We start from the raw sequence: 102,621 nt of genomic DNA on the forward strand, positions 1-102,621 counted from the left end.
GCAGGCACTCCATTTCCAAGTTGTTGGTTCTTAGCTCCAAGTCTGGGATAAATGAGGCAAAAAGAAAACCCAAGGGACTCACTTCAGTGTTGTTCCCTAGGTCTGAACATTCCTAGGCAGTTTGCTTTCTTCTTTCCACCTCTCCAAGTCATGTTTGTTTTATGTATAATTTCTAGGGTTTATAGTTCTACTAGGAATGGTGCAGGTATATCTACTCTACCTTCCCAGAAGTTCCATCAGTGTATTTTTCATGTCAGGGATTGTATTTTTCATCTCTAAAAGTCCTATTTGGGTCTTTCTTATATTCCATTTCTCTCATTATGTTTTATTTACCTTTACAGTCTTAAGTGTATGAAGCATATTTATAGCTGTCTTAATTCCACCATCACTGTCATTTCTAGGAAGATTTCTCTTGGTTTGGGGTGACATTTTCCTGTCTCTCTTTATGTCTCTTTTTTATGGTAATATTTGATTGGGTATCAGACATTGGGAATTTTATGTTGTCTAGTGTTAGTTTTTTTTTAAACATTTATTTATTTATTTGGCTGTGCTGGGACTTTAGTTGTGGCATGTGGGATCTTTAGTTGTGGCATGCGGGTTCCCTGACCAGGGATTGAACCCTGGCCCCTTGCATTGGGAGTGCAGAGTCTTAACCGCTGGACCACCAGGGAAGTCCCTAGTGTTAGATTTTATGTTTGTTGCATTTCTTTCATGAGTGTTGGTCTTAGTTCTGGCATACTTGGTATCAGTTTGATCCTTTCAAGGCTTGCTTTCAAGCTTTGCTTGATGGGTCCAGAGTAACCTTTATTCTAATGTCCTTTTGAGGACTCTACATGGTGCTCTACCCACAGTGGCTGTCAGGAACACAAACAAAATATTCCCAATATAGTGTGAGCTCTGGGTATTGTTTGGCTTACTTCTTCTGGTGTCTACCCCCACCCGCCCCACGCCTCATGGAGTTTCACCCCATGCATGCACAGATCAGTATTCAGATAAAGATTTGCGGGGACCCCTCTGCAGATCTTCAAAGCTCTCTGTGTCATTCCCTCATCTACAGCGTTCTGCTTCTCAATTTCTAGCCAACTTATCCTCCATCAACTCTAATCTCTGTCTTCTCCACTCACTGAGACTGCCAGCTTTATTTGGGTACCCCCCTCTGTACTGCTCCCAACAGAACAGTGCAGGAAAGTACCTCTAGGCTGTAAACTGAGGCAATCAAAGGGCTCACCTCATTTTTTACCCTTTTCTTAGTTAACAACGCTCTGCACTACCTGCTTTCCAAGACCTATAAACATTTCTCTCTTTTTGGCCGTGCCGTTTGGCTTGCGGGATCTTAGTTCCATGACCAGGGATTGAACCTGGGCCCACAGCAGTGAAAGCACGGAGTCCTAACCACTGGATCCCCAGGGGATTCCCTATAAACATTTCTTTTAAAAATTTTTTTCTGGCTTTATAGTTATTTATAGTGGGAGAGCAATTTCTGTAGCTGTAATTCCTTCATAGGTAGAAGTCGAGGTCTTTCTGAATCAGTTTTTCAGCTGGAAACAACTAATGAAAGAAGATGCTAGGTCCCTAGGAGTGAGGACCATGAAACACCATGACAAGAGTACAAGGTAATAATTCCCCCAGTCCTATCCTGTAGGGATTTATGACCATTTATTTGCATAATACACTTTGGAGAAAGAGGAATATCCAACTATTTCAAGATTGTTGGATATAGGGTCCTATTTGACTTTGAAACCAAGGATCTGAAACATCATGATGGTCCCCTGTTAAAGTGGCAGTGTGTGTGGGCTAGGTAACAAATGTATTCCAGGCCCAGGTCTGGTTCTTAGTAAGTCTACTGGTTTCACAGATCCAGCTAGTGGTCATTTCACCTGTCTTTAACTGGACAGTTGAGATGGGCATATTCGATAGCTGGCAGACCTACATTCACCATGACAGGTTAAGAGCTATCATGATGAGAAAGGCCAACATAAAGTTCCTGAAATTGCCTCCACCATTTCAGGCTAAAATAATAAATTAAAAAATATCACATTAGTGTCCCTCTTGAAGACCTGAAGGATGCAGGGATGGTGGCCCCCACCATAATGCCATTTAATTCACCAGTCCGTCCTCTGCTAAAACCAGACAGTTCCTGGAGAATGACAGTGGATTATGGTAATCTCAGTCAAGCAATTTCAATTTTATCTGCGCTGCAAAATGTGGTTTCTTTGCTGGAGCAGATTAACAGCCTCAGGTACAGAGCAGGTGACGGTTAATCTGATCTCTATAAAAAAGGAGGATCAAAGTTTGCTTTCACTATTGAGATGAGCAATAAAAGACATTTTCAGTCTTGCACCTGAAACATATAAACTCCCCCATCTGTGTCATAATATAACCTGAAGAGACCTGAACCATCTGGACACTCCAGAGACCATCATAGCACTCTATGGATGATACCATGGTAATTGTACAGGATGAGCAAAAAACAGCGAGTCTGCTGGGGCCTTGACAGGATAAACATCCTTCAAATGGTGGCACATAAACCCTGCAAATATTCAGGGAAGTTTTTAGAGACTCAGTAGTTTGGACAATGCTAGGACATTTCCTCCAAAGTAAAGGAGAAATTTTGTATCTCACACCTCTCACCACTATGAGAGAGCACAATGCCTGGTAAACATCTTTGAGGTCTACAGATAGCTTATTCCCCACTTGGAAATACTGCTCTGACTCATATTGGGTGACACAAAGATAGTGAGGCCTAGAGCAGGAGGACTCTCCAGACCGTGATACAAATGTCCATGCTGCTTGGTCCACGAGATACCCTACTGTATTGAAGATGTCAGTGATGGGAAAAGATGCCACATGCTGTTTATGGCAAGCCTTGATAGGAAGTCACACAGACCCCTACCATACTTGAGCAAGGCCATGCCTTCTGAGAGTATTATATACCTTTGAAAAGACAGCTCCTGTCGTGCTACTGAGTCCTAGTTGAAACAAAGTGCTTCAAGTGGGACATCAAGTGATCATGTAGCCAGAAATGCGTATTATGATCTGGGTTCTGTTAGACCCAAGTCATAAGGTTGGATGGGTCCATTGGTAACGCTTCATAAGATGAAAGTGATATGCACAGAACTGGGCACAAGCTGGGCTGGAAGGTAAAAGTAAGCTGCATAAGCAGGTGGCCAGACCCCTATCACCCACCACTGTTGCACTGCTGCTGCTTTTTCAGTTCATATCTGTAGCCACAAGGAGTGGAGTCCCTCATGACCATATGACAAAAGGCTGGGCTTGGCTAATATATGGGCTGTCTCTGTAGGTGGAAGTAAGCTGAAAATAGGCCGTGGGTCTACTATGGCCCCACTCGGGTGGCTTTGAAAGATAGCAGTGAGGGGAAATCTTCCCAATGGGCAGAGCTTCGGGCAGTACACCTGCCTGAGGAAAGAACAGAGACTCATGGACAGTGGTGAATGGCTTGTCTGGTTGATCAGGAACCTAGAAGGAAAATTTGAAGGTGGAAGACAAGGAAGCCTGAGGAAAAGGTATGCAGTTTACTTGAGAATGGGTACAGTGTGTTAGGATCTTTGTACTGCATGTTAATTCCCACCAGAGAACATCCACCATGGAAAAGTCACCAAACCACCAAGTAGATTAAATGACTTAGCCAGTTGATGTTAGCTAGTGTCTGTCATTGACACCCCAGTGATAGCAAAATGGGCCTGTGGATGGAGGAGCCATGGTGGAAGCTATGCATGGCCCCACAGCATGGACTCCCCAAGGCTGATCTAGCTACAGCTACTGTGACTGACTGTCTAGCTTGTCAGCAACAGACACCAACACCAAGTCCCTGACATGTCACCATTCTTCAAGGAAACCATGCAGCCATATGGAGGTAAGTTGATTACACTGACTCCCTGCTACCCTGGAAGGGTCATTGTTCCATCTTGACCTGAACGGATGTGTACTATGGGCATGGGTTTACCTTTCCTGCCACCATCACCCAAGGGCTTACAGAGTATTTGATCCATTGGCATGAGATCTTGCATAACATTGCACTGGACCAAGAGACCCACATTATAGCAAGGAGGTACAGCACTCGGTACCATGACCATAGGATCCACGGTCTGATCACACACCATACTACCCAGAAGCAACCCACCCGATACAAGGGACTATCTTGTTAAAGGCAGAGCTGAGACACCAGCTTGGTGATGACACCCTGTAAAGATGAGACACTATTCTCCAGGATGCAGTGTATACCCCGGATCAACAGACAACCTACTGTGCTGTCCCTAAGTAAAATATATGGGTCTGGGAAACAGGGGTTGGATATAGGAGCAGCCCGAGATTACCAACACTCTCAGTGACCCAACTAGGGGAAACTATGCCTCCCATCCCAACTCTGGGCTCTGAGGACTTAGAAGTCCTGCTTCCCAGGAGGGGAATATTTCCACCAGCGGACACACCAAAAGTCTCATTAAACTTTAAGCTGTGGCTGCCACTGATTACTTCTGATCACTACCAAAAGACAAGGAGGTTTCAGAAAAGGAATCACTATCCTGGCAGGAGTAACTGACCCTGACCATCAGGAGGTAGCGCTGCTATTACACAATGGGGACAAGGGAGAATATATTTGGCACCCAGGTCATCCTCTTAGCCATCTCTTGCTCCTCTCTTACCTAATTTTGATGATAAATGCACAAGTGCAGTCATGGCCTGAGAATGGCATGATGACCAGGTACCTTATCAGGTAACCCATTTCGACGAACAGAAATATAAATTGAGGGAGTGTGGGGAAGAATCTAGAATGGGTAGTAGGAGATAAGTACCAGTTGTAGACTTAAGACAAGCTACAGCGGCAGGGGCTGTAGTCTGTCCTTGTTTTCCCAGGAAAAGAAACCCATCAGAATCCTGAAGGGATCATTTTAGAACTTATGAGCAAATGGATATGAACAGCACAAGAAGTGAACGATAGTGGAGACTATGGTGTGCTGCCCAGATTCCTCCCTTCCGCACTGAAGCACTCATTTCCCAAGCTGCTGAGAATGCAGACAGCTCTCACCTGAGTTCCCCTCTGGGAACTGCCTGAGCCTGAAATCAGTCACCTCACCCAAGACCCTTTCCTGGTCAGTGTGGGGGTCTTTAGGTCTGGCCACTTGCCTCAGTATGGTACACATCTCAATGGCTCAAGCCATCCTAGGCTGAGCTCCCTGGGGGACTAAGGCCTTTGTTGAGACTGCATCAGCTCAACTTCTCCCTCTACTAATCTTGCTTCCTTCCCTCCCTGACAGGTGTTAACCTGGAGGACTGCCCCCAGAAAACTTCCTGCACCCAAATCTCCAACTCAGTCTGTTTTGCCAGGAACTCACTTCACAACAAGTACTTAAACGCTTTTTGAGGTTAGCTGTGTGGAATGTTGTGCCTGTTGCTCAATTTCAGAAAGCTTCATCATGGTGATGGTGGTGGTGTGGAAAGATGCAGTATTAAATTAGCTTTCCACTTCAAGAACAGCAAGCATTGATGGCAAATTTGACAATGAAATGGCCAATTCAAACAATACTAGTGCTCGACCTGAGTTATGGAGTTCTGGCAAGCGTGAGGTTAGATGCAGATATTAGTGCAACTACCGATGACAGAACTCTCATTAGCAGGGATGGCTTCATGTGGATCAAAGTAGTTAACTGGCTTGGCAAGGCAGGTGAGCTCAAATAGGATGAGAAACCAATCTCTCTGAGCTTCTGGTATGGGTAGCAATAGAGTCAACGGTCTCATTTCTATCCTTCCTAAACTGCAAAATCTCACATTATATTCGAGTGAATCTGGCACAACCCATGTGTCAATAAGTTGGTCTTTTTTCCAGGAATGGAACTTGAACTTATGCAGAACCGTCTACTTGCCTCGTATCTTAACCTTGGTCTGGAAACCAAGGTATTTTCTTTTTCAAAATTTCAGGAGCTGGTTCAAGAAACAAAACAGAGGTTCCCTTTTCAAACTTCTTTCACCCCAGTTTCATTTTCTCCAACAATTACCCTTAGGCCTTATTCAGATCTCCTTAGGAAAGCAGAATCCACTGTGCTTATTTGTATTGAGGGCTTTATTGGCATACCTAATGAGAATAAGTTTTAAGACCATAAGACCTAGCAGCTTGTTGAGTAATTTGTTGATAGCAACTGTGGGCTGCAGCCTGCAAATGTATTCTCTTTGTTCCTTTTTAGCAGCAAATCCCAAGAGGACATCCCATTTAGAGGTCCTGTCCCCATTCTAAAGTCCAGTGAATGACACCTAAAAAGAACATAACCTCTTTATTTTTTCTTCAGATACAAATGTTCAGTTTGGATGATGAGAATGAGCTAGCTCTATCATTTATTCCAATGAATTCCAATGTAGGAAGAGACTACGTAGGATCTAAACTCTTTTGGTCTATTAATATTTAGCTTATCAAATCTACAGCCTGGTACTTCTGGAGTAGGCCAGCCCCAATAAGGCCAGATGTGCTGCTGAAGGTGCCAAATATGGACAATTCAACCTGTCTATGCAGTCTAGTCCACTGTTGCTGTCTCCACACGCTCTCTAAAATTCAACATTCGGTCAGAGTTGGGAGTGATATCACAGTGCTGGCCCATCTTCGCTCCACTGCTCCTCTGATTCTGCTTTGCTGCTTTCGAGGTAGAATAGGTTCAGACGGTCTGGGAGCTGGTGGGGGCCATTCCCTTGGCAGCTTGCTGGGCTAACCAGTACTTATATCTTTTGGTCTTGGGCCTCTCAAAGTTCACCACAGACATAGGTACCCTCACAGTGTCAAGCCCATTTACCTGTACACAAAACAACGGGAATCTTCAGATCAGTTGGGCAGATAAGAACTAACACCATCCATTCCCAGCTTTCTACCCAGCAGAAAAAAGAGACAGGATAAGAAACACTCACCGTCACCTCACACCAGTACTCGCCCCACTGTGTGATGGGCTCTTCTGGTAACTTTAATGCATGTGCGGCAACCACAACACCAAGCTGCAAAAAAAAAAATCACAGCCAAAGGAGCTCTGTTTAAATGGCTGCCACTCTAGGCAATCTCATAAAGAGGATTCCAGATTTTCCTGTTCATGGGGAATAAAACGGGGGGCGGTTTACCCTGGCTGATCCGATGGAAAGGCACAAACCTCCATAGATAGTGGCAGAGAAACTCCGTCCCAACTTCTCAGAAAGGGAGGTGGACTCACAAAGAGGGCTTAAGATCAAACTCATTTCATCCATAAAAGTAAAAATTCTCCAGTAAGTCACATTTCCCCAGGTTTTCCTTAGCTAGAGAAAATAAACGATCCCACCAACTTCTCCAATCAGTCTTCAAATTCTATGTGACCATCCTTAGTCATTTCCTTTTGACACTCCTGCAAACCAATCACCTTAGGCTTTCCCTAAATTGGATAGCTGCATGTAAATCAATGAAGTTAGAACACACCCTCACACCCTACACAAAAATAAACTCAAAATGGTTTAAAGACTTAAATATAAGACACAACCCCATAAAACTTCTAGAAGAGAACACAGGCAAAACATTCTGACATAAATCGTACCAATGTTTTCCTAGGTCAGTATCCCAAGGCAATAGAAATAAGAGCAAAAGCAAACAAATGAGACCTAATCAAGCTTACTAGCTTTTGCACAGAAAAGGAAACCATAAGCAAAATGAAAAGACAACCTATAGACTGGGAGAGCTCATACAACTCAACAACAAAAAAACAACCCAATCAAAAAATGGGCAGAAGACCTAAAGAGACATTTCATCAAAGAAGACATACAGATGGCCAACAGGTACGTGAAAAGATGCTTGCCATCGCTAATTGTTAGAGAAACGCAAATCAAAAGTGCAATGAGGTACCACCTCACACTGGTCAGAATAGCCATCATTAAAAAGTCTACAGATAACAAAGTGGAAAGGGTGTGGAGAAAGGGGAACCTTCCTACACTGTTGCTGGGAATGTAAATTGGTGCAGCCACTATGGAAAACAGTATGGAGGTTCCTTAAAAAAACTAAAAATAGAGCTGCCATATGATCCAGCAATCCCAGTCCTGGGCATATATCTGGACAAAACTATATTCAAAAAGATACCTACACCCTTATGTTCATAGCAGCACTATTCACAATAGCCAAGACATGGAAACAACCAAAATGTCCATCGACAGATGAATGGATAAAGATGTGGTATATATATATATACAATGGAATACTACCTAGCCATAAAAAAGAATGAAATAATGCCATTTGCAGCAACATAAGTGGACCTAGAGATTATCATACGAAGTGAACTAAGAAAAAGACAAATACCATATGATATCACTTTTATGTGGAATCTAAAGTATCACACAAATGATCTACGAAACAGAAACAGACTCACCAACGTAGAGAATACACTTGTCGTTGCCAGGGGGGAGGTTGCATTGATTTATATGCAGCTGTCCAGCTTAGGGAAAACATTCTTGATTGGTTTACATGGGTGTGGGAGGGAAATAACTTGTGGTTGCCAGGTGGGGGAGGGGTGGATTGCGAGTATGAGATAAGCAGATGCAAACTATTATATATAGAATGGATAAACAATGAAGTTCTACTATATAGCACAGAGAACTATATTCCATATCCTATAACAAATCATAATGGAAAAAAATATGAAAAAGAATGTATATATGTATAACAATCACTTTGCTGTACAGCAGAAATTAACACAACATTGTAAATCAACTATACTTCAATTAAAAAAAAATGCTTTCCCTAACTCCAGCTGGATGATCACACTCTTTCCCCACAGAGGGATCAATCCTGGGGTAGCTCCCACCCTCAGGGGTATAGCGGTGTTTGGGAATACTCACATTTTTGAGGAAGTGGCGAGCGACTATTTCAGGGTTTAGCTCCCATCTGACATTGTTCTTCATCCCTACCTCCAGGTGACAACTTCTTAGAAATTTCACTGTCTGAGAGGAATTATACACAGAGGATAGGTTAGATTTGGAATCAAAGGAGAGGAAACATGTTAGCAAGAGGCCAAGAGGCACAAAGTCTGAGAGTTCAGGCAAAGCACAATTTCTGCCTCAGCCAAGACAGGCGAGATACTGACTAGGAAAGATAAAAATTCTTATCGTCTCAAGGCTGATATTATGGAAAGATGTTTTAGCGATGCTCTGGAGGGGAATGCTGCCTAGATCTGGCTATTCCTCAGCAAGGAGAAACAGGCCAGGTCAGAGTCAGGCTCATCAGGACCTCCCTGGAGGTCCAGTGGGTAAGACTCCACACTCCCAATGCAGGGGGCCTGGGTGCGATCCCTGGTCAGGGAACTAGATTCCACATGCATGCTGCAACTAAGAAGTCCCCATGCCACGACTAAGACCCGGCACAGCCAAAAGAAAGAAAGAAAGAAATACATTAAAAAAAAAAATTTTTTTTAAGTGTTTAAAAAAAAAGTTAGGCTTATCAATGGGGGCCACTGGGACATCTCAGGATGGAATGATTTTCATAAACTGTTTTAACACAATATTTTGGCCCTTCAATCCCACTCCTACACCATTAACAATTCCTCCCTGCTTACAGAATGAAGTATAGATTCATTAGCTGAGGATTAAAGATGTTTTGTAAATCATGCCCCAACCCCCTTTCTAGTCATATAATTCCTAATATACTATATAAGTCCTCTGCTTTAGCTAGACTGGTCTACTTTCTGTTTTAAAACGTGCTTTAACTGAGATGTCACCTCACACTGTCAGAAGGGCTATCATCAAAAAGAATACAAATAACAAATGTTTGTGAGGATGTGGAGAAAAAGGAGCCCTCATACACTGTTGGTGGGATGTAAATTTGTGCAACATATATTGTAAACAGTATGGCGGTTTCTCAAAAAACTAAAAATATGACCCAGCAGTTCCACTCCTAGGTATGTACCCAAGAAAAACAAAAACACTAATTTGAAAAGATATATGTACCCCAATGTTCACAACCACATTATTTACAATTGCCAAGACATAGAAGCAACCTAAATGTCCATCAACAGATGAGTGGATAAAGAAGGTGTGGTATATATGTGTGAACACACATACACAAATATGTACGTACACACACACAATGGACTACTAAGCCATAAAGAACAAAATTTTGCCATTTGCAACAAGGATGGACTTGGAGGGTATTATGCTAAATGAAATAAATCAGAGAAAGACAAACACCATATGATATCACTTATATGTGGAATCTAAAATATACAAGTCAGTGAATATAACAAAAAAGAAACAGATGCACAGATACAGAGTGTAAGAGAGGCTACAAGGATGTGTTGTACAACATGGGGAATATAGCCAATATTTTGTAGTAACTGTAAATGAAGTGTAACTTTTAAAAACTGTATAAAAGAATTTAAAAAAAATTAAACAACAACAACAAAACGACATGACTTAACTATCTACTTTTTCTCCCTTAAGAATACCTTTCCCATCTTCCTGGTCTATCCAAAGCCTACTAATCCCAAAAGGCCTAACTAATTCAATTCCACCTGAAAAAAATCCCTCCCAATCACCCTAATCCATTTTAGTCCATGTCACTCGTAATTTACTGTCTTGAGTTTATTTTTCACTTTCTCCTGTGTCTATGTTCTCTCCAACTTGTCTGTAAACATCCCTGAAGGCAGAGTCCTCATTTCACACTTTTCCACGGGTTCCCTGGTGCCCAGGTTGGGGCCTCCCTCAGTAAGCGAGAGCACTTCACCCAACGTGTCAGGATATCCTAGGGGGGTCTCAATACCAGTTATCGGAGCCACAACACTTCCCTTTGCCCCTACCTTGTGCTTGAAATCAGGAAACTTCAAGGAAATCAAGAAGCCTTTCGGGAAGAGGTTGGTTAATTTGTAGGTGACCAATAAATAAAGATTTTCTGTGTTTCTACTCACCGTCTCGCCAGCCTTGGTCTGGATCTTCTCTAATTTTCCTTCTTGTCTCAGCTAGAAAAGAAAGTTACAGATGAAAAAAAAAAAAAGAAAAGAAAAGAAAAACGAGCCTGTGGTGACTAATAACAAACTCTTACTATGCTGGGCCTAGGCTGGGCTTTGGAATTCCTGTTCCTCTAGTCCCTACTTCATTTTCAAATTAAATATCAAAGGGAAAGAAATTACTAGAGGTAATCTTAAGGTTTTAATTCCTCCAAGTCCCTCTGCCTTTTTCTGGGCTCACCATTTTCTCCTCTTCAAACAGCTTCTTGTTTTCAGGAGAGGCATATACAGCCAGTCCTTGAGGAAGTAGTCGATTACGGCCCACAGATTTTTTCACCGAGACCAGGTCACCTCGGACTCCAAGTTCTGCCAACAGAGAACAGAGACGCTGGATCAGAATTATCGAGCAGTCCCTAAAAAGATGATCAAAGAAAAAAAGACCGTAGAAAAATATTAGTATTCGCTAAGAGAACACTTAAGAGATTTCAAATTCATTTCTTTAGGGCTTGATTTAGAAACTTAATATTCCCTGTATAAAGCGAAGCATTGTCCCCTCACGGGATTTCAGTATCTGTGGCACATGCTGTCAGGCCTCTTTCTCCACACACACAGTCAATGCTGCTGCTGCATTCGTGTCCTGATCTTCTCTGCAGGAGCCCAATATCACAGTCACAGTGCTTTCTATGGCTACCTCTTCTCAAATATGAGCCGATCATTCCCCCAAACTAGTGAAAGGGTAGAAAAAAGCTGATGCCAGGCAGGCCCACCCTGAGATAGGAAGTGCTTCTGCCGGGGCCTTACCCTCCACCGACTGCGTGAGGATGAGCTCCAGGTTGTCTTTGGGCCGGTGCTTCGTGTCCTCCACCAGCCTGTAGACGCGGTGTCGCCGGTGCAGGCGCGGCTTCCGGCCCTCTCCCGCTAGCGGCACCTTCCACCAGCGCTCCACAATGACGGTGCCCTGGTGGCCGGGGGAGCGGGCGTGAGCGAGTCTGCTTGGGGAAGCCTCCTCCTCTGGCCCCCCGCACCTGAGGAGGGCCCGCCCTCCCCGGGCCGGGGCCCCACCGGGTCTCCACGCGCCCGCAGAAATGACCCCCGGCCATCAACAGCTCCCCCAGAGTCAGGGAGACCCACAGCCCAGACCCGGCCCTCACCCGGCTGTGAGACAGGCCGAAGTCGCGCTCCGAGCCGGGGGTGGCCCCTTCCAGTCGCGGCCGGAGGAGCTCCCGAGCCCCTCCTCGCAGCAGCCGCTCAGTGCCCGCCCGCAGCAGGGCTCTGGCCGGGGCCGCGCAGGCGGCCGCCGCCATGTTCTCGGACGCGGAGGGAGACCCAGAAGGCCCCGGACGCCGGCGGCAGGAAAGGCCCCCACCGGGTGCCCGCGGCGCGCCTGAGCCGGCGCGGCTCTGGCCGAGCTGAGCCCGGGGGCAGCCGGGCCCGGATTGGGCTGCGACTTGGCGGCTTCGAGATCAGAGATCTGGGATGCATGCTCCACGATTCAGCATCCCCCGCACTCCCGTCTCCCAGTTTCTGTTCGGGGGAGGGACGCCCATAGCCATTGACAGATAGTGGAATGACTGTTGGGTGCACTGACACCGGGAAAGACACCCTCTCCATCTTGGCTTCACTTTGTCTTTAAGATGGGGGCTTTTATTTAGCTCCAGTAGCTCTCTGAGGGCCCTTCCAATTTTGACATTCTGTGATAACTGGATGCTGAGGGGAGAGGGTGCTGCTCTCACTTTTCCTTACTTCAAATCTACCTGAAAGTGGTGGAAGGATGGGATCTTCTGGAAAACTATGCCAACCCCAGGAAGTCGTCTCACCCTTAATCGTTACACTTGCAGTATTTAGGCTCATATTTAAACAATTCTAAATCACAAGGGAGACGGTTCCGTCTGTGGAGGTTCTCAGTACTGGGGAGTAAACCATATAAATGGAGTGAATAGGGTGTTTGGCAGAAGAGATTTATGGAAAGATGCTCTATGCATCATGTTACTTGACCCATAAACAGCCTTGGACCAGCAGTCCCTCTTCCTAATTACACTTTCTTTACTTAGCTTCCAGGACACCAATTTGTTTTTATTTTCTTCCTACTTCACTATTTTTCTTCGCAGTCTCCTTTGCTGATTTCTCTATTATTCCCCACTTCTTAGAGTGCCCCCAGGACTCAGTCTTTGGATCTTTATTCTTCTCAGTGTACACACTCACTCGATGATCTCATTCAGTCTCATGGCTTAATGTACCATTTATATGCCAATGACTTGAAATTTCTGTCTTCACCCTGGACTTCTAAACTCCAGACACGAATATCCAACTGCTTGTCATCTTCCCCTTAGACAGCTAATGGACAATTCAAAGTTAACATGCTCCAAACTAAACCCATCTCTATCCCCTGTCCCATACTGCCTCACTTGCAGCCTTTCCCCTTTCAGTTGATGGTAACTCCATTCTTTCAGTCCTTGGACTCAACCTTTCTCCTACTCCAGGAAATCATGTGGGTGCTACCTTTATACTATTTCCAGAATCCAACAACATCCCATCACCTCCATGCTGGAATAAGACGCTATCTTTCTCCCGGATTACTGTAATAGTTTCCTAACAAATATCGTTTAAAGCTCTACAGTTTATTTACAACAGTCAGAATCTTTCTAAAAACATAAGTCAGATCATGTCTCTTCCACCCAAAACTGGCAATCACTTCCCCCTTCACTCAGAGTAAAAGAAAAAGGCCATACAGTGGTCTACAAGGCCCTATATGATCTGGTCCCATTAGCTCTCTTCTTTTTCTACTCTCCCTATAGCTTATACTACTCCACCCACAGTGGACTCCTGGCTCTTTCTTGAAAACATTTGACACATTCTCTTCAGGGCTTTTGCACTGACTGTTGCTTTGACACAGAATGTTTTTACCCTCAGAGGTTGGCTTGGCCCAACTCCCTCACCCCCCTTCAAGTCTTTGATTAAATGTCACCTTTTCAATGAGGCCTATTTAGATCACCCTATTTATTACTGCAACTGCCCCACCCCTTTTACACTCCTGATCCTTTATTCTACTGTTTTCCTCCATAGCAGCTATCATCTTCTAACATATGAAATAATTTTCTCATGTTTAGGTTTAGGTTTGTTCTTTCACAGTCAGAAGTTCCACGGGACAGGGATCTTTGTTTTGTTTTCTGGTGTATCCTAAGCTCACAGAAGGCCCTCAATAAATATTTGTTAAATGGATGAATGAATGAGTATGCAGAGGTCTCAAACTGGTGGCCCCAGAACCAAATTTTGCTCATATCGTTGATTTTTTTAATCTACAATTTTTATTTTTTTGAGTTAGTAGCCAGTATTTTTTTAAAAATGGAGAAATTTACCACAAATATCTGTCTTGCCAGTTTCTGTTGAAAAATCATATGCTCTGGTATCACTGAGTCTGCATTCCTGCATGGCAACAGAGCTGAGTTGTGTCACTTTTTTTTAGGGTGTGAGCTTCTCATTTTGCTACAGTCCCACCCAGCAGCTCCACAAATTTCCATTAGTTGTCCAGGCCCCTGGAGGTATTTAGTTTGCAATTCCTACCCTATAAGGCAATGAGAAAGTTCAACAATGTGTACCATCATTGGGTTATTAAAGGTAGAGATGATAAAAAAATATTGAACTGATAGGAATTGGGAACCAACCAGTCAGGTCAGATGCTAGATCAGGGCCTTAGAAGCCTTCTGCAGTGTCACACGCCAACCCTTTAGTTGCTGAAGTGTGTGTTTGCACACGCACATGCCAGAGGGGAGCCCACATTTGTGTCGGCACAAGTAGTCAGGCAGGGCTGTTTACCAACCAGTACAGAAACGCAAGTATTTTAACTTCTGGTACAACCGTGAAGTGCATACTAGTTGAACAGGAGCCTTGGGGCTACCTAAGGGGGTAGGGTGGGGTAGGCAGCAGCAGAGAGGAGTCCTGAGGTGACATAAGCACTGACTCTTTGTCCAAGTCATAGTGCTCAGCGTGTCACAATGGCACCGGTTGCCTGAACCTCTGCCACCCACCCCTGAACCTCACTTTGCCGCGGGGAGGCACTGAACTAAGAAACTGCCTTGTAACAGGTTGCGCCCATCTATCTACTCCCTTTCTTATATCAAGAGGGGAAAAACACGGAACTACCGCTACCCGTTCTGGTCACCATACGCCTACTATCTTTACTGTTACAAATACCGGATCACCCTCCGGGAGAAGATGCTGCCTTGTTGTTATAAAAGGTACTTGTTTTCATCTCTACTTGTAGTTGTTTATATAAACTGTAAAGAAAAATGAAAGAATTTGAAAGAACTTCCCAAGTGGCGAAAGATGATAATAGCAAAATAGGGTGGAAGGCTGGAATGGAACTTTATAAACTTTTTTTCTATCTGGCTGGCCTGGGAAAATGGAAACAGGCTGGTTCACATAAGGTACAGAATATAGTGCGAAAGCCTGGTACTGTGTACGTGAAAGTTGAGTCTCTTCCCATCTCAGACTCAGAGATAAACTAATTTGGGCCTCTTTTTCCCAATCAGCATTACTTATAAGGAAGAGGAGGACTTGACACTCCGGCCCCGTTGCTGCCTTCAGTGCTCCTGAGTCCCTAGTAGGCCTTCAGGGGGGCAGAAGCACTGAGCAGGGTGATCAAGACCAGCTTAAAGAATTGTATTCGGTAAGTGGACTGGGAGCTGGTGCTGTGACATGGCAGCCCCTAGCTTGCTGTAATAATATCTTGCAAAGGGACATTAGCTAGTTGGAAAATAAATCATAGAAAGCTAAGGTAGATGAGCCCTCACAGCTCATGTGTAAAAGCTACTTTATAGATAAGGATTGTGGCCCAGAGATCTTAAGGCAAGGTCCCAGGGCTGGTGGTGAAAAGCAGGCTGGAAAAAGAGAAAGTGGAAACAAAGACTGTATTAAGACATAAAGCTGTATTCTGGGACATAAAGCTGTTTAGATGCTAAGTTCTGGGATTAGAACCCAGAACTCCTGCACTTGCCTTTCTATCATATTCCAACAACATGCCTGGGTATGAGCTGTGCATTTTAAATAACAAATGGGAGACTTTAGAGAAAACTTATATGAGGGGAAAAAGTAGAAGAGTATTATCAGTGAGAGAGTAAACAGATGGCACAGCTTTGTTTACAGAATAAGCTCTGTGATGTAAATATAAGTTTCTGAATGCTTACAGCACCCCTGAGTGAGGTCAGCAGGCAGTAATACTGCATTGACTCCAGATTCCAAACAGTTCGTATCAAGAACTCCATGGTAGGGACAGAGTTCGGTCCTAGGACTAAGGGATATTGAGTAAGGCCTTGGCGTCACTTCTCCCAGGCTCTCCATCAGCCCCCTCCTTGCTTCACAGACACACCTGAAATAGCCTGAGATCTGAGGATTAGGTGAGTACAGGAACAGGACATTATTACTCTCATTTTTACTCCTTCTCTAGGCTGGGAACTTGACGGTGCTGGCTACTGACCCCCTGCTTCACCAGGACCCGGTGCAGTTAGACTTCCACTTCCGCCTCACCCCCCAGACCTCTGCCCACTGGCACGGCCTTCTTTGTGACCACAGACTCTTCCTGGATATCCCATATCGGGCCTTGGATCAAGGCAACCGGGAAAGGTGACTTGAGTGTAGAGAGGAGAGCGGGGAGAGGGAAGAGGGGAGGGAAAAGGTAGGAGATGTCACTCTTAAGTCATAATCAGGTAGTGGGCATGCTAACCAGTGAGGGCTTATTTAGGAGCTGAATACATTCAAACCACTGAACAAGCCTGTGAGCTAAGCCAGGATCTGGGGTTCAGAGGATAACAGCCCATGGGAGTTGCTAAACTGATTCAGAAACACATAAACAGTTGAAAGGAAGTGCTCTCCAGCTGTTTGTCTTTACAGAGTGGCCCCTTCTCCCCAAGCCCCTTCCGTGGCATGAGTGTCAGTCCAGTAGTGTGTAGTGTATAATCCATTGGCTTCAGAGAAGAAAAACTATCAAAACTAGTTTAGCAACTTTCACTTCCTGGCTTGGGTCAGGAAAAACTGAGCAATAAGATTTCTTCTGTTGCAAGTAGGCATCTTTCTGGATTTTGAGTTTGCTAAACATTACAGTAACCATTTCCCCTCTGGTCCCTAGTTTGACTGCAACACTGGCGTATGTGGAGGAGAAGACCAATGTGGATTGCGTGCTTGTAAACTTCCAAAACAACCGGAACGACCGAGGTGGGCATCTGCTCTGTCCTTCCTGGCCCTTTGTGCTGAAGCAGCTGACAGTGACTTCTCCTTTGTAGGAGACCTTCTCCCCCTCTTTGAAAAAGGGCATGAGGCAGTTCAGGGATTCAACACCCATCCCCTACTCCCTGCCAAGGAAATTAAGGCACCTAGCATTCTGTTCACTCAAAGTCATAACTGGACTATCAGGAAGGCCCTGCACATAGATTTCAGAAGCTAGACTGAAGGAGCACTGGTGAAATTACAAAGAAGCCATTCAAGAGATGTGGCTGGTAGGACTGAAAGGATCTCAAATGTATTAAGCACCTATAGTGTGAAAGGGTGCATAAGGCCAGGCATAAGGCCAGGAAGATAGGAACATATTTAACCAGATGCTAGGTACACATTTCAGAAACTACACCTCCTCCCTCAAGGAGTTTATACGCCATTGGATAAAAGACAAAGATGGTCAAGAGTTTACTATCATTGTGTTAGGCACTTCATAAACATCTCATTAACCGTAAATTCTGGGAGAAAGGTTCTGTGATTCGCATTTTACAAATGAGAAAACAAGTTCACAAGAGCTAACTTGTAGAATATTGAAGCCAAAGCACATCGTCCCAGTACCTGCACTATGCTGCTCACCCCCCAAGTCATTCCCTAGTGGAAGAAGCCGTCTGGGGAATAGTTGTACTGAGTTTCAGGGTGTGCTAATTTGTTCTCTCTTTTCACAGGTGCCCTTCTACGGGCCTTCAGCTACATGGGCTTTGAGGTGGTCAGACCAGACCACCCGGCCCTTCCTCCCTGGGACAATGTCATCTTTATGGTGTATCCCCTTGAAAGGGACCTTGGCCACCTGCCCAGTGAACCTCCCTGAACATGCCTATTCCTACTCTGTGAGGGGCTGGGCGCCTTGATAAATGAGAACCGGGTGCCCAGGATGTGATTCAGGACACCTTCCATCTTAGGAATAAAAGGCAGTGCAATCCTCAAGTGTCTGCTATTTCTTTGGAGGGGTGGGGTAGAGGTGAGGTTGGCTGGAGTCAAAAATGAGCCTTACAGAGTTGAATTCACGGTAGGACAGACAAACATTTGATGACTGAAAAGATCAAAGGGGCCTCAGCCAGAGAGGGAAAGGACCCAAGAATTTTAAGCTTTTTGCCTTCCCCCTGTACCAAAGCCATTTCCCCATCTATTCTAACCAGCTGAGCACCTGCCAGGAGCAAGAACCAAGCACTAGGGAATTCTGAAAGACTTAATCCTTACTGGAAGATTTTCATCCATATATTTTGGTTTGAATTGGAGACAAGTGCTAATTCCTATTCTTTGGTGTGGAGGAAATCAGAGAAGGCACATGGTTCCAATGGCATTGGCTCAAGGGGAGGTACATTCCAGGAAGCAGGAAAAGTAGAATTGTACTGGAAGAATAGGGAGCCCATCAGAATTGGATGTAAACTGACAAGGCTTAAAGGTCATATTAAAGGAACAGGCTTTCACACACAGTAACAAACTGCAGCTAAGAATGAGACACTATTCATTTTTCAGAGCAAGAAGTCCTATGAACAATTTCTATCAGGGGACCTCTCTTAAGAGTAAAGGCTGATAAACAACAAGGTCCTACTGATAGCACAGGGAACTATATTCAACATCGTGTGATAAACCATAATGGAAAAGAATATTAAAAAATGTCTATATGTGTATAACTGAGTCAACTTTGCTGTACAGCAGAGATTGGCACAACTGTAAACCAAATATACTTCAATTAAAAAAAATAAAATTAAAAAAATCCCTCCCTCCCCCACCAAGAGAAAAAAAAAAAAAAGAGTAAAGGCTGAGGAAACCTGGAACTAACTGGCCTCATGACCCTGTCTTAGAGTAGCTCCAATTCCAGGGCCGAGCCTGCTTCAGTGAGCAAGTGCAGCCAAGGTTTGGAATGTCAAGTCAATGGCAGCCCTTCACTGATGCTTCTGGGACTACCCACGGTACTCAGAGATGCTCCTTCGCTGAAACCTTTCTGCTAGTTGGTACTGAAATTTTTCTAAGACAATAAAATTTGAAAATTGTGTCCATGGGAAAATATAGTTGCCATGTAGTATATGGGTGGACTTCACTAATTCCTAGATTAAAAAAATCCTGCATATGATAGCCTTATATACTAGTTTTACGTCTTCTACTTTACCTTGCTGATATTTAAAAAAAAAAAAAGTTCATTTGCCATTATTCTACCACCCACATTACTTTCAGATACCTTCACAGTTCTTACAGGATCCTCACAATACTGTCAGAATCGGAGAGATGCTATAAGGAAATAGGCTCCATAAGTTCACAGCAAAGATCTATTCCTAGAACCCATGTTTCTAGAATACTAATCTACCCCTTTTAGGTGGGGTCTTAGTGAATGATTAATTCTGAAGTTGCTTTAAGGCAAGAATATGATCTGTGCATGAGAGGGACAGATGTTTCATAGATGGGCCCCTCTGTGTGAGGTGTTTGGCAATTTTCACCAGATTTCAGTTTAGAAGATACCCATAGGCTTGTTTCCACCTTGTGATTCAAGCAGCATTTAGTTTTAGATAATTTTCTTGAGAACTTTATTCAGCAAAGAACCCCCCAAATGATTTAAGCTATGTAAGTTCTATGGCTGTGTGTGTATACATACATATTATAGATACTATACCAGTAATTTAGAATATTTCCTGAGTTACCGCTCTCCTTGTCTACTTGTATTTTAACCAAAGTTTACTGGGAAATAGCTGGAGCACTGTTTCAATAAACTTTGTCTTCAATAACCTATCAGCAGTTGAGGCTAAGAGGCAGTATTTTCTTCCCACTTCCTGAGGCTTTTTAATATAATCATGCTGATTTTTGCCTTTGCCTCCTGACTCAACTGCAGTCTTTGAGTTCACCACTCAAAAAACTCCCCTTAACCAGAGTCACCTGATAAGGTGAGGCAGAAGTCTGCTGAATCATCACTTCCAATAACCAAACCCTGGCTGTTTCCCAGCCTCAAAAAGAACACAGCCTAGCAGTAGTGTGCATTATGACTGGCCGAGGGGAACGAGCTGGATACTGAGCAGCCCGGAAGTAGCGCAGCAGTACTCAAACACTGGAAGGGGCACAGGGGCTGGTGGTGGAGTAAGGGGGTGTGTTTGTCTCCCTCCACCCCACACGCTTTCTGGTAGTCCAGTGGAAGGACAAAATGCATTTGGTCCACAGCAAGCCAGATCATGTATATATGACGGAAGAACTGCATAGATCTCTATCACAGGCTCTTCTCTCCAGGCACCAAATCTTATGCCAAATCCTGCCAAAGACACAAACACACAAAGACACAAAAAGCTTGAAAAGGCTGAATCTGAAAGCTGCAGGAAAGCAGCAACAGAGAAGCAGCAGTAAGATGGGCTATGGGGAAGAGGCAAGGCCTCTGTTGTCACCCTCATTACTTTCCTGTTGCTACAGATAGATGATAACTCTACTCACAGGAAAGCGGATGGCCGAGGCAACTGAAGGTGACTTCAGAGTAAGTAGTCATCTTCAAGGTTATCATCACCAGACATAGAGGCAGCTTCTATTTAGCAGAAATGAGGATAAAGTTAGATACTGACCTAATTTAGCAGGTACTGCCACTGAGGTTCAGGGAAGAAAATGGGCTTCTTGGTGCTCAATGACTGTCTTGATTAAGAGGTAAGTCTTAACAACCCCCCTAGTTTGGAGAGGCTGATTAAGAAATGGTAACTTCCAGGACTTCCCTGGTGGCACAGTGGTTAAGAATCTACCTGCCAATGCAGGGGACACGGGTTCCGTCCCTGGTCCAGGCAGATCCCACATGCTGAGGAGAAACTAAGCCTGTGTGCCACAACTACTGAGCCTGTGCTCTAGAGCCTATGAGCCAAAACTACTGAGCCCGCATGCCACAATTACTGAAGCCAGCATGCCTAGAGCCTGTGCTCCGCAGCAAACGAAGCCACCGCAATGAGAAGTCTGCACATTGCAATGAAGGGTAGCCCCCACTCCTCACAACTAGACAAAGCCCACGCACAGCAACAGACCCAATACAGCCCCCCCAAATTAATTAATTAATTAAAGAAAATAAGTTAAAAAAAATGGTAACTTCCAAAGATGCTCTAGGGAGCAAATGCTGTTTGTACCTGACAAACTGAGGCAGGACAGGGTATTTGCCACCTCTCCAGGGCTCTTCTTGGTCTCAGTGAGCATGCTGCTGAGAGAGACATCCATTTCTGTGGCCTGAGGGCATGAAAACAAGAGAAAAAGGAAGAATGTGTTTGGCTGATGGGTAAGCAGAAGCCACCCGTCATTTTGCTCACAGAATCTGGTTTGGCTGCTGAGGGACACAATGCCTCCTTTGATCAACTGGTGGAGCAACTCAGAGTCCTTAAGAGAGCTCTACAAATTGTCATGCACGACTAGAAACCCCAAAGCAGATTTGCTCCCAAAGAAGCACCCTGAAGGCCTACAATGGCTCACTCACCACATTGTGCAACATTACTGGGACAGCTCTGTTTTCTTCCATGTCTTCAGGAAGCTCAACTGCGTATCCTTTACGAACTAATTCTAACCCAATATCAAGTTTCTGAGAAGAAAAATGAAAAGGGAATGATGTTCTCTGTGAAGAAGGGCAAATCGGAGGAAATAACGCAGAAGAGCTAGGATTGAAACTTTAAAAAATTCCTTTGGTGGTTGTTCAGTAGGCAGGATCTTATGAGGTAGGAATATTATCAAATAAGGGTTTCTGGGAGAGAAAAAGCAAACGAGGCTATAAATATACTGAAGAGACAGTGAGCAATGTGTGTGAACCCCAGTCTTACCTTCCCATTGCTAGTATCATATAAGTAGATCTTGGGCCAAGTTGAGATCCCAGACTGGACGTAGCTAGAGATCTTGGCCACCAGGGGCTTCCAGTCAGCACAGTGAGTGAGTCTGTCAAATTCATCCAAAGCTTCCTCTTCCCATTGTTCACCTGGTAAAACATCGTAGAGAGCCTAAGAAGGGGTCAGTGATGACGGGGTAGGATTATGCCCTGGAGGGAACCTGGAACTACCTCTGTCTACTTCAAAAGGCACCTATGTCTGACAGCCAGGCAAGTTTCTGGGTGTTGCTCCCTAGCACTGGTGATGAAAAGGCACCTGAGCCCCCAGGACTCAAAAAGCCTGGGAATGTGAGAATCCTTCCCATGCGCTCTATGAAAGTTATTCTATTTCGAGGCAAAGTCAATAGGTAATAGGACCAATTTACCTGAGGGGGCAATCCGTGCCAGACTACACTCTATTGCTTGAAATGGAAGGCTTAGGAAGTCACTCCTAAAGTGAAAGAAACTGAAATTAGAACCCTAGTGCCAGAAGGGCCTTCTTATATTCCTTGCTTCTAGGCAGCAGTTAACCCAGCAGAAGGTGATAATCACCTGATCCCTGTGAAGAGGTTCTCTTCCCCACCCACCTGGGGATAAGGGCCCATACCCACCACCCTATGGCCAAGACTGGTCAACAGATGAGACTCCAGCCTGACTCCATCCTGGCCCCCACACTGACCTGAGCACCCTGAGGTCCCTCAGTGGGCAATCTCCATTATCTCCAAAGTCAACAAAGTAGAGATCCAGGTTCCCATTCTCCAAGGTGCCAAGGACTCGGGCTCGATACCAGGAACCATTTGTAGGTAAAGGTGCTGCAACAATGTCTCCTACATGCACAGTCAAGTCTTCAGGCTACACAAGTGGATGAGGAGTCAGACGAGGACAGAATTAGGAAGGGGTAGGCTAAAAAATAACCAGTGACTACCAGAAAGAAGAAAGAACAAGCTGCTCCTCCAAAGAAAAGGGAAGAAAATATGTCACAATGAAAAACATAGGCCCCTTTTCATCAAACCCCAGCCCTGTCCCTATGGCAACTCACCAGACTATTTTCATAGTGCTGTGTCATCTCACTAATAAGCTTATCCAGTTGCAGGCTGCGGGAGCCAATGATTTGGATCCAGAAGTGATTAGGATGTTCAGAGGCAGAGACATAGACTTCTAGGAATTCATCAGCATGGAAACTGAAATCCGGACTGGGGACTAACCACAGGAATAAGCAAGTTAAGCTGCAGAATCATTATTATCTAATATGGTGACCATTATCAGAATCATCTCTGGTTGAAATGGGAAGATTACATTGGGGGGTGGGGGTGGGGTGAGAGGTACAAATACCAAGTGGCTATTACCATTTAAAAATGGCTGGAGGGGGACTTCCCTGGTGGTGAAATGGTTAAGAATTCACCTGCCAATGCAGGGGACACGGGTTCCATCCCTGGTCTGGGAAGATCCCACATGCTGCAGGGCAATTAAGCCTGTGCACCACAACTGAGCCCCCAGGCCACAACTATTGAAGCCCGCATGCCTACAGCCTGTGCTCTGCAATGAGAAGCCACCACAATGAGTAGCCCGCGCACTAAAATGAAGAGTAGCCCCTGCTTGTTGCAACTAGAGAATGCTGGTGCATAGCAACAAAGACCTAATGCAGCCAATAAATAAATAAATAAATTTTTTTATTTTTTTTTATTTTTATTTTTTTTAAATAAATAAATTTTAAAAAATGGCTGGAGGAACAACTGGATGAATTATACAAGAACATCCTAAAGAAAAATACTAAGGTATGTTCTGTTCCTTTCTATGTAACTGAGTAATAAGAGTTCATTCACATTCTTAGTCATCTGCCATGTATTTAAATCAGTCACCAATTATAATGAAGGGAAATGTCCATATGCTAGCTGCAGCACAGACCAGGGAGAAGATACATGGACAGAATGTGGGCCTGTCCCAGATCCCATTCTACCACTGACTCATTATGTGACCCTGGACAAGTCTATGAACCTCTTAGGGGCCCTGGTCTTCCCTGCCCATCCCAGTACCTATGCATAGAAGAAAAAGCCCACAGCCTTTTTATTCTTCTTGAATGGTGTAGACTTTTAAAAATGGTAATAATTTAGGAAAAAAAGTCAGACTCACTCTTTTACTTATTTAAATAAATATGTTTGGAGAAAGAATACCATGTAATTCAACTATTTGATGTATTACTCACAGAATAGTTCCCTGTGAACTAGCATGTTTCTATATTGTTCTCTATAATTATTAGCTGGTTTGTATCCAGAAAAAAGTATTTGTGTTTAGTACTAATCCCAATAAAATATTACCATAAAGTCCCATCTGTGATTAAAGACTTCTAAGTGTAGTCAAAGAAAATAGAAATTATTTTTTTATTGTTTCCTATTTTGGGTTATCTAAGCCAGTGGTTCTATCTTCCGTATGGCTAATGGTTTTGCCTCTGTTACATACTTTCAAACATGGACGTCTCTGGACTGGTCTGGGGCCCAGACTTCTGAAAGCTGTCATCATTAGGTTTCTCCCAGGAACCCTCTTCTGGTCCTATAATAGCCATGTCACCACCTCCTTTGTGGGGAGGAACTGCCAGAGGTGCAGCCTGCTCCAAGCTAGTGCCAGTGTTTTTCCATAAAGCTGGCTCTCTAGCTCCATGTGGCTCTGTCACTTCCTCTCTTCTTACGCTGATTGGCTGCTTCCGCGGGACTCTGGTTTCTGCAGAATGAGCAATTCTCTTCCTAAGTTCCTCATCTTCTGAAACTTTCTCCAGTATCAAATGCTATGGTAAATAAGAGAAGGGATGATATCTATGTGGTCAGATATTGACCCAGGATGGAGTAAAGCATTCTTTTCACTCTTAGGTACATCTCAAATCTATCAGCTACTTGCCTTAGCTGCTGCCACTTCCTTCTGTGTTCCTGAGATTTTTATAAGTCTTGATAGTAGCAATGTCCCCTCTGATTCTTTGTCACAGGTTATTTTGGCTCCCGAGGCCTTACAGATAGAACGAATTGTCTCGCCGCCTCTCCCTGCATTGAATGATACATAAAAACCTGTCCTTCCCTCCTGGCTAACCTTAACTACTAGAGATATTACTAGGAGGGGAGAGTCAGTTCTCATTTTCAAACTAAACAGAATGTAAGATAGTGAATGGAAAGCAGGGGCTACCGAAACCCTTACTGTAATAAAGGAACACTGGATTATTTGTTCTATCCATTTTATTTAAATTCTACACATAGGCTAGGTTAATGCAGTCACGTCACTTCCATTTTTTGGCCACTCAGCATACTTTACATTCCCACTTCATTAGAAGATATCCTACACGGTGTGTGAAACACTAGACCAAGGACAGGCCATTTCTCTGCCTTTCACAGCAGCATAAGGAACGCTCTAGGGGAAGGCATAATAGGTGCTTTCTAGAGCACTGTCTTGAAAGATTTGGGATAAAATGAGCATCCTTAGCTTCCCTTTAAAAATCTAATACGAAGTAAATACATTTACCAGAACCCTTCTGGAATCTACTTGTAAGGTTAATTTCATACAACTTCTTGAGGTAATGAGTTTTGCACCACTGGTTCTGTAAAAAAGCAAAGCTCTGGTCTCAATGTCCCTGTCTTCTTCTCAGCAAGGTGAAGGGGAAGTAGGCCAGGAAAACCCTTGGGAAGGTGTGAAAGACAGGCAAAGGTAAACAGAAAGGAGACAGCAGAGGAAGCTGTCCAGTGGTACCTATGATTCTGCCCACAGATCTCTGGGGAACTGAGAGCTGCTCAGACACTGGGCTATTCTCTGTCAGGATCTGATGAATTGCTGCTTTGGCCTTGCACACCTGAACAGGAAAGCCACTGATCAGCAGCACCCGCTCATCTCCTACATCCTCTGTGTCCACATCGATCCGAGCACCTGTCTGTTTTCGTAGCTGCAGAGAAAAGGATATGTGGCAGTACGCTCTAGAAGAGCTCTCATCTGAGTCAGCTAAGGGTGCTCTAAGCCTAACCCTGGAGGTAGATGGAACTGGACACTGTAATCAGTGAAATCAGGGTGCTATAAGCAGTCCTCAATTACACATACTTATGGAAGGAGATTAGAGACAAACGTAACCCCAAACAGCAGTTAATCCAAAATGGTTTCTCTGTGTTTAGAATGTCCTTTCCCCCTTATTTGGATTAGAGAATCAATTATTTTATTTTCTTGACATTCCAAAAGAACAACAGGAGATGGTAAAAAGAATCAGGGAGCAATGAATTAGTTACTGTCAATTAATGAGAGTTCATAATTCCATAGTAGAAAGGAATGATTCAAGCTATATCAGGCTGAGAATCATCCAATTAAAAATTCCCATTTCAAGTTAAGTCACCCATTCTCTAGGGAGTAGAAGTACTCATTTCTGGAAGGAAAACAGCAGTCAGCTAAAAAATTCCTGTATTTCTTCTGTTTAAAATACACATACTGTGAGTGGGTTTTATGGAATGGGGACAGGAGGGAAAGCAGAATCAATCCCTGGGAAAGCCGTTGCCTGCTCACACACTTACCTGTTTAATATTGGCTCCTTGCCGGCCAATGATGAGCTTCACAGCCTCCTGGGGGACTCGCATCTCTATCTCAATGTCATCCTCTCCAACAAATGTCAGCCGCTCTTCTGCACAGATCATCAGATCAGACTTAGATAATACCCAAAGCTACTACCTGCCCTCCCGTGAACCTAGCTATCAAAAAGACATGGATGCAAGAGAGAAACTGAGGATCTCAACCATAAAGAGAAGAAGTAGCATCTGAGTGGGAATTAAAAGGTCCCAAGAGACCAGAAGATGGGCATTCTCTATGTGATGCTGTTTTCAAATGCTAAAATGGGAAAAGTCATTTGGCTCTGCAAGGAAGGGGTGATGGATTCTGGGCAAACTACTCCTCCCAAGACATGATTCCTGGAGAAGAATGAAGGCTAGAAGTTGCCTGAGGAGTCCGCTAGGCTCAGAACTTTTCTTGTTTGTACAAAATCATTTCTCTAAGTCCTACTTCCTAGGTCCAGTCTGTGGGGAAACTGGACCTGAGAGTTAGCCTTCCAACAATAGATGGAGAATATAAAAAAGAGTATGGGTATAAAAAAAAAAAAGAGAAAAAAACCATTGTACTGTTGGTGTTGCTGAAGGGAACAGATCAAAACAATTATCAAATGAGTTCTTTATTTCACAGATTAGCTTCACATCATCAACACAGAAAAAAACCCTTTGTTTCAAAGATCCCTCACAGAAAGCTAATTACATCCCAACAAATGATACCAACTCTGGAAGGAAAGTTTTCATTTCAATTTAACAAGGCCAGAACATAGTCTAAACATTTCCATATGTACAGCCATGGATTCACATACCTCTGCTTTCCCTATATCTGCGGTATAGGATATAGGCAACCGTTGCACTAGCTGGGATCCCGAGGCCCAGTGCTATTTTCTGAATAGTGGACAAATTTGTCCAAGAAGTCCGTTCAGTGGACATTTTTTGCTGTCTCCTGAAATAAGCAAATGAAGGAAAAGGAGCTTTCATACAATTTTTATGACAGAATGGGAACACATCACAATATTAGGAATACTACTGCCTAATTTCCCACTTCAAGAGCTTGAGCAGTCTCAAAGTCTACTTCCTGTGAAAGGTCTCAGAGTATTTTTTTTAAAGTTAGCTAAGGGACACATACACATACAACTAGATAGAAGGATACGTCTCCCTCCCCAATCCCTCAAAGAGAACTAAACATTGATCAGTTTTAAAAGACAAAGGAACAAAAAATTAAATAAATCAAATATTTTAAAAAATTTAGATTTCATATCAAACTATTTAAAATTTCTTATATGTACACTTCTGTGCCTCCTGGCCTTTCCAGAAGCTGTTGCCTCTGCAAGGAATGGCTTTCTAGGCCTAGTTTTAGGCTTTGCTACACTTTCACTTTTCTTTCTTGGAAGTGTGGTCTATTTACTATCTGTACTTCTTATTTCTACTTACTCCTCAACTAACAGTGAAATGGGGTTCTCTCTTGCTCCTTCATCAAAACTACAACTTCCCAGGTAATCAGCCTAGATGGCATATATAAGCCATCTTACCTCTGTGTCCTGTTTCCCATGATTTCTCCTATTTACCTGGAGGAGTCTCCTGAATTTTGAGCTTGTCTTCTACTGGCCTCTTACCATTGCTACTGGCACTCTGCTCTCTTTGGGCAATTTTATCCATACTTGAAGCTTGATCTACTACCTATATGCTAATGACTCCAATACTGTACCTGAACTGATTCAGAAGCTCATCAAATCTCATTTAGACCACTGCAATGGCTGTCTTGCTATTAGTCTCCCTCTGAGACTGTATCTTCATTTTATTGCCAAGCATATCTTACTATGTCCCTCACTCTATTTCCTTATTCCATGTACCTTCTCATCCTCCCAGTTATTTCATACTGTTTTCAAACCTCTAGTGTTTCCTCCTCCATCCCCTCTCTCAACTGATGTCTTTGCTTCATATTTCACTGAGAAAGTAAAGCATTCAGAGAAAATACTAACAAAATTCCAAACTGACCCACCTACCTCCATCTGTGCCTAAATATTCTATCTTCTTTCCTGTGGCCATTCATGAACTCTCTCTGCTCCTAGCACTGAAGTCTCTCACATAAACGGTACTCTCCTTCCTTATCCTGCATTATTAATGTTTACCTCTCTACTGAATCTTTCCATCAGCAGACAAACATGCTATTATTTCTCCTTTTTTAAAGAAAATCCTTTCTCAGTTCCACTTATTCCTCCAAGTACTACTCATTTCTTTCCTTCCTTTTACAAGAAAACTCAGTGTCAAATACTTCTGTGCTCAATTTCTCTTCTTGAATCCACTTTTACGGCTCTTGTCAAGGTCACCAGTGACTTGGATTTGCTAAATCCAATGATCAATTCTCAGTCTTCCCTTTACCCCCACCCCCCAAGCCTCCCAGGGTCTAGCATAGCTGGTGACTCCCTCTTCTCTGACACTTTCTTCTCTTGGCTTCACAGCACTCTTTCCTGGTTTTTCCTTCTCCCTTTCTGGCTGCTCCACTAGTCTCCTTTGCTGGTTCCTTCTCCTTTTTCTAACCTCTAAACATTGGAGTGCCCCAGGGCTCTGTCCTTTGCCCTCTTTGTTTACCTCACTACTTTGGGGATCTCATCAAGTCTCATTCGGTCTTGACTGTAAACCCCATCTATATGCTGATTTAACTCCCAAATTCATAGATCTAGTTAGGATCATTCCCATGAACTCCAGGTGTGCATATCCAACTGCCTATGAGATGTCTCCATTTGATGTTTAATAGGCATCTCAAACTTGGTGCAACACCTAGCTCCTGATCTTAGCCACTTCTGTAGTCTTTGCCATCTCAGTTAATGGCATCTCAGTTAACTCCATTCTTTCAGTTCCTCAGGCTAAAAATCTTACTCTTCTTCCCCTCAAACAGTACATCCATCCTGTCAGAAAATCCTATTTGTTCTACCTTCAAATTATCCAAAATCTGATCACTTTTTAACCTCTCCGCTGCTATGACCACCATTCTACTCTAAACCACCATTATCTCTTGTCTAGAGTATTGCAACTGCTTCTTAATTACGTCCCTGCTTTTGCCATTGTCCAGTTTATTCCCAACACAATAGCTGGAGTAAGTGAAATAATGTTTTGCATCTGCTCAAATCCTTCCTCGGTTTTCCATTTCACTATGATTAAAAGTCAGTCATTATAATCACCTGCAAGGTGTTCATTTTGATTGTCTCTCCATTAGAAAGTTAACTCCCCAAAGGCAGGAATTTTTTTGTGTTTTGTTCCTCAGTACTTAGCACACAGTAGCCACCCAATAAATATTTGGTCAATGATAATTTGTTGAATGAATACACTTCCTCTTATTCTTCAGCAACCCTCCTGCCTACATGTAAGCTCAGTGGCATGAAAGTTTCTCTATAATCTCTGCCTACCATCTTCACAACCTTATATTCTAACCCTACCTCCACTAGGGGAACAGGAATGTGCTCTCTTAAGTATCCTTGCTCTGATGTATGTCACTTCTGTCTTCAAAGTCTTACTCCTTAGCCCATCAACACACTTACAACCATTCTGTTTTTCACTTTAATAAATTACACGTGATGAAATAAAAATTCATATTCTAAGGCAAGTCAAAGATAATTTAAACATAAAAAATTTTTTCTGCCCCTTCGCCTCCTCTCTCTACTGTGCATTGTGTATCTGCACCACACGTCGACCAAACCTCCCCATTGGTAGAAATACCTGCCCAACTATAAAGCGTAACAGATTTTGTTTCATTGATATTTTCCTGATTATTTACCAGGCTAGGCATCATTTCATATGTTCATTGTCCTCCCAGGTTCCTCTTCTCTGAATTATTTATTCTTAGCCTTTCCCCATTGGGGTGAGGGCAGCGTCTGCCTTCTGTTATTAATGTGTAGACCTTGATACTAATATTAGCTCCATTGTATATTGAATGCATTGCAAATATCCTCTCTATTTGTAGCTTGTCTTTTAACTTTTTTATAATCTCTATGGTACAGAAGTTGAAAATTTTAATGTAGTAAAATGTAACATTCTCTTCCTTTATGGCTTTTATGCTTGTGTCTTGAAGTAATAAAGATGCCCTCTCATATAAAAAAAAAAAAAGTGTAACATTCTTGGGGAGCTAGACTCAGAAGCAGCACACACTCAGTCCACCACACTGTGCTCATAATGCTGTTCAGATTATATCTCATACCTGAATTTGGCTGCCAGATTAATAATGGGAAATTGCACCTCAAAGGCCAAACAGCTGCCATGCAGACAGCCAGCCACCAGCTGGGTTTATGTATGCTTGCAAATACTTAATTGGAAATTAGAGGAAAGCACACCCTGAAATGGCCAAGACTGGGTTCTCTTTTTGGTATTCCAAAACTGACTTTTTGCATGCAGTTAAAGCTGGCAGTCTCCTGGATCTCTGCCTGCAGGGTCTACTGGAAACAGTGGTAAGAGTTTCTCTTTTAAAAATTAGGTTAGCAGGGAGAAATATTTGTATAGGGCTAACTTTTTGTAGCTTTGGATCCTTTAAAACTTCCAAATTGTTAAAATTTTAGAGAACTCTCATCTTAAATTATTGTACCTATTTTAATTGATTTGCAGAAGCCCCACAGGCTTCAAAAATTTCAAAATAGCCTCATTGAAAGATCTGTTGTAGAAGGCTAGTGAAAGATTAATATAAAAGATTAATGGTACCTAAAACTTTAACTACTGCTCCCCTCTATCCTCCTTTGAGTACTCATTCTAGTAATCCTCTATCTGAACTGCCTTTCCAATCTGAAGACACTATTAAACAGTTACCTTTAGAAATGGGATCAAATGAGGAATGTAAGTTGGTGCAGCCACTATAGGAAACAGTATGAAAGTTCCTCAGGAAACTAAAAATAAAATTACCATATGATCCACCAATCCCGCTCCTGGGCATATACCTGGACAAAACTATAATCCAAAAAGATACATGCAAGGAGCGGAGTCAAGATGGCGGCATGGGAAGACACAGAGTTGCACATCTCCACACAACTAGATCAGTTGCCAGAGGCTGGTGGGGGACCTGAGGCCCAAGGAGACCAGAGGAAGCCCTGAGCAACTGGGCAGGATGTAGGGGAAGTCGGGGGAGTGGAGAAGTGGAAACCAGACAGGATCGGTGCCCCTGGGGGGTGGCTGGGTAAGAAGGGACGTTCTCGCCTGGAGAGACCCTCGGGGTCTAGGGGGGTTGGGGGACCACATCTGGGTTTCTCCTGCCCAGTTGGCCAGGAGGGCTGCTGGCTCCTGGGCCTGGGAGCCTGCTGGGCTCCCCAGAGGGGTCCTCCACCCTCCAAGCCCCCTCCAGGCCACCTGGGTCCTAGGGATGGAGGAGGGAGGGAGGAAGGGCAAAGAGGTGGACTGGTGGGGGAGCCTTTGAGATCATAGGACTAGGGAGGCGAGAGGGCATTTCCCCTGCCCATTTGGCTGGGGAAGCCGCCTGGGCTCCCGGGCCTGGCCCTTCACTCTATGGGGCCCCCTCCAGGCATGTGGGTCCTAGGGGCATGGGAGGGAGGGAGAATGAGGAAGAGGAAGAGAGGCAAACAGTGGGGGTGGGAAGGGACTTCTCAAGACCAGAAGAATAGGGGAGGCCCTGCTGGGTATTCCTTCCGGGCAGGTACTCCACCTTCCAAAGGCTCCTCCGGGCTGTTGGTCCTAGGGGTGTAGGAGGGAAGCGGTGGGGGGAGAAGAAGAGAGGCAGAAGAGGGGAGGGACCCTCTGGGATCATAGGATCGGGGGAGGAGCGGAAGGCATTTCTGCTGCCCACTGGCCTGGGAAGCCTGCTGGGCTCCCAGGCCTGGTCTCCAACTCTCCAGGGCCTCCTCTGAGACACGTTGGTCCTGGGGGCATAGGAACATGGCAGGGGAAGAGGAAGGGGGCAGACCACTGGCAGGACGTTCTGGGATTGGAGGACTAGCAGAGGTGTGGAGGGCCCTTCCCCTGCCCACTTGGGCCTGGTGGGCCTGCTGGGCTCCCGAGTCTGGTCCCTGGTTCTCTGGGGCCCTCTCTGGTTGCATGGGTCCTACAGGCATGGGAGGGAAGGAGGAGAGGGGAAGAAGAAGAGAGGCAGACAGTGGTGGGGGGGACCTTACAGGACCAGAGGATCAGGGGAGACGCTACAGGAAATGTCCCTATCCACTTGGCACCAGGAAGCCTGCTGTGCTCCCAGGCCTGATCTTTAGTCCTCCAAGGGCCCCCGTAGGTCACACTGGTCCTAGGGGTGTAGAAGGAAAGCAGGGGAGAAGAGGAGAGGCGGGCAGGGGAGGGGACCCTCTGGGATTGAGGATCGAGGGAGGTGAGGAAGGTATTTCCACTGCCCACTAGCCCTGGGAAGCCTGCTGGGCTCACGACCTGGTCCTTCACACTCCGGGGCCCCTCCAGCTGCTTGGATGTCTAGATGAGTGGGAGGGAGGGAGGGAGGAGGGGGAAGAGGAAGAGAGGCAGACAGGGACCCTCCGAGACTGGGAGATCTGGGGAAGTGCCACAGGCGTTTCCCTAGCCCAGTTGGCCCTGGGAAGCCTGTTAGGTGTCAGAGTCTGGTCTCCTGCCTTCCAGTACCCCCTCCAGCTGTGAGGGTCCTAGGGGAATAGAAGGGAGGGGGTGGGGAAGAAAAGAGGACAAGGGGGAGGTACCCTCTGAGATCAGAGGAGTGGGGTAAGTACCTAGCATTTCTCTCACCAACTCAGGCCCAGGAAGCCTGCTGGGTATCTGGACCTGGTCCTTTGCCGCCAGGACCAGAGGCATTCCTGGGCCCCTCAGCCTCATTGGGCCTAAGCTCCATTCCCTATTACCCCTAGGGCCTTTTCTAAGCATAGGCCCCGCCCACTGCCTAACCCCCACCCTTTCCTAAGCCCCGCCCTCACAGCCAAGGCCTTTTCTGGCTTTTTTCTTCTTTTTTCTTTCTTCCATTTTTCTTTTTCCCACATCCTCACTTCGGCTATTGCAGTTGTTTTACTTTCCAGTTGTTGCTCCATCTATTTTTAAAAAAATTTTTTGTAACACATCTGTTAGTTTCCTATTCTTATTGTATTTTTTATCTTGCCTTTGTTCTGCTGTTCTACTACTTTTTTTTCTTTTTCCTTTTTTTCCTTTTCCTGCTCCACACGGTTGTGAGATCTTGATTCACAAGCCCCGGGTCAGGCCTGAGCTCCTGAGGTGGGAGCTCTAAGTCCAAAACATTGGACTAACAGGATACCCCAGACCCCAGGGAATATTCATCAGAGTGAGGTCTCCCAGAGGTCCTCACCTCACCTCAGCACTAAGACCCAGCTCTATTCAACAGCCTACAAACTCCAGTGCTTGAAATCTCAGGCCAAACACCCAGTGAGACAGGAACACAATCCCACCCATCCAAAGGAAGGGGAAAAATGAGAAGACAAAAAAATGTCACAGATGAAGGAACAAGCTAAAAACACACAAGACCAAATAAATGAAGAAGAAATAGGCAACCTAGCTGAAAAAGAACTCAGAGTAATGATAGTAAAGATGATCCAGAATCTCAGAAATAGAACTGAGAAAATACAAGAAATATTTAACAAAGATTTAGAAGAACTAAAGAAAAAACAATCAGAGATAAACAACACAATAACTGAAATGAAATATACACTGGAAAGTATCAATAACAGAATAACTGAGGCAGAGGAATGAATATAAGTGAGATGGAAGACAGAATGGTGGAAATAAATGCCAAGGAAGAGAATAAAGAAAAAAGAATGAAAACAATTGAGGATAGTCTTAGAGACCTCTGGGACAACATTAAATGCACTAACATTCAAATTATACGGGTCCCAGAAGAAGAAGAGAAAAAGAAAGGGTCTGAGAAAATATTTGACGAGATTATAGTGGAAAACTTCCCTAACATGGGAAAAGAAATATTCTCCCAAGTCCAGGAAACAGAGAGAGTCCCATTCAGGATTAACCCTAGAAGAAACACACCAAGACACATATTAGTCAAGTTAACAAAAATTAAGTTCAAAGAAAAAATATTAAAAGCAGCAAGGGAAAAACAAAAACTAACACACAAAAGAAACCTTATAAGGTTATCAGCTGATTTTTCTGCAGAAACTCTACAGGCCAGAAGGGAGCAGGATATAAAGTGATGAAAGAGAAAAACCTACAACCAAGATTACTCTGCCCAGCAAGGATCTCATTCAGATTTGACAGAGAAATCAAAAGCTTTACTGACAAGCAAAAGCTAAGAGAATTTAGCATCACCAAACCAACTTTACAACAAATGCTAAAGGAGATTCTCTAGGAGGGAAACATAAGAGAAGGAAAAAACCACAAAAACAAACCCAACACAATTAAGAAAATGGTAATAGGAACATACATATCGATAGTGACATTGAGTGTAAATGGATTAAATGCTTCAACCAAAAGACACAAATTGGCTGAATGGATACAAAAACAAGACCCACACATATGTTGTCTACAAGAGACCCATTTCAGACCTAGGGACACATACAGACTGAAAGTGAAGCGATGGGAAAAGATATTACATGCAACTAGAAATCAAAAGAAAGCTGGAGTAGCAGTACTCATATCAGATAAAACAGACTTTAAAATAAAGACTGTTACAAGAGATAAGGAAGGACACTACATGGTGATCAAAAGATCAATCCAAGAAGAAGATACAACACTTGTAAATATTTATGCACCAAACATAGGAGCACCTCAATACATAAGGCAAATACTAACAGCCATAAAAGCAGAAATCGACAGTAACACAATAATAGTAGCGGACTTTAATACCCCATTTACACCAATGGACAGATCATCCAAACAGAAAATAAACAAGGAAACACAAGCTTTAAATGACACAACAGACCAGATAGATTTAATTGATATTTATAGGACATTCCACCTGAAAGTGGCAAAATACACTTTTTTCTCAAGTGCATATGGAACATTCTTCAGGATAGATCACATCTTGGGTCACAAATCAAGTCTTGGAAAATTCAAGAAAACTGAAATCATATCAAGCATCTTTTCTGACCACAATGCTATGAGATTAGAAATCGACTACAGGAAAAAAACTGTAAAAAACACAAATACATGGAGGCTAAACAATGCACTACTAAATAACCAAGTGATCACTGAAGAAATCAAAGAAGAAATTAAAAAATACATATAAATAAATGACCATGAAAACACGATGACCCCAAACCTATGGGATGCAGCAAAAGCAGTTCTAAGAGGGAAGTTTATAGCAATTCAATCTCACCTCAAGAAACAAGAAAAATCTCAAGTAAACAATCTAGCCATACATCTGAAACAACCAGAGAAAGAAGAACAAAGAAAACCCAAAATCAGTAGAAGGAAAGAAATCATAAAGATCAGAGCACAAAAAAATGAAATAGAAACGAAGAAAACAATAGCAAAGATCAATAAAACTAAAAGTTGGTTCTTTGAGAAGATAAACAAAATTGATAAACCTTTAACCAGACTCATCAAGAAAAAAAAGGAGAGGACACTAATCAATAAAATTAGAAATGAAAAAGGAGAAATCACAACTGACACCACAGACATACAAAGGATTAAAAGAGACTCCTATAAACAACTCTATGCCAATAAAATGGACAACCTCGAAGAAATGGACAAATTCTTGGAAAGGTACAATTTTCCAAGACTGAATCAGGAAGAATTAGAAAATATAAACAGACCTATCACAAGTAATGAAACTGAAACTGTAATAAAAAAATCTTCCAACAAACAAAAGTCCAGGACTAGATGGCTTCACAGGTGAATTATATCAAACACTTAGAGAAGAGCTAACACCTACTCTTCTCAAACTCTTCCAAAAAACTGCAGAGGGAGGAACACTCCCAAATTCATTCCATGAGGCCACCATCACCCGGATACCAAAATCAGACAAAGACAGCACAAAAAAAGAAAATTATAGACCAATATCACTGATGAACACAGATGCAAAAATCCTCAACAAAATACTAGCAAACAGAATCCAACAACACATTAAAAGGATCATACACCATGATCAGGTGGGCTTTATCCCTGGAATGCAAGGATTCTTCAATATACGCAAATCAATCAATGTGATACACCATATTAACAAACTGAAGGATAAAAACCACATGATCATCTCTATAGATGCAGAAAAAGCTTTTGACAAAATTCAACACCCATTTATGATAAAAACTCTCCAGAAAATGGGCAGAGACAGAAACTACCTCAACAAAATAAAGGACATATATGATAAATCCACAGTAAACACTGTCCTCAATAGTGAAAAACTGAAAGCATTTCCACTAAGGTTAGGAACAAGACAACGATGTCCACTCTCACCACTCTTATTCAACATAGTTTTGGAAGTCCTAGCCACGGCAATCAGAGAAGAAAAAGAAGTAAAAGGAATACAAATTGGAAAAGAAGTAAAACTGTCACTGTTTTCAGATGATATACTATACACAGAAAATCCTAAAGATATCACCAGAAAACTACTAGAACTAATCAATGAATTTGGAAAAGTTTCAGGACACAGAATTAATGCACAGAAATCACTTGCATTCCTATACACTAACAATGCAAAATCAGAAAGAGAAATAAAGGAAACAGTCCCCTTTACCATCACAACAAAAAGAATAAAATACCTAGGCACAAACCTACCTAAGGATACAAAAGACTTGTATTCAGAAAACTATAAAATACTGATGAAAGAAATCAAAGATGACATGAACAGATGGAGAAATATACCATGTTCTTGGATTGGAAGAATCAACATTGTGAAAATGACTATACTACCCAAAGCAATCTACAGATTCAGTGAAATCCCTATTAAATTACCAATGGCATTCTTCACAGAATTAGAACAAAAAATTTTACAATTTGTGTGGAAACACAAAAGACCCCGAATAGCCAAAGCAATACTGAGAAAGAAAAATGGAGCCAGAGGAATCAGGCTACCTGATTTCAGACTATATTACAAGGCTACAGTAATCAAGACAAGTATGGTACTGGCACAAAAACAAATATAGATGAATGGAACAGGATAGAAAGCCCAGAGATAAAGCCACACACATATAGTCACCTAATATATGACAAAGGAGGCAAGAACATACAATGGAGAAAAGACAGCCTCTTCAATAAGTGGTGCTGGGAAAACTGGACAGCTACATGTAAAAGAATGAAACTAGAACACTACCTAACACCGTACACAAAAATAAACTCAAAATGGATTAAAGACCTAAATGTAAGACTGGACACTATAAAATTCTTAGAGGAAAATATAGGCAGAACACTCTATGACATAAATCATAGCTAGATCCTTTTCGACCCACCTCCCAGAATAATGGAAATAAAAACAAAAATAAACAAATGAGACCTAATGAAACTTAAAAGCTTTTGCACAGCAAAGAAAACCATAAACAAGACAAGACAACCCTCAGAATGGGAGAAAATATTTGTAAATGAAGCAACTGACAAAGGATTAATCTCCAAAACACACAAGCAGCACAATATCAAAAAAACAAATAACCCAATCCAGAAATGGGCAGAAGATCTAAACAGACATTTCTCCAAGGAAGACATACAGATGGCCAACAGACACATGAAAAGATATCACTAATCACTAGAGAAATGCAAATCAAAACCACAATGAGGTTATCACCTCACACCAGTCAGAATGGCCATCATCAAAAAATCTAGAAACAATAAATGCTGGAGAGGTGTGGAGAAAAGGGAACCCTCCTGCACTGTTGGTGGAAATGTAAATTGATACAGCCACTATGGAAAACAGTATGGAGGCTCCTTAAAAAACTAAAAATAGAACTACCATATAACCCAGCAATCCCACTCCTGGACATATACCTGGAGAAAACCATAATTCAAAAAGATACATGTACTACAATGTTCATTTCAGCACTATTTACAATAGCCAAGACATGGAAACAACCTAAATGCCCATCGACAGATGAATGGATAAAGAAGATGTGGCACATATATACAATGGAATATTACTCGGCCATAAAAAGGGATGGAATTGAGCTATTCATAGTGAGGTGGATGGACCTAGAGTCTGTCATACAGAGTAAAGTAAGCCAGAAAGAGAAAAACAAACACATATATACGAAATCTAGAAAAATGGTACTGATGAACCTAGTGGCAGGATAGGAATAGAGATGCAGACGTAGAGAACGGACTTGAGGACACTGGGGGGAGAGGAAGCTGGGACGTAGTGAGAGAGCAGCATGGACATATACACACTAGCAAATGTAAAATAGATGGCTAGTGGGAAGCTACTACAGAGCACAGGGAGACCAGTTTGATCCTCTGTGAAGACTTAAAGGGGTGGGATAGGGAGGTTGGGAGGGAGGCTCAAAAGGGATGGGATATGGGGATATATGTATACATGTGGCTCTTTCCCTTTGTTGTACAGCAGAAACTGACACAACAGTGTAAAGCAATTATACTCCAATAAAGATTAAAAAAAAAAAGATACATGCACCCCTATGGTCACAGCAGCACTGTTCACAATAGCCAAGACATGGAAATAACCTAAATGCCTATCGACAGATGAATGGATAAAGGAGATGTAGTACATATATACAACAGAATACTACTCAACCATAAAAAGAATAAAATAATGCCATTTGCAGTAACATGGATGCAACTAAAGATTATCACACTAAGTGAAGTCAAGTCAGAAAGAGAAAGACAAATACCATATGATATCACTTATATGTGGAATCTAAAATATGGTGCAAATGAACCTATTTACAAAACAGAAATAGACTCACAGACATAGGTATCAGACTTGTGCTTGCCAAAGGAGAGGGAGGGAGGGAGAGGGATGGACTGGGAAATTGGGCTTGGTAGCTTCAAACTATTACATTTAGGATGAATAAACAAGGTCCTACTATAGCTCAGGGAAGTATATCTCCTAGGATAAACCATAATGGAAATGAATATTAAAAAATAATATCTATATGTGTAAAGCTGAGTCGCTTTGCTGTACAGCAGGGATTGGCACAACATTGTAAATCAACTATATTTCAATAAAAAAAAAAAAAAAGAAATGGGACTGAGGCTGCAGGCCATAGTTAAAGAATTTCTTAAACCCAGGAAAGATCCTCAGAAGTGTCTGTAAGTGGATTATCAAGATGGGAGGCCACTGGTCTGACTAAACTGACCATAGCTGATATTCAGAGCCTGATAGGACAATGCCCTTGTCCCCTAAGCTAAATGAGGGAATGTAAAATTCCAACATAGGTGAATGGGTATGTCAGTCCAATTCTTTAAGAAACTGAAAACAACTGTCCTTGTTTTAAAATTCTAGTCTTTACAGGACAAGAGGTGTGGCTCCAGAAACAATACAAAACCCACCAATCCTTTTACCACTCCCCAAACCTCACCTATCAAGAGGATTTTAAGTATTGAAAAACAAAAATTTAGCTTTTAAGGAACAAAGTCCTCTAGGAGGAAAGTGCCTTTCTCCTCCTATGCCTTTGAGATGCAAAAATTCTATTTGGTCTACTTCAGAAACTTTTTTTTTTTCCCAATTATTTTTTCTTTCTTTTTTTTTGGTGCGCCAAAAAAGTATATTGCTTTTTAGCATAATGAAGAACTGACCCTGTGAATTATCACCCTGTGAAACAGTAAATTCCAGGCTTCTGAGGATATATGCAAAACTAAAGACAGCCACCAATGTCCAGATTGTACAGCAGTTCATGCCTCCAGCAGGGAACTATAACTGCAGTCAGCTCTAACTCCAAGGGTGGTCTTCTCCAGAAACTCTTATCTGCAGCATCTTTTTTTTTTTTTAATCTTTTTTTGGCCATGCTGCACGTCTTGTGGCATGTTAGTTCCCCCACAAGGGATCGAATCCAGGCTGCCTGCAATGGAAGCACAGACCACCAGGAAATTCCCTGGACCATCTTTTGAAAACAAAAATTTCATGCAAATCAAAACTACAATGATGCACTACCTCCCACTGTGCTGAATGGTCATCATTAAAATGTCTACAGGGTTGGGTGGGGGGAGACAAGATAGTGGAGTAGAAGGTCTTGAGCTTACCTCCTCTCATGAAAACACCAAAATCACAGCTAACTGCTGAACAACTATCAACAAAAGACTCAAACCTACCAAAAGAGATATTCTACATCCAAAGACAAAGAAGAAGCCACAATGAGATGGTAGGAGGGGTGTTTTTGAGATTATAATCAAATCCCATACCCACTGGGTAGGCAACCCACAAACTGGAAAATATATCGCAGAGGTTCTCCCACAGGAGTAAGAATTCTGAGCCCCTTGTCAGGCTCCACAGCCTTGGGGTCTGGCATTGGGAGGAGGAGCCCCAAAAGCATTTGGCTAGGCCAGTGGGGCTTCAGTGCAGGAGTTACACAGGACTGGGGGAAACAGAGACAACACTCTTGGAGGGCACATGCAAGGCTTCACGTGCACTGGGACTCAGGGCAAAGCAGTGACTCCATAGGAGCCTGGGCCAGACCTACCTGTGGGTCTTGGAGGGTCTCCTGGGGAGGCAGAGGTCAGCTGTGGCTCACCATGGAGGGAAGGACACTGGTGGCAGAGGCCCCAGTGAATATTCATCAGTATGAGCTCTCCTGGAGGTCACCATTTTGGCACTGAGACTTGGCCCCACACAACAGCCTGCAGGCTCCAGTGCTGGAACACTTCAGGACAAACAACCAACAGGATGGGAACACTGCCCCACCCATCAGCAGACTGGCTGCCTAAAGTCACCCTGATCCCACAACCCTCTAAACACACTCCTTGATGTGGCCCTGCCCACCAGAGGGACAAGACCCAGCTCCACCCACCCAGTGGGTAGGCACCAGTTCCTCCCACCAGGAATCCTGTACAAGCCCCTGAACCAACCTCACCCACCAGGGGACAGACACCAGAAGCAAGAGGAGCTACAATCCTACAGCCTGAGGAACGGAGGACACAAACACAGAAAGTTAGACAAAAGAGAGTAACAATAGTAAAGATGATTCAAGATCTTGGAAAAAGAATGGAGGCAGAGATTGAGAAGATACATGAAATGTTTAACAAACAGCTAGAAGATTTAGAGAACAAACAGAGATGAACAATAACTGAAATGAAAAATACACTAGAGGGAATCAATAGCAGAATAAATGAGGCAGAAGAATGAATAAGTGAGCTGGAAGACAGATGGGTGGAAATTACTGTCACAGAACAGAATAAAGAAAAAAAATGAAAAGAAATGAGGACAGTCTAAGAGACCTGTGGGACAACATTAAACACACCGACATTCACATTATAGGGGTCCCAGAAGGAGAAGAGAGAGAGAAAGGGCCTGAGAAAATATGTGAAAAGATAATAACTGAAAATTTCCCTAACATGGGAAAGGAAACACACAAGTCCAGGAAGTGCAGAGAGTCCCATACAGGATAAATCCAAAGAGGAACATACCAAGACACATAGCAACTAGACTGACAAAAATTAAAGACAAGGAGAAAATATTAAAAGCAACAACAGAAAAGCAACAAAGAACATACAAGGGAATCCCCATAAAGTTATCAGCTGATTTTTTAGCAGAAATCCTACAGGTCAGAAGGGAGTGGCATGATATATTTAAAGTGATGAAAGGGAAAAACCTACAATCAAGAATACTCCACCCAGCAAGGCTCTGGTTCAGATTTGGAGAAATCAAAAGCTTTACAGACAAGCAAAAGCAAAGAGAATTCAGTGCCACCAAACCAGCTTTACAACAAATTCTAAAGGAACTTCTCTAGGTAGAAAGGAAAAGGCCACAACTAGAAACAAGAAAATTATGAAGGGGAAAGCTCAATGGTAAAAGCAGACATACAGTAAAGGTAGCAAATCATCCACACATAAATATGATACCAAAACCAGCAATCCTGAGAAGGGGAAAGTACAAATGCAGGATATTGGAAATGCATTTGAAATTAAGAGATGAGCAACTTAAAACCATCTTGTATATATATAGACTGCTATATCAAAAATACATGATGGACTTCCTAGGTGACACAGTGGGTAAGAATCCACCTGCCAATGCAGGGGACACGGGTTCGAGCCCTGCCCCAGGAAGATATCACATGCCGCGGAGCAACTAAGCCCATGTGCCACAACTATTGAGCCTGTGCTACAACTATTGAGCCTGTGCTCTAGAGCCTGTGAGCTAATGCAGGGAACAACTATTGAGCCCATGCGCCTAGAGCCCGTGCTCTGCAACGAGAGGTTGCCGCAATGAGAAGCCCACGCACCACAATGAACAGTAGCCCCCGCTCGCCGCAAGTAGAGAAAGCCCGTGTGCAGCAACGAAGACCCAACACAGCCAATGAAATAAATAAATAAATAAATTTATTAAAAAAAAAAACAAAACTACATGGTAACTGCAAACCAAAAATGTACAATAGATACACACACACACAAAAGAAAGCAATCCAAACAACACTAAAGATAGTCATCAAATCACAAGAGAACAGAAGAGGAAGGGAAGAAAAAAGACCTACAAAAACAAATCCAAAACAATGAACAAAATGACAATAAGAACATATATATCAATAATTACTTTAAATGTAAATGAATTAAATGCTCCAACCAAAAGACACAGACTGACTGAATGGATACAAAAACAAGACCTGTATATGTGTTGTCTACAAGAGACCCACTTCAGATCTACAGAGACATACATACTGAAAGTGAGGGGATGAAAAAAGGTATTCCATGAAAATGGAAATCAAAAGAAAGCTGTAATAGCCAATACTCATATCAGACAAAATAGACTAAAATAAAGACTGTTACAAGAGACAAAGAAGGACATTACATAACGATCAAGGGATCACTGCAAGGAGAAGATATAACAATTGTAAATATATATGCACCCAATATAAGAGCACCTCAATATATGAAGCAAATGCTAACAGGCATTATATGATAAACTGATAATAACACAATAATAGTGGGGGACTTTAACACCCCACTTACAATGGACAGATCATCCAGACAGAAAATCAATAAGGAAACACAGGCCTTAAATGATACATTAGATCAGATGGACATAATTGATATTTATAGAACATTACATCTGAAAGCAGCAGAACACACATTCTTTTCAAGTGTACATGGAACATTCTGCAGGATAGATCACATGCTGGGCCACAAAGTAAGCTTCAGTAAATTTATGAAAACTGAAATCATATCATCTTCAATCACAACAATCACAATGCTATGAAATTAGAAGTCAACTACAAGAAAAAAACTGTAAAAAACAAACATGTGGAGGCTAAACAATATGTTACTAAACAACCAATGGATCACCAAAGAAATCAAAGAGGAAATCAAAAAATACCTAGACACAAATGAAAACATGATGATCCAAAACCTATGTGATATAGCAATAGTAGTTCTGAGAGAGAAGTTTATAGCAATACAATCTTACCTCAGACAAACAAAAAGAATCTCAACCTAACCTTACACCTAAAGCAACTAGAGAAAGAAGAACAAACAAAACCCAAAGTTAGTAAAAGGAAAGAAATCATAAAGATCAGAGCAGGACTTCCCTGGTGGCACAGTGGTTAAGAATCTGCCTGCTAATGCAGGGAACACAGAATTGATTCCTGGGCAGAGATGACCCCACATGCTATGAAGCAACTAAGCCTGTGGGCTACAACTACTGGGGCTGCACTCTAGCGCCCATGAGCCACAACTACCAAGCCCGGGTGCCACAATTATTGAGCCCACGTGCCACAAATACTGAAGCCTGGGTCTAGAGCCTGTGCTCTGTAAAAAGAGAAGCCATGGCAATAAGAAGCCCATGCACCACAACAAAGAGTAGCTCCCACTTACCACAACTAGAGAAAGCCCGTGCACAGCAACAAAGACCCAAGGCAGCCCCCCCACCCCCCAAAAAAACCAGAGCAGAAATAAATGAGATAGAGATGAAAAAAACAATAGGAAAAAAAACAATAAAACTAAAAAATTAAAAACTGGTTCTTTGAAAAGATAAACAAAATTGATAAACCTTTAGCCAGACTCATCAAGGAAAGAAGGGAGAGCTAGAATCAATAAAATTAAAAATGAAAAAGAAGTTACAACTGACACCACAGAAATACACAGGCTCATAAGTGACCACTACAAGCAACTATATGCCAATAAAATGGACAACCTAGAACAAATGGACAAATTCTTAGAAAGGTAGTTTTCCAAGAATGAACCAGGGAGAAATAGAAAATACGAACAGACCAATCACAAGTACTGAAATTGAATCAGTAATTAAAAAACTTCCAATGGGGCTTCCTAGGTGGCGCAGTGGTTGAGAATCTGCCTGCCAATGCAGGGGATACGGGTTCAATCCCTGCTCCGGGAAGATCCCACATGCCGCGGAGCAACTGGGCCCATGGGCCACAACTGTTGAGCCTGTGCTTTAGAGCCCATGAGCCACAACTATTGAGCCCGTGTGCTGCAACTACTGAAGCCCACATGCCTAGAGCCCATGCTCTGCAACAAGAGAAGCCACGGCAATGAGGAGCCCGCACACCACAATGAAGAGTAGCCCCCACTCACGGCAACTAAAAAGAAAGCCTGCGCACAGCAAAAAAGACCAACACAGCCAATAAAATAAATACATAAATAAATAAACAAAAAAAACTTCCAATGAACAAAATCCAGGACCAGATGGCTTCACAGGTGAATTCTATCAAACATTTAGAGTAGAGTTAACACCTATCTTTCTGAAACTATTCCAAAAAATTGCAGAGGAAGGAACACCCCAAACTCATTCTATGAGGCCACCATTACCCTGATACCAAAGCCAGACAAAGATATCAAAAAAAAAGAAAATGACAGGCCAATATCATTGACAAACATAGATGCAAAAATCCTCAACAAAATTACTAGCAAACCAAATTCAACAATACATTAAAAGGACAATACACCATGATCAAGTGGGATTTGTTCCAGGGATGCAAGGATTTTTCATATCTGTAAATCAATCGGTATGATACACCACATTAACAAAGTGAATAAAAACCATGCGATCATCTCAACAGATGCAGAAAAAGCTTTTGATAAAATGCAATACCCATTTATGATAAAAACTCTCCAGAAAGTGGGCATAGAGGGAACCTACCTCAACATAATAAAGGCCATATGTGACAAATCCATGGCTAATGTTGTACTAAATGGTGAAAACCTGAAAGCATTTCTTCAGGAACAAGACAAGGGATGTCCGCTCTTGCCACTTTTATTCAACATAGTTCTGGAAGTCCTAGCCACAGCTATCAGAGAAGAAATAAAAGGAATACAAATTGGAAAAGAAGAAGTAAAACTGTCACTGTTTGCACATGACATGATACTATACATAGAAAATCCTAAAGATGCTACCAGAAAACTACTAGAGCTCATCAATGAATGGAGTAAAGTTGCAAGATACAAAATTAATACACAGAAATCTCTTGCATTTCTACACACTAGCAATGAAAGATCAGAAAGAGAAATTAAGGAAACAATCCTATTTACCATCACATCAAAAAGAATAAAATACTTAGGAATAAACCTACCTAAGGAGGCAAAAGACCTGTACTTAGAAAACAGTAAGATGCGATTAAAGAAATCAAAGAGGACACAAGCAGATGGAAAGATATACCATGTCCTTGGACTGGAAAAATCAGTATTGTCAAAATGACTACACCACCCAAAGCAATCTACAGATTCAACACAATCCCTATCAAACTACCAATGGCATTTTCATGAGAGCAAACATTTTTTATTTTGTATGGAAACACAAAAGACCCTGAATAGCCAAAGCAATCCTAAGAAAGAAAAAGGAGCTGGAGGAATCAGGCTCCCTGACTTTAGATTATACTACAAACAGGTCATGCAGCTCAATATCAAAAAAACAACAACAACAGCCCAATCAAAAAATGGACAGAAGATCTAAACAGGCATTTCTCCAAAGACAGATGGCCAAAAGGCACATGAAAAGATGTTCAACACTGTTAATTATTAGAGAAATGCAAATCAAAACTACAATGTGGTATTACCTCACACCGGTCAGAATGGCTATCATCAGAAAGTCTACAAACAATAAATGCTGGAGAGGGTGTGGAGAAAAGGAACCCTCCTACACTGTTGTTGGGAATGTAACTTGGTATAACCATTATGGAGACCAGCATGGGGGTTCTTTAAAAAACTAAAAATAGAACTACCATATGATCCAGCAATCCCACTCCTGGGCATATATTAGAGAAAACCATACTTCAAAAAGATACATGCACCCCTATGTTCATAGCAGCACTATTCACAATAGCCAAGACATGGAAACAACCTAAATGTCCATCAACAGATGAATGGATAAAGAAGATGTGGTACATATATACAATGGAATACTACTCAGCTATAAAAAAGAACGAAATAATGCCATTTGCAGCAACATGGATGGACCCAGAGATCATCACACTGAGTCAGAAAGAGACAACTGCCATATGATATCACTTATATGTGGAATCTAAAATATGACACAAATGAGTTTATTTACAAAACAGAAACAGACTCACATACATAGAAAACAAACTTATGGTTACCAAAGGGAAAAGAGGGTGGTGGAGGGATAAATTAGGAGTTTGGGATTAGCAGGTACAAACTACTATATATAAAATAGATAAACAAGGTTCTACTGTATAGCACAGGGAAATATATTGAATATCCTGTAATAAACCACAATGGAAAATATGAAAAAGAATGTGTATATATGTATAGCTGAATCACTTTGCTGTACACCAGAAACACAACACTGTAAATCAACTATACTTCGATTAAAAAAAAAAGACAAGTAATGAGGTGGATAGATCTAGAGTCTGTCATACAGAGTGAAGTAAGTCAGAAAAAGAAAGACAAATATTGTATGCTAACTCATATATATGGAATCTAAAAATGGAACTGATGAACTCAGTGACAAGACAAGAACAAGGATGCTGATGCAGAGAATGGACTGGAGAACTTGAGGTTTGGGGGGGCGGGGGGTGAAGGGGAAGCTGAGACGAAGTGAGAGAGTAGCACAGACATATATATACTACCAACTGTAAAATAGACAGCCACTGGGAAGTTGCTGTATAACAAAGGGAGTTCAACTCGAGGATGGATGATGCCTTAGAGGACTGGGGTGGGGAGGGTGGGGGGAAGTCGAGAGAGAGAGGGAATACGGGGATATGTGTATAACAACAGATGATTGAACTTGGTGTACTCCCCCCCCCCCCCCAAAAAAAGACAAAATTCAAATTTCAGGAAGGATGTAGGTAATTTGGAACTTGTTGGTGACAAAATCTTAAGTGTCTTCTCCGTAAGTATTAGTAAAAAAGGGTTTAAGCCGTCTAAACAGGTGACTTTGATTTGTTCCAACTGCCAGAAATCCAATTTGCATCTAACTGCTTGAAACTGATGGGTTTAATATGTTTGTCCCTGATTCATGGCTGAAATTTTGGGATGAAAACTAAGGCGTGTCTGTTTCTATGTACCTATATGTGTTGTAGATGTATTGTATTGCCAAAATTAATTTGTAAGAGAACTCTATTTAATTGGCTTGAAGAAAATTAAGCACTAAATACTCAGAAATATAAAAGAAACTGGCCAGAAGGAATTTCGAATTCACATGATCCTGTAAGCAGACAGGGTAAGAGGTCCCTGAGCATGGTTTTCTTCACAGTAGAGAAGCCATTTTTGGCCTAAGTCATTTTGTGATCTAAGCCTAGCCATAATGCTTGTCTTTGACTCAGTAATTAATGATTTTAAGGGAACAAAAGAATACAGAATCAATGACTTATCAGGCAAGAGAAGTAACAATAGCAAGATAATATATCAGTTGTAAAGACTCCTGCTTCTGTTTCAATGGTAAAGGTTAGTCTGAAGCACTGAACCACCAGATCAACTGGCACCTAAGGGATGATGATGTTGACTTTTTCTGGCCCTCCGCATTTCAATCAACTAAAGCTTGGACTCTCAACCACCCAACCCCCTTCATGAATACACATGTACCCTTACTTAAAGTTTCCCAATTCTGCTATTCAGGGAGACACTGCTTTGGGAAAGATCCTCAGTGTTCTCTTTACTTGCTGCAAGCAATAAATCCTTCCTTCTCCCAATCTTTGGCTTGATTGTGATTTTGGCTTGATACTCACCAAGAGGTGAATTCAGTTTTCTGGTAACAATCTGGGAAATATTCAGTATTGAATTAACATCTGATATTAAAGTTAAGCTTGCTGGTTTAATTAATAATATATATCTTTAGAATCATCAACATTAAGTATAATACTTTTATTGTAGCTAGGTTTACTAGAAATCAAATAAGACCTTATTATATCTGTTGCAGAGTTTGTTGGCAAGAAAATAACTTGATATGATGAAACTTTTACGTAAATAAAAGGAAAATAAGATAAGAGCTTTTAGGTAAACTCTTTAGGAATAATTATGTTTTGGGAATTCTAAAATACTCTCTAGATTTTGGTAATTTGAAACTTTAGAGTTTTGCTAAATTAAATGATAGAGGTCTACTGAATAGATAATTCCCAAATAAAATGATATAATGAAGCATTAGTTACTAAACACAGAGCTCCTTTTACAAAGGAACTAAAGATATTTGAAACTAATATTTTGGTGCCACACTAAGACATCTTCTATACAAAAGCATGTGTTTTCTAGAAACCATAAATACTATTTATAAGCTTGCCAATCTACAGAATGCTAATATAAAAGTTAATAATTGCTTACTTCTTAGTTTCCATTAAAAATTAGGGTTTTAACAGCTGAGAATCCTAATTAATGGGTGTAATTTAAGCCACTAAAATAAGGGAAATATTTCAGTATGCAAGGAAAGAGGAGCGTTTTCAGGAAAAAGAAGGTATGAGGAATGGAAATACATCTCTGTATTTACCTTTGAGATCTTTTATTGTCGCTTTGGTTTAATAAGTATTGTTCCACAGTGACCTATGATCCTATTTGACCAAGTGTTTTAAAACTTTTTGATATTTTTGACAAACTTCCCAAAGATCAAATTCTAAATGAAGTTCGTCTGACCTCTAGCTAACTTTGAGGTTTTCCAAAGGATCCCTGGAATACCTCAAAATGTCTCTCCATCTCAAAGAGGATAGAATGACCCTAGTATGACCTGCTACACTTTGTTGGGTTTCATTGCTACAGGTTTCCATAGTACACCAAACATCCCTTCATAACACATGCATTGCTTGTAATTCTTGATTAACGGCTATGTCTGTAGTGAGAATGAATTGAAGGCAGCAACAGCAGGTGTAGGGAGACCAATTCAGAGGCTAGTCCAAGGGTCAATGATGGAGATGGAGAGAAGCAGATAGACAGTTCAGAGAGTTTTCAAAGGTAGAATACACAAGACCTAGCAATTGACTTATGCAAAGGTTAGAGTGTGAGCCAAGGAGCTGGGTATCAGGTCTCTCATTTGAGTATATGGTAGCATTTGAGATAGAATATTGATGATTTGGTGGTGGAGGGGGTGTGGGTGGCAGGAAGATGAATGTCCGTGTCAAGGATGAATTTATTTGGTGACTTCTATTTGAACCAAAACCTAAATTTTACTAAAGCTTTTTCAGATATTACAAATGAAGTTTGAGCTAATTTTGTTATCAGCTGATGTCTCAAAGAATATCTACTTGATTAATATTAATCAAGTATAGTTTTGTTTACAATTTACATATCCTTTCACATTTTCTCTTAAGAAAAATAAAAGTGGGAAACGATGGAAACAGGAATAACTATATAGTATTAAATGCTAGCTTATGTTTGATTTTATTACTTCACATTGAATGTGAGGAGAAGACTAGAACTTAAGAGCATAGCTCCTAGGGAAACCAGGTAAAGAGCAGACTTGTGGGTCATTTCAAGGTTGAGAAATGTAGTTAGATAACGCTTTTCTGTAAAAGCTAACTTTGAAATTTCCTGACATACGTATTAAACAGTTGCTAACAACTATCTGATATGCATTTCAAAACAGAAAGTGAGCTCCATGGGGGCAAGGATCTATCACTCCAGTGTGTCCTAACAACCAGAACCTACAAAATACCTAAAACAAGGTGATGGGCTTGTTGAATTGAAGCAGCTCGTTCAATTTTCTCATCCTTGCTACGTTTATTTTTAAACCAGTGAGTGACAGAAACCACCCATTTCTCTCAAGCTGAGAAAAGAGTAGCTTTGACATGGGAGTCTTGAACCAAAACCCACGATTCTATCTGCATTAAGAACTAAACACAGAAATTGGAAAAGACAAACCCCCCTTATTCTGACAACTGTAAACAGTTATCCTATCATTGATAATTAAAGAAAAAGCTGGGGAAAACAAAAGGCACACTGATAAAGTGATGGTGATTGGCTTGGGGCAAACCCTCTCGCACGGGTGCGAGGGTCGGTTGTGGCTTAATTCTGGGACAAGCACATTTCCCACGGATACGGTTACCAGCCCCGGGGTGGGGGAAAGCTGCCCCCACACACCGCCTCACCACCCTGGGCTCAGACGCCAGCTCCCGGAGCTCACACCCACGCCTCGGCTGGGGGCGCCTCCCTTCTCTCAGCCCCACACTTCCACCTCCTAGTTGCCCAGGGGCGCCCCTGGCCCAGCCTCCCCCACTCCCAAACCTCCGCTCCGGGTCCCCCGCCTTTACCGCTCCTCGAGTCAGCGGACGCGCGCTCCGCCTCGCACCTCACCCCAGGGACCGTCGCCTCCTCACACTCTCACCGCCACTCGAAGCCCCGCCCGCCTCGCTTCAGCCGCCGCTTTCCCGCCCCTGTAGCCCTCCCGCACCAATCAATGCCCGGCTCGAAGCCCGACCAATCAACCTTCCCCCCCATAACCAATCCTCGTGGGGGCTGTCCTTGAGCGACGGCGCTGCAGCGTGCTGGTACCCAATTACCCGGATGGAATTCAAAGCCGGCCCCCCCCCCCTCAGGTCAGCCAGTAGGCTCCAAGGAAAGGCGACATTATTAATGGAGATTGCACCTGCTGAGTATTAAACAGCCAATTAGAGGCTCACGGATTACTCCCAGCCCATTTCTAGGCCAATTACCGAGGAGGCTTCCACTACCTAAGCCCGTGGTGGGGGGAGGGAAATCAGCTTTCCCGAGGTGCGAGGGGTGGAATCACTCAACCGCGTCACTGTTCGCACAAAATTAGTGCCTTTGTACAAAGCCAGTGCCTCCGCACAACGCAGTGACCGTTGGGGAAGCCGCCTCCTGATGGGCGATGCTCCGCCACTTGTTTCCTTTGCGATCTTTTGCCTCAGGCGGTCCCCAAACCGTGACAGGGGCTCAGGAGACACGGACACTTTTTTGTTGTTGTTGCGGGAGAACATTAAATAGGCTTCGTAGAGATGGAAAGAAAGCCAAGGGGAAGGAATTGCACGGCAGAGAGTGAGGGACTCAGTTTCTCTGTCGAGGAATGAACGGACGAGGAGGACCGACACGGCAGCAGGAGAGATGGAGAGGGACGCGAGTTCGGAGCGCCCGGTGGTAAGGGAGCTGTGGGTAGGGCGGGCATCGCGGCCCACCCTTTCCTGGGGATTAAAGGGGAGACGGGTCCGGGCGACAGGCGCGGAGGCACCAGCCACCGGGCCTTTGCTGTGGGGGCGAGAAAGGGGGTGGGTTTCTGCGGGCGGCGGTTTGCTTTGGAAGAGTGCATTCCAGCCGCCCGGGTCCTTGGACCGTTAGGGACGGTTGGGCCCCGCCACGGACTCTGAGTGGCCGGGAGCCTCGCGCGCTGGCCCCTGGCCCCTCCCCGCCTCGAGTCCTCGCCTCGCACTGGGGGCTCACCCTGGGGACAGGGGGTGAGCGCTCCCTGTAATGGGATCTTTCGCACCAGCTTCTGGCGCAATGCCTGACGCATGATAATCAGGCAGTAAATGTTTGTTGAATGAATGCAAGATTGTATCTTTGGTCAACCAAGGAGATGCCATTGGGCCTCAATTGTTCGTTTTGTGTTTAAAAAATAAATTTTGAATAAGTAATAGATGCACATTCTATAAAGGAATAAAAGGTCTCTCTTCCCTGAGAAGCAACCGGTTTTACCAGATTCTTGTGGATTTTTCACAAAATGGTCTATAGTAAACACGCATACATTAAGAATATTTATATATATTACCCAGTTGGTAACATGGTATTCATTACTATTTTGCAATTTCCTTTTATATGGTCTAGATAGCTTTCCATAGCAGCACATAGGTATCTGCCTAAAGTTTCATAGTAAGCCTGAGGGATGTATTAAGCTATAGTCAACCAGTCCCCTTAATATTATATTGATACCCAAGTATATTTTGACTTGTATATCTGTACAATGAATACGTAAGGCTGCAAACACTGAGAAGTGTGCGTTTTGTTTTTTCATTTGGATGGATAGATACAATTTCACAAATTCTCTTTCTCCCACAAAGATTTTTTTCACATTTTCATTCTATCAACAATGTTTGAAAAGGATTTTGGTAAGTATAGTATTGCCAAATTGCCTTCCATGGAAGTTTTACCAATTTTCTTAGCCATCAGCAAACTTATATAGCCTGTTATCAAACTTTTGACTTTTAACAATGTGATAGTGTAAATGGCAACTCATTGCAATTTTAATTTCTCTCATGAGGTTGAGCATCTTTTAATGTTTAAGTGGCAATTTATTCTATTTTTCTGTAAATTGTTTATACACTGTTCATATTTTTATTGGTTATCAGGTCTTGTAATATTTGCCTTTTGTTCATGTATAAGTTAAAAATATTTTTGCCCTTTCCCAGCTTGTCCTATGTTTTTTTACTTTTATGGTGACTTTTTGTTATGCAAGTATTTATTTTTTTACTTTTATTTTTTAAATGTATTTTTTTTCTATTTTATGCATATTAGTGTATATATATATCAATCCCAATCTCCCCAATGCATCGTCCCTTAAGTGTTTTTTATTTTTATGTAGCTGAATTTATCAGCATTTTCTTTGATAACTTCTGGGTTTCGTACCATGTTTAGAAAAGCCTCCTACTACCTAAGATTATTTAAAAAATTACCTAATTTTCTTTAAGTACTTTTATAGTGTCTTTTTGTGTATGTAAATACTTGATTTATTTTGGTATTAAGGTGTGAAGTAGAGATCCAATTTTGTTTTATCCAACCCTTATTGAATAACGCATTATTTCCTCTGTTGTTTTCGAATGCTACCTTTTATAAGATCCAGATTGGCCTGTATTTGGGCCTATTTCTGGGTTTTTCATGTTCCAGTGATCTCTCTATTCATGTTCTAGTACCAAACTGATTTTTAAAATTGATGTGCATTTTGAGTTATTTTTACCGCAATTTAAAAAAATTGGTGTACAATATATATAGAGAAAAGTGCACAAATGAAAAGCATACACACTGATGAATTTTCAAAAATGGAACACATTTGTGTAACCAACACCCAGAACATTATTAGGGCGCCTGCAGTTGCCCTGTATCCCTTCCCAGTCACTAAGCCCCTCAAAGGTAAACGTGCTTCTGACTCCTAATAGCAGAAACTAGTTTTGCTTGTTTTGTTTTTTATGTAAAGAGAATCACACAGTGAGTACTCTTTGTGTCTGGTTTCTTTTGTTCAACATTAGTTTTGTGACATTCAGCCATATTATGTGTAGTTTTAGTCCACTCACTCTCATCACTGTGTAGTATTATATTTTGGAAATATACCACAACTTCTTTTTTGATTGTATTGTTAATGTTATTTTATTGAGATCATATTTTTAGATTACGTAAGGGAGAATTGTTGTATTTATGATATAGAATCTTCCCACAAACATGCGTGAGTCATTGATGTCCCATCAGTAGCATTTTAGTTTTTGTCATATTTCTTTTTAAGATTATTTCTAGGTATTTGAGTGCCTTGATTGCTATAGCTATTTTTACTTTTAAAAAGGTAAAGAGTAGTTCAGACCTAAGGAAGAGTGTGCATTGTTGCTAGAAAAAGCACAGGCTTACTTTATGGGCTCATCATCTTCCAGCTCCAATGAGAGGTGGTGAACGAAGAAGACGAAGTGAAATGGAAGTCCAAAAAAGAGGGATTAAAAATTAAACCACAGGAGTAATTTCCTAATCAGAGCAGTGAAAAGCCAGGTGTAATCACTTTTCCTGGAAATTTTTTGAAGGAGGGTAGACTTCTAATTGGTTGGGTAGGGAGACTGAGGAGTAGAAGGGATAACTTTAGGTGAGATGATTCCAAACTTCCTCTCAGGTCACTGTGTATTTGGGATTTATCATCTCATTCCCCCTCTAAGAGCCCAAGCCAGGACTGAAAGATTGAGTTGTGAGAGACTGGGATTGGGTGAATTGTGATTTCTTTATTCTCATCTCCAATTCTGAAGAGTCCATTCTGTTTCCTTGAAGGGTATTCTGAACAAGGTGCAGGTGGCAGTAGGTGAAGCTAGTTAACAAAGTGTGGACTGCCTAGAGAGTTCAGTGGGCAGGTGTTTCTACTCAATAAGCAAAAGCAGAAAAGTTGACTTTAGCTAGAGGGCTGGGCAGGGAGGGGTTCTCAGACACAGTAGCTTAGTTCCAGAGCCTTGGCTGCTTACAGAGTTCCCTTTCTGGACAACATGCAAACCGTTCAAATGATATTCAGCTACCTGAGGCTTTGGAAAACAGCACACTCCCTTGCCCATTGTAGGAATCACCTCTCCTTCCCCCAGCACTCAAGGCTCTTCACCAGAAACCAGCAACTGGGAGCGTGGGCCTTAGTATCAGAAATTATGCTGCTGCTACACTTCTGTCTTTAGGTCAGATTGATGAATGTGGCAGGTGTCCTAGGAGAGAGACATTCTCCTCAGCCTCTCTGGCCACCACCATCCAGCTCTAAGTGGCCCTCCTTAATTCCCCTTTACAAAGCAGTTTGGAGGAAGAGGACTTAGGAATCCCAGATCTCGCATGCTTTCCAGCCTGAATCACTGCCACCCTCACTTCTTAGAGCAAAGGTCCTACCCAAAGTCTCCTGCCTCTCTCTGATGCTGGGGGGGAAGGGGGATGGAGAGGGGAGAAGCTGGAGGCAACAGTGTGTTTTCTTACAGCGTCCATCCTACCACTTGCTCTTACTGGGGCAGTTATCTCCTTCACACCCTAGTCCTTCCCAGCCTTTTCTCCTTGCCTCTAGTGAACCCTGGAGAGCACAGGCAGCCTAAACCTCCAGCTTTCCTGCTGCCACCTGCGGCTTCTCATAGCAGACGTTCTATAAGCGTTTCTGTTCATTGCTTGCACCAGGTATTCTCAGACGGGTCTGTGACTCAAAAAAGTTGAGCATCATTGCCTTGCAGCATGCTCATCCCTTCAGTCAGGGAACCAGCCCAGCAAAGGATGTAGGGAAATTAGAATATATATCAGAGACCAAATGGGCAATGCCAAAATGCTGCCAGAGTGTCTCGGGGTCCAGACTTCTCTCAGCTTAGATGAGATCATATCTGAAATGGAAGAGAGGAGGGGTAGAGAGAGGGTGGGATGGGATGTCCTCAGGAAGGTTCTCTTAAGCAGGAGTAGGCAGAAGGTGGGCAGAATTCTCCTTGCACCTGAAGCAGCTCACTGATGGTCCCGCCGTGCTCGGAAATTCCTAAGCAGGCCCTCTCTCTGTAACCTAAGAGGTTATTGAGGTTAGAACCAAGAAAAGGACCTAGAAAATCTGAAGCCCCCATGTTTAACCATGAGAGGGGCTCTGTTGCTGGCAGCCAGGGATTTCAGTTCAGTCCCATCTCATTCCTGGAATTTCTGTTCCTTTCTGCTGGTCCCTGGTGCAGAGGCAAGGACATTGGGAGAGGAGACTGAGAAGAAAGATTAAAAACTAACAACCAATCCTCAGCTTCCTGGATCAGGTGCATTAGAGTTACTGAAGGAAGGTGAGGACCAACGACTGACCCCAGTTCCCCTTCAACAAGTTGTTCAGGGTGGATGGGGCCGAGGATGACCCCTGGATTTTACCTTTCTCACAGGTCAGTCCCCTGGGGAAGGGGGTTATAAGAGCAGACAGTGACTGGAGCAGTATGGCATGGTGTGGTGGAAAGCATTTGGATTTTGAGTCAGCCCTAAGTCCAGAAGCAGCTATCTTACTAACCAGCCATAACATCCCCGCACATGTGCACACACCACCTGCCCGTGTCCCTGGTTGCCATCACACAGTTGTCCACACACACACACACACACACACACACACACACACACACACACACACACACACACACACACACACACACACACACACACACACACACACACACACACACACACACACACACACACACACACACACACACACACACACACACACACACACCCACATACCCCTGAGCTAAGGGCAGCCTTTCCAGACAGGTCGGGTAAGGGGCTGGCTTACGGATGATTGGACAAGCTGTGGAAGGGCTCTTCGCAGTAACCTTCTTACGGTTACTAGCTTCCCTCCTTGAAGGTGTTCTGGAAAGGTGGTGTCAGAACAAGGGGTGGTAGTGGGAGAACCCCACGGGCATTTCCTGCAGGTTTAATGTCCTTTTCGAGGGATGCTTTGCCCACCTTTGCTGAGGAGGCCCTGGTCTACACCCAGAGTTATAGTGTCTGGAGCTGTGCTAGTATAGTGGCCACTGGCCACCTGTGGATATTGAACACTTGAAAGATGGCTAATATGACTGAGGCGTGGAATTTAAAATTTATTTAATTTCAATTAATTTAAATATGTTAAAACTAATGCTTGATTTAGTTGTTGGAAAACTTTTAATATGGTTGGAACAACTTGGACATGTCAGTTGACTTTTTCAATAGTGAATTTTATGAAACCTAAATACAGATTAGATATTTCTGGTGAAAATTTAGTAATCAAATTGGAATGTGTTGTAAGTGTAAAATATACACCAGATTTCAAAGACCTAATATGAAAAAATAATGTAAAATATTTCATGACTCATTTTTATATTGATAACAGGTTGAAATGATTATAGTTTGGGTACATTGGGTTAAATAAACTATAGTATTAAACTTAATTGTATCTGTTTCTTTGCTTTTTTAAATGTGATACTAGAAAATTTGAAATCACATAAGTGACTTGAATTCTGTTTCTATTGGGCTGCCCTGGGGGCTGTGGGACTCAGGCAGCAGCATCTCCCAATCCAGACACATGTTCTGTTCCCCACCACCTCAGGGGCCTTCCCAGAGACGATTTCTCTGAACAGCAGCGCTGCTTCTGCCCTTTTCTGCATTGCAGTGTGGGCAACTGGAATGAGAACTTCTAGCACCTGACCCCTAAGTCCCAATCTAATAAGCTGCTGGTGGAAGATTTTGGAAATGAGGGAGATGGCTGTGTCCCAGGGAAACCTTTCTGGTGTCTAATAAACTGGAGAGGGGAGGTTGCTGCAATGCTAAGAGAATTGTGTGTGCACGGTGGGGGGCAGGGTTGGGATATTCAAGACGGCGAGATTCTCCAGCCTCACTCTCTGAACTGCCGGATCTCACATTCACCTCTGCCCCTCCCCCCGCCCCCATATTCTCACCTCTGCTCCACTGATGAGCTTGCCTGCTGGTGAAGTCTGGCTGCCTCCATGTGGCGCCAGCTCCCCTCGCCTGTCAGGGATCCTTTAGGCTGGGAATCTTCTAATGAGTGGAGTCTCCTCAGAGCAAGGACAACAGCAGCAGGAATGGCTAGGAAGCTAAGGATGCTTGCCTACTATTGGGTGAGGGGTGGGTGGGGGCTCCTGAGGGTGGAGGGGAACTAAGGACACTGTGCAGATGCTGCTGCAGAGAGAAAGAGGCTCCCAGGGACCTCGTGACTCTCCATTTCTCGGTCCCTCCTCCCTGCTCCTTTCCCCTCCCTTCACTCCTCCCCTTCCGATCTTGCTGAGGCTGCTGCCCTGTCCCTTGAGCTCTCAGCATCTCTGCTTTCTCCAGCTTCGCTTTGCCCTCTCTTTTAAGTACACTCAGAGGCCGTCAGCATCTCCTCCTCCCACTCTGCCTCTACATCTGGGATCTCCATAAGACAGTGACCTCTATCCAGAGACAGCTTCCCACCGGGGCTGCACTAAACACAGAACCAAGGGAAACTGCCAAAGGATAGTGGAAAGGCGGTAGTTCAAGCTGCTCCTTCTTCCCTCCACTTTTCACTACACCTTGCAGCGCCCCTCCCACCTTGTTCCTTCACACCTAGTTTTGCTGTGTTCTGGGTCTCTCTCCTTCAACAGCTGCAGATTCTTACTTTTGTTAGTCATTGTCTAGAGTTCTCTTGCTTTCCATCAAGGGCACTAGGGATCTGCGATACAGGAATGTTAGGAAGATTCCAACCAGGTTGAGAAATAAGGGAAGGAGCTGGGTTGTCCTGGGTTGAAATTTCTGCAGAGGGATCCTTTGGAAGGCAGAGGATCTCTCTTCCAACTCTGAAATAGGCTGGGAGTGCTGATCTCTCCACACGTGGTGGGCAACCTTTTGCATAAACCCCTGGTTGTCAGGCTCCTTAAATTCAGGCAAGGCCATTGGGATACAGGCTCAATGGGCAGGCAGAAAGGGTAGGAAGGGGGAGATCTGACAGAAATAAGGGGTGGAAAAGACTAAAGTAAGGAAAACTCCAGAGATCACATTTAGTTGTGGCTGCTACTGTCATGGCCTTTGGACAGCAGGTTTAATGATGTGACAGACAGAGGCAGGTGGTAGGAGCTCATGCAGACTCAGTGCCAGTGTGTAATCTGTCCTCCCCCTGTCCCACACTCTCCTGTCACATCCTCTTCTCCTTAGCTTGAGGTCATTGGCCCTAGTTGTTTGCACCTAGAGAGGGGACAGAGCAGAAAAGAGAGAGAGACCACCTGGTTGAGGAGTGGAGACTCCAAGAAGCAAGTGGCACTTCCCAGCCCCACCTCTGAAATAATCTTATAGCTATGGTTGGCAATTGGTATTGGTTATTAAGGGTATATGTAAGTGTGTGTGAAGGAAGCCTGGAGTTTAGACTAGCAGACTGGAGGGTTATATTTCCGGCTTTGTGTGTGGTGGGGAGAGGGCTGGGCTGACTACAGGCTGTACATCTTCAGCTCCCTGGGGCCCTCAGGGAAGAGATGACAGTGCTGTCCTCAAATTGCAAAAGCACAAGAAGGCAGGTTATCAGGAGGCAGCATTAGCTGCTGGCATGGTGCAGGCAGGAGGTGTGGGAGATCTGTGCTGTTTGGGACTAGGTTCTGGTCCAAGCAGCCTTGGTTGTCTTCCCCTTTGGTATCTGAAGCTGGCTTGGAAGGGTCCCCAGTGTGGAAGGAAAGGTCAGAAGAGCTTGGCAGTGACCCGGTTACCCCCAGAGTTCTTATCCCCAGAGGTCCGAGGTGCCACAAAGTCAAAGGTCATGTGATGTTTGACCCGGCCTTTGCCTTTGCTCCAGAGGGCAATGAGACCAAAGCAGAGGGTTACCGAGGTGAGGAAGGGGAGGAAGCCGACTGCCAGCACCATAGCTATGCCTCTGCTATCCAGGAAGAAAGGCCCTGGGATCCCTGGCATTGTGATGTTGGGGTCAGAGAGAGTGCCATTCGGTGGTTCAACGTGGATTACTTCCAGCCAGGTCCTCAGGGAGTCATTCCCAGCTACATTGCTGACCACACAGACATAGGCCCCTCTATCCCTTAGCTGCACGGAACGGATCTCCAGCGTCCCATCCTCCAGGACCCTTACCCTCCCAGCCCTTCCCAACCAAGCCCCCTGAGGCCTCATCCAGGAGACGGTGGGGGCTGGGTCTCCATCCCCAGAGCAGGAGAAAACGGCATGCCCCCCCTCCTCTGCAATGACCCATCGTGGCCCGGATTTTCGGATCAGGGCTGGTTGGCAAGTGAAGTGCCCTGGAGGTAGGATGTCTGAAAACTCCCTCAGGCTCTTCCCCTGGACGTGCCTGGGGCCAGCACAGGCAGGGGGGGACGTGCCAAAGTCCAGGCGGCTGCGGAGCCGGAGCAGCCAGAGGAGGCGGCAGTCACAGGTCAGGGGATTACCAGACAGCCTCAGGGTGACCAGTTTGTCTGGAGAAGGGAAGGCTGTTTCCTCCAGTGTCTGAAGGGCGTTGTCCGCCACGTCCAGGAGGTGGAAGGCAGTCAAGCCATGGAAGGCATGGGCAGCGATGGAGGTGAGGCACGCCCCTGACAGTCGGAGCTCCTGGAGCCGCACCAGGGGGCTGAGCCTACGGGCCGGAATAGCAGAGATGGGGTTCTGAGACAGATCCAGGACCCTGAGGAAGCTCAGGTGGTACAGCGCTTGGAAGGGCACTGAGCTCAGATTGCAGCGGGTGATGGCCAGGCTGCTGAGGTTGAGCCCAATCAGGCTCCCAGGCTCCAGAGCCTCCAGAGGTGGCCAGTGGTGGATCTCCAGCTCCTTTAGCTGCCCCAGCCCCCGTAGCGCCCCCGCCGGCAGCCTCCCGATATCCAGTTCCCGGAGCTTTAGGGCCCGGAGCGCCGGGAGGCGGGCCAGGGCCAGGCCGGGCACGGTGCTCAGGTTGCAGCGCTCCAGGGTGAGGGTGCTCAGCTTGGCCAGTCCAGCAAAGGCTCCCGGAGCCACAAACACCAGGTGGTTGTCTCCAACCTCGAGCTGCTGGAGGCTGCCCAGCTCCCTGAAAGCTCCATCGAGGAAGAGGACAATATGGTTGAGGCGAAGGTCCAGCAGTGTGAGGGCAGACAGGCCCGAGAAGACCCCGGGGCCCATGATTCGCAGCCGGTTGCCCCGCAGCCTCAGGGTGAGCAGGCTCTGCAGACCATGGAAGGCCCCCGGCTCGAGGGTGGACAGCTGGTTGTAGCTGAGGTCCAGGTCTCGGAGCTGGCCCAGGCGGGAGAGCATTCCCCGTTGAAGCCCCCAGAGGCGGTTCCCACTCAGGTCCAGGAGCTCAGTGTCTAGCGGGAGTCCTCCCGGTACAGCCTCCAGGCGCCGGTGGGCGCAGAGCACTGCCCGGGGTTGGGAGGTACAGTCACACACAGCAGGGCAGCCGCCGCTGCTCCCCCCAGACAGGAGGAGCAGGAAAACGAGGGGGGGCCACGGGGGCCAGGCTTGCTTTGGAGCTGTGGCCGCAGCCATCCCCTCTTCAGTCCTGGAATAGATGATGACATGGCCCTTTTTTGGAAAGCGGCTTCAGATGATGGGGACCCTGGACCTCCTGGGCCTCCTTAGAGGAGAGAGGGATCGAGCTACCCATCAGCATGGCCAGCAGGTAGGGCGCAGACCCAGGAGGAATTCTGGTGCGCACCTCCCTGGAGCCTCTTAGAGCTCCTCTTTGGGGACTCTCTACTTTCCTCCCCATCCCAGCCCTGGGTAACAGGCCGAGTGCTTGGTAGCCCATGGAACCCTAATCAACTGGGGAAAGTTTTATGGGAAGGAGACAGGAAGCAGCAGGGAAGTAACTTCTGAGTTTCCCTACATCTGTGAGATCCAGAAATGCCCCAGGCCCCTTTTCCCTGATAGCTGCCACTCTGCTCTGTCCCTCTCTGCCCACCCTTGTTCTCCCATATTATCTACCCACAGCTTTGTCTGTGGCTTCAGGGGGATCATATCCTTGGATACTGATTGGAGAGAGGCCTCCCCTTGACTGAGTCATCCATGGCTGGTAAGCATGTGGGCCTCAGCTCTGCCCCCCAGGCACCACTTACTACCTCTCTACCCTCCTCCGGCCTGGCCCAGGGCCTGAGGCCTCGGACTAACAAGATCTAATCTCCCCAGAACGCCTTGGGGACGACAGCCAAACTGCACGTTAGCTATGACACAGGAGGCAGGGGCACATGAATCCCTCACGAGAATCTCAAGGGCAACCCCACCTCCCCTATAGATAATGTTGGGGTGTCAGGGACCCAAGAGATGCCCAAGTTTTGTTGCTTGGTCCTCAGACTTAGGCTTCTTTCACACCCCTCCTTCATGGTGCTTTGATTCAAGCCCCGTGTGTGAGTCTGAGGGAGATCTCTCGTCCCCTTTGGCCTCCGCTGCCTGAGCAATACACAAGAGACAGATCGAGAGCCAGGGAGGCATAGACAAATGAGCAGAGGCAGTGCCTGGTCAGACGCCATGGTGGGGAGCAAGGTAGCCCTTGGCTGGCACAGCAGATGTCTGGGCACAGGCTGTGTGGCCAGCCCGTCAACGTAAAGTGGGTTTCTGGGTGCCAGGGGACTGGGAGAAATCAGGAAGATGACCACTGGAGCCAGGCTGAGGAGACTGAGGAGAAGAGGTCTCATAGACTCACTCTGTTCAATGACAACCAGGACCCCAGAGGAGGGGAGGTATTGGAATTGGCAAGGGATGGCTGCAGACATAGGACAAGAGACAACTGAGGCAGGATGCCTGGGGTTCTTTCTAGCTGCAGATCCCAATTGCCTGTGACCGTTCAGGTCTCAACTTTCTGGGCCCTGCAGGGTCAGCTTTCTACCGCATGGCCCATTTTCTCCCAGGTGGAACTGAGGAGAGGCAGTTTAAGAGATGGTGTGATTTCTTCCCCTTTATTTCCCACTCTGTACCCTCTCCTAAAAGGACCGTCCTGGTGGCTACCCTGTAGCTACTTTGGAGGACTGAAGTAGTTCAGAAACTGAAGAAAGAGGCCAAAAGAGCAGAGGGATGTAGGACACCATGCTGAGGCTTGGGCATGAGGGAGGATGGCACGGCCGGGGCTGCTGAGCTGACTCCTTGTTCCCTGTCCCAACCCAACAGGTATGGGTGGCACGCTAGGAGCTCTCCAGGGAGAGAAACGTCTTAGCCTCCCTCATTCACCCTGTGCCTGTTCTGGGAAGTCCACCTGACAGCTAGCTCTTTATCACTGCTGCTGCAGTTCCTGCTCATCCTTCTTGCCTGCACTCAGCAAAAGTGCAGTGAAGCATGTAACCCAGCTTCCCTCCTTCCCACTCTTATGAGTGTCCTCTTAGTCTCCAAAGCCTGCTGGGCCAGGAGCTGGGGGATCTGGCCCCCTTCTCTTTAAAGGTGGCTAATGTAATCACAAACTTCCCCTTGCCAATCTCCATGCCTACAGGACAGGCTTCCGGCCACTTTGCAGGAAGAGATACATATAAGAACCACTTCTTTCGCTCCTTGTATGGGCTGGGGTCTGGGGCGTCACCTCAAGGAACAGGGTGCTTTCTTCTTCTTGTCTCTGTGTGGCAGTCCAGAGACACATTTGATCCTGGATATCCTCTTTAAAGCAGACCTGAGTGAGGCATGGGGACCTACACGGGGAGGGGGCTCTTGGAGGAAAGATTTCTGAAATACCCACACCAATTGCAGAAAAACCCTTCCTGGAGGTAGAGAGAGCACCTGGGAAATGGAGGGAGGTCTCCTTGTAGTCCTCCCCGCGCCCCCACCCCGGGGCACCTGGGTCATCTTAGTTTTCCCATTCATGTCCTCTGGGGCCAGGATCAATGGTTGGCTGGGGCTGGGGCGGGCTCAGACCCTCTAGCCTTGACAGGTCTGGCCTTGTCACCGAGAATGTTATGGAGAAGGGCAGCTGCAGCTCTGGGACACGAGGTGGGGGCACTTACCGGAGAAGCTGGAGGGTGGCATCAAGCTGGGCACTGCATCTGTCCGGGGCTGGGGGCCCGTCCCATTCGAGCTGCACCTCAGCCCCGCACCTCCCCGTGTGCCTCACTCCCCGCCGCCCGCCTGCCCGCCTGCCCGCCTGCTGCTGCTGCTGCTGCGGCCCGCGGCTGCCAGGATCGAGGTAGAGAGAAGAGCCAGAAAGCATTTCTCCTTTTTTTTTCCTCTCTCTCTTTTTAAACCAGGCGAGAATGAGTCTGCAGCAACCCTGTTGGTGCAAAATAAATAAATAAAGCGACCGGGGAGGGCTGCAGCAGGCGCCACTCCAGGATGGAAGAGGAGGGGAGGGAGCTGGGGGAGGCTCCGGAGCCCCGAGGGGTGGAGGGGTTGGCGGTGGAAGCTGCTGGGCAGGTCCACGGGGTCTCTCAGACATCTCGATAGGATACCTCCAGGGGAGATCTGGGGCCAGGCACTTTCCATGGGGCTGTCTTTCAGTCTCCCCAATGCAGGGCAATTTGTGCAACCTCTCATTTGCAATGTCCCCTGTGGGTACCATTTGTGGGGACAGTTTTCAGTCCGGAACAGCTGCTGTGGTGCTTAGTCTGAGATTGCTTCGGTGGGGATTCCTGGGGATCAGCTCCCGAGCCTCAGTGGGGGACCGCTCAGGGTGGGGGTCAGGATCCTTACAGCGCTGATGGCTGGCTGGGCTGGAAGCCCGGGTCCTCACGCAGGAATAAGGATGCAGAGCAGCGCTCCGGTCATCCTAATTAAGGCTCTCCCCACCCCAACACACACACTGCTTGCCTCTGAAATCGTTTTATAAAGAACGGCACAGGTTGGGGTTTATGTGTACCCTCCCCTGAGAGGAAAAAACAAACAAACAAACTACTCCTGAGCACCGGCTGTTTACCCCTCGGAGGAGGGCTCACAGCTATTTATGAAGCCAAGAGAAGTTCTTGGGCAAGATCATGGCTGGAGAAACAGGTCTCCTTCACCCCGCTGGACTCGGTGGTACCCAGGCACAGAGTGGTGGGATTGCATCTGCTTCCTTTCTCCATAACGAGAGCCGGGCTGGAGGGTGGGGCCCAGACAGTCCTCTGAGGGTCTGTCCTTGGCCTTCTGACTGATCAGTGTCCAGCCCTCTCTTCTTTTAGGGTTTCTTGTGACAGAAGACAGCTGGGGCTGGGATAGAGTCTGGGCCACCCCAGGTCTAAGATTGGTGACCTGGGGCACCAGGTGAAAATGTTCTGGGGTCCCTCTCAGGATTGGGATTCTTCCCCGAGGCCACTAAGTTCCTCTGAGCTGCGACCTCAAGGAAGACAGAGATTGTGTCAGATTAAATATGTCTATAGAGCTGCAGGACTACAGGTTGAGTGTGTGAGGATGTGTTTCACCTGTATGTGGATGTGTGACTCCGATTAGGTTTGTGTAACCACTAAAGTCTATTTTTAAAGTGCACATAAGAAGTTTGTGTTCTAACGCTCTGTTTGTCTGTCTATGATGCTCTTGGCCTTCATCACGCCCTATCCCTATACCCAAATCCCATAGAAATACTATCCCCAGCCCTCCCTTACACCCATCCCATCCTTACCCTCCACTTATCCAGTTTTTTTAGACCCCAGGGTGACCAACCATTTCCTTGCTGAGCTGGGAGGAAGGGGGAAGGCAGAAAACCTAAAGATCCAGATTCATGTTATATGCGGGTCCTCCTGGGTTCCAGCTGCCAGTCTCTGAGCTTGATGCGTCTCCCCAGCCAAAGCCCCCAGGGAAACACAATGAGGTATTTCAAAGGCCTGTTCTTAGCTTCTGAGCCCAGAGTTGCATTCTGTTTGTCCAGGAAGTCCTGGGTCCCCCTGTTGTCTTGAGGATGCCTAGGTCCTCCTAGAGGTCCTTGTTTCCCACCCCGGGCCTCCCAGAAGCTGGGGGTGACAGGGCACAGGGAAGGAGCCAGGACAAAGCTGAGGCTGGGGACGGTGTTTCTCCATCCGCACTCTCTGGCTCTTGGCTCGCTGCCAGGCAGGCTGGTGGGCAGAAAACCAGTCTCAGCATTTGCTCACCCCCCCCAAAAGAGGCAGAGACCACCCTCCAAGGGGCACAGGAAAGGAAAAGGCTGAGGAGAAGGTGAGCCAGCAGGCTCTGGGGAAGGGAACAGAATCCCTCCTCCAGGTCACTTGGACAGCCCCTCAGGCGGCTCCACTTCAGTGCTGAAGAGTTCCTTGTAGAGTGGAGGGAAAGCAGCTTGGACCACGATGGGGTGGAGATGCTGAAAGGTTTGCAGCTTTTCCACATGCTGGCTGCACAGGCTCCGAAGCTTCCCCTTGGGTGGCAGCTGGAGATGGGTTCATGAGGAAGGAGGGTCAGCCCTTCAGCTCTGTCCCCAGAGCGGAGAAGTCTTCCTATCCTTCCTGGGCTGGGATAACCCTCCTTGCTTTCTCCCTGTGCACTTGACACTTGTGGAACAGCCAGATCCCACTGGTAGGGGTAGGTCTGTGTTCAGGGAACTGGAGACAAGTGAGAACTGCTGTGGGACAGGTGCATGTTTCCTGGCTGAAACCCTCAAAGGGTGTTCTTGCTACTCCTAAAATGAGCGGTGTTAAAGACTCTCTAACTCACACTTTATGCTTTCATAATAGTGAAGTTCTGTTACTCTGTCCTATAATGGTACATGCCTCTTTGCCTTTGTTGAGACTGTTCCCCTTACCTGGAATGCCTTTCTAATTCTTCTGTGCTTGGCTAATTTTTACTCACCTTCAAAGTTACCTCCTCTAGGACAATTTCCCTGGATTAAGGGCCCTTCCTTTGGGTTTCCCTCTGTGTAGCACCTAAACCCCATTTTAGGAAAATGATCTACTTTGTCTTAAGACCCCTTAGACTTAAGCTCCTTAGCTAGGGTCTCTCTTCCTCCCTTCCCTCTCTCCCTCTCTCTGTATTCTCTGTACCTATCAAACTGCTTGCACATGGCAAATGCTCAATAACTGTTTGGATTAAGCAGTTTCCAAGCAGGCACCCAACACTGCAAATAGTAAACCAACACCGGCAGCCCTCAGCCCATGGAAGGGAATGAAACAGGCCCAGAGACCCAAGGAGGAGGCAGGGAGACCTCGCTGGAGAAAGACTGAGAAAACCATTTATCTTCTGCAGTTTCCTGTATAACCAAGTGAGGCTTAAAATACCTCTCACCAGCCACCCCCTTCTCCCCAGCTTAGTTGCCTAGGAAAAGGACAGTCAGGGAAAAGCAGGCAGCATGGGGTCCCTCGATATCTCTCGAATTCATCCTCTTTTCGATCCTCCGGCTTTATTTTGCATTGGTCTGGGCTATTGCAATAGCTTCATTCATTCATTCTTTCATTCGTTCTCACATATTTGTTGGAAACCTTTTGGCTAGGCACTGTGATGATACATCAGTGAATAAAATCTCTACCTTTATTCAATGTGTATTCTAGTGAGGGAGCCAGAAAATAAACATATGTTAGAGAACTTCTATAAAAAACAATAAAGCAGAGTGAATGGGTAGAGTGGCTTTTCATATGGGGTGGTCTGGGAAAACCTCTCCAGAATGAAGGGATGGAGCCGGCCATTTGGAAAACTAGGGGAAGAACCTTCCAGGCAGCTGGAACAGCAGCTGCAAAAGTCCTGAGAAGCAACTGGGCTTGATGTGTTCAGGGAAAAGCAAGGAGGCCAGTATGCTGGAATGGGTGACTGGGAGGGCAGTGGAAGGAGATGAGGGGAGAAAAGCAGTCGGGGGTCACACCATGAGGCCAGTCAGCCATGACACAGGCTCTAGATTTGACTCTCAGTGTGATGGGCAGCTATAGGAGCCCTGAACAGTGCTGCGTGGCTGCTGGAGGACAGACAGGGGTGGAGCGGGGGTCCAGTTCGGAGGCCTCTCTGGTGGTCCAAGTGAGAACTGACAGCTAGAGGGTGACAGTGGGGAGGTGATGTTTATTCCGAAGGTGGATCCGACCAGATTTGCTTTCCAACTGCTCTCCCAGGTTCTCCTCCTCCTAATCTGTGCTACCAGGCTTGAATATTTTTAGGGCAGAGGCTGTTGTTTAAGTCATTTCTGTATTCTCAGCACCTAGCACTGTGCCTGGCCCATAGCAAGGGCCCATTGCTTGAACCGTTACATAAATAATTCCTTTACAGTGGCTCCAAATTAAATTGCCTAAATAATAGCTCTGATGAAATCATTCCTCTAGCCGTTGGTGCTCTCCGTCGTCTGGAAATAAAGTCTTAACTCTTTAATATGGCCTTGAAAGTCCTCTCTGATTTGCTCCCTGACCTAATTTTCAAGCTTGTCTTCGGCTACTTCCCTGCCCCCATCAGTCTATCCCAGGGTAAAGTGATCTTACACGTTAATCAAAATGTTCCACAAACCACTCTCCATACATGCATTACCTTGCCTCCTACCCGACCCCCTGAATGCATGTTAAAATCTTACATATTTCATGGCCTGGTTTAAATGCCACCTCCCCTAGGAAGCATTTATGATCTACTCCTTTTACCCTCAAGTTATTTTTAATCCCTATTCCATGCTCCCGCATTTCTCCAATATCTCTTATTGTAGTAATATATTAGGGGCACAGGGATATGGTAGAAAGAGCTCTGGGATTAAACCTTGCATTTATCACTTACGATTGCGTAAACTTAGACAAGTCATTTACGGTTCCTTATCGCTACAGGGAGATTTTAACACCTATCTTGCTGACTGAGTTGGCACAAAGATGAGCATATCTGTGAAAGCACTTTGTTAATCACATTATTATTATATTCCATATCACATTCTACTCTATGTTAGAGTCGTTGGTACACGGTCTCTTCTTCACAGCAGATTAAAAACTCTCGGTGGGGGTAAAGACGGCTTCTCTGTATCTTTCCACTCCACAGTACAAGCAGGTGCTGGGTAAGCGGTAGCTCTATTAAACTGAATTGTTCCCTGGAGGTTGCTCCCAATTCCAGGCTCCCTAACTTTCCATCTTTACCCACATGGACGTGACTGCTCAGTCCCCTTGTCCCTGTGCTGTTGCAAGCTCTCTCATACAACTTAGCACTCATGCACCTCCTCCTCTGGACCCTCAGACCCTGGCCCTCGCAAGGCCTGTTGTCCCAGATCTGGCACTGGGCCTGACCTCCTCTGTCCCAGGGACTGCTCCTACCTTTGCCAGGATGCCTTGGCGATGAGTCTTGCAGAGATGATGATGAAAGGCCAGCTCCAGATTGTGCTGCAGCTGTTCTACTTTCCTTTTCTCTTGGAGCCCTGGCCGGTCTGAAGGAGGGGTCGGGGCCATAGCAAGAACAAGAAAGAACATGGACGTTAACTTCCCCAAAAGGGTGTGTCATTCTGGACATCTGTGCTGAATGGAGATCTTCTTAACTGAGTGAAAGAGCATAGGGTGTGTGTGTGTGTGTGTGTGTGTGTGTGTGTGTGTCTTGATTTGATAATGGTAAGATAGGGGGCCTTGGGCTGCGCTAGCTTTCTACACGGAAAACTGGGGAGAGATGAAAGGGATAAGACATTCCAATCTCCTAATTCCAAGCTGCCCTGTCCCTGGTACCCTGATACTTCACATAGGTAATTCAGTGCTTTCAATGCTAGGCACTAAAACTAGTACCTAGTTTCAATGCTGTGGGAAGAAAAAAAGATCTCCCCCCTCCCCCCAACCCTGCAAGGATGGCCCCTGATAGGAGATGGGCTTTGTGAAGCCACCTAGGTCAGCATCAGGGCCTCTGCAGCAGTCTGTGGCTAACTTCAAGAGACAAACCACCTTTTGCCCTGACTCCATAAAATAGCCAGAAGTCATCTTTTAAGTCTTTATTCCCAGTTCAAGGCGAATGTTTAGGTCTCTACTCATTGGCAGAGCCGGAAGACTGATAATCTTGACCTGCAAACTCAGGCTAGCAGCTCAACCCACTTCCCTAGGTCCTCTGAATCCTCAGCGTTCAGCTGGCTCCCCCAGCCCACTCCACTGTAGTGGAGCGGACATCCAGAGTCCTGCAATGATGGCACGTGGCCTTAAAATGAGTTCACACAGAGCAGTGGTTCTCAAGCTTGGTGGCACATCACGATCACTTGTGAGAGGCTGTTAAAAGCTCCCGTGTTTAGCAGCACCCCAGATCAATGACCTCAGAGTCGCAGCAATTGTTTTTAAAGCTCCCCAGGTGGTTCCAATGTGCGGCCACAAGGACTCACAAGCAGACTAACCTCTCTCAGGGAAGTGGCTCACTTGCTCTCTTCCTCACATCTCCCCACTGCTCCCACCCCACCTGCGCTGCTCTTTTCCCTCTCTCAGGCTCCTCTGGATCTTTATTGTAACGTGTCTTATTTTACAGCAATTTTGTGGGCGGGGCTTATTTTGCTCTTTAAAGCAACTTCCCAGATTTAACCACAAGCGAAGGTCCAGACGCCTCAATATCTGTCACACCCCCACCGCCTGAATGTCCTTTACTCAAGCCCAGTGACACTCACTGGCGTTGATGAGGACGAGGGCCGTGTAGAGGGCAATCTCGTCCTCGGAAAAGCGCAAGGCACTCAGGGAGCGGGAGAAGTCGAAGATGGAGCTGATGAGCTCGCTGCAGCCTGGTGCGGTGGAAACAAAAGAGTGAGCAAGGCGGGTGAGGCCACGGTGCCCGGAGGACACCCGCCCCTTGGTGTTCGCAGCAGAGCGGGCAGTCTGTCCTGAAAAGAGAGCGCCCTGGGTCTCTGAGCCTCGGACGGGGTCGGCACCCGATGCCTCTCATTTCCCCCTGCCCCTCACCCAAGGCTCGGAACAGCTCCATGCCACCGTATTTGCCTTCAAAAAAGACTGTGTGGTTGTCAGCGTTGTAGGCCCGGCACATCCTGACCAGCACCACTTCCATGGCTCCTGGGGGGTGGGCAGAAAGGCAGGGACACCGTCAGACAGGGCCTGGGATCTGTCTCTGTCTCCCTCAGGGTCCCGGTTCCCTTAAGGTGCCTCCCTCCACGCAGCCCTGCCCATTCCACCTCTGTTCCCGCCGCCCCCAGGCCTGCCCACGCTCCCCCCCGGCACCTGCTTTGAGTAGCACGATCTGGTCGTTCTGGCAGAGCTCCATGAAGCCAGAGAGCCTCTTAGCGAACTCCACCACGTACTGGATGGCCTCCGTCAGGCGGTGGGCACAGCGTTCCCACATCTCCCACATCGACTGCAGGGAAGGAGGGGGTCCCACTGTAGCCCTCTTGAGGACCCCGGGACCTCCCGAGGCCCTGGGAACCCAGGCAGAGGAACTGCAGGGGGTAGATTCAGAAGGCCCACATTGTCAGCACCAGTGTTTTTAGCCTATTCTTAGCACAAACGTGCACTCCAGGTTAATTTTGTCGCTTGGTCGCACTTACTGAGAGCCCACCAGCCACGGGCACTGAGTTAGCTGGTGTGGGGAATTAATAAACATCTGAGATACAGCTTTGCCCTCACAGAGTCTGTATCTTGTTGAGACGACCAGGACACCAAACAAGCACCAAACAAGCGTTTTTAACGCAGGAGGTGTTGTCAGAGTGATGGAAGGGAGAGGACAAGCTTTGAAGCCCAATGGGTCTGAACTTGCCTTCGGATCCACTACTTTGTGACATGGAGTAAGTCTGTGAACTCCTCTGAGCTCAGTTTCTCAGTCCATTAAAAACAGAAATAAATGCCAACCTCATAGGTTGGTTGTCCTAAGGGTCAAGGATAATTTATGTAAAGTGTTCAGCACAGTGCCTGGCAGAGGAGCATTTAACAAATGCTAATCAGAATTCTGACTAATGTCGTTGATACAGAAGGAGGAAGGAGAGTACCGTCTGTGCGCTGAGGTCAGGTGGTGGAGGAGGTAGGATGAAGGCCGGGTAAGATGGAGGCCGGGTAAAAACGACCACAGGCAGGAGCTGTGGAGAAGCTCTCATCCTTCTGCTAAGGTGCAACTTAAAAGTGTACACACTGTGTCTTTCTGTGAGACCCTGCCTTGCCCCAGCCCACTTGTGTGTGCAGGTGGCTGTCTCTGGACTCCCCCAGGGGTGGCGGGAGGTCCTCCCTTCCCCGCGCAGTCTCCTGGCCTCACCTTCCTCTGGTAGCTGGCCACCTCCTCTCGGGAGAAGATGTTCGAGCGCTGTCGGAGCAGGTCCTCCAGCCGCAGCTGACACGTCTCTCGGTAGGACTTACAAACGTTCTGCACCAGGTGCTCTGGGGCCAGAGGAGGAAAGCAGGGGCTCGATCTCAGCCAGCTCCTACCCTTCCCATACAAAGGCCACGCCTCTGCATGGCTTGGCCCTGTTCTGCCTCCCCCCCGAGACCCCTGTGCACGTTTGGTTTACATGGGTGCCGACTAGGGCCCCTTTCTTGGAAGCCACTCTATGTTCCTTCCCCTTCCTTCTCCCCAGTTACCTCCCCAGCCGCTCACCAGTCTCCGTCAGGGAGGCATAAGGCACCTCTGGGGTGCTGTGGAAACTGGGGCTGAAGAAGCTGTCCGGGCCCCGTCCGGGTTCCTCAAGCCCAGGATACCTGGGCTCCTCAGAGTGGAGTCCGCACCTGTTAGGGGCCAGCTGGCTGCCCGTGCCATAGACGTTCTCTCTGCCCTCAGCCTTGCCCCTCTCGGGGCTGTATTCCAGGTGGCACGAGGCCCCATTGAGCCCGGCTCTGGCCGAGCTGTTGGAGTAGGAGGGCCCGCAGCCGGGAGCTCTCAGGAGACTGGGGGGACAGGCCGAGGCCTCCGGCAGGTCAGGCGAGGAGCCCAGGGGCAGCTGCCCGTCTGGGAGCCCCAAGGTGCAGGCCAGGGAATCTGCTCCTTGGGCCCCCGCGGGAGGGGTCCTGGCTGCTTGTCCCCGTTGCTGCTCTTGCCGCTGCTGCAGTTGTTTCTGCACCTCAGCGTGCAGGCTGTCCCTTTGCTTCTTGGACATGCGGCCAAACTTGACAGCTGAAAGAGGTCCGGGGATCAGGAGTTTTTGAGGTGGGAGGACATGGTACAGGGCAGAGTCGATAGGCATTTTGATCATTACAGGGTTAACGCGCTGCTCCCTGAATAGCTGACTCCAGGCAGTGCCTGAGGGCCTCCCTTCAGGGCACTTTGTTCAAGACCCCTCCCACCTCTCACTCTTGTTTGCTTCAGGGCTCCGTCCAGCCCAGACCTTTCAGTCTCCCCAGCAAACTCTCCTTGCTCGAAACCAGCTTCTACTAGTGGCAGAATGAGCCTGCACTGAGGATCCTGACCTCCTGATATGGGGCTGGGGGTGGTTGGGTAGGGGGCCTCGAGCTGTAATTGGGGTCACCTCGCCTGTTTAGGAGGGTCGGAGGAAGAGGAGAGCCGAGAACACAGGTCTCCCTGTGGTCAGGGCTGCAGGCTCCCTGGTGACCTAGATACTCACCACAGCCCAACCCAGGCTCCGCGGCTTGTTTCTGAACATCCTCTTCTGCTCTCTCTTTCCTGCCTTTTCACTCGCCCCACCACCCCTCCCAGGTGTGGGGGCACAGCCCCTCGCCCCGCCTGCCCCTTTGCAACCCTGCGTGTTTCCTTTCGCTTTGTTATTTTGGGCGCTGAAAAGTGCTGACAGGCTCCTTCTGGCTCCTCATCGCCTCATGCCTCCCCCAGGGCCACCCTGCGCTCCTTCTGTGGTGTTTGGGGTGGGGTGGGGGGAGCGATTTGGGGGCTGCGAGAAGGCAGTGGCTGAGGAAGGTGGAGAAAGGCACCAGGAACCGCCGCCCTTCCCACTTTCAGCCTTCTGGGCTGTTCTTAGGCCAACTCCGGTCTCATTCGCATTCCAAGCCACAGCCCCATATTGCAGGCTGGGGATGGGGGACTAGGGAGGGAGACAGAGCTGGAACTGGAGCAATGGGGCAGGGGGAAAGATGTGGAACGCAGATGGGATCTGGGCCAGAGGGGAGTGGGGTGAGGAGACTCCATCCCGAGGAAGGAGAAAATGAAGAGTCTGAGACCTTGGGGAAAGGCAGGTTGTTGTAGCAGAGCCTTTGATGAGGGCGGCCTGCCCACCCCCATGGTGGACAGTGGAAGAGACAAGGGCCTGCTGGAGGGAAAGATGGAGTCCAGAGCTCCAGAAGGGCGTTTTAACCCCTGTCTGGCACAGCAGGTCAGGCCGCCCCTCTGGAGACTGAAGCCCGGCGGGGGAGGGGGCTGCCCGCTTGGCCTCACCATCTCGGGACATGCCCAGGGCCAGGCATTTCTGCAGGCGGCAGTGCTGGCACCGGTTTCGGCTAGTGCGGTCGATGGGGCAGTTCTGCTGACGGGTGCAGGAGTAGGCCACGTTACACTGCTGGCTCCGGCGGAAGAAACCCTGGGGAAGGCAGATGGAGGCCATAGCCGCGGATCCTGGCCAGGCCCAGCTCAGTCCCGAGTACCCGCAGCCTGCAAGCTCTGGCCCCACCTTTTCCAGATCTTACGACCCCTCAGTTTTCTCTCCTCCATTGTAATCTGTCCTGCAGTCACTTCCCTAGTTGAAGACAAGGCCCTCCTGTGCACAGGGCTCTCCAGGCAGCTCCTCAGCTGTCTCAGGAGACCTGCCCGGCAGGCAGAACAAAAGCCACCAAGACCCCTCTCCTCATCTCTGAAGAGACTGTGTACGTGTGTGCACTCACCTTGCACCCCTCACAGGTGATAACTCCGTAATGGATCCCAGATGACTTGTCCCCACAGATTTTGCAAGGGATCACTTCAATTTGTGCTGGAAGAGGGAAAGAGCAGAGGTCCACCCAGGAACATGTAGCGGATCCTACCCTCTGTACCTGGGCGGTGGATACAGGGACGTGGTGCTTCCCCTGCTTCCCTATCCCACTCCAGCTTACTGTTTCCCTCTTGCAAGGTGAGAGAAGGAATGAATGCCAAATGCTGCTCAGCAAAGGGTCTGTGGGGGCCGTTTTAGTTTCCCGGGGTGGCCGGGGGTTGTATCAGTTCTATGGGGGCAGAGAAAGCAGCTGCAGAGGCCACCTGTTCAGATGAAAAGCTCTAGTTGCCTCCCTCCTGCCTGGGGACCTAGGAGTCCTCATTGCTTCACAACACCTGCTTCCCGCCCAGGGGGCTTCCTCTGTGCCACCCTCCCCCGCTGGGGCTCAGCCCACAGGGGCAGAGTGTGGGGCATGGCGGGAAGATGTGGTGCACAGGGCAGAAGGCACCCGGGGGCCAGGTAGAGATGCCAGCCATCCTCAGCCGGGCAGCGAAGGCTCAGGGAAGGGCTATGCAGAGACCAGGGGCCAAAGGGGGCAGGGTCCACGGGGTCGGACCCAGAGAGGGTAGGGAGAAGCTGAGATGGAGCCCGAGGAAGTGGGGTCAACCAGCCAGCTCTGCCGGATGTCTGAGAGCCAGGGAGTGGATCAAACGGGGCTCCTAGGTTCCTGGCTCCGGAGAAGAGGATGGCTGTGCGTGTCTCAGCATAAGAGAGTGAATATGCTTATGTGTGTACGAGGGCTTCTGCGTCCAACTGTGTGAACACAAATCATGACTGTGAACACTGGCTGGGACTAGAGACCATCAAATTCAACCTCTTTTTATCCTTCACAGATGAAGCAATAGGCCAGATGAGTTCAGGGGGTTGGCCCAGGTTCATACAGCTAGTTTACCCGGGAGCTGGGTCTGTAGCCCAGTTTTCCATAGCTCTCCGTTCTGCTGTTCTGTGGATGACTCTGGGGCACACACGTCAGTGGGCATGTTGCATATTTGAAGGGGTGCTCGTGTGTGCGTGCATATGTGTGTACACGTGAAAGGTACGTGTGTTTCGTGAGCCAACGGGCATGTCTGCTTGAGCCAGTGTGCACACATGCGTATTTGTGTGTTAGTGTTTGCTCACTGGTGCCAAGACCCCCTCTCTCCCACTGAGCTCCTTGTAACCACCTCCCTGCTCCCTTCACTGTGGTTGGTTCCTGGCCGCAGGTTCGTGTCGACTTTGCCCCGTTCTTGTCAATGCCCACAACTCTCTGCTGAGTTTCAGGGACCAGGCGTTGGCCTCCCGCCAGCCACTCTTTGAAGGCTCTGGGCAGAGCTGGGGTCCCTTTTAGGTGTTTTCATCACTGCCAAGGGCGTGCGGGTCTCTCCTCTGCCATCGCTAACCTGCCGCCTCCCCTCCGAGGCGGAATGCCTGGGGTGGAGCAGGCCGTAAATCGGTCTAGGACTGTAGCGCCTTCACATCTCTGATTCCAAGGGTCAGAGGAAGCAGCAGGCAGCCTACAGGGCAAATCCACAGTCCTGTGAGCTCTCCTCTGGCCCAGGCCTGGACCCTGGTTGCGTGCAGGGCCTGCTGATGTGAGACGGGGAGGGCGACCGTGGCTCCGTGGCACTGCCCGAAATATTGTTTCTGTCCTCCTTAGACCATCATCCCCTCAGGGTAGCCTTGAACTGAGTCAGAGTAAGCAGCTGCCTTCTCACAGGGGACAAGGTGCTTGGGTGTCTGAAATTCCTCCATTAGAACTCGAGGCTCTCCTCACCCCCGGCCCCACTGGCCTGCCCGGCGCCCACACAGCAGGCTTGATCATCCAGGGCAGATGGCAAGGGAGCTTTCAGATTCTTTCCAGTAAATTAAGAGCAGGGTGGAATGAATGGAGGGAAGGGACAACAAGGGGGGGTTGGCTATCTGGAAAAGGGGCAGAGAACGCGGGGGCACCTGCACGTCTGGCCACGGGATTCCCTCGGTCTCAGTTCCCTTGCCTGTAAAATCAGGGTGAACATAGCCTTCCTCGCCTGTGAAGGGGGAGGTGGGTGGGCCGTAGCACGGTGGGTGCATGGTGTCACCTACGGAAAGTGCAGCGCAGCCGTGAGCACTGTGTGCCGGCTGCCACCACGCACAGCAGCGGGCGCAGAACCCAGAAGGCATTTGAGGCCCGAGAGACGCGCTCGTGCCCTGTGGAGTCTGCCCTTGCCTCTCCCCAGCACATTCCCCCCCCAGCCCTGTGGGATCTCGCTCTTCAGTGGCCTGAAGCCCAGAGAGCGCAGAAACCAACGCGGGGCACCCAAAAAAGTAAGCGGGAGGGAGACTAGGCCAAGCCACAGTGGGAACTCAGGCTCCAGCCCAGCAGTCAACCACAGGCCTCCCTGCCTCTTCCCTTCTCCAAGAGCCACATCCGTGTGCGTGTGTGTGCTGACCACACGGGTGACCCAGACACATCTCTCTGCCCCACGGCCTGACCCACTGCTTCTCCCGGCCATAGGAACCTCACAACAGTGTCACTAAGACCTTGCCCTTCTCACAGGACAATGCGGCCAGCCACAGACCACCTTCACATGTACCCGTGTTTGGGAGAGACCAGAGTTTGGAACCCAGCCACAAGGCCGACCACTCCCTCGTGCTCCCCAGCATGGTCTGAGACAGAGGTACACCGTGAGACAGGCACACAGGGAGGGGGACAGGTACATAGAGTCAGGGGTTTCAGACTAGAGGGTCAGACCCTTTAGCCTCTGAGCTAGAAAGACCAAGAGGTTTGGGACCAGGAGATAACAGAGACAGACCCAGAGAGGGAGCGCCGCAGAAACACAGAAAAACCCACGCTCGTGTCCTGGCCCCATGCACAACCCCCGGCCCTGTCAGCACTGTCAGGCCCTCTTATCCTACTCCTCCCTCCTGGCCCTGCCACCTGTACCCCAGCAATGCCAGCTACCCAAAACCTCAAAGAGAAAGTACCGGTGCATATGAGCGTGACTTGTGGAGGAGGGGAGGGGAGGGAACGGGAAGGGGACTGGCAGAGGTGGCTGTGGGGTGAGCCGGAGCTGAAAAAACACCTCGGATACCTCCCCTTCAGAATCTCCCTCTTGAGCCCTGTCCCTGAAGCAGCAGGTGGTGGGAACCCAGATTGGGGAGGGGAGCTGAGTAATCACAGGATTACTCAAGCTGTTTCCCGGGAGCCTGGCCTGCCAGGAACTTACGATCTAAGGGCCTGACAGTGCCAGGAACTAGAACCAAGCAGAGGTCAGGAACCTCTAGGCCAGCCCCTGCAGCACGGCTCCCACAGCAGCCCTCCCTCTGCCCGCCCTCGTCACTGCTCCAGGAAGGTCTTTGTAGCTCACTGTAGCTCTCTCCCAGGGCCCAGCAAAGGAAACCCTCCCATTCCAGGGAGGGAGAACTGTCCCTGCACACGTGATACCTCCTGCAACCATCTAGTGACTGCACGACTCTAGACCTCTGAGCTTCGATAAGATCATCCAGGGAGCTTGTTAAAACGCAGGTCCCTCCTCAGGAGGTCTGAGGGGGACCCAGGTTCTGCGTTTGAACAAGCCCTTGGTTGGTGCCCAAGCGTGCTGGTCCTCACCCTACATTTTTGAGTAGCAAGAATCTAGTCCCTCTTCCTGTTTGTGCCTCTTCCTGGGGCATAAGGGTGGGGTTGGTGGTCTCTTGTCCGGCTCATTCTTGTCTCTTCCCTGCCATCCAGTGTGACCTCTAAAACTTTATTCTGACATAGTACGAGGAAAAGAAAACGAACCTCTTCTGGACTGCTTCGGGGATTGAAGAATCCCCGGAGCCTTCCTCTGAGCACCTCCTATGTGGGGAAATACGGTAGAGACAAAGTAGGCTGTCCCCCTCCTTCCAGCCTCCTCTAATCTCACCCTTCTCACAGCTGCGAGATTCATTGATAGCGCTCTTTGAATGCATCCAGGGCCTGGCCCTGTGCCACCTTAGGAAACCAGCCCTGGGCCCTGTCCAGGTGCCCTACGCCACAGAGAGGAAGTGGTAGCAGCAGAGGAGGGGCTGCAACCCAGGGGGATCTCTCCCTTCAAGCCCCAGGACCACCCCCCGGCTCTGGTAGAGAAAGGATGCGGAGGAACCCTGGAGCCCTCATCTTTTCTTGGTGCCGCATCCCTCTAAAGCTAGGCTTCTCCTCTCTTCTCTTTCTCTCTCCTTTTCTGCGGTGCACATTGGCTAAGGGGGGATAATAATGACGGACGCAGCACTGGCTGACTTCTTACTCTGTGCCGGGCTTTACGCACACATGCTTCATTTAACGATCACAACAGTCCTGTGAAGTAGGTACTATTTGTATTCTCCCCATTTTACAAATGAGAAAACTGAGTCCAGGGGAGAGTAAGTGGCTTGACTAAGGTTACACAGCCAGAAGTAGTCGTTCACATCTGGCATGTGAACCCAGGTCTCTGTAACCTGAGAGCCAGTGTCCAAAACCATTGAGCCACATACTCGATAAGGATGAGACACCCACATGCACTGGGCAGGATGGGATGGGGGACAAGGTTACCAGCTGCAAGGGAAAGTGTGAAGTGAGCGGATGGGCTAGGAATGGAATTCAGGGCAGACGCCTGTGGAACTAAAGCTAGGACTCGTATCTAGTCTAAAGATCCAGAGGGACATTATTCCCAGTGTCCCACCCTTTCTTCTGTGGTGCCAGCCCCCTCCTGCCTTTGCCCTTGGCTTCTAAGGCCAAGGAGGAATGGCTCGCCCATCCCCCCAGAGCTCCTGGCTTGGGACTCCTTGGGAGACCACAGCTCCCTTGGGGCGTGGACTGGCTTTCACACATCTTGGTAGGCCTCTCTGCAGAAACGAATGAGTGAGAGAGAAAGAGGAATGCATCTCTTTTCTTAGCTTCGGGCCCCCTCACCCCACCTCCAAAACTCAGTCCCTCTCCCCACAGAGACCACAGCTCCGACCAGGGGACCCCTGTGTACCCCAGCCCGTCACCAGCCTCCCTCCTTTCTCAGCTCTCAGTTCCCGCAGCTTCTGCAAAGCTGGAAACCACAGCGGTGGGCTCCGCCACCAAGAGTAAGAGGGGGAGGGTTGGGTGGGGGTCAGGAGAGAAGCAGTTGTACCTGGTGAACGTTCCTCCCTGCCCATGGCGAGAATTTTCTGCTGATACACCCAGATCCCAGGGCTGAGAAAGTAGTGAAGCTAAAACTCAGGTGGGCGAGGGAGAGTCTGGGGTTTTGAAAAGCCATGAAAGACGGCCAGCCACCTGAAACCCCACCTTGGTGCCCCCGCCACCCCCGCAGTCTGGGACAGGAGAAAGGAGGGGAAACAGAAGAACTGAGTGAAAACAACCAGTGGATGGGGGGAGGGGATGAATCACCAGGAGGAAGCTATGAGGAGTGGGAGCCCAGACGTCACAACCAGTGGCCTTCCCGGCCTCGGGGCTGTGTCTTCTTTCTGGAGTGTCTCTGCTGCTGCAGGAGACCAGTGGACCCAGAAAGACCCCGGCTCTGGCCCTGAGGCCCTGCCCTTTTGCCGTCCCTCCCCTCAAATAGGTATCTCCATCCTTTCTGAGCCCCGGGGCGTCCCAGGGAAGGGGCAGTATTGCAGCAACAGGAGGAGTGGAGATAGATTAGATCTCAGAAAGGACTAGTCACTGGAGGACAGGAGGAGACCCCAGGGCTGCCTTTCTTAGAGAGCTCTTAGCATGGGAAAGTCCCTGTTCCCTGTTTGAGTCACGACATGGAGGCAGGGGAGGGGGAGGGAGCCCCCGGGAGGGGTAGGCATACCAACACCCAAGTTTCATTGTGACGGGACAGGCTGGGATGCTCCCAACTGCTAGTGCCTCAGGCTGGGGACGTTTGGGAGTTTGGGAGTCTCGTTAGGAATGGGAACAGAGGAAAATGTGAAGGCGCGACAGTGATGCAAGGAAGGAGGGGGGCCTTTTTAAGGTTCTCAGATGGCCCTGGGCTCTGAGGTCTGTGGCACCCTAGGACTTGGACTTCTTTCTGGCCCCTGCCTCCTCTTTATCATGACCAGACTTGAGAAAGATCAGGGCAACCCACAGACAGGCACGCAACCTCGTCTCCCTCGTCTCCCACTGTCTAGTGGCTCCACATCGGCCAGGACCTGGAGTGAGCTGACGGGGCTACCCTCCCTCTGGCTGGCTGGGGAGTCTTTCTGGCTAATGGACATTTCCTCTCTACTGAGCAGCAGGTCGCCATGGCAGCAAGCCTGTATCATTCTTTCAGAACTTCTATAAATCCCATGCCTCCCACTTTCTGCCTTCCTAGACCCGATCAATACTCAGTGTCTTCCCTCTCCTGCCAGACGTCTTCCCTCTCTGTTCCTCCCTGCGTGTGTGTGCCTTTCCATCATCTGCACTCCAGTCTGTCTCAGGCTACGCACTGCAATGTTTTGACTCTCCTGGCATTTCTCCAGTTATATCTCTCTCTGGACATCACTCTTTCCCCATGTGTTTCATAGATCTTCTGTCATTTGAGTTTGGTCTCTGCATCTTTCCTTATTTCTTGGTCTGTTTCTGCTCCTTGTGTGTTTGGCCCTTGGGTCTTTGGATGTGTCACAGTCCCAAGACCCCAGGGCTCTGCCCACCCCAGCTAAGGTCAGAGAACATGGTGGTGGCTGGCACTCCCTAGGGGGTCAGGGCAGTCAGATAATCTGGGGCTATGAGATACCCAGAGATGTCCAAGTGAGAAGGACCAGAGGTACCAACCCCCAGATTGGAGGAGACCCTTCTCCTGCCCCAGGGGGATATCATGTACAGCTGCCCAAGTGTCTCCCCTGTCCAGTCCCAAGACCTCCTGCCCTCCTGCCAGGATCTGAAGCACATTTGATCATTGCTTTCCAGAGTGGATTTGCTGATTTTGAGACCATTTCTGGGAAGATCGGTTTGCTAACTGTTGCTGCGAATGGGAAGAAGCTAGAAGGGAAACGGAAGCTCCAAGAGGCCCTTCTTCTTGTGGAAGTTTTTGGCTCTTCTCCTCCCCCGCTCCTGACCTGCCCCAGCTCGTACACGTGCACTGCAGTCTCCGTCCCAAGCGTGGACGTGAAGTTCTTTCCTTTCCTTGGCCGCCTCTCTGTGTACCCTCTGGGAAAGCTGAGTTTCCTCCACTACCCTAGGGGTGCTTAAGTCGGAGACCAGCGCTCTCTCCTTGGTCCCGGGCCCTCAGACCTGGGAGCGTCTCCAAAGTTGGTTTTGTTTTTAAATTCAGTTTACTTGTTTTACAGGAGACAAGGGCCCAACCACTTGCCTAAGGCTACAAGGTTAGTCAGTGACAGAGGTGGCACCAGAACCTAGTCTTTAGGCTCAGCCCATGGGTCTTTCCAGGACCCAATATGGCCTGTCTTTTGTGGGTTGTGGGAAGACCCCCGGTTGGGGCTTCCCTTTTCCTCCCTTGCCCTGTGCTCTGAGAGGTCCTCTGGCTGCCCTTACAAGGGTGATTTGCCCATCCCTGCTCTGCTAGAAGGCACAGGGACCCCAGACATCTGCCACCAGCTGTTGGCCCAGGGCTCCGGGCCAGGAAGCCGGTGAAGCTGAAGGCTCTTTGCTTCCATCTCCACTGCCTGATCCTACTCATCAAAGAGGCATCTGAACCTGGGGTGGGGACTCTCTCTCTCTCTCTCTCTCTCACGCACACACACACACACACACACAGGGCACCCCGGCTGCATTCCACTTGGTCCTCATGTTCCTACGTTGGGCAGAGAAAGCGTGATGGCTCAGAGGCCTGGATGCTGGGGTTCTGACCCCCTCTGCCAGCTGACCTCGCTGTACCCTCCCCATCCCGCCGCTTCAGGTCACAGCAACTCCTCTGGCCTCTTTTCTCACCTACTCTCAGGCAGTTTGGAGGCATGGAGGGAAACGCTGCAGTGGGAGCCGGGAGAGTGCGTTCAGGCTGCCTGTTAATTACCAACCTCCACCTGCTACAGCTGTGTCATCTGGGGTGAAGCACTGGGCCTCTCTGGGTCTCAGTCTCTTTTGGTAAAATGAAAGGCAGCGTACCTCACATACTCTCGGAGATCCTTTCCAGAGCCCATGACAGTGGAGTTCCTCAGTAGTCTCTTTACTGCGGCTGCTCTAAGAGAACTATTTGGGGAGCAAGACTCCCCGACTACTCCACCCATCTCCCAGTTGACCTTGCCCTTGACCGGGACACACCCTGCCAGGGAAGAGTACTCAGCTTTGCTCACACTGTTCCCAAGATGCCCCTCCTTTCCAGAGGGCCCCAGGCTTCCCCACTCCCAAGATGCCCCTCCTTTCCAGAGGGCCCCAGGCCGCCCGTTCACTTACTTCTCATGACTGAGTTGCGGGCTTTGCCGCCTGGGCTCCCTGTCCGCAGCGGGGGTGGTCCAGGGATGGGGTGCAGCTGGCGGGGGGGCTGGGGGGCAAGGCCCTTTCAGGAGAGCCTCAGCCCGCAGCTTTGCACCTAGCTCTCCCCCAGCGCTTCTGGGCAGGGGGGGTTTAAGATCTGTACCACACAGGTGGCCAAGTGACAACCCCCCAACTCCACCCGCCCTACCCCCCGGGGCGCAGTGGGTAGGATGACAGGCGCCCCGTGTGGCCAATCTGGGCCTGGGGCAGAGTGTGAGGGGCGGGGCAGCCAATTGCAGGGGGCGTTGGAAAATTCCAAAACCACATGCGACAGCCACACGCGGTAAAAGCTGTTTCCACCCGCCAGGGTAGTTCTGGCAGGGGAGCCGGAATGGAACTCACGCGAGCCTGGGGCCAGGTCCCTACTTCCCCTCCCCCCGAGGATCCCCGAGCCTGACCCTCTTTGGCAGGTGACTCCAGGAACAGGGATATTTCTAGAGGTAAGTCACAGAATGTCTGCCTGGGGCCGCCTGCGTGCGACCCGGTGGACTGCCAACAGCTGTGCTCAGTGAGATGCAGTTTGGGAGGCTGCCCCACCACCCACCATGCTCACGCCCTCCCTACAGACACGGTGCATGCCCCGGGCTAGGGAATAAATGATAATAGCAGCAGTAATCATCATCAGACAAATGCCACTATCTGTAGGAGGGCTTAGTCCATCAGAAATTTCCTCAGCAGCAAAACTGCTGAAACTGGAATGCAGACGGTGATAATAATAAGGCTTAACCATGTGCCAGAGATGGCTCTTAATGTTTTATGTGGATTATCTAATCCTCACGAAATACTTTATGTGGCAGGTACCATTATTGCTATTTCAAAGATGAGGAACGTGAGACACAGAGAGGTTAAGTAACTTGCCCAAGGTCACACAGCTAGTAAAGCAGTAGAGTCAGGATTCAAAATCAGGCAGTTTGGCCCCAGATTCCACTTGAGGAATGGGAAGTTATCTCTGGTTCAGGTCTGTTTTTGAGGGCCTCCAGGTGTGTGAATTCTCTCTGTAGAGTTTCTTGGCCTTGGGGTCCTTCTGTGGGGCCAATCGACGTCTGAGGCCCTCTTAGCCTCATATCTGCTCTGTGGGATACCTCAGCCTCGGGGTTCCCCCTTCAGGATCCCTTAGTAGTCAGCTTCCTCTCAGTCTGGGGGTCCGTCCTGGGCTCCTCCCTTCTTGGGGGTGTCTTGGACCCCCTTTTGGGGGCTGTCTCAATTCTGGAGCCCATTTTTCAGAGCCCCTGGGCCTGGGGAAGGTGTTAGTCTCTCCGGGATTCTCTGGGCTAAGCCTCCTACGAGGTCTCTGATCTTGCCTGGACTCTAACTAACGGCTCCTCAGCCTGGCACAGGCCTTCCCCTGCTGGCCTTCCTCAGGCTCTCGGGAGCTGGGCAGGGGTTGGGGAAGGGGCTGTCAGCCTGTGTTCTCCTGAGGACACTCATCGGTGGGGGTGGGGTGAGGGTATGGTTGCCCAGGGCCAGCGGGTTGGGAAGGGGATAAGGGGATGTGGTCCTGGCTGAGGTTTCTGCGGTAAGGGGTTAAGGGTAGGAATGGAGTTCAGCCTCTTCCAGTTCCAGATGATCCGAAAGTCCCCCTTCTCCCCCCCACCCACATATGGTCCCTGGCCCCCACCTCCCCCAGCTCACCCGCGTCACTCCTTGACCCGCTTTCCTCCCAGGGCCCTGCTCAGCATTTCCGTGGGGCCCTGTGGCTAGGGGCAGGCGAGGCACCGAGCAGGATTGTGCTGAGCAAAGCAACCCCCCACTCAGAAGGATGCAGCATCCTGGTGGCCCCCCAGCCCCTGTCTGACCAGCTCAGGGAGGAGGGTGACGCTTTTGCCCTCTGAGATCTCTCTGCTTGGGACAGGGAGCTCTAGGCAATTTTGACAGCAGGAGGAGCTGCAGTGAGCTCTCAGGAGGAGCTGGTAGGCAATCCAAGGGAAGGTCATAGAGAAATGCAGGTGGCCTCTCCTGCTCCAGAGTGGTCCTCGTCAATTCAAGGACGCCTACAAGGCCTTCCTCAGAGAGCCCTCAGGCTGGTAGGGGCATGTCAATGGGACATAAGCTTTGAGACCAAGGTGCAGTGGGTGCATTTTCTGGGGGAGTAGCCTCTCCCATGAACTAGGAGGATAGATCTGATGTGCTGAGATTTCCCTAGAGAGGATGTTACTTGCTAGTATCCATTGGGAAGTCCTTTCTGAGCTCTAACCCCTTTCTCACATGCTGTAGCCTCAGTCTTTCAGGGCCCCAGGACCCAGAGTGTTCCTATCCATCTCTGTGTTTCCTACAGAGATGAAGGCTTTCCTGCTTTCCAGCCCTGCACAGGCTGGCCCCAGGCTTGTTCACACCTCGGGATGTGTTAACCACAGAGATGAACACCAGACCTGGCTCTGCCACCACAAAGCCTGGTGCAGGCTCCCTGAGTCCCTGAGGCCACCCTGCCTCGCCTCCACACCTCCCTCCGCCACCCACCCCTTGAACCTGCCCCACCCCCTCGTGTCGCCTGTGCCTCTGTCCAGCAGCTCCCTCTCCTTCTGCCATGGCCCCTGTCATCGTTAGCTCTTTGTTTCTTTGCGACTGTTCCCTCTCACGCCTCAGGCTTCTTTCTTACCTCCTCGGATTGCCCCGATCTTGAGGTTTCTTCACCCCTCCCCCTCCTTTCCTCACCTCCCCGTCTCCTCTGTTTTTCTAGGCTCCACCTCCCTTCAGGCCTGGCCAGCTCTGCCTGGCTGCTCCATCGCTGTGCAAGGCACATGCTTTTGTTTTACACGGACCTCCCAGAGCCCTTGCTTGAATTCTTTGCCATCTCTCCACACCCCAGCACCAGTTCCTGCCCCAATTCTCTACTCACAGGTGTGGGTCTTCTTTGCAGCCAGCAGCTCTGTAAAGAGAAGAGAGGGGGTCAGGGCCAAAAGCTGAGGACCACAAGGGCGAAGAGACACTCCCTGATGCCCAGGCCCTCATCCCCACCCCATTCCTTCCCAGCAGAACCTGGCGTCTGGGGAGAAGATGGGACCACCCTCCACTGCACCCCTCCCTTCACTCTCTGCCCCACAGCCACACGAGGCCTCTTCCAGGTCCTCAAAAGTGCCAGGCTCCTCACTACTCTGGGACTTCTCCATACTATTCCTTCTGCCTGGAATGCCTTTCCCTTGCCTCTCCTCAATCTAGATGACTTCTCATCCCCCAGGTTCCTGATTATATCCTTTCTTTGGAGAGTTCCTGCTGCCCTTGTGCTTACACATGCAGCACCAGCATTTGATTTCCTGGCATTCACCACATCATCTCACTGCTATACTTGTGAAATCTGTGAAACGGGGCTTTCCTGCTAGACAGAACCCTATGGAGGCAGGGACCTTGTCTGCCTTGTTCATCTTGTTATTCTGTAGTGTCTGCCCCTTAGAGGTACACAATAAATATTCTGCAGTCAGAGTTAAATGTCTTGGTTGCTTATTTGTGTCTGAGAGCACCTGGGAGTTCCAGAGGTGTGGGGGTTGAGGGTAGGGTAGTGAGGAGGTTAGGAGGAGAAGGAAAGGAGAGCTGTAAGCACAGACCCCTGCTCTGCCTCCTGCAGGCTCTGGCTCCACTGGCCCACCAGCCTGCAGAGGAAGGAATCCCTGCTGCTGTGTGTGGCTGGTCCAGGTGGAGAGCAGGCGGTAGGGGACACAGGTGGGTTGATGTGGGGTGGACAGGGAGGCACAGACCTCCAGAAGGGCAGCTGCTGAGGGGAAAGCCTTAGCTAGAGCGTCGTTGGAATGGGGAGGAGGGTGTCATTCATTCATATGGTTAGCTTTTATTAAACGCCTACCAAGGGAGCCCCTGGGAAGAAGCTTCCCCTGCCAGACCTTGGTGTATTTCCTACATCCACACAGCAGCTCCTCATAGAGCACAGGGCCAGTGTTTCGTTTCAGAAAACCCTGCAGGCCTGCCTTATGCTCCCTATAGTTTCCCTAACCTCTGACTCTGCTCTCCTGTTATTTTGTCCTTCTACTTGTCCAATACCTGACACCTCCCCGCTTCCATCCCGCCCCTCTGCCGCCCCCCCCCACCCCGCCATACACACTTTCCCTCTGCCCAGGAGATGCTCCCTACAAGCAGGCTTCCTCTACTAGGCTGAGTGGGGCTGAGTGGACTTGAAGGCCTGGGCTCTGCTGGGGTGGGGTGGGGGGAGGACTGCCCAGAGAGGGAGAGGCTCCATCCGGCCCCTCCCGCCTCCCCACCGATCCTGTCTGGCCCCACCCAGCTTCCTCCCTGACGTGGCGCCGTCTCTCTGGCCTCCAGCCTTGCACCTTGGAGCAGTCCTGGGGTGGGGGTGCTCCCCTCCCGTGTCCAGGCAGTGGAGTTCTTCCTCCACCAGATGGCCCCGCAGTTTTCCCCTCAGTGCTCACACCTGGCCTAGCATGTGGCCAAGGGATCCTGCTGAGAGGGTCTCTGAGTTAGACCACCTGCGGGGCCAAGGACTGCCTGACTCTCTGTCCCCGGCTGCCCCTGGCCGAGTGCCCCACATTTTCTGCAGAAATGAAACTCCACGCCCCACCAGGGCCAGGGGGGAGGAAAGTGCTGGGCTGGTGGGCATGGCAGCGGACAGGGTCTTATTGCTTTCTCCCCAGACCCTTTGTCATCCTTAAAGGCGGGATGGCTTCCTCTGTTGCAGCTTGAACAGAAGGTGGAGTGGTCAGCCTCCCACTGCTGTCCGGGGTCCCAGCCAGATGAGCAGTGTCCGCCTTTCCTCCCAGGAGCACTCACACTTGGGAGGGCGTGCCCGTGCTCGGACCCTTCCTTCCTCCAGCTTCCCTGACTCTGCATTCCTTCCCCATCCCACCTGTCTCTTCCTTCTTCATGTCTCCCTTTCTTTCCCCTCCATGTGCTTCCTGTTTCCCCCTCTTCCTATTTCTCCTCTTTGTCAGGTCCCCAGCCTCTCCTCCCATTTCTCCTTCAGCCGCTATCGAGACCTGTCCTGTCTCACCGGCCTGCCTTCCCCTGCCAACCCATCTTTCTCTCCTTCTCTCTTGGCTTGCCCCTCCTCCCTTCCTCCCTTCCCCACCAGTCTCTTGCCATCTCTCCTTCCTCTGAACCTCCTGGCAGCCCCTTCCACCTGCCTGCAGGGCCGTAGGGCCTCTTACCCTGTGAGGCTCGGTGGTGTCTCTGTGGGGCCCTGTCCATGGGGCAACTCCCTTGGTGCCGTCCTTGCTGCCCTGGCTGCCCAGGAGGGCAGGGATCAGGGCCCAGGGGAGGGAAGAGGGAGGAGGGAGGGAGCACCTGGCCCGGCAGCAGGCAGGGGAAAGGAGTGGCTGGCAGAGTGTCCCAACATCAGGAGGGGACAAGGGGAGAGACGGGAGGAACAGAGTGTGGAGTCTTGAGGAGAAACAGGATAGGTGACCAGCATTTATCCATCACTTACTGTGTGCTGGGCCCTTTGCTGAACTTTATGTAAATCCATGATTTTCTGCTATCCTCCCAACATCCACCGTGAGGCAAGCATAGTTGCTCCAGATGACTATGGGATGCTCATAAGTTCAGTGATGTTCAGAGATAGTCATGATTTGGCCAAGGACTTGCACAAGGACAATAAGTGGTTGAGCTGTGATTTGAACCCAGGGCTTTGTGACTTTAGAACCCTGTGCTTTCTACTTGACCAAGACGGGTGACATGGACAGGGGAGGTGGGGAGGGGAGAGATGAAGTCCAGATGGCTGATTTGGGGAATGGTGCCTCTTCTATATGATGAGGTCAGACGCATCGCAGTGGTTCTTGGGTTCCTTGAGGCCTCTGCCTGCTTAGCCTCTGCCCTTTGCTGCCCTTGCCTAGAATTCCCCGGCTCCCTGAGGCCTCCACTTCCTCCTGGTCTCTTGGGGGCTGAGGACAGGAAGGGAGGAGTGTGCTGAGGCAGAGGAGCAATGGGAGAGAAGAGAAGAGAGGAGACAGGCTGCACTGCACTAGTTGTGGGAAGGAGACCCCCCCACACTGGGCGGGCCCATGCTGGGGAAGGACTCTGCGGAGGGCCACAGGATACGGCTTCACGGGGCCCTGGATGCCACCGGTCTCCTGCATCGCCTCTGCCCAGAGTTTGATTAGCTGGGCCTGGCTTTCCTGGTTACCCAACAGGCCGGCTGGCCAGGGGCCAGGCTGCAGTGGGGAGGCTCCCTGGCACCTCCTCCTGCTCTCACTCCCAGCTGGTAAACAGCGGCGCAGGAGCCAGCCACGCCTCAGCCGCGTGACTGCAGCCCACTCCCCTCAACGTGGCGCACGTGGCACCTGGCGTGGAGAGGACAGGCAGCTGGCCCTTCCCTCACCTGCCCTTCCAGCTCGCCATCCTCCCCTCGTGCCCCACCCTGGAGCTTCACACTCTGTCTGCTACCATCAGCACCTCTGTTCCTGGGTAGCTCCCAGAGTCTCCGGAGGGCTGCAGCTTACGGGACAAAGGTTAGAAGGAGAGAAGGACTTTCCAACTCCCAGGATGGTTGACAAGGGGGTAGGGAGTGAGGAAGAGGGGAGTGGAAACTTTTGGGGACCTTCTTGTACCGAGAGTCTGAGGGCGTGTGTCTGTGCCTCTGAGACTCTGATTATCCCCGTGTCCTTTTGGTAAATGTGTGGCCCACGCGTCTGTGTACACCTCTCTGCACAGAACAGGATGTTGGTCTGTTTTGGGGCTCAGCCCCTTGGGCAGGCTTGGAGTAAGAAGCAAAGCTCTCTGCAGCACCACCCAGGCCAGGGCCCAGCAGACAAGTAGAGCCAGCAAGAGGCAGAGGCGCAGGGTGCGGGGGGTGCTGGGGCAGTGTGGCTTTGCTTCCTCTCGGTTTCCTCTCTCTGTGTCTCTCCCTGCCAATCCCTCCATGCCTATGGCTCTCCTGTTTTCTGTGCCTCAGTAGCCCATCCCTCTCTCTCCTTTCTCCTCTTTAAGCCTCTCTTCCTCTATGACTCTGGGTCTCTTCAGGAGACTTCCTGACCTCCCAAGCATGAGCACGGAGTAGAGGCTATACAGAATGCCTGGGGATGGGGACTTGGCCCTGCCATAATGCCAGGCAGCCCTGCCCGCCCCAGATACCGCAGGTCTGGCTGCCTCTCTCAGCCGTGCCACTTCGTGCCACTGTGTAAGGTGGGGAGGAAGTGACTGGTGGTTGGAAAGACAGGGTCCTGGTCGCTAGGCCTAAGCAGTCACATGCTTCCCAGACATTCTCGTCTCTCTCCCCCTTCCTTGCTCTAAGCATGGATGGCTGGTGTTCTTTCTCCCTGGGGCAAGACGGTACCTTGATCATCCTTTTGGGAAGTTCCCCCTCATGCCTACCCTTCCTCCCTCCTGCTCCAATCACATCCCCTTTTCTGGAGGAATCAGTCTTTTCAGAGCAGGGCAGTGGTTATTTCCTCCTCAAATACATTCTCACATTCTTATGCAAGGAAGAGGCTGATAGGGATCAGAGAATCACTTCACCCCCCCCCCACCACGTGCCCAAGTTCCCTTATCAGAGGAATCTGAAAGCAAGGGGCAAGAAGCCTGGAGGGGGTGGAGGATGGTGGCGGTGGCTTGGAACTGGGGAGCAGTCACCAACTTCTCTTTCCCTTCCTCCCCACCCCCTAAACCACAGAAACCACTTAAAGCTCAGTGCAAGCCTGCCGCTCCTGGGAGGGCCTGGGGTGGAAAGGTGGAAAGTGTGTGGGGCCTGGGCAGCCTGCATGCCACGTACAACCTTAGCTCCATCCTTCGAGGGCCAGCCCCCTGGGAAGCCTGATTCAGTAATTAGGAACCCCTTCCTTTGGGGAGACCTCAATCCACTGGAGTGATTCAGGGAGGGGGCACGGCCCCACAACCATTAAGAAAGGACATCCCCAGCTCTATAAACATCTGTAGATCTCACAGTCACCGCCCCTCCCCTTTCCTGTCACAAAGGCCACTGTGGGTGGAGGGACCAGTGGGAGTTTGACCTCAGCTCCTGGCCCTGAACTTTCCATGTGATCTTACCACTCATCTGTCAATTAACATTTGTGGTCATTTAGGCTTGGACGCAGCAAGGAGGGTTGAAATTCAGGAGCTCTGAGTTTTGGAGCCAAAAGATGGGTAAGAATGTAGCCTGCTATTTATTAAACCTCGATTATCACAGCGTTAAAAAGGGGACAATAATATCTGTCTAGACTTGTGTCTGTGAACATGCTTTAAGGCCAGAGCAGTCTGCACACAGGAGGGGGTCTTAGGACCTTGTTTGCTCCAGGGCATGCTTCTGTGGCTTCAGCTAGCCAGGAAATTCCTCCAGGGACACTGTGGTCCCCATGGGGGTTGGGGCGGGGAGGGTCGCAACTGTGGATACTGAATGAACTGCTGCTGACTGGAGTGGACTTGAATTCTCACCTCACAGCCTCCTTTGCACGGCAGGTGGGGTAGGAGGACTGGATGGAGCCACAGTCCTAAAACTTCCCTGAAGCCCTGGCTGATCCTCACTGCAAGTTTACTTAACCTCTCTGATCTATCTCCTCGGTAAAATGGTAACAGGCAGTACCCACCTCACTGAGAGGTTGCAATGATTAACTGGCATAACACTAAAGTACAGGAGCTACTGGTACAAAGTACTGTGGTTAAAAAGAGATATTTCGGTCCCTCCCTCCCTCTCTCCATTCTTATAATCCTCCCTTCTTCTCTTCCTCTGATTCCTTTCCTAACCTCTTTGCTGCTTTATTTTTCTATAGAACAATATTACCAAGTAACATTTCTACATTTTACTTATTCATTTTGTAACTTGTCTGACCCCCATGTCTGTGTTAATCACTGCTGTATCCAATGCCCAGCACCCCCTGGCCCTCCCTAAGTATCTGTTGAAGGACTGCATGAATGAAGGGTAAATGGTCTCGACTTTTCTTTCCAGCTACTTTCAAATAGGCATCAAATCCAGTTGCTGATCAATGGTTGTTAGGGGAGGATTTGGGACTGAAGTAAGACAGTACTAGGGATAGAGCTGGACCTATGGGTGGACTTCACAGGCTGAAAAGATCGGAGAGCTCTTATCCTAGGGAAGGAAGTGACCTAATTGGGAGGCTGCAGCTGGCACTTAAGGGTATTATAGTTATGTGATTAAGAGCCAAGATTCTAAGGCCAGATTCTCTGGGTTTGAATCCTAGTTCTACCCCTCACTGGATGAGTAAAACCAAAGGTCACATTGGATAAAAATACTAACAATATGCTGTATAACAAAGAGAGATCAACTCGATAATGGGTGATGCCTTAGAGGGCCAGGACAGGGAGGGTGGGTGTCATGGGAGGGAGGGGATATGGGGATATATGTATAAATACAGCTGATTCACTTTGGTGTACCTCAAAAGCTGGTACAAGAGTGTAAAGCAATTATATTCCAATAAAGAGCTTAAAAAATAAAAATAAATAAAATAAAATAAAACTAAAAAAAAATACTAACAATAGTTCTTAACCCTCAATGGAGTTGCTAGCAAGTTGTTGGAACAGTTCCTTGCCATTAATCTTTGGGTCGCTGTTAGCACTTCATATTATTTGATCAATGCTACCACCTGGTGGACATCTGGAGCAAGATTTTCCTGACCTGGGGGGTTGAGGGTGGGGTGAGAGGGGAGAAGGAATTGAGGAATGCTCTGAATGGAAGCACGTGCGTGTGTGCGTGTGTGCGTGTGTGTGTGTGTGATGCTAGCATTACACATGTTGAGGTTTATCTAGATCCAGCAGGCTTGGCCCTGCTTAGGGGCACTGGGCAAAATGAGAAAGGGCCCAAGCGGGAGGGAGCAAAAAGCTGTGTTGGTACAGTGCCTCCCTTCCTCCCTCCCTCTTTCCCTCCCTTTTTTCCTCCTTCAGTCCTGGCCTGAGCCAAGAGGAACCAGCTCCAGGGAAGGAGGGGTGAGAGAGAAGAAGGTCACTGCTGACGTCAGGGACATTCAGGTAGGAGGTAAGTACAATGGGACCTACATTTATCCACCTTCCACATTCTGCCCCTACTCACTGGGGTAGCCTTTTCTGGGCATCCCTGAGAACAGCTCTCACAGTGCAGTAGCACCCCCCCCCCCCCGGGGAATATTATATCTTGATCTTTCAGTAGCCAAGCGCTGCTCTAGCTCCTGGCTCCAGCTTTACGCTCCAGAGTGGCACAGGTGCGGAAGGGACAGGCAAGAGAGAGGACTCCTAAAGGCATGGCGTGCTAGTCTGACATCCCCTGACTCACTCCCAAGACACAGAAATTTCATCTCTCTTCAGAACAGATGTGGGTGCGAGTGGGGAGGGGTAGATGGGTGGGGGGGGGGTGCTGATTTCTCCTGTGCAGCCCCAAGGAGCCCCCAGGGGAAGGTGGCTTATGCTGGTTTCAGTCACAGAGCTTTTTCTGGAGTGACTCAGTGATTGGAGGGCTCCCTGAAGGGGTAGGGACCTTGCTGAACAGCAAACCTGGTACCTTCTCAGCCCAGACTTACTGAACTAGTGTCAGCGTCTCTTAGGAATGAAGCCCAGGATTCTTTCTGCATGTTTAACAAGCCCATCCAGGATTTCTGATGTCTGGTTATTGTGATCTCATTCAAGTTTGAGAACCACTGCTTAAGGTCTGCTCCAAATCAGACAACCTGAATGAGCTTCCTCCATCCCTTGTATGGCCAGGGCAGAGAGAGGAGGGTAGGCTGCAGAGCTGAGAGCACAGGGTGCCAACGAGGGAGGAGATACCGCTTGAGACATTTTATTAGCAAAAGTAAACACATGCCAGGAAGGTGGGAAAGATGAGGACTGCAGGCCCAGTGGAGACCTCCAGAGGAAGAGACAGTCTCTCAGGCTACAGGCTGAGATGGGCAGGCGCCAGCGAGGCCCCGGGAACCAGCCCACCACCCAAGGGAGGCAGCAGGGCAATCAGGGGCGCCTCACACTCCCCCAGCAGCACGTCCCTGCGGAACCCTGCGCCCCTGTCCAGCACCTTGGCCCTCAGGCTGTGGGCGGCCAGGTCCGGCGGACCGAGCCCGTCGAAGAAAAAGTCCTCATTGAAGATGGGGTTGGCGCTGCATTTGACCACGCGGCTCCGCTGGCCCCGCGGCCGGGCGCGCGGCCGCAGCCTCAGCACCACGCAGCAGCCGCCGCCGCCGCCGCCGCTGCCGGGCCCGGCCCGCGACGGCGGCAGGCCCTCGGCGCTCACCAGGCGCAGCCGCAGCCGCCCGGGCCAGGCCTGGTACTCGGCGGACAGCCGCAGCTGCCCGCCCCGGGGCTCGAGGCGCAGCACGCTCTCCTTCGTCGGCCGCAGCCGGCAGCACAAGAAGTCGAGGTGGAAGAGCGGCGGCGCGGGCGGGCTGGTGTCCGCCGAGCTCGCCTCCTCCGGGGACAGCGAGCGCGGCCTGGGCGGCCGGGGTCGGTCGGGGCCTGGCCGCGGCGAGCCGAAGGGCGACGAGTCGGGCGACGAGGCCGTGTCGCTGTCGGGGGCCCGGCAGAGGCGCAGGTCCGGGGCGGAGACGTGCAGCCGGGACGGCGCGGGGGGCAGCCCCCCGGCGGGGGCGGGCGGCGGCGGCGGGTGGAACAGGGACTCGCGCCGGCGCGTGTGCGGGCTCTCGGGCAGGAAGGCCCAGCCTTCGCGGCCCGCCAGGTGCGGCAGCGAACACGCCGCGGGGAGGCCGCGCCCGCCCGTGGCGCGCCCGCCGTGGGGCTCGGCGGCGCGCGGGTCCGGGAGCCGAGGCGGGATGCAAAACTGCGGGATGCGATCCGGGGTGAGGACGTTGGGGCAGGCGCGAGCCAGCGGGCACGGGGCGCGGTGCTTAGGAAACGGGCTGGAGGGCGCCCACCGGGACCTGGGCTCCGCGGCGCCCACCCTGTAGCCAGCTTTCTCCAAGAGCCACATGCGGTGGGGTGGGGGCTGAAAGCTCGAATTCCACGAGGCGAGAGGGTGGCGGCCTGGACCAGGAAAGAAGGGGAGCCTTAGGTGGGTGATGCTGCAAACGTACACCCGGTGCTTTGCCGCCGCGCCCTTCTTTATGGGCCCACGCGGTGCACAGGCGGCTGTTTGAGCGGGGAGGGGGCGGGGACAAAGGGCGGCAAAGCCTGGGGGCCGGGGGAGACACAGTCACGTTTTCAGATCAGGCCTCGGACATCCGAGTCCACAGACTCTCCCATTGCTCCCACTGGTAAAAATGTCCATCCACTCAACAGTGAGAAGGCTTGACACACGCACTAGAGGCCTAGGCTCCTATTAGGAGAACAGAGTAACACCCGCATTATCAAAAGGTCTGTAGTCGCAAACACCGAGCCAGACTCGGAACCCCGCTCCTGTACACTCTCTCGCTGAAGAGACACCGCGGCCCCAGGCGGGTTCATCCCCTTCTCCCACGCCCACGCCCATTCCAGAAGACAAGGGATCTCCAACAGGGTCTGATCTGGCGCCCCCTGGAACTCCCCCGCTTTCCTCCTCCCCCCCCCCCCCCCCGGCGCCGCGCCGCCCCCCTTTTCCCACCTTGCGCTCCTCTGCAGCTCAACAGGCTTCTCCAGGCTGAGCCATCCTTTGGCCTCGCCCCACCTGCCTCCTCTTGCTCCTCCCTCGCCTTCCTGAGTCGTTGCAGGCCAGAAGCAGACTCGCTGCACACTTGGCTGCTGCCAGAGCGAGTTCAAGGAGACGCACGTCTCGGGGGCACAGCATCCCACCCCTCCTTAAGCCCTGACTGTCCGGCTCCCTGCCTCCCAGCCCTAGGGCATCCCGAGTCTGCAGTGCGGGCCCAGACGTTGGGCCCTCCCTCCCACTCGCCACTCATTTTCTCCCTAGGAAACCAGTGAGCACAAAGGCAGCATTGATTCCCTGCCACCCCCTGAGCTGGCTCCGGGAGGCCCCGCCGCCACCGCGAGCTTACCGCACCCCCTCTCCGCACCTCAGGGAGCGCGATGTACCGACTTTCTGCCCGGGAATCTGAGCCCACGGCGGCGGGCTCCGTCAAGCGCCCAGAGCGCAGCCCTCACCTGTGGGCTGCCTCTGGGTCCTGGCCTCAGGCCAGGAGGCATTCAGAGCCCGGAGGGGAACAGCTTCCTCTCCAGCTTGCTACCCCAGCCCAGTCCTGGGAGGAGCTGGCAGGGGCCTCCGTTGCCTACGTATGACCTCTTTCCTGGATAAACACAGCTCTGTCTCTGCGGCCATCAGCCCGGCCTTCTTAACTCCTTCCTTCAGGTTTCTAGCAGCAAGCCAGCCTTGTGCCCTGGGGCTTTCTCTGCTGGGCCTGGGCTGCTTGGGAGTTGGGGAGGGCTGCGGTGAAAAGGGAGACAGCTGTTAGGAGGCAGTGGCCTCCATCCCTTTGTGCTACACTGGCCCCACCCAGCCCTCCTGGGTGAAGCCCACAGCCATGGCCACACAAATGGTAACTTCTGCAAAGCCCTCCTTGCTGGAATCCTGCCTTGGCCCCCATTGTTCAGTTCTGGAGACATCCCAGTGGCGCCCAGACAGAGTGATTTGCAGTGACTGGTTCTCCGAATTACACTGGACCAGGGAAAAGTGACCAAGCTCGAAATTTCTGGACACAGAGACACTGAGAAGAGCTGTTTCCATCTGTGAGTCAAGGTCAGGCTGTACCCAACCACCCCCCACCCCACCCCAATCCTAGTCAGAAGTGTGTTAAACTGTAAACATGGAGGATATCTCTCCCTTCCTTCCCCTCCTTGAAGGCAGATCCTGGGAAACACAGGCCACCACCACCAAGATGAGACCATCAGCTATACTCCAGGCACACTCACTATCCTTCATTCCCTCCTTAAGATGTTTGCATAAGCTATTTCCTCTTCTAGGAGCACTTCCCCTTCACCCTTCAGATCTGGAGGCCGTCACTGACACTCTCCCATTGAAATTAAGGGGTTCAGTTGTCTACTTTCACAGCATCCCATACTTTTCCTTTATGGTACTGTTCACAGTTTCTTGTTTTTGTTTTCTGTGATTTATTTCTGTGATTACTTAATGTCCTCCTCCCTTAGTAGACTGTAAGCATCACAAAGACAGTGCTTAGAAGAAGAGAGGTACTCAGTCAGGATTGTTGAATGAATGAGTGATAATAAGCAGAATTGTATCTGAATCAGTTCATTTATCCCTTCATTGTGCTAGGTGCTGGGGACACATAGAATGGGGACGCAGTCTAAGGGGAGAGACCGACGATAACTACAGCAACAAGACAAACTGTGAAATTCAGGAAACAAGATTATTTTGACATCTGATACTTGAGGGGTTTGGGGGAGCAAATGTATCTTTTACGGAGATTTTTGGCAGCACCCAGACCCTCCAATCCTGTGGCTCCTGACTCAGCTCAGCCCTGGCCTCATTTCTGGGGAGGGTGGTCTATGCGGAGTGCTGCAGCCAAGAACTCACAGCTGTGGCACCAGTTAGGTGGGTCAGGAATCTGAGCTCTGAGATTCACTAGCTGAATGACCTCTGGCATGTAACAGGCTCGTGGGGATTCACCTTTCCCGTCTGAAAAATGGAGAGAAAATACCTAACTCTCAGAGTTGGCATGAAGATTAAATAAGATCACACATGGGCATCAGGCTGACTTCTGCTAAAAGTACACGAAAACAGAAACCCCAGTTTAATCTGACTAGACGATAAGGACATTTTTGTCTTCTATGATAAGAAATCCAGAGGAAGAGTAGGATTCAGGGAAGTTTGATTTTGTGGCTTCGTTCATTCATTCATCCATAGTTATATTATGTGCCAGATGCTGTATAGTGGACTCTGGGGATACAGCAGTGAGAAAACAGAGCAATCTTCTGGCCAGATGGAGTTTATACTTTAGTGGTGGAAGAAAGGCCATAGACAAACATAAATTAGTAAAAAATACAGTTATTAGTTGGAAATCAGTGTTGGGGAGAAAATTAAAGTAGGGGAGGATCATAGAGGGTGTCAGGAGAGCATACAATTTTAAATAGTGTGGTTAAGGATGGCCACCTTGAGAGTGTAACATTTCAGTAATGATAAGAAGGAAGGAGGTAGGATATCTGGAGGAAAAGCATTCTGGGCAGAAGGAATTGAAATGCAAAGTCCCTGAGGCAGAAGCATGCCTGGAGTGATCAAGGAAGCAAAGAGGCCCACGTAGCTGGAAGAGAATGAGTGATGGGGAGATGAGGTCAGAGAGAGAAGGGCCAGACTCTTTGGGGCTTTGAAACAATTTTAGCTTTTGCTTGTGGTGAGCTGAGGAGTGATATGCCTTGACTTATGCATTAAAAGGGTTGCTCTGGTGGCTGTGTTGAGAATAGAATAACAGAGATAAGGTCATAAGTAGGAAACTCAGGAGAATATTGAAATAATCTTTGCGCAAGATGATTGGGGCATGTGTCAGCGGTGTAGTGGTCCGTTTCTGGGTATATTCTGAAGATAGAGTCAATAGGATTTCCTGATAGGTCCATCCCCATATAAAGAAAAAGAATTATCCAAGGAGTTTGGCCTAAATAACAGGAAGAATGGAGTCGCCATTTACTGAGAGGCAGAAATAGCAGGAGCTCAGTTTTAGATCTGTTAAACGAGATGTCTGTTAGACAGCTGCATGGCGATGTTGAGTAAACAGCTGGATGTGTGGATCCGGAGCTCAGAGGAGAGGCCCAGACTGGAAGCATAAATGTGGGCACCAAAAGAAATGTAGAAGGAGTGTAAAGTCAGAAGACTTGATGAACTGTAGGTAGGAAAGAAAAAGGGTCCAAAGTCTGAGTCCTGGGTGCACCAAGTTAGAGTGGGTGAGGAGGAGGAACCAGCTGTGCCAGATGCAGGGGCAAGGTCAGATACAATAAGGACTGAGAACTGACCGTTGGATGTAGCTGTGCAGAGCCACTGGTGACACTGACAAGAGCAGTTTCAGTGGAGTGGTGAAGGCAAAGGCCTGACTGGAGTGGGCTTGGGAAAGGGTAGGAGAAAGAGAGCAAAGACAGCTCTCTGGAAGAGTTTGCTGAAAGAGTAGGGAGAAGTGGGGCAGTGGCCAGAGAGGGAGGAGAATCGAGAAAAAATTTTAAATGACAGAAATAATGGTATGTTTGCTGATGGGAAAAATCAAATAGGAAAGGAAAACTCATCATGCGGAAGAGAGAAAGGAAAATATTTGCAGCAGTATTGCTGAGGAGTCTAGAAGAAATCGGTGTCACACAGAAGCAAGAGAGCCAAGGGTGGTCCCTTGCCTGGTGTGTGAACAGTTCACCCACAGTTACTGGGGGGGAAGGAGAATACATTGGTGGAAGTAGTAGGTGGAGAGATGTGGTGGTGGGAGCTTGCTCTCTCTGAATGCTTCTCTCTGATTTCTCAGTGAAACAGGAAACAAGGCCATTAGCTGAGAGGGATGATGGTGGAGGAGGTGGTGCTAGGGGTGTGAGTAGAGAGGACCAGGAATGAAACGGTGGCCGAGTAGAGAAGAACAGTGAACGATCTAGGAAACTGCAGGATGGCTGCTGGGCAGTATGATGGACCCAGCTTCGGACAGTGATCTCGACTTTAAAGCAAGAGCAGACATCAAGGTTTCATGGGTTTTCTCCAGCTGTGTTCAGCTGTGCAGTGTGCTGGAGGAAGATGGGCAGAGATTTGCATTTAGCCAGGATTGTGCTCAGCCTTTGATGGTTCATTTTCTTCCTTCCTCTTGCCTTCCGTTTCTTTCTCTTGGTGGATATTAAATTAAGGGTGCACACAAGGGTGTACAGCAGTGGAACTGAAAACTGACTACAGACAATCCACAACCTGGCCTTGTTAGTTGGGGTCTGGTGAGCAAAACAGGAGTTGCTAGATGGTTCAACAGAGAGAGTGTAACACAGCGAACTTGTTACCAAGGTAGTGGAAAAGCAAAAAAGGCAGATAGGAAGGTGAGGGCTGTCTAGCAGGATCTGTAACCATGGAGACACAGCCACTACTTGAGCTGCCGCCCAAAACAGAGAAGGGGAGAAATACCCTTACATCTCCTTACTTCCTACCTTCTAGTCTGCCCCCAGAGCCTTCCAAAGCCAGATGACAAAGGAGACTGGGAAATGTAGACTGCAGGCACTAGCCCTCTGCAGTCTAAGGCAGAGTATGGGAAGGGAAGGGTGGGAATCTGAGAGCAATGAAACAATTGATTGGCATACCGGGTAGCCAAAAGGTGACTTAATTAGAACAATAAGACATCAGACTGGGAACTTGGAGATCACTTCATCTAGTCTTTCATTGTCATAGAGCAGGAAACAGTTTCAAAAAGAAATGATGTGCCAAACAGTAGCAGAGTTGAGACTAGAAGCCAGATCTTCCATCTTAAAGAGCACTGTTCATTCTTGTACCCCAGGGGTCTTCATAATTGAGCAGAGCTTCTCCCTTGAGTGAGGACCCAGGGTGTGGCCTCTTTACCTCTTCCAGCACCATTGCTGCCACTCAAGAACTTTGAAGGTGCCCCAGGGCCTTGACCTCCTTTTTCTTGCCAGTGCCACTGTAGAAGGACACTTAGAGGACTGGGCAGTACAGAGTGCTTTCCTGGGTTCGAGCCAGACAGAGAGGCACAGAGGGGACAGACCTTTCCTCCAGGTTGGCAGACAACTGCTACAGGACTCCTTGGGCTTTTAGGCTACATTGTCGTGTGTCCTTGAGAGGTGGCCTCAGGCAGCAGGACTTGGCCACCAACGCTCACTGCAGGTGCTGGCAGGTGATAGGGTTGGTGATGTACTGTGCCGTGCAGCTCTGGCTCCTCACCCAGGACCCGTGATAAATGACCTAACTCCGCGGTCTTAGTTTCAGGAAGACCTTAGGGGTCCCTTCTTTAAGAGCTGGTATGAACTATTGATGTCCCTTGCCTTCTGGAACTGGTTGGTCTTACAATTGCCTCATTCACTCTTTGGTTACTCTCGGCACTTGACTCAGACATTTGGAGAACACGTATCTTCTGATTCAAGCAGAATAAGCTGCCATATTTGCCTGGGTGGCCTATGGGATTCCACCCCATCTACCTATGTAGTAGCTGTATTCCAGCTGAATGCACTACACATGGAGGTGGTTTTTAAAGTGTGGAGGCAGTGACTCCCCTTGTTTCTGCCTAGAAAGCCGCAATACTTGTCCTCCTGGGAGAAGAGAGGCATCTGTGAAAGCCCTCGACACTAGAGAAGTATTCCCGCAGCTGATGACCTTATTTCCCTTATCAAGACACTTGCCTGCCCCCCTGGCCTTCTGCAGTCAAGGCTGACACTCCCAGCCTGGCTGTGGGGCCTTGCCTGAGAGCCTCCTACCTCTGTAGATTTCCAGCTTGTACTTGTTTCTGTTAGAAGCTGGCGCCAGCAGAGAAGTGACAGGCTGCATCCAGCCTCTGTCATCCTCAACACATGACTTCTAAAGTCATCCTGGGTGTTGACATCCAGTTGCCAGATGAGCGAAGAGAGAAGCAAGTTGTACTTGAGTTTCCAAGTACAAGTGTTTTGGTTTTTCTTCCTTTTCTTGACGGCATAGGAAGGATGGAATGTATTTCCCTTCTTCTCTTGGAAGTGTTTAAATGAAGGTCCTCTTCGACCATGAATAAAGGACAATAGGTTTTTTGGTATACACTGATTGAGACTCTGGGTTTAATAGGTTATCAAAGGCAACTGTGAAAACACAGGAGAAAGAGCTTTTATGTAGTGTATAAGGGGAGGACATAGTTGGCTGCCACAAGATTTCTGGCTGTGGCCTCTAGGACGTCTCCCGTTTTGGAGGGCCCTGGATCAAGTGCCTTCAGATCCATGCCAACCAATCTTTTGCTCGTTATTCAAGACTGACGGTTTAGGAAGTGTGTGGTTGAAGGGTGTGGTTACTAGAGAAAGAACCTGATCCACCCCCCTCTCCACCACTGCTGACTTTGTGTCCAACTCTCCGACCCTGTTCCATGTCACAAAAACTTCACTCTCTCTGATCCCCTGAACCCCCAGCCCCAGTCCTAGATCCTAGAATCTTAGCTGAGGCCTTAACTTGAATTCTTCACTTGCCAGGATGAGGGTTTGGACACAGAGCCATCCCTCCTCTGCCGACCCTCCTTTCAAACTGAGGCAGTGGCTGCTAGCTGCTTACCAAACCCATTTCCTTTTCTTCTACAACATATAGTCAGATCCTATTTTCCAGCCAACCCCTCTTGCAGTTTGGTGGGGTCTTTTGACTGAGGAAACACTTTGAGGTTTGGCCCCCCAAACCTCCGTTGTGATTCTTCTTCTCTCATCTGGAAACTGGATGTCAACCCCCAGGATGACTTTGGAAATCCCCTGTTGAACCACGTTTGTCCGTCAGGTTCCTGAATGATTGCTAGACACCAAAAACTGGACTTTATGTGAGTGAAAAGTACAGCCTATTTAAGATTATGTTAGACTATGGAGATGTAAAGATTTATCTGTTTCAGCATGTGGCGTTACCATACCTAATAATAAAATCCTTTATGACATGTCGCTTGCAGCTCTCATTCTTTGGTGACACTTCCCGAGTCTTTGACGTCTTCCTGGACATCCCCTCCACCTACTGGCCTTGATGGAATCCTGCCTATCCCTGTGGAAGCTGCTCGGTTTCCCACCCCTCTAGTCTGCAGGCCCGGAGGCGGTACGGCCTTCTTCTGGGTGGCCAGTGCCTCCTCCAGTCCATTGTTCTTCTCCCTCACATCAAACCTTTCCTCCTTAGAAATGCGCACCAGCCATGTCGCTCTTTTTACTTCTTTACCGCTGTTCTCACCTGACTCGTC

At 48.1% G+C, this 102,621-nt stretch overlaps 6 protein-coding genes across 12 annotated transcripts; 1 reads left to right on the forward strand and 5 right to left on the reverse strand.

The window, feature by feature from the left end:
• Positions 1–6,269: 6,269 nt before the first annotated feature.
• MRPL9 (mitochondrial ribosomal protein L9) lies at positions 6,270–12,290 on the reverse strand. Its single transcript, XM_057723613.1, has 7 exons — positions 12,095–12,290; positions 11,745–11,901; positions 11,185–11,309; positions 10,905–10,955; positions 8,845–8,946; positions 6,907–6,990; positions 6,270–6,794 (listed from the first exon to the last, which is right to left on the reverse strand). The coding sequence occupies exons 1-7, from the start codon at positions 12,245–12,247 to the stop codon at positions 6,660–6,662; spliced, it is 807 nt and encodes a 268-aa protein (XP_057579596.1). The 5' UTR covers positions 12,248–12,290; the 3' UTR covers positions 6,270–6,659.
• A 2,727-nt stretch (positions 12,291–15,017) lies between these two features.
• On the forward strand, positions 15,018–18,149 carry OAZ3 (ornithine decarboxylase antizyme 3). The gene is given in 6 exon segments (XM_057723622.1): positions 15,018–15,178; positions 15,473–15,533; positions 15,535–15,609; positions 16,387–16,562; positions 17,065–17,150; positions 17,873–18,149. Coding segments are annotated over 6 exon segments (564 nt in total). The 5' UTR covers positions 15,018–15,155; the 3' UTR covers positions 18,016–18,149.
• Positions 18,150–19,760: 1,611 nt separating this feature from the next.
• Positions 19,761–51,319, reverse strand: TDRKH (tudor and KH domain containing). The gene is made up of 14 exons (XM_057746948.1): positions 51,212–51,319; positions 27,368–27,504; positions 26,535–26,641; positions 25,732–25,921; positions 24,895–25,034; positions 24,463–24,784; positions 23,045–23,205; positions 22,685–22,857; positions 22,392–22,456; positions 21,965–22,116; positions 21,628–21,729; positions 21,287–21,383; positions 20,619–20,706; positions 19,761–20,442 (listed from the first exon to the last, which is right to left on the reverse strand). Exons 2-13 carry the CDS (start codon positions 27,489–27,491, stop codon positions 20,654–20,656), a joined length of 1,686 nt encoding a protein of 561 aa, XP_057602931.1. The 5' UTR covers positions 27,492–27,504; positions 51,212–51,319; the 3' UTR covers positions 19,761–20,442; positions 20,619–20,653.
• Positions 51,320–59,118: 7,799 nt separating this feature from the next.
• Positions 59,119–64,792, reverse strand: LINGO4 (leucine rich repeat and Ig domain containing 4). 2 transcript variants are annotated; one of them, XM_057723634.1, is made up of 2 exons: positions 64,022–64,792; positions 59,119–61,599 (listed from the first exon to the last, which is right to left on the reverse strand). In XM_057723634.1, the coding sequence occupies exons 1-2, from the start codon at positions 64,570–64,572 to the stop codon at positions 59,805–59,807; spliced, it is 2,346 nt and encodes a 781-aa protein (XP_057579617.1). In that variant the 5' UTR covers positions 64,573–64,792; the 3' UTR covers positions 59,119–59,804. The 2 variants fall into 2 exon arrangements, with proteins under 2 accessions (XP_057579617.1, XP_057579625.1); XM_057723642.1 differs by having other exon boundaries at positions 59,119–63,690; positions 64,022–64,097.
• An 898-nt stretch (positions 64,793–65,690) lies between these two features.
• RORC (RAR related orphan receptor C) lies at positions 65,691–88,255 on the reverse strand. 3 transcript variants are annotated; one of them, XM_057723651.1, is made up of 11 exons: positions 88,129–88,255; positions 85,857–85,886; positions 74,591–74,676; positions 74,148–74,289; positions 72,405–72,917; positions 72,066–72,187; positions 71,045–71,177; positions 70,772–70,879; positions 70,483–70,593; positions 69,173–69,282; positions 65,691–66,345 (listed from the first exon to the last, which is right to left on the reverse strand). In XM_057723651.1, exons 1-11 carry the CDS (start codon positions 88,166–88,168, stop codon positions 66,184–66,186), a joined length of 1,557 nt encoding a protein of 518 aa, XP_057579634.1. In that variant the 5' UTR covers positions 88,169–88,255; the 3' UTR covers positions 65,691–66,183. The 3 variants fall into 3 exon arrangements, with proteins under 3 accessions (XP_057579634.1, XP_057579643.1, XP_057579652.1); XM_057723660.1 differs by having other exon boundaries at positions 66,032–66,345; positions 70,808–70,879; XM_057723669.1 differs by lacking the exon at positions 65,691–66,345 and adding an exon at positions 66,400–67,930.
• A 5,409-nt stretch (positions 88,256–93,664) lies between these two features.
• Positions 93,665–96,108, reverse strand: C2CD4D (C2 calcium dependent domain containing 4D). 4 transcript variants are annotated; one of them, XM_057723701.1, is made up of 2 exons: positions 95,921–96,108; positions 93,665–94,867 (listed from the first exon to the last, which is right to left on the reverse strand). In XM_057723701.1, exon 2 carries the CDS (start codon positions 94,812–94,814, stop codon positions 93,768–93,770), a length of 1,047 nt encoding a protein of 348 aa, XP_057579684.1. In that variant the 5' UTR covers positions 94,815–94,867; positions 95,921–96,108; the 3' UTR covers positions 93,665–93,767. The 4 variants fall into 4 exon arrangements, with proteins under 4 accessions (XP_057579684.1, XP_057579693.1, XP_057579666.1 ...); XM_057723710.1 differs by having other exon boundaries at positions 95,833–96,108; XM_057723683.1 differs by lacking the exon at positions 95,921–96,108 and adding an exon at positions 95,424–95,694.
• Between the last annotated feature and the right edge of the window lie 6,513 nt (positions 96,109–102,621).

Source organism: Hippopotamus amphibius, chromosome 1 (genome assembly GCF_030028045.1).
Source record: "Hippopotamus amphibius kiboko isolate mHipAmp2 chromosome 1, mHipAmp2.hap2, whole genome shotgun sequence".
Taxonomy (NCBI): Eukaryota; Metazoa; Chordata; class Mammalia; order Artiodactyla; family Hippopotamidae; genus Hippopotamus; species Hippopotamus amphibius.

What these genes read in the sequence shown, in the direction of transcription:
- MRPL9 (XM_057723613.1), bottom strand. Translation starts at nt 12,247, where the DNA reads ATGGCGGCGGCCGCCTGCGCGGCCCCGGCCAGAGCCCTGCTGCGGGCG. An exon ending in CCTCACGCAGTCGGTGGAGG is followed by an intron (nt 11,310 to 11,744) that starts GTAAGGCCCCGG and finishes CTCTGTTGGCAG; the next exon opens with AACTTGGAGTCCGAGGTGAC. An exon ending in TGTTTGAAGAGGAGAAAATG is followed by an intron (nt 10,956 to 11,184) that starts GTGAGCCCAGAA and finishes TTTCTTTTCTAG; the next exon opens with CTGAGACAAGAAGGAAAATT.
- LINGO4 (XM_057723634.1), bottom strand. Translation starts at nt 64,572, where the DNA reads ATGGTACCCACAGGGGACATTGCAAATGAGAGGTTGCACAAATTGCCC. An exon ending in GCCACCCTCCAGCTTCTCCG is followed by an intron (nt 61,600 to 64,021) that starts GTAAGTGCCCCC and finishes CATCTATTCCAG; the next exon opens with GACTGAAGAGGGGATGGCTG.
- TDRKH (XM_057746948.1), bottom strand. Translation starts at nt 27,491, where the DNA reads ATGTCCACTGAACGGACTTCTTGGACAAATTTGTCCACTATTCAGAAA. An exon ending in AAGGAGCCAATATTAAACAG is followed by an intron (nt 25,922 to 26,534) that starts GTAAGTGTGTGA and finishes TTTTCTCTGCAG; the next exon opens with CTACGAAAACAGACAGGTGC. An exon ending in GGCACGGATTGCCCCCTCAG is followed by an intron (nt 22,117 to 22,391) that starts GTAAATTGGTCC and finishes ATGTTTTACCAG; the next exon opens with GTGAACAATGGGAAGAGGAA.
- RORC (XM_057723651.1), bottom strand. Translation starts at nt 88,168, where the DNA reads ATGGACAGGGCCCCACAGAGACACCACCGAGCCTCACAGG. An exon ending in TCACCTGTGAGGGGTGCAAG is followed by an intron (nt 74,290 to 74,590) that starts GTGAGTGCACAC and finishes TGCCTTCCCCAG; the next exon opens with GGTTTCTTCCGCCGGAGCCA. An exon ending in TGCCTCCCTGACGGAGACTG is followed by an intron (nt 72,188 to 72,404) that starts GTGAGCGGCTGG and finishes CTCTGGCCCCAG; the next exon opens with AGCACCTGGTGCAGAACGTT.
- C2CD4D (XM_057723701.1), bottom strand. Translation starts at nt 94,814, where the DNA reads ATGTGGCTCTTGGAGAAAGCTGGCTACAGGGTGGGCGCCGCGGAGCCC.